Below are 144,179 nucleotides of genomic sequence, written 5' to 3'. Positions count from 1 at the left end.
GTGTTTTTGTTGCGCTGTTTAGTAATGATGGATAACCAACTCGCCCAATACTGCACTTTGCCTAACTTCGAATGAAAGGCTAAACAGGACACCTTTTTAAATGTTTAACTAATTAGAAATACTGAGGTTACATATACATCAGGACAAAGAAGCACGGGAAGAAAACGTCTTACACTGCGCATTGTCGTAGGGCGACGCACTACGCGAAGGCGCGTACACGGGAGAGACCCAAACGGAACGTAAGCACCCGCGTTGCGTCTGGCGTCTCCTCGTGTTCTCAGAAATCAAGCACCGGAGTCGCGGGCGCGTCGTGCTGTTGTGGGAAACGGGGCTTCTCGGCGCTGCCATGACCATAAATTGCGGCTTTCTGCGTGTCTTCCGGCGGAAGCTTTCCTCGTCCGTTTTCGTTTCTCGGTGCGCTGAAATTCACCGAATTATCGGCGCTTACTGACAGTACTCACTTCTACCCAATGTGTACTCACCTGCATTTCCTTGTACCTAATCTGCACAACATTTGATCGTACTCAACAATCTTTCTACTAATTTGGTCAATTATGCGAGGTGGTAAATATCATCGTTACACATATATCATCGTTATCATCTTTAAATATTATTGTTACAAATATCATCGTTAGCGTTTGGTGCAGTGCAAATAAACTCCACCAATGCTTATTTATACAACGGTAGCCGTGAACAGGGGACCAAAATTGCCAAATATTTTAGCGCTCTCGAGGCCCATCGTGTCGCTCAACTGTCGTCAGCGTCTGTTTCTTTCTACAATTGTGATTGTTTGCATTTGATTTCAATATCATGTAGATAATTCCGTTATTAGTGAGAATGAGTTTTCATCCGTCTTGCGAGGTCAAACCAAGCCTGGATGCACGCTGTAGGGAAGACATAATAGTAGGACACAACAGTAGGATGTTTCGTCGACCGTATCGGCTACATCCAACCAAAAGCCTCAGTTACGGTTAACGCAATGTTGCATCATGCGAAGTGGTACAGCTGACGCAATGTTGCATCAAGCCATGTTGCATCATCATCGGTAGCTCTTCGCAACACCTGCTAGGCAAGTAGTCCTTCCGAGTGGCTGATTGGTGAGCACTCTTTCTGCCACTTCAAAATTACTCGACTGATGCCCTGTAGAAGATGACCACTGCCATTAAATGACATTAGTGGAGCCGAAAAACGATAAGTGATCATTGTACGATTAACGGGGTCTTGTGTTATATTTGGTGTTGTTCTTTTGTGGGTGAGGAGGAAACGGAACAAATTTCTGGGGGAGGAGTTGTGACAAAAACAAGGAAAGAGCAGTCACCACGGAATAACAGGCCCAAAATTCGAGGTATGCCCCAATGCGGATTCGGACCATGGAGGTCACTGAAAAAGTGTTGCGCTGACGATTGTTTGTAAGCTCAGCTATGGCTGCCTGCAACACGCACTCAGCGGACGACCTAGCGATAGCGCAAGGTTTTAGTATGCCAGAGAGTTTGAAGGACCTCTACGATTACATCGACACTTGCAAGAGTTTTTGCAACGTGACCTATCGCTGCAGGTACTGCAAGAAAAACGTACGGGGCAGGAAGCTGCCATTTATACAGCGGGGCGGGATATAAGTTGCAATAATAAATGATCTTTACGACAGACACAGCGAGACAGACAGACAGGCCAACATTGTCACGCTCGGCTAGCCAAAGAAAGACTATCCCCTTTAAAATTAACTGCAAAAAGACGCTGCCGCCACTGTTCGGCATGCTGCGAACATTGCGCAACCATACCCATCGCCGCCTCCGCCAGCCCGCAAAACAAGAGATAAACCCAAAAACGAAAACCGGCCAGCGCGCTAGAAGCCCAAGAGGGAGGCCCGACGCGGGAAAGGGACAGGGGAGGGGCGCTACGCGTAGTGATGTTTATTTCCGTTAAGAGCCAGGGCAAAAGCACCACGGGTCTGACTTTAAAGGAGCCATGAAGACAAAATACAAGTTGGGTTTATTAGAAAGACTGCTCAGTCCCGATAACAATGATACCAACATCATCGCAATCTTCGAACAAATAACGGAGATATTAAAGAAAACGTGTGAAGCAGTCGCGACCCCCTAGCCGATTTCCCGCAACTTTTCTATGACGTCACCGAACCTTGTTTGTGCGATTGGCGGCCGCCTAACTGACCTGTCGCGACGACACATGACTGGACGCCTGTAATGGGGCCACTAGTTCCATTTTACCGCATCACTTGAATGCCAACGTGCAGTTAACGTACTGAAAATTATGTTTTATTGTTGGCTTGTATGACGTCAATGTTGCTCATAACACGTCACCGTGGAGCAAAATTTGAAAGTTTTTAAATACTTCTTGCTTTTTTTTTGTTAAAACAACATCTTTTGTGGCTGTAATGGAGCTGAGTGAGATACTGAATCCTAGTTCTTTCAAATTAAACGAAGTTGTATTTTCTCTTCATGGCTCCTTTAACAACTCATTATTGCATGCGTGTGTGTGTTGTGCCAGCACACCCGACAAAAATTCGCTGCACCCGGCCACGTGCCGACGGCGGAGTTGATTCGCGCCTAGGTCAAACCGCCCGCGGGAGACGTGCCACAACTTGGCGGGAAAGGCGCCGGCGAGTCTGCTCTCACTTTCTCATCACAGCGGCTGGACCAAATCATGCCTGGGAGAAACGACCCCCGGCAGACACGCAGCAAGCAGCACCTGGAGACGGCGCCGCTTAGTCGCTTTCCCTTTCCCTGTCGTGGCGGCTCGGCTGATGTAATCGCTACACCTGCATTCGCCGGATTCAAACTGCGGCCAGTGATAGTCCTGATTAGAGGGATTCGAACTTCACGTGGCTGCAACCGAACCCCGCGGGTATAACACCATCCCGGAAGCAGCTGTGGTGCGGCGGCATCTCATCGGAAGCACTGAGTCTAGAAGTGCTATCGCCTTTGTCCGAGACATGTAACGCTCTTCCTATCTTTGTATATATTGTATATAAATACAGCGTCAAATCAATGTCGACTCGACTACTTCGTCGCTCTACTCTGCGCCGTTTCGATAGCGGACTGAGCACGGCAACTTCGGCACAGTGGTGACTTAGCTGGGAGGACCAAGTCCCAACAGTGTGGTGTGTGTGTGTGTGTGTTTGGGGGGGGGGGTACCGCTCGCAGTCGAGGGTCGCAGTGCACCTATTTGCTGCCTGTGCTTGGCAGCCATTACCTTTGTGAACTCGAAATTCAAGTTTGCAGGCGCGTTTTTCGGAGGCGTGATAGTTTGCACTGACGTCGCTTTATTGCCGTGTTGGTGTCTTGGTTGTACAGTGGAAATCTGCAGCTCTTGTCTCGAGAAGCGCTGACGAAGCTGACAGGTATCGATCAAAAAATGTCGTGGCGTTGTTATGGGCAAGCAACATGGTTTACGAGACGTTCCAAGACGCGAGCTTAAGCTACAAACCCAACGTCTGGCGTTGCCGTACATCGTATACAAACGGCCCCTTCACGAGGCCTTCTACAGTGCGAGCTTAAATTCGGCAGTAGTTGTTAGCGAGGGGTGGTCGCCCCGCCAGTACATCGCAGATAAAGGTAGGGGAAGAACAACCACCGAAATTCACCATCGTCGTCGGCTTCTTCGTTACACGGTGGCATAAACGAGAAGCGGCAGATCGGGTTGACATTCGAAAGCAAAGCCATTCGAAAGGAAAACGCCCCTCCAGCGGCAAGATGACAGAGCTCTTCGACAAAATGTGCGAGGCGAAACAATGCGTCGCACCGTTCAACTGGGCATTATGATGTCCGATTACAACCCACAAACGTGTTTCGGTGTACTCGGATATTTTATTTTCAATGCAGAGGAAAATTACACCGCCGCGCCTGCCCGGTGGGGCTATACGCTCACTTGTAAATGGACTGCACGAGACAATAGTCCCACCGAACTTGAGCAATAAGTTTCAAAACGGGAGCCTAATAAATTCGTGTGGGCGCACGTAAATCAGCCAAAATATCGCACAGCGCCATGTTGCGGAAAATTTCGGTGACACAAACAATGCAGTCAATATGACGCGAATCACGTAAATTAACTGCGGCTGTTGAAACGAGCGGTTCGGCTCACGAAACGACTACACAGATTGACATGCGTCTACGGAAATTGCTGAAGAAATGATAAAAGCCACTTCGGTGCGCATAGTGCCTGCATTGTTAACAGCCCCCACCACCTCCGCTAAAGCGACTTGAACGGAGCAAACGGAACGAAGCAGCTACGTGTTCCCAGGGCGCGTATTTGTAAACAAAAATAACTGCATAGAAACAGAGTCACTCTGGCTCCACTTCCCGCCGGGACCTTACCCCTTGTTTTTCCGTTTTCACCGGGACCCCTTAGCGAGCGACCGCCGAAAAGCGCTAACAGCGCCAAATAGGGACAGGAAAAGGAGGGGGGCGCAGTTTTCGTTGTCTGATTTTACCATCCTCGAGAGTTAAGCTGCACAGCGACACCGCTAAATGTTTGCAAATCGTAGACGCGAGTCCAAAATCGAGTTCATGATAGAACTTGTTTGCACTACTGTACTCACGAGTGGAAGCTTTCGAAAATACAGTATTCATGAGTATTGTACTCATAAGTACTGTATACTCACAAGTAATAATCATGAGTACTGGGTACTCATGAGTAGTATTCATGAGTACTGTGCACTCATGAGTAATCATACTCATGAGTACTCATACTCATGAATACTCATACTCATGAATACTGTACTACTAAGTACTCTTACTTATGAGTAGTGTGCTCACGAGTACTGTACTCATGAGTAATGGACTTACCCCTTTACTCACTCGTCATCGTACTCACTTTTTTAATCTAGGTGTGTACACTCTCATCATCATACTCACTCGTAAGTTTGAGTACAAATGATTACAAATGAGTGTACTCACGAGTGAGGACGCTGACCTATGGGTAGGTGATATACTCGGTGATCTTAACATACATTATTTGCTTCTCCTGTTTGAACTTTTCACATTTTCGTGAGTACGCTGCATGGGGTACCTGGCAGTAGGCACAGGTGAAGGTTTCGGATTCGCAGTTTTTTGAAGGATGGTCATGCTGGCCGTACTTATTACAGGTAACCCGGACACGGCAAGAGTTTGCGCCATGCCTGACCCGTTGGCACTTCAAGCAGCGCCGGGAGTTCGGGATGTATAGGCGGACAGAACAATGTATGTAACCGGCATTTATGGATTATAGAAGGGTGGATCGATCAAAGGTCAAGATTATGTGTTTAGTTGCTACGTGTTTGTCATCGCGGCGTATTGATATGCGCTTTAGAGCCGTGACGCCCTGATCCCTTAAGCCTTCTAAAAGGTCGGCATCGGTTTCGGAAATGACATCCGCCTCAGAGATCACACCCTGAGAACTGTTGAGGCTGCGGTGTGGTGTGACCCTGATCTCCAGATCTGCCATGCTGGTTTGTTTCAGGAGGATTGTGGATTGCTGCTGAGTTTTCACTTCAACTAGCACTTCACCAGTTATGAGCTTTTTGGCTTCGTATGTTTTGTCGATGTTACCTTTAAGAAATTTCAAAACAAGAAATACGGATTGAGACGTAACCAGCTTCGATTTATCCACAGATTCAATATTCAAAAAACCAGAGTGGTTATCTGGCTTTGGGAGCGAGATCGAAGGCAAAGAACGAGAGGATACTTTGGTGTGGCCCCTTTTCAGGGACCAATCACGTTTAGGGGGAATTAGAAAATGCCGTATGATATAGACGAAAGCAGGGAAAGGGGGTACTTTCTTCGTCAGCCTTACCCTGATAGCTGAAGAAGTCCCGGAGCTCCCTGCCTAGAAACCATACACGGAGCCCATCCGCCGGAGCTTGACCTGGGCTCCGACGGCCACTGTTTGTGGTTTCTACCCTTCACCATACAACACATCGCCACGGTTGGATCCAGCTTATGTTTAGGGGCTCGGGGTCCGCGGTGTCGCCAACACCGTCACCAAGATTACTCAAGGTGCCTCGTGTGGGGTACATACATACATACATACATACATACATACATACATACATACATACATACATACATACATACATACATACATACATACATACATACATACATACATACATACATAACTACACACATATATACACACACATACATACCAGGCGCACGAGATATTTGAGAACAGAACGTTGGCGTCAGGCACAACAAAATATCTCCCGCAAAATGAGACACATTTCCCCCAAACTTTCCGAACTACTTCTGTTATGCTTTAATTCCATAACTACTCAAAGAATCCGCCATTTACAGCAATAAGGGATTCGATTCGGCTTCGCAAATGGCTGCAATCACGGACCTGGTGCTCCTTAGAGATGTTGGCCATTGAATTATAAATGGCGGCCCTGAGCCAGTATTTTGTATTCTGCGGTCCTTTGTTGGCCTCTCTCTCAACGACGCCCCAGACATAGTAGTAAAAAGGATTTAAATCTGGAGAGCTAGGAGGCCACAAGCTGGGAGTCACGGGGTCGCAGACGTTGCAAGCCGGGCACTATTGGGTGACGCAAGCGGTGTGGGAAGCAGCCGAATCTTGCTGAAAGAGATATGATCTTTCTTTCGAAACACTCTCTACCTATAGCTTTAAACGGTAGCAAGCACATCCACATTATCCGCAGCATTAACGCGGAGTCCTGCAAAAAAGTGTCCCAGCATGCCGTCACTGTTATTGCGGACAATGGGTAACACCCTCGCCGGAGAAACTAAGGGGTTCTGACGATGTCTGACCGCTGACTGTGCTTTTTCCTTTTCGCTACACATGCCACATCACTGCCACAACACACCACATCCGTCCGCACTTTGTAAACGAACGACTTCGCTCCTTTCGGAAAGGTAGCAATTTCCATATCGCTGTGTTGCGCGACCAGGGCGACGAGGACTGCACGGCGTTTTATTTCCTGCTTCATCTTGTACACTTCCACCTCTGAACAAACTGCGCAGTATGAAGCATAAGGGGTCGACGAATAAGCCGTACGCCTAAATATATATGATGAGCCTGCTGGTGCCTATGGCGATAAAGAATAGCTTCCTCAAATACCTCGCGCACCGGTACATACATACATACATACATACACACACACACATACACCCATACACACTTATTGGAAAGACTAAAAGGGGGCGCTAAGCATACAAAGACGAAGTAAGACACAAACACCACATACAGGCGAACCACATATTTCGCCATTTCTAATTCACCACACACAAACACCACATACTTCGTCTTCGTCTGCTTAGCGCCCCCTTTTAGTCTTTCCAATATGCATGATCCAACTAGCTCAACAAGTTTTGTTAACCCATACCCACACATACATACATACATACATACATACATACATACATACATACATACATACATACATACATACATACATACATACATACATACGCACGTACAGTACTGAATTTACGATTATTGCCCATTTAACAAAATGCGCAAAAAGCTAATTACACCAGAATGGAATGCTCTTCGTCACATTTTGCTCAATGCATAGCATATGACTTTAGCGTTATGGTAACGCTTACCTAACTGTGACCAACGCATTGCACTTGTTACGTGTGTTTTCGTCGTGTCATAATATTTATGGTAAAAATGATTTTTATATTTGTTACAAACAATATGAAAAAAGCGCCTATATAATTGCACTGCGCAGGATTACCAGCAGTATATATAGAATCTTTTGGTACACAAAACATATTTCACAGAAAAGAACAAAACGAACGAACTAAAAGAAAAATCACCATCGTTAAACAGGGCAAGAAGATGTCATAAAATACCGTTTTCAGCAGAGCCATGGCTGGATCCTATCTGAAACACCCCGTTTCCACTTCTGCTTCTTATGCTAAAAACACCGGGCAGTTAGCCAAATCAAATTTTACAAGAACACAGAAGTCGTTGCAGGAATGACCACAAGGGCCTCCGCGCGAACCACTATGTGCCTAGCTTAGATCGGGCCCAACTGCATGCATCTCTAATGTTATCTCTAATGTTATCTCTAATGTGGAAAATATTTAGCAAGAAATCTGTTCAGAGTATTACTAGGTTTTCATATTTAAAGCGGGGCGGGTGACAACTTAGGCACCCTACTTCGCGTAGAAACACTGATAAAGCTGTAGTTATCGCCAGCACAACGCCTCACAGCGTGATTTGCTCGTCCGCAACACATGTGTTTTCCAGTTTTAGCCTGTCATTGGTGCTATTTTTTGATGCGTAACACTCGCCATCGTTTTTGCTGGAAATTAACACGCATAAGTGCGAGTGAATTCTTCTTTTAGACGTCACATGTTTACGTGCGGCTTCGACAGAAGCGCAGCGGACCAATCTTCTATCACGTAAACGTCACGTAATCGGCAGGATTCACAACGAATGCTGAGGGATGTCTGTAGCCCAGTAGGCTCACGCGTGCTTCTTTGCCGCTGCAGCAGCTCGCTGCAATGTCCTTCTATCGCAGCCATGTAACCGCCGCTGTAAAGCCAGGCACGAAAGTGAATTGCGTATACGCGCTGTCGTATTACTCTGTTTTTACCTTTGGGCGTAGAGTGATAATAAAGGTGTAGGAAACAGGGAAATAAATTTTCTTCGCCTTCCTAAACGCAGGTTCTTTAAGATGGCAGCTTGGGAGACATTGTCAAAGGCTCATTTGACGTCTAGAGCCAGGATGGCTCGTGGGGTGGATGAGCTGAGATGGTCCAGAACCTCTTCTTTGATTTGGAGCAGGACGTCTTCAAAACACCCTTGAGGAGCTCATCGAGGCGCATCTCACCAGCCAAAAAGAACGCCTCCTCCTGACAACCACCGGTCGCTCAATATTAAGTCGTCTCGGCTATCCGCTCCCCCCACCGGAACATACTCTTCAACGCATTCCACCAGCTATCCGTCGTCACATCACTGTCTCCCCTATACCCCGCCATATGCACCCAACGTATAACCAAGGCCGCCGCAAGGCGCGGGCTGCCCACCTTTACGTCAAGTACGGATCTCGGGACGACACTCGATACGTGGATGCCTCTCCATACTCCTCTCACTCAGCCCACACGTCAGCCGTTGTCGACTCCACAGGAAGTCTTGTGAACTCAGCTACCACCCCTACCAACAACATAACAACAGCAGAAGAAATTGCAATTGCCTTGGCCGCCCACACCGATCTAGAGTACGTGACGATCCTGACAGACTCCCAGACCACTTGCCGCCACTACCAAGCTGGACGAATCTCGGCCCTTGCCCTCCGCATTCTTGCCCAACGATCAGCGCCAATTCCCGATATCCGCATCGTGTGGACACCGGGTCACACGGCTCTCCCTGGGAATGAGGCGGCCCACGCCTCTGCCCGCGCCCTCATACCCCGGGCACCCACGGGAGCCGACGACCCAAGTGCTTCTCCGCCCATACCCTCCGCTACGCTGACATCCTTGCCCATTTACTCCGACAACGCCAGCACTTCTCTCCACCCCATCCGAACCTTCCCAAGACCGACGAGTGCATCTTACGACGGCTGCAAACCAACACCTTTCCTCGTGGCACACGCCTTCATGCTATGTATCCTGCACAGTACTCTCCAAAGTGCAAACACTGCCCATCCCCATGCACCCTATACCACATGGTGTGGGAGTGCCACCTAGCCCCAACTCTACTCCCCCTTCCCAATCCAACCCCTGAGCAGTGGGAGGGCCAGCTGGCTAGCGGCGACCTGGGTGACCAGCAACAGCTGATATCCCGGGCGCAACTGGCCGCACGTGCCCAGGGCCTCCTGGACTGAAGACGCCCCCCACAAGAGAGGAACGGCTCAACTAACTCCGTTCCAGCTCAATAAAACGTTTTCACCACCACCTAAACGCAGGCACCTTATCTGGGAGACGCAGGAAATCAATCTAGCTTTTCATTCAGAACGCAAAAAGCACCCTCCTCGCCCTCTTTTTAAGTCACCGACTTAGTGTTCGCCAGGAAAAACGACAGCATGCGAATAGGCGAGAATAAAACAACATCTGGGCCAGCTCATGCGAGTGTTAATTCCGTACTGTTATATGACATTCTTGGATACGATCTTCGCTTCGGTCAAATCCATACCTCCGCAAAGTTGGCGCGGCTCACTCAAACTCACTCACAATTTTTTTTTTCAAATCACCACTCACTCAAACTCAGACTCAATGCTGAGCAGCACATCTGCGCTCACTTAAACTCAAACTCACATTGAGCGCAAAACTCAGAACTCAGACTCCGAACGCAAACTGGACTCAGAACTCAAAATGTACTCAAACTCAAAATGTACTCAAACTCAATATGGACTCAAAACTCAAAATGTACTCAAAGCTCAAAATGTACACAAACTCAAAGTGTACTCAAACTCAAAATGGACTCAAAACTCAAAATGTACTCAAAATCAAAATGTACTCAAACTCAAAATGTACTCAAAACTCAAAAGGAACTCAGAACTCAAAATGGGCTGAGAACTCAAAATGAATTCACAACTCAAATGGCCTCACAGAGATTGAGACAGCGAGAGAGTGAGAGTGTGAGTGTGAGTGAGAGTATGAGTGTGAGTGTGAGTGTGAGTGAGAGTGAGATTGTGAGTTTGACTGAGAGGGAAAGTGAGAGGGAGGGTGAGAGTGAGAGTGAGTGAGAGTGAGAGTGTGAGTGAGAGTGGATGAGTGAGAGTGTGAGTGAGGGTGAGAGTGAGAGAGTGAGTGTGAGTGAGAGTGTGAGTGTGTGACTGAGAGTGAGAGTGAGAGTGTGAGTGTGAGTGTGAGTGAGTGTGAGTGTGAGTGTGAGTGTGAGTGAGAGTGAGAGTGTGAGCGTGAGTGGAGTGAGAGTGAGAGTGAGAGTGAGAGCGTGAGTGAAAGTGAGAGTGTGAGTGTGAGAGCGAGAGTGAGAGTGAGAGCATGAGTGAAAGTGAGAGTGTGAGTGAGACTGAGAGTGAGAGTGTAAGTTGAGTGAGTGTGAGTGTGAGTGTGAGTAAGAGTGAGAGTGTGAGTGGAGTGACAGTGAGAGTGAGAATATGAGTGTGCCTGTCAGTGAGAGTGAGAGTGAGAGTAAGAGTAAGTGTGAGAGTGAGAGTGTGAGAGTGAGAGTGAGAGCGTGAGTGAGAGTGAGAGTGTGAGTGAGAGTGAGTGTGAGAGCGTGAGTGTGAGTGTGAGTGTGTGACTGAGAGTGAGAGTGAGAGTGTGAGTGTGAGTGAGAGTGTGAGTGAGAGTGAGAGTATGAGTGTGCCTGTGAGTGAGAGTGTGAGTGTGAGTGAGAGTGAGAGTGAGAGTGAGAGCATGAGTGAGTGTGAGTGTGAGTTGAGTATAAGTGTGAGTAAGAGTGAGAGTGAGAGTGTGAGTGTGAGTGTGAGTATGAGTGAGAGTGAGAGTGAGAGTGTGAGTGGAGTGAGAGTGAGAGTGAGAGTGTGAGTGTGAGTAAGAGTAAGAATAAGAGTGAGGGCGTGAGTGAGTGTGAGGGTGAGAGTGAGAGTGTGAGTGAGAGTGAGAGTGAGAGTGTGAGTGTGCCTGTGAGTGAGAGTGAGAGTGTGAGTCTGAGTGTGAGTGAAAGTAATAGTGAGAGTAAGAGTGAGAGTGAGAGTGTGAGAGTGAGAGTGTGAGAGTGAGAGTGAAAGTGAGAGTGCAAGTGTGAGTGTGAGTGAGAGTGTGAGAGTGAGAGTGAGTGAGAGTGTGAGTGAGAGTATGAGTGAGTGTGAATGTGCCTGTGAGTGAGAGTGAGAGTGAGATTGTGAGTGTGACTGAGAGTGAGAGTGAGAGTGTGAGAGTGAGAGTGTGAGTGGAGTGATAGTGAGAGTGTGAGTGTGAGTAAGAGTAAGAGTAAGAATAAGAGTGAGAGTGAGAGTGTGAGTGTGAGTGTGAGTGTGAGAGTGAGAGTGAGAGTGTGAGCATGAGTGTGAGTGAGAGTAAGAGTAAGAGTGAGAGTGTGAGTGTGAAAGTGAAAGTGAGAGTGAAAGTGAGAGTGAAAGTGAAAGTGAGAGTTAGAGTGTGAGTGAGAGTGAGATTTGGAGTGTGACTGAGAGTGAGAGTGAGGGTGAGAGTGTGAATGAGAGTGAGAGTGAGAGTGAGAGTGTGCGTGTGAGTGAGAGTGAGAGTGAGAGTGTGAGTGGAGTGAGAGTGAGAGTGAGTATGAGTGTGCCTGTGAGCGAGAGTGAGAGTGTGAGTGAGAGTAAGAGTAAGTGTGAGAGTGAGAGTGTGAGTGTGAGAGTGAGAGCTTGAGTGAGAGTGTAGTGAGAGTGAGAGTGTGAGTGAGAGTGAGAGTATGAGTGTGCCTGTGAGTGAGTGTGAGTGTGAGTGTGAGTGTGAGTGTGAGAGTGAGAGTGAGAGCGTGAGTGAGTGTGAGTATGAGTTGAGTATAAGTGTGAGTGAGAGAGAGAGTGTGAGTGTTTGTGTGAGTGTGAGTGAGAGTGAGAGTGTGAGTGGAGTGAGAGTGAGAGTGAGAGGGTGAGTGTGAGTGAGAGTAAGCATAAGAATAAGAGGGAGATTGAGAGTGTGAGTGTGAGAGTGAGAGTGTGAGAGTGAGAGTGTGAGTGTGCCTGTGAGTGAGAGTGAGAGTGAGAGTGTGAGTCTGAGTGTCAGTGAGAGTAAGAGTGAGAGTGAGAGTAAGAGTAAGAGTGCGAGTGAGAGTGTGAGTGTGAGTGTGAGAGTGAGAGTGTGAGTGAGAGTGAGAGTAAGAGTGAGAGTGAGAGTGTGAGTGTAAGTGTGAGTGAGAGTGAGAGTGAGTGAGAGTGAGAGTGAGAGTGAGAGTGAGAGGGTGAGTGAGAGTGAAAGTCAGAGTGTGAGTGTGAGTGAGAGTGTGGGAGTGAGAGTGAGGTTGAGAGTGTGAGTGTGAGTGAGAGTGATAGTGAGAGTGTGAGTGTGAGTGTGAGTGAAAGTGAGAGTGTGAGTGTGAGTGTGAGTGAGAGTGTAAGTGTGAGAGTGTGAGTGAAAGTGAGAGTGAGAGTGAGAGTGTGAGAGTGAGTGTGAGAGTGTGAGTGTGAGTGAGAGCGAGAGCGAGAGTGTGAGAGTGAGAGTGAGAGTGTGAGAGTGAGAGTGTGAGTCTGAGCGAGAGTGAGAGTATGAGTATGACTGTGAGTGTGAGTATGAGTGAGAGTGAATGTGAGTGTGAGTGTGAGTGAGAGTAAGAGTAAGAGTAAGAGTGAGAGTGAGAGTGGGGGTGTGAGTGTGTGTGAGAGTGTGAGTGAGAGTGTGAGTGTGGATGTAAGTGAGTGTGAGTGAGAGTGAGAGTGAGTGAGATTGTGAGTGTGAGTGAGAGTGAGAGTGAGGGTGGGAGTGAGAGTGAGAGTGTGAGTGTGAGTTTGAGTGAGAGTGTGAGTGTGAGTGTGAGTGGAGTGAGAATGAGAGTGAGAGTGAGTGTGAGTGGGAATGTGAGTGAGAGTGTGAGTGTGAGTGGGAGTGTTAGTGAGGGTGTGAGTGAGTGTGAGTGTGTACATTTTGCTATATACCTTTTGCTATATCCTCATAATTATAACCAGAAAGGATTTTTATATTTGCCCACGTGGTCCCCCTCGACGAGACCTTTAATTTGATACCCCACACACCCTAGCAGGGTCATTAAACCAATCAATGACTAACCATGACTATCTCATGATATAGCCCTACCACATTTTTGTCCCACGTGATTTCCCTTATCGGAACCTTCAATTTGATGCCCCGGACACCCAGTGGCATCATTGTGAATTTTAACCTAATTTATGACCCATTTTGACTATGTTATGATAATAATCAGGAAGCACGTGATTACCACCATCGATACCTTTAATTTGATATGCCACACGCCCTAGCGTCATGAACTTGAATTTTAATCGAATCTATGACTTACCATAACTACGTCATGATATATCCATAACTCATTTTCGTCCCGAATGATTCCCCACATCGAGACCTTGAATTTGATTCCCCACATGCCCTCGAAGCGTCATTTTGAATTTTAACCCAATCTATGACTCATTATGACTGCCTGAGGACTACAATCAGGAAGCATTTTTTTTTATTTACCGCGCTTGATTCCGTAAATCCGGACCTTTCATTTGATACCTTACACGCTTTAGCCTCATCAGTTTCACTTTTCACCCAATCTAATGTGGTCTTTATTCTGTCTTAAAGGAGTACTGACACCAAATTTTGAAACCTAAAAAATGATATAATTGGCTTCAGTAGTTTGTACAGATGCCTCACAGAAATTTTTGCAGCGATCCGAGGCCGAAATCACATCCAAAATCGATTTTGATTCTCCAGGCCGCGAGCTTCGATAAATCGGTAGCACCAGCGCAATCGCTTTCGGCGTGACTAAACACTGGCCTGCGTGTCTGGTCGGTTCAGGGTGACGTCATATAGTTGTTTTCAGAACCGGAAACGATATCCTGCGCTGCTGTTGTCGGTGGTATTCGTTTGGGCAGGAGACATGGGCGTAGCTGTGTGAGTAATGCTTGTAAACGTTGCGTGTTCGACGTCTTTGCTCTTCAGTTTGTTGCCGGCGCATGGTGTTCGGCACTGGTGCCGAAAACTGCGCGATGTCGACGGGCACCGCGGCGACGCGGCGGTGCGCGTCGCCGAGCTCGCCCAAGTTGTGCTATGGCAAGCTCGCGGTATGCGAAGTACTGCTCGTGGAAGCCTGTCCGAGCAAATCGACGACGACGTCAAGATGCATTATTTTCCACGCGACGACATGCAGCGGTAAACGTGGACTGAGTTCGTGCGCGCCGGCGGCCGCAAGAACTGTCGCCCACATGGAGGAAGAAAAATGTTAGGAGGGAGCATGACGTCAGGCTGCACAGCTTTGGCAAGCCAACCTTCTCTGACACCGCATTCTCCTCTCCTCGGGCTCCTCCCGCGCAATGCATCATGGAAAAAGGCATGGAGGAAGAAAAAGCTAGGAGACGGCATGACGTCACGCAGCTAGCCTTCGCAAGCCCACCTCCGTTGAAGCCGCTCCCTCCGCCGTTTCCCTTTCTCAAGCCGCCGGAGTCGGCCCAGCACGTGACCTCCATAGTCGGCTGGGCCGGCGGCGGCGGCGGTATCCGACTCCGGCGCATCTCTCGTGTTTGGTTGGCGGTAGCTTTTCCCCGTCCTTCCTGCATTTGTCTGTTCGGCGATCTCATGCCCGCGTGCGGGAAGGAGTGCCGCGTACGTGCGAAAGACAAAAGCCGTGGAAAAAAAAGCCATCTTATAGCAAGCTTCGCGACAACGGGCCGCAGAGCAGTTTCGAGCAGACGAAATTGAAGCGTGACCGGCCGCCCATACGGCGGTGGCGCGTTGGGGTCACGTGGTGCAGTGACGCCTGGGCCGACTTTGATTTTACTTTTTATGCATAGGCTTCACGTTTGCCCGGTGGCGCCGTCTCCTAACTTTTTCTTACTCCATGGAAAAAGCACCACTCTCAAGCCCGCGGTAGCATTTAGTGGTTCCGGCTGGCTGCCGGTGAAGGAGGAGGCGAGGAGCGTTGCCGAAGGCGCCGTACGCGATTTTTCGCCAGCGTTGCGCTATCCCGCGTATCGTGGAATTACTGTCGCTGTTCAAAGCGACACGATACGTAGATCCCATGCTCACGGAGTACCTTCACGAGCAGCGAGCCGAATTTGACGCTTACCAATGGAACCACGACCGGCTTTGCTCGAACGCGCCGCTGTAAACATTCACAAGCACGGAACGGCCTACGGGTGCGTGGTGTTTGCCAGGTGTGCTTTGACGATTGCGTTTCCAATTTTGCGGTGAGTTATCGCGCCACCTTTCCTTTACATCATAGCGCTGTAACGAGTGTCTGATCAGCTGAGAGGTTGTGCGAGAAGCTTTGGTTTCGCTCGCGTGCGCATTTGCATACATTCGCCTTATCGGTGCTCCGGCATGGTGGCACGTTGTATGTACATGCCACAATTGTCGTGACGATGTCTGTTTTGCGTTGCTGTCTCCTTCAGTGCATTAGAAAAGAAAAGGTAGAGAACCAGTGACGTTGGGTGCGGGCGCGGGAAGAACAAATCATTTTCCGCCTCGCGTCGCAGGCAGAACGCGGGCTGGTTGTCCGAGTACTGCTCAATCCGTGCCTAGGTATATGGGTAACGAACGCTAAATTACGCCTGGGAGGTGAAAATATAAAATTACCAGAATCAAGGAAGTGAGGTGTGTTTGTGAAATAAAATGTGAGGCACGGATGTCGTACTCTGACATCTCCGCTTTTGCACTGCGGCGGAACACGACACTTCGACTGCGGCGTACTTCGACGGATCCCAGAGCTCAATAAATAAAGATGTTTTCTGTCTCTCCCGTCCGAACACTTTGCCTGCACGATCAGCGCATTTAGGGTTGCAGGCAGCGCTGCGCGCAACGCCCGGACGGGGACTCATCGCCGAAACCCGAATACCCGGACGGCCCGGCAACCAAACGGAACGACGCAGCATAGCTGGCATAGCGCGGGCAGGCGGGCGGCCGCGTGAGCCGCAAAGAACTACAGCTTGCCTATCACGTGAGGCAGGGCATCTCCCATCAGTCTTTCCTTTTTATTTTTTATGTCTAGGCTTCACGATAGTCACGTGACGCTCCCTCCTAAACTTTTCTTTCCTCCATGCTCGCCCAAGCCAGTGGGCTCGGGGTTGCACGGGTCACCTTGGGTGTTGGGAACTTAGTATCGTGGCGACTATTTGATCGCTGGTATCTGTACAACTGCGAATGACCATCCCTTACACAACTTTTCACCACACTATCATCCCCATTTTCGCATATGAAGCTTTATTTTGGCAAAAATTTCCGTTTCAGCGATCGGTGACCCAGACATCTGCCGTGGCCTATATTGATTCTAGCGCGCATGTGGCGCCATCTTCCGGCCGCTCGCCGCACCGCGGTACCGGCAGTGCTGGGTCGGAGCGCCGAACCTCCGCTGCCGGTCAGTGTAGGCTTACCATCGCAGAAAATATCTGAACGCCACTTTTAAATTCAGCGCTGATAACAACTCCTAGCACAATTTTCAACACACTAACATCTACTTTCTCGCATATGGAGCTTCTTTTTCGCGATCAGATTGATTAGAAGAGTGGCGACAAGCTGTTGCTATCACGGTCTGCGCCGGTTCGAGCCGCAGTGATAATAAAAAACGGACGACGGCGAACACATCGCCGGCCTAATCGCCTGGCCAAATAAAGTTGTTCTGTCTGTCAAGTGGCAGTGACTCATCCGAGTCTGACGATTCAGACGACATGTCAACTGCGCGGGCGAGTGCGGACCATAGCAGACGATGCGGCGAACGCATGGAGGAAAGAAAAACGTCCCTGACGTCACGGGTGAGACCGTGACGTAAGGCTGGCCCGCTTGCAGGATGGCCTTCGAACGGCCGTTTTCTCGCGCGGCGACTGAATTTGAAATTGGTTGCAATAAACGTGCTATAATTAATTCTGTGTTGGCGGCTGACGGCTTTCGGTTTGATTTGCGTTATTACTGGGCCAATAGGTATTCTTTACAGCATAAAAACTGAAAGTGAGAAATTTCGTGTCAGTACTCCTTTAGGGGCGCTGCCCAGTCATTTCAGCTAATTTATTTGAAACAGCAGAAAGGACAGCCCCCGCCCCCATTTCCCCCCGGCTCTCACCTCTTCCTTTGTGACCCCTAGTATATCAAGCCGTTAACAGTAGCAGGCGAACAACCAGCACGCCAGCGCCGCCGTGTGCTTTCCCACCACCCTTTCCCACGCTCTTAGTGGATCCGTCAGGAGGAAAAGTTAAGACAACTCTTTTTTATGACCTCACCAGTCAATTATCACTCACGCGCCCAGCCGCGAAAATTAGGTATACAGCAAGTGCTTATGGCCATGAAAATTCAACGAGAAACTAAAAAAAAATCAGACACCCCCTCCCTCCCAACCGATCATGCAGATCGCGATTGGTGCCGTACCCGCAGGTAACCTGAATTCCGACCCCACAGTGACGCATGAAACTTAACAGCCAACCATAGCTGCCTGCTAGGCTACTCATATGTACTCAAACTCAAAATGGACTCAAAACTCCTATGTACTCAGAACTCAAAATGCACTTAAAACTCAATATGTAATCAAACTCAAAATGTACTCAAACACAAAATGTACTCAGAACTCAAAATGGACTCAAACTCAAAATCGACTCAAACTCAAAATGTACTCAGAACTCAAAATGGACTCAAACTCAAAGTGTACTCAGAACTCAAAATGGACTCAAACTCAAAATGCACTCAGAACTCAAAATGGACTCAAACTGAAAATGTACTCAGAACTCAAAATGGACTCAAACTCAAACTGTACTCAGAACTCAAAATGGACTCAAACTCAAAATGTACTCACAACTCAAAATGGACTCAGAATTCACTAGGTCTCAGTCGTACTCAAATTCAATCGGACTCAAACTCAGTCGGGATCACTCGGCTCAAACTCACTCAAGCTCAAACTCACCATGCCACACTAGCCTCGTGCTCACTCAAACTCAAACTCACGCGGGAGATTGAGTCTGAGTGAGTGGACTCATGAGTGAGTTCGCCGACCTCTGGTCAAATCAGAGAACGCTCGTATCCAAGCACGGCTGAAGCATGCCGTCATCGGAGCTATATTTTCTTTCGGGCGGCGGAATAAAGCCGGCTTCGGTGCCCTCGTTGTTTTTTTGGGGGGCGATACGTGGTGCCATCTGTTACGCAAAAAAGTGCGAAGCTGAGTTGGCGCCGAGCTGCTGAACTTTCTTATCTCTCGTTCAGTCGATGAAGCTTACAATTTTCTTGTTGATAAGTTTAAATACCTTTATGACATTTGATTTTTACTATTAACAGGAAAACCGCACAAAAAATTAAAAAGCCTTGGGTTTCCCCCAGCCTTTTGAGAATGATTAAAAAGAAAGACCGTCTGTACCTTAGCTTTCTAATAAGCCGAGTTCCCAGTGATTACCCAGTGCTTAAGAAGTTTGCGTACAAATTAAATAATAAATTGCAGAAGGCGAGGCGTGACGACCACTCAAAAATTTTCACACCAAATAAGAGTGACCCTGACTTAGTTTGGCGTACAATAAATGAGGTAATCAACAAAAGAAACGTAAGAATTTACATTGGAGAACTGTTTCTTATTGGGTCACCAACATCGGGAGTTGCATTGGCAGATTGCTTTAATAACTTTACTGAGAGTATAAAAATAAACTACAACTAAAACGCGAGTTCCAGAATTTAAAATAAAACAACGGGCTCAGTGTTTCTGAAACCCACAGATCGACAAGAAGTTTTCCCTATCATCATGTCATTAAGAAATAATTTCAGCACTGACATTGAAGGCATTACAATTAAGCCCATGAAATGTGTTGCTAACTTTTTTTCATTACCCTTGTATCATATCCAGTGGCGTAACTAAGGGGGGGGGGGGGGGGCAGGGGGGTACAAGTGCCCCGGGCGCCGCTTGGGAGGGGGCGCCGAGCCGAGTTCTCCCGAGGGGAAAATGCTGCAGCGGATTACCGTATGTCACCGCACCGGGGAGGCGTGGCCGCAAAAGTTGCCGTTGAAGAGATCGCCAGTTGGGGCTTTTTGGCACGACATTGAAGCAAAACAAGAGCGCCGAGGATGCCAAGGACGACCAGAGGGATCGTACATGGGGCGCAATGTCGGGGGACGCCGAGGGGGCGCTAGCGCCCCGTGCACCTCCCGGCATTGCGCCCCGTAAATGTCCTCCTCTGCCCCTGTTTGCCTTCCTCAGCACTATTCTTTGCTACAATGACGCTGTTCAAGCAGTTAAAGTGCTTTTCTTGTCACGAAGTGGCGCCACCTATGTGTGAATAGTTAGGTACGGAGTCTAGGAGGCAACCCCAAATGATATACAGTGTGTGTGCGTGCTGCATGTATCCATGTGCTTTCTGTTTTCGCTTGTATCCCAGAAGCGGGCGGTGGGGTGGGGGGCGCTCCTGAAGTTCGCACCCTTACAATTCGATTAACCCTAAGCAGGTATTCTTACGACGCGAGGTGAACCACGTGCAGTATATTTGAGGGATCATCTTTTACTTTCACTCCAAAGCCGTGTTCCATCAAAAACTACTCGCCGCGCATGCTCAGTGGAAGGCGTTACGCTTATGAGCTTGCGCGGTTGAGTTCGATTTCCAGCCGCAGCGGTTATTTTTATGATGAAGTTGAAACACTGAAACACCCAATAAACAACTGGTCAATGACGAACGAGCGATTTCAGAATTTACGCGATAATTATGGTGAAGAGGTGACCCGCTTGTGGCTAGCCTATATTCTTTAAAGCAGGTAGCATTTTGCATTTGTTGCGTCGTTTTTGTCCTGCTCAGATGAAGTATCTTTTGAGAAAGAAGGGCGATTTAACAAGTGGAAGGCTCCCGAGGGCAGTAGACTTCACGAAAATGCAAAAAAGCACCGAATGTGTTTCCCAGAGTGGAAATAAATTTAATCGGTGCCGCAGGAATAATTGGTGCCGACCTTCAATCACAGATGGAGAAAGGAAAGCACAAGTGGCGTGATATTTTGACGAGAGTCCTCCTCTGGATAAAATTCCTTGCTACTCAGAACTTAACACTGCGAGGGCACCGAGAGTCTTCAAACAGCCACGAGAGCAGTGTCGGAAATTTCCTTGGTCTTTTGAAGTTGGCTTTTTTGACCCCATGATGAAGCAACATTTCGCATACGTTCAATGTCATCCCGGCTCCACATCATACCTATCACGTGTTGCTCAAAACAATTCATCCACATGATGGCTGCCGCAAGTCGTGAGTCCTTGTTGCAAAGAATCAGTAAAGTCAAGTATTATAGCATCATGTTGGACACGACTCCCTACCAGGCGCATCATGAACAAACGTCAGAGCTTATGCGATACGCGAAAGTTGATTTAGATAGGAAATAAGTTAATGTTGAGGGGTCCATCCTCAGTTTTATCTATGTAAGGAAGAAATAGGCTGAGAGCTTTGTTGAGGGAATGTTACGCAAGCCAGAAACGGACCAAATGAACCTACAGGACTGTCGGTCACAGTACTACGATAACGCTGCCGTGATGGCTGGACAAGAAGTGGTGTCAGTCCAAAAATAGCGAAAAAAAAAACAACAACGGGCAATCTTCGTAAACTGCGACAATCCCTCGTTCAACTTGGTTGGAGTACATGCTGCAAATCAAGACACTATGATGACATTTTTGGGACCACCGATGCTCTTTACGCATTTTGTCTCGCTCAACGCACAGTTGGGAGAAACTAAAAGATGCAGGGCCTAATGTTGCCAATTCAAAGTCGCAGACCAACCAGATGGAGTGCAAGGGTTGAAGCGATGAATCCGGTCAGTAGAAATGTCGAGGAGACACTGGAATTTCCCCAAGCAATGGCAAATACCGCCGAAGAAACAAGCGAAACGAGAAGTGAAACCACACTATTGCACAAGCGGAAGTAGAGTTATTTCTCTTGCTCGGTTTTTGGAACAATATACTGGTTCGCATAGATCTTGTTCAAAAAAGGCTGAAAAAAAAACAGTTCTTTCACGAGGCAGCCTTAAACATAAAAGCTCTCAGAGATCACTTTCATGACGAAAGGGAAACGCTGGTTAGAAAGTCACTCGATGAAGGGCTTGGTCTCTGTGCGGCGTGGGGGGTCGATGTTGAAAGGCGTTCCAGGCAAAAAAAAAAGTCAGATACACGGTGAAAAGCCAAATGGAGGATTGTTAACTCTAAGCATGCAACAGAGAGGTTCATGAGCTCCACACTCGAGTGTCTTCATTCTACAATCGACGAGAGGTTTACTCACCTGCACGACACCCACGCCACGTTTGGCTTTTCCTGTACATCAACAAGTGGTACTACGGCCACGCCGAAAATTCATTTCATTTCATTTAACGCTATTTTCAATTCCAGCATGGTAGTTAAAAAAACCGCTTGGACAGAAAGCCAAAGTTTACTATAGGGTCCAATGTTGCGATACAAGGCATTTTAACAGGACACACAATATCAGAAGCGAATACATTGCGACTATCGGAAAGAAGGTTAGGGCACTGTACAGACAGATATGTTCACACACTCAAATTTTGGCAGGATAGCAGAAATATGCAATTTTAATACACATATAAAAGAAAGGCAATAGATAATACCTACTAACTTTCGCTGGACGTAGGGGCGATGGTACAGGAGAGTTTAACGATTTTGTCACTATTTCGAGTCAGAAATTCACTACGGAGGGCAAAAAAATGTTTCCTTATTTTACAGGAAAAATTAACAGCCGATTTTATGTCCCGGGACAAACTGTTCCAGATTTCGGTACCTATGAACTGTCGTCGTCGTTCTGCACATGCGTTATTGATGAAAGGTCAGGTTGAAGTTACCAGCAACAGCATTCCTAAATGAATTCTGTTGCTGTACTAACAGAATGAACTAAAAATACGTAGATACACCTTTGGCGATTTTTACCGTACCGACGTTGACGCCCAGCATCTCTAGAAAAGATTTTAGATACCCGGCTGCTACTTTCTCGCGGGTTGACACAGAAAGTGTTAATACCTCAAGAACTTCTGCAATTTATCGTACAGTATAAAGCGTATTCCCAACCGTCGCGTCTTCATTCGGATATAGCATAGCATTTTCCCTCACTGGTGGCGAGAGTTCCTTCAGCAAGCTGAAATTGGTGATTTCCTATTTGCGGGCCACAACGGGCCAGGGCAGACTTTCTGAACTCTATGCTGAGCGTGGGAAGCGTAGAAACTAAAAAACGAACTTTGATGATGACAATAAACAACAGCCTGCTTCATCATCGAATGCACAAAAAGAGCTGCTACAGATTATAGAGTGCCCTAGTGTATAGTATTTTCATATTTATGTTATAATAACAAATTGACGTAAATAAAGCGTTTCAAACATAAAGAACGAGTTTTAAAGCGAAGCTTTCTACCTGTACCAGCCAACGGTTCCTTTCTGGCGTGCGGGACAAGAAACTCCCAGCAGGGCTGGGGGAGGGAGGGCGCTTTTCAATCACGGAGCACAATGTAGATGTTGCGGCGAATTGGTGATATTACCCAGCATTCCCCGTGCACACCCCGGCGTGCGTGTCAGCGGAACCCTCCAGTCGACTTTGTCGTCTGCTTTAGCGACGATTGTTTTGGTCCTGTTTTGGCGCAGCTTCGAGTTCATTTCGCGCTTCCTTCGCACGGCTTGATTAACGTGTTCGACAAAACTTTCTGGGTAACCAGAACCCGATCGAATTAAGTGGTCGTAGGGCAAAGATACGTTAAGTATTGGTTTGCAGGGCGGGAAAACAAATTGTACCGACTACATACAGACATCTGGCCGTTGCAGAAACGCTACCTTTTGGGGCACTGCTTGCCACAAACGGGACTCTGTTTTATAAATTGGTGCATACCAGTTTGGTTATGCTTTAAGAGGTATTATAAAAGGCGAAAGAAGCAACTGGTTGTGATAAATAGCTATTATAAAAGTTGCCTAAGCTTTTTCGAAATTCTCAAACTCGCTAAAGTTCAAATAGATATAAATGGGAATGACTAAGGTCATATGCCGAATTGTTTCGATGTCTGAGCTTGCGTCGCGTGGTGGTGCAGCCCCGAGCTAGCGCATCGGGATGGCTAGGTTCGGCTGTCTCAACCTTTGAACGACTCTCCTCGTCGTTTTCTTTGCCGCCGGCGCTCGGCCGGGCTACAGCGGCGGATGCCGCCGCTGTAGCCTGGCCGTTGCCTACGCTGCTGCGTTCGTGACGCCGCCCCCGCGAATTTGAGATAACGGCTGGCAGAATCTCTTGTTTCACTCTTTTTAGAGCCACGTGCGTGAATCCAAGTGACGTCGCATGGGCAATTGTTGTGGGTGTCATTTAACACTTTCCAATCACGTTCATAGCGTGGACTGGAGCCAACTTTTTTACTTAGCAACTTGCTGACGATGAGCATCAGCACTGTCGTCACAAGCGGCAGGGATATGCGACGAGGAAACAACACGGATTGCCGGGAGGAGTTTTTTAACGCATCATTGACAAAAATAAAAATGGGCATAATATACTGATATGAAATTTGCAATCAGTATTTTTGAGCAATACATTTTCGTCCTATTTCCTGTCAAGCCAGGCGAGAACCGGTGACCGAGAAGGTCCATTTCCTCTTCCACTATTATTTCGTACCTTGTGGACGTCTGGCGTATGGTACGATGCATACATATAATAAGACGCCCATAAACCACGGTAGCGAACAATAAATCACAAAATCACTCATTCGCTTTCCCGAAACAGCCAGGTGGCCTTCTTTCAACATAGATGACGACATCCAGCGTAGCAAGCCAGCCCGACGGCTCGGCTAACATCGCTGGTCTTCTTAAAGTTATTCCCTCTCTCTCTCATAGATGACGATGACAATAATAATAATAATAATAATAATAATAATAATAATAATAATATTAATCGTTATAATAATATAGTAATAATAATAATCACTATCAATATTATGATAAAGGCGCGAAAATATATTTGCCGTGGCGCCATCCTATATAGTTACGTAAATGGTCATATCCGTAACGTTTCACTAGAATCGTCGGTCTTTCCTGCACGAATGAAACTAGCAAAAGTTACAGCCCTTTTCAAGCCAGGCTCAAAAGAAGTCATGAGTAATTATTGCCCATTTTCTATTCTGTCTGTTTTTTCTAAAGTGCTAGAAAAGATCCTACTCGCACGTTTGCAGAACTTTGATGCGATTCAGTTAATTTTACGAACTCAATTCAGCTTCCGTAGAGGTTTTTCTACAGAATCGGCTTCATTATACAAAAAAGATGCGATGTTACAGAACAGAGAAAACAAACTTGTAACATTAGGAGTCTTTGTGGACTTCAGTAAACCAGTTGATTGTTTAAACCACGATATCTGAAACAAATACAGAGTGATAGGCAAGAAACTCCAAATTTCCAGTTCATAGCTTAAAGATCGTCAACAAATAGTGCCCATTGATGGTTTTTATGCATGCAAACGTTACCTAAAATGCGGTATTCCCCAGGGCAGTATATTGAGACTTTTTCTTTTCAATGTTTACACTAATGACCTGGTAACAATTTCTAAAGAAACTCAATTTTTAATTTACGCTGAGGACACATCCCAATTTATCTCTGGTCCTACAACTACAGAAATAAGTCTGAAAGCAAATGATATCCTAAAATGCCTTTTAAATTGGTCTAACGCGAACAGTCTAAAAATAAATACGATTAAGTCGAAAGCTGTCCTTTTCCGTCTTGCTTGTTAACAGCGCAAATAAAACAGGACACAAAAGGAAGAAGGAACGGACACAGCGCTGTGTCCGTTCTGTGACGGACACAGCGCTGTGTCCGTCCGTACGGACAGCGCTGTGTCCGTTCCTTCTTCCTTTTGTGTCCTGTTTTATTTGCGCTGTTAACAAGCAAGACTATGTACCAACTCGCCCAGTCGTCAGTTTTGGCGTCCTTTTCCGCCCAATAAATCGGCGCGTAGAAACAAATTTGTTTACTAACCTTGGTAATAATATTTTTGACGTCGTTAGACACCTTATTACACTGGGCGTTATATTTGACGTGCACCATCGATTGATTGAACAGACTAATTACGTAGCCATACGTTTGTCAAAAGCTTAGAAGCCCTTTTTTGGTGTCACGACATTCTTGCAGTTAATATTAAAAAGTAGATATACCATTCATTATTTCCATCTCACTCTACATATTGTCATCTTGTTTGGTGTACTGCATGACACACCAACATGAATACTGTAAAGCTGCAAAATAAAGCGATTTGCATCGTTGCGGACGAACATTAGCGTGCTCATAGTAAACGACTCTTCATTTGCTTCAAATGTCTACCCATTCACATGACGCTGCAGTACATTATTGTTTCATTATTCACTGCTAGAACCTCACTACACACAACTTTCCTAATTAAAATGTCAGCATTGCAAGAACGTATACCGGCCACCAATACTCGAAACACAGAAGAGTTGCTTCTTCCCAGACCTCGCTCAAAACTACGGTTAAAATCTTTAATGCCTTCCACCTTGAAAACCAATATAACTTTTTCGATGATCACAAAAGAAGTAAACATCATTTATTTCAATAATTTTTAAGCAGAAATTACTAAGGGTTCAATATATAAGCGAATTCTCACGTGGCGTGCTGCATTGACTTAATTTTATTAGTCCAAAACGATCTGTCGGATTTGCTTTCAGTTTCATGTATGTGCGTGCGTGGTATTTTTTTTTTGCGTTGTTCACAGCGTCGTGTGAACAATTGGTTCTTCCGGTTTTATTTTTTTTATTCCGTTGCAAAGCGTACCAAAATTTTTTGTCAATTTTTTTAACAAAACTAACTTTGGGATAAATTGTCATTTTCCCAGCAGGTATGCATGCGTGCACTGGAGTTGTGTGTACAAGTCATCGCGTGTATACGTGTTTATGCCAGTATATATATGATAACGGTTTTTCTAGAAATTTTTGCACGTGTACATGTGGTAATACTATGTGAGTGTACTGTAGTGATGTATTTATGTTTGCGTGTATGTAATTATTTCCTGTTTTTTTTATTGTTCCTCTTGGTCATACCCTTTTTGTGAAATTTTTTTTCTTCTATCTCATTTCCCATTTTTTCCGAACACTGACTTTGCTGATCTGTTCAGCAGCACTTGGTCGGGCACGGCCGGGAAGTTCCAAGAGCATGAAAATCTTTTTGGTTGGGCGGGGAGTCGCGTTTGCAGTTGCGATAAGAATGAGCTCGTTGAGTCCGACGTATTCAGCAAGACGGCTGGCCTGTCCAGTTCGGCTCGCGATCGAACACTCAGCACGCGTTCCGATGAATCGTGACGACCGCGTGACGGCGCTCTCGTTTTCAGCGCATGGCGTGAGCGTTAGACGGGCCGCTCAAGGGAGAAACGGCGACTGATGCAAAGCGAGATATCGCGGCGGACGCCCGGAGGGTTAGCGCGCTGGGGAGGAGGAATGTGGGTTAGCGAAAGACGCCAACAACCAGGTGAACCGGTCACGTGGCTTACGGCCTTGCGCCCCTCCTTCGCCTTTCGGGTGCGTGGCAAAGGAACGGAGCAGAGCACGCTTGGCAGCAAGGCAGTGCAGACGTCTGTCTCAAGAACCAGGGCAGAGGACAGAACGACGATGATCGCAAGCGTGGCCATCCTCTCCTTGTTGGCGGTCCTCGTCCCACTGTCGGGTGAGCGCACTGTTCCTGCGGCACCACCGTGCCGACGCGACGCATGAGGCAACACTTCACGGATAGTAGTGCAGTGTCGCCCCATGCCTACAGACGTATTGAACAAGGCACAGAGGCCAGGCAAGACCACCTCCGTGGTGGTCAGGAGACAGGCCGCCTCACGTACTAGTTCATCCAGCTATCGTAACAATTCATGATCTAGTAGGCAGAATGTAAGATGAACCATCCTACGGCTTCGAGCGTGCTTCAAGGATAAAAAAGATAACGAACAATTGCAGCTGAAATTTCTCATGATGCTCTCTCGGGGAACGCGATGCACATATACTTAAAATGTTTGGACGGCCGAGAACTTTACGCCGAGCAAAGTTTCAAGAGTACCGTTTGTTAATCGCTTTGATCGCAAAAACAGATCGCAGCGTGTTCCAAGGACGCTGGAGCATAACAGGTGCTGTTACCATATACTTAGTTTCATTTAATGGCGTAACGTAGGGCTTACATGTGAAAGCCCATTTGCTGATTTGTTCCATCCGCATCAAATATTCTGCCTGGGAACCTGTGTCAGCACATACCATCCCATAGAGACGTCATAGCCCTTCATGTGTACATGGCATTGGTGGAGTCCCAGCATTAGTGTGGTACATTTTTAATTTACGCAGACAAGTACCAGAAGCACTGAACCAAAGTTTAAATTCATTTACCATTTTACATGCTGCCGAAATCACACATTTTTTGTTTTGGTCAACCTAGGAATACTTAACTTACGCCCCCTTCATTTCTTGTTGACACCCTTCCTCAGAAAGACCACGGGCTTACCCATGGCTCATCATAACAGAAACATGGCCTATAACTTTTTGGATAGGGATATTGTGCCGGCAGCCGGTATTTTAGCGATCACTGATAATGTACCAGCGGCTGGCATTTTAGCTTTCTCAGATACATTCCCGGTACCGGAAATTTATCTGTCCGGATATTGGGCCGGCTGAAAAACAGTTAGAGACTATTATGTAGAAAGTGAACAAACACTGTATTTTGTTGGTCGCGAGCGTCGGAACATCCTGCCGCCATTTTTTTGCCGGCAGTCGGTGTTTTTTCTATCTCCAGCGCAGATGCATTTTTTCTCATGTATGATTTATTGGCATATGTATTTGAGACAAACATCGGACCTAACCAATCCTACCTGACCTAATCTAACCCAACCGAACGAAACCTGTGAAGGCAGGCCCTACCCTAACCTAACAAATCCTATAAAGGCAGGCCCCACCCCAACTTAACTTAACCTAACCCAACCAAACCCAGCACACGAAGACAAGTCTCGAATAAACAATTAGAAATAAATGCCGCAAAACAACCGAGTTTCTGAATGGAAAAGCAATGAATATCAGACAAAAAATCCCACGGGAGAAGGTTATAAAATAAAAAAAAAAAAAGGATATGGAAGAAGGTTGGATCGAATGTGCGACTTCACTATCAGCAGCCAGAGGTGCAGCCACTGCATCACGCTCTAATTTTCCTTTATGAAATTGAAGAATATGCTCACATGTGATAGTGCGATGACTACATATTCCAGCAAACAAAAGAATACACTGAAGTAAGGAGAAGCACAAATAAATCAAAATTCAGGCAAACACACACAAGCGCTCAAAAGAGGGAACCAGTCAAGTGGTTGGTCATGCGAATTACACACACTATGTACAAATACCCCAGTTGCACTGAAATATGACTTACCACTGATCCCACGCCTGGCAGAGACAGACATACCAATCCCAATGAAGTAAGCCTGAACAGCCTATCACAACACGGTGCCGGCAAAATATCCCTGCGGGTAATGTTCCGGCTGCCAGCAATATATCCGCTTCCAAACTTTTTCCGCGTTGTACTTGTCCTCCCGAAATCAACCCTCAACTTTTAAACTTATTCATAGCGCGCTCAGAAACGAACGTTGGCTACGTTTTTGTTTGACCCATTTTGCGCCATCGCGCCCTAATGAAGCCTACCAAGGTGTTTATTTGATGCAGAGCTTTCCCGGAAACAACGTGGAGTTAGTTTGCTCTCAGTCAATACCAAACCTTCATCCAGTGTGCTTTTTGTGCAAGAAGAAATGGAGGGCGGCAATAAATGGCTCAGGTTTAACGCTTGTACATCTAGTGATCACAAATGAACGGGAATGCTATTTGTAATGTGGAGCCCGGGTTGAGATTTGGCAGCCAGCCGTCTAGCTATATGTAAGGCTTCAGCCATTGATTCGCTTGCGCAATCTATCGCTCGAGCGAGAAACCAAGCGGTAGCGAAGCACGCGTTCAACCCTCGCTTGCACCGAAGCGCACGCACACAGCCCAGCCGGCACTGAGCAGAGCTATAAAAAACACGCAGCTTCGGTGCTGGCGTCTCAAGGTTACTTGCGACGCGAAGAATGAGGTTGAGCGATGTATTGCCGTCAAACTTTCGTACTAAAAAGCGCGGGCAGGCTTCTCTTAACGCCGCTCCCCCCGTTACATGCCGGAAGTGGTTCGCAAACAATTAAAACCAACTCTCACAGAGGCGATCACGTCCTTATAAATACACGGGATGGCCACGTACGTAAGACAAAAAAGAGACATATTAAGCAACTACTGAGAACAGAGCGCATTCAAGAATTTTACATGAATAGGTATGTTAAGACAGAAAAGCCGCATTTTTTTCGCACCGGGAGAACATCAACAAATGAGGCGTTTTAAGGGAATATGTTGTGCTCCCGTATTTCAAAACCACAAGTTTCGAAAGGTGAGGGCCATTTCTGCAGTCTTTTTTTGTTAACGCATGCTAGCCTTCTCTGAAATATCCGTTGATTTATTTATTTATTTATTTATTTATTGATACTGTCAATCCCTTCTGGGATTTTTACAGGAGCAGGCATAGTCAAAGAACACATGTCGAACAGATTTCTTTTTTTTTACAATAGTTAACAAAGAAGTATAACGACGATTGACTCGAAGTACAGAGCACAGAATTTATTCAATACAATAGAGGCAACAAAGATAAACGGCGAAGAAAAGTAAAGATAGCGCTTGCTCATAAGGTATCAAAACCAACGCAGAAATTATACAATAATACAAGCAAGAAATGTAAACGCCGAAAAAAGATAGCACTTGCTCAGAAAAGTATCGAAATCACACACATTGGCGCACGTAGCATGGAAGACCAGTTATCGAGAGAGGATAGCCATTTCTGCTAGAGAAGTGAACTTGTCTACTGTTGTTTGTTGAGTGATGGAGCGATCTAATAAATTCCACTCTCTGATGGCGTGGGGAAAGAAAGAAAAGTAGAACGTGTCGTTATTGCAATCGTATTCTTCGAGTGTGTGTGAATGTTTGTATCGCGTTGGACGGGTGTTATTGGTTCGAATGTAGGTATCGGAGTTTGTCTTTAAGGAATTGTGAAAGAGTAAATACAAAAGCTTCAAGCGGTTCACTTTGGCGCGCTTTTCCAGTTCACTAAGGCCCGCTTACTCTAGCATTTCAGTTGGAGAGTCACAACGCCTGTACCGGTTAAAGATAAAGCGCACAGCCTTACGTTGAACGCTTTACAATAAAGCAATGCTCACCTTTGAGGCCGGGAACCAGGCAGCACTAGCGTATTCCAGAACTGGGCGTATGAAAGTAGTATACGCGAGAAGCTTTGTTTCATACGTGGCTTCTTTCAAAGTACGCTTCAAAAAGAAAAGCTTGTTGTAGGCTTTAGATGTAACATGCTTCACATGTGCATTCCAAGTAAGATTAGACGAAATTATTACACCTAAGTATTTATATTCATCAACTGATTTAAAGGAGCCATGAAGAGAAAACACAAGTTTGGTTCATTCGAAAGATTGCCTCGTTAGAACCATAACGACACCACTTATAACGCAAACTTCGCTCAAATAAGCTACATATTTAGGAAAAACGGGAATGGTCATGCGACCCACCAGCTCATTTCCCGCAACAGAACCTATGCCGTCACATGGGCTAAGCTCTGCGATTGGCGGAGGCCGGCAAAAGCAAACGCATGTTAGGCAGGGCTTACAGCTTGCATAGCGAGCTAAATGCCCGTGAAACATACTGCACATTCTTTTTATGACAAAGAACGGTGGAGTAAACGGTTGAAGGTCCGAACGAACTCGCAAGCGTGTGCGCCAATGCGTACGAAACTAGCGCGCCGGCCGAGCTCGACATCTCGCCGTCGCGCAGACGAATTTTCGGGTTCGAGGCTCTTCGGGGCCAACGAACCGTTCCAGCACGCACAGCCGCGACCTTGCTTCGTATCGTAATCCCTTCACAGGAGGTTGGCCGTCATATCGCCAACCAGCAAAGGTAAAAATAGAAACGAGGGGAGTAAGGAACAGCAAGAAGCGACGAGATAGTGCCAGTCGTCGCGTAAGTTTCGAATGGTGTTGGTTTGCTGCTGTCGTTACGAGCTCGTTTCCAGTTTACAACCACTGAAAACTTCAGTTTGTTCAGTTACGGCAGGGACCCTTACGTTAGCTCACTCCTGGAACATGCTGGCGCTCGTTGCCGACTTCGTCAAATCGCTCTGACCTTGGGGAAAAAAATGCCGTAAACACCGCGCATTGACGCTCGTATCTTTCTGGTCGAAGCAGAGAGCTATCGCGAACGGCTTTCCATACACGACACCGGCCAACTGGCATAAGTGATACTGCTACTGAAATTGAACTATTATTAACCGTAATCAAAATACGGCACATACGTACCAGTCTATATTCGTCCGTCGCGACGGGGCTGACGAGGCAGCGGTGCCGACGGCTGGGCGTTCGTCTGTTGTGGCTATCGCGGAATGGTCGCTTTCCCGTCCACCGCGTATCCCACAACTCTTGCCGCTCGTGCACTTAGAAGCATTGAGCGTTATTGTGGTGTGAGGTTGTTAAATGCAAGCCCGAGCTCCTCGGCGAGAGTTTTGTTCTCCGGATCAGGCGATTCCATGACTAGGGCTGCGGGTGCACTAGGTTTTACTAGTATTTTTAAAATGGCCGCCGTCTCGATCGACTCCCGCGTGTGGGTGCTATATGGAGTCGACATACTAAGTATCTGTTTCATGGACCGGCTCTATGACGCCATTGTACACGTCACGGAATGTTCAATTTTAGCGGGAGATTTAAAATTTTGGCTTAAATTGCCTTATTTATCAGTGAATAAAGCATCATTTGCTTCCGGGAAAGCGCTTGGGGTACTATGAAACACCTAATCTTTCGAATAAAACAAACTTTTGTTTTCTCTTCATGGCTCCTTTAAGAACTAAATTGTTAATTTGATAGCAAAAATTTAATTTTACTTTCTTGCGCGTCACGGTCATAGAAACGGTTTTTTCAGTGTTTATTTGCATTTGCCAGTCGCTGCACCATCGAGCTACTTTGTTAATGGCGTTGTTGAGGTTCAGCTGATCATTTCTGTTTCTAATTTCCTGGTAAAGAATGCAGTCGTCTGCGAATAACCGGATCTTTACATCAATATTATCTGTTATATCATTAATAAATATTAAAAACAATAATGGAGCCAGAACACTGCCCTGAGGCACGCCAGAACTTACTTTTACAATTTCAGACGCATAATCGCCATACTGGACATATTGGTACCGATCAGATAGGTAATTATGGATCCAGCGAATGAGGGGACCATCACCGAAAACACTGGTAAGTTAAGAGATGAGTTTTACATGTGACACGCGATCAAACGCCTTAGACAAGTCAAGAAAAATGACATCAGTTTGTGTTTGCTCATTTACGGCTCTCGCAAGATCATGTATAGTTTCAATTAGCTGAGTGGTAGTCGATAATCCCCGTCTAAAACCATGCTGGTTCGGATTAAGCAGGCTATTTGTTTCAACGGCTTCAGTGAGGAATTTTAGTATGATATGCTCAAGAATTTTCGAACAGGATGAAGTAAGTGAGATAGGCCTGTAATTTGATGGGCAAGAGGCATCCCCTGATTTGTGTATAGCGATTATTTTAGCTATTTTCCATTCCTTAGGGATGGAACGTTCCCGGAGTGATTTTGCATACAGAAGGTGAAGATGTTTGCTAATCGGCTCTGCGTACCGTTTTAGAAAACTATTAGGAATTTCGTTTTGACCAGCACTTTTCTTCTCATCCAAATTGAGTAATAAGGATAGAACACCAGATTCAACAATTGATAGCGTCCCCAACAAGTAATAATCACGCACTATTGAAGAGGGCTGAGTTGAACCATTGTCGAGGGTGAAAACACTTCGGAAGTAATCGTTAAACTCGTTTGCTTTTTGCTTTGCGTCTAAGCCGGACGGCTGGGAATTACGATTTTGCGAACTGCGCATGTACTGGTAAAACTTTTCGGGAGCAGTCTTGATAAAATTATGCAATGTGACGTTTGAAAAGTGTTTCTTAGCGTCACGAATTTTGTGTTTTAATGACAACGTCATGGAATGTAATTGTGCCCGGTAATCAGAACTGAAACGAGACTTCTTGGATTTTCTTAGTCGCTGGATTCTGCGTTTGATATGAATTATGTCTCGATTAATCCATGGTCTGTTTTTTCTTGTGTTTTTTACTACAGTGGGGACAAAATTTTTGATGCAGTGAACAACGCGATTCTTAAATGATAGCCACACGTCATCAATGCTGGACCGTTCATCCTGACAGAGTTCGTAGTAATCGGGAAATTCGTGCACCAGATAAGTCATTATAGCATTGTCATCTGCTTTTTGGAATGCAAGTACGTGACGTTCATGGGCTCGTGGGTGAACAACAAATGCAGTCGGCAATGTACAAAGAACAGCCTTGTGATCAGATACACCATCAAAAATTTCCACGTCTATTTTGTTGGATAGGAAATGGTCGCTAATTAAAACAAGGTCCAGAATTGAACTGGACGCCCCGTGAATACGAGTGGGTTCTTCAACAACTTGCCAGAGATTAAACGAAAACATTATGTCAAACAACACGTTTTCAGCGGCATGCGACGCTGTAACAGAGTTCCAGTTTATTCCGGGAAAGTTGAAGTCCTCTGTCATGACTATTTTGCTACCTAGCATATGGGTGTGCATGTAGTCGTATAATGGAGCCAGATAATCAGTGTCAGCGTTAGGGGGTTTGTAGATGGCACCAACAAAGAGAGCACTATCGTTCAAGTGTATCTTACACCATACGGTTTCAACATTGGGCACGTCGCCCATAAGAGAGTAATCGATGCCTTGCCTAAAAAGGATTGCCACGCCCCCTCCCCAAGAGCCCCTGTCTTTGCGCACAAACGTGTAGTTGGGTGGTACGACTTCTTGATCAGATACGCTCGGATAAAGCCAGGTTTCGGTAATTGTTACTACATCAGGTTTGAATGCCAAAAGCAGTGCTTCCAGCTGGTGCACTTTATTGACCAAGCTACGAGCGTTAAGATTCAGGAGCGTTAAGGGCGTCTTCGCTGGCTGCGCAGCGGTTCGACGACTGGGGGTTGGCTTTCGTTTTTTTCAAGTGAAATAAGGTCGCCTGTCTCGTCATTCCAAGCAAATAGACGGTTATTTATGCGAACTTTGTCTCGGATCAGGGACACTTTTTCATTGCGATCACGATTTTCTTTAGTTTTAGCCCACAGTTTTTTACGTATGTCACGCACGGAGCGCGAGAAGTCTTCGCTAATGGAAAAGTCAGAGCCTTTTAGTTTTGTGCATTCTTTGAAAATCATGGCCTTGTCCCGGTAATCCACTAGCTTTAGTATTATCGGCCGGCTATTTGCTTCCTCTCCTGGTTTAGGGCGGCCCAAACGGTGAATTCTTTCGAATCCTGACGTTCGTACATCTAGAATGTCGTTAAATATTTTTTTGTAACTATTTCCTGCAACAATTCTGTGGTTTCTTCAGGTTGTTCCTGGACACCGTAGATAATCAAATTCGATCGACGGCTATGGTTTTCCTACTCGTCTACTTTTTTTGTCATCGTGGCAAGGTTTATCTCAAGCTGAGAAATTTTAGACATGCATTCAGACACTTGTTTTTCTAGGAAGGTGATCTTCTCAAGCTTCTTGTTAATAGCTTTGAGATTCTCGTAAGTTGAATCCTTTGAATTCTTTATTTCTGCGATATCCTCCGCAATAGCCTTCAGCTGAACTGAGATAGACACTTCATTAGGGCCTGGGTTTTCTTCAATGTCGCCACTCAAAAGCAATAGAAAACGGAGTGATGCAGAGAGTTGACACAACATGTCATGAACAGGCCGGGGGCACGGCAGCAGGAGCAAAAACACATCGTCACTTTTAAAACATTTCTCGAATCGTTTGCTCACCTGGATAAGGAACACAAAAGGGTTCGTGAACCGCATCCTTGTGCTGCTGCCGTGCCCACTGCTGGACGCCCCTTGAGTCGGCTGCTTTATATCCTCCGGCGATGTGTATGACGCACTGCGCCATAGGATCGCGTTCCCGGTGGCGGCGCTGAGATAGTAGTCGTGAAGTGGCGTAGGCTGGCAGATCAGTTCAAATCCAGCTGGCCACGGTATCAGCAGCGGCCCCTTCGGCGTGACTCGGGTAGGCGATGCTTCAAACGGTGACACCAGCAATCCCATTGCGATCTGGATAAGGAACACAAAAAGGTTCGTGAACCGCATCCTTGTGCTGCTGCCGTGCCCACTGATTGATTGATTGTAGGGGTTAACGCGCCGACGCAACGCAGGCGATGAGGCGCGCCGTAGTGGAGGGCTCCGGATTAATTTCGACCACCTGGGAACCTTTAACGTGCGCCGAAATCTCGTACACACGGGCGTTTTTGCTTTTCGCTTCCATCAGAAAATCGGCGGCCACGGCCGGGAATCGGCGACCTCGTGCACAGCAGCACAACGCCTGAGCCACTGAGCCACCGAAGCGAGTATTTGCCTTTGAAGTAATATCAGTGATATCATGTATGTACACGTGTAAGAAAGTGTTCCCAAAATACAGTCCCGCTGAATACAGTTAGTAAGTTAAGAATGCTTGTGATCATTGAAATATTCGCAGTGTCTAGAGTTACGTCCGACGGAGCCCAAAATTGAAAACTAGAGTTACGTCCGACGGAACTTTAGGTCACTTTTTAGAGTTAGGTCCGGCGGAACTTTAAGCCACTTTCTAGGGTTAGGTCTGACGGAACCCAGAATTGAAAACTAGAGTTACGTCTGACGGAACTTTACGCCAACGTTTTGAGTTATGTCGGGCGTTACGTAAAGCACAAAAAAATTTACAGCTAACGGCACCAGCTACCGCGATGCTCTATATGTGTAAAATGGTCGCTTCAGTGATTGGGAAGCACAAATGCTGCTGCTTTGCGGCCAAACTGGTTCAGAATCACAGGTAACGTTGGACAGCACCGGCTCGCCGTCGGTCTAGTGGTCAGGGACGTGATATAAGCCCCCACCCTACTGCAATGATGTCGGTTCAAATATCAGCTGGGTTTTTTTAATTAAAAGATTCAAATTATTCTGCACTAGTCCACGTACACTTCTTTCCATATCCAAGACATGCAAGCACAGGAGAACACGGGAATGAACAAAATTGAACCTACATACGTTTTTCATTAGTCCGCCAGATCAATTAACAAAAATTTACCGCATTTATTTTTTCATTAATTAAAAAAAAGGTAATCAAAAATATTTATTATTACGGGTAGGTTATTTATTGATTACCCTCCGATTAATCGACTAACGCATTAGCCGCGTATAATTGTTGTAACTAGTCTAAGCTGGTGAGAAAACTCAATATTATTTCATCGACAACTATAGATTTTATACGCGAAGTCGACTTGTTCGTGTACCTCTGAACTCATGTATCTTCATTGCACAGGCTAAAATTTTGAAAAGAAACTACAAATATACACAACACAAAAAACGAGTGGGCAATTTTATATACCGTTTCGCCGTTGTATAAGCTATTTCTGTAGTAAGCAAGGCACGATTAATGGGCACCATCTGCATTCATGACGGGTGCTTATGTTCCCGATTCTAGAAACGTGTGTGTGACGAACGAGTTGATAAGCGTCTTACCCGCATCATACGCCGGGACGATGACCAACTTAGCTCATCTGAAATGTATGTGAACAAGTGTACGAGCATATTGATTTTATTTCTGCTACTACGTAATTATTTTTGGTCATTGGTTCTTCCAAACCAACACAACCGAATAATCTATGGATAGAGCCAGCCGATTAATCGGGTTCAAACATTAACCGACGCCTAGCCCTATTAATTACATTTGTCAAAAGAATCTTGACCCATGTAAATTCGTTCTCAGCAAACTGGAGGCGCTACAAGCTGGCACTGCGCCCACTGCATGTGGTTCAATTTTGATCATTGCCGTCTTCTCTTTTGCTTGGATGTGTTGGATATGGAAAGAAGTGCACGTGGACTGTAACAGAAAAATTTTGAATCTTTTAATTAAAAAAAACTCCATCAACCCAGCTGGGATTCGAACCCACATTGCTGCAGTAGTGTGGGCGCTTATATCACGTCCTTGATCACTAGACCGACGGGGAGCCGGCGCTGTCAAACGTGACCTATGATTCTGAACCGGCTCGGCCTTAAAGCAGCAGCATTTGTGCTTCCCAGTTTGATGTCATTTATCGAACAAGCGAATATTTCAATAATGTTGCGTATAGATTACACATATAGAGCGTCACAGTAGCTGGGGCCGTTAGCTGTAAATTTTTTTGTGGTTTACGTTACGCCGGACGTAACTTAAAACATTGGCCTACTGTTTCGTCGGACGTAACTCTAGCTTTCAATTCTGGCTTCCGTCGGACGTAAACCTAAAAACTGCCGTAATGTTCCGTGGGACGTAACTCTAGTTAGCAATTCTGGGTTCCGTCGGACGTAACCCTAAAAACTGGCTTAAAGTTCCGCCGGACGTAACTCTAGTTTTCAATTCTGGGTTCCGTCAGATGTAACTCTAGAAAGTGCTCCAAAATTCCGTAGGACGTAACTCCAGTTTTCAATTTTGGGTTCTGTCGGACGTAATTGTAGACACTGACACTGCATTGAATATTTTGGAGATACTTGAGCGAGCTTACAAGCGAGATTCTCATGTTGCAAAATCATAGCCAGGGGTAGCATTGTTTTCAAGTTCGGCGGAAAGAATGTTGGGATTGATGGTGCTGAAAGCCTCGTTTAAATCAGCAACAATTTCAAGTGTTCGACGCTCACAATCGAAATTATGCAATTTGAACATGTAACGCTGGCTGTATAGAACTATCTGATGTGAAATCATATTGGCACTGGGTTAACAGTGTTGCTGAATATGTTATAGACGCATCGGTGAATAGTCAGTTCGGGTGCCTTCGGGAAAGAAAATGTGATTGTTCCCGCTTTCATAGGAATCGGTAAACACGAAAGTGAAATGTGCCTTCCCAGAATCAGTTGAATGTTTATTCGTCATCGATATGAACTTGCACATCACTATTTATATGTCGTCTGTGTAACACCGTCAGACGCATCAACATCAGACACTGGATTGCACGCGCTCGTACACTGCGTAAACCCGACTGATTGATTGATAGGCTTTAATGAAAAAAAAACGGAAATAAGGGGTGGGGGTGGGGAGAGGGCTTACATATTATTGAAAGGTGATAGTATTCAGTTTTTGTGTAGTGCTCTTGAGTAAAAAGAACACACTGAAGGGCAGTAGAGTGAATCTGCAGAAACTGGGTAACAAGATGCAGTTCTTCCCAAAGGTGCACTGGAGAAGGGACCGGCGTTCACGTAGACTGTTGAGTTTGTAAGAGAAAAAAAAAACACTGAAGGGCACTACTGTGAATGTGCACAAACTGGACAAAAGTTCTTCCAAAGGGCACAGTGAAGAAGGGATCGTCGTTCACGTATCAGACAACCTTGTAGGGACCACTGTGTAGTGAAAACCGCACAATTCCTTCAAGTAGGCTGGTGTCACTCCGAACTCTTAGTAAGTGTTCTTGCACATCATTTGGGAGAGCATGGGAGGCGAGGAGTTGTTCTCGACCCCGAAGAAAGTGAGGGCATATTAATATTAAATGAAAAAGGTTAAAGTCAATGTGTGATTGAAACCACATGCGCTCGAAAACCTTGAGAACGAGACCGAATGGGTTGCCAGCGAATCGTTTGGCGAGCTCACCGCCCGCTGCAGCGAAATAGGATTTGCGGGGTTGTCTTGTACGTGTGCTTGGGGAGAGACGACCTGCTAGCGCGTCGCTGTAGCAAATGTGGAACCACTGCGTTCCTGCTCTGTGGAGTGTACGGGAGACTGTTATGTTTGGACTTCAATATTCTCTCAGACGGAAGCACCACCTAAATGGAGCAGGTTATAGGGATGATATGTGGCGCATTCATACATCTTACACCGCTTCAGCTCATAGCGCAGTGGGGAAAGTAACCATAACCTCCTGCTGCGGCGACAAAGACCCCGGCTCGAATCCTGGCGCCGACACGTCAACGCAACTTTTTCTGGCGATGTCATTTCCGTGACGGATATGACGTATATCAAATCTTGGTCGATCCCGTAATGAAACACATTCGTGTTAAAATGTATAAATTATGCTGTTTCTCTACTAACATGTGAGTATTCTTTCACTGTTTCTTCGCTTCACAAGCGTTGTTTATTAATGGCACTGTTTGTATTTTTCGTTTTGAATTGCTAAGGAAGTGAGATTAGGTAAACGTCTTGATTTCGTTACTACACTTGCAGTTTTTATGGCCAGATTTAGCTATGAGAAGCAAAACTGGGCGCACATCGTCGTTGTTATCCCGAGGTGGCCTATACTGAAAAATGCGGCAATATTCTGTGAATTCTAGTTTCGTTTTGTGTGGTTATTCAAGAAAGTTGACAAATAAAGCTCCCTCGCCCCGCTTCTCTGTGACACTCGACAGCAGCGAAGGGTGGCCGACAACGCCGGCTCGTCACTTGTGTAGTAATGCAGCGAAAGGACCTATATGAATAAGTCGACAAGCAGCGCCAACCCCAAAAGTAGTAAGCTTTCCCAATACATGGAGTAAGCGACCACCAGCGGCGCAACCCCTGAAAAACAGGTACAAGTCATTGGAAAGATTAAAACGCCAACAAACCTCTATACAGCGAATGTGTGACGCCGCATTTCTTGCGCCGGCTGCCACGTCGACTCCAAGCTGCATTGAACAGAAGCGGCGGACAACGCCGCAATAAAGATGCCTGCGCATGCCAAGGGAGAACCAGAAAAGCGAGCCCTGGGTGGTCGCTGCTTTTGGGCGTATATTCCATCGGCGCCGCAGGCCACCGCAGTGCCGAGATCGGGTGGACCACCGTCTAGCAGCTGTTTCCTGGACGGCGATAACCGCGCGGGCACCGCTGCCTGTTTTCAGCCACTTTGTTTCGTTTGTGTCTTTGCTGCCGCCGTCGGTAGGTTGGCTCTTCACGGCGGAAGACAAAAGGTCGAAGGCCTTTGAGAACTTCAAATTTCAAAATAATCCGTTCGCATTCAGAACAAGTTATTCCTGGGGCGAAATTTTAATGCTAGCTTTTTTTCGTTGCTATGAGTGCCTGCCAGCCCACTAATCATAGAATGGTACACCATAATGTCGATCACAGCGTAAAAAATTGTTTATAGTGTCGTTTATTCGCGTCAGTTTCGGTTTCGATGAAACAAGCACTGAGGCGACCGCCATTACAGGGTGGCCCACTTGACGCCACTGTTCCCGCGGCACCACAGCCGGTCTGGACGCGGGCGAACGCGTGTCCAGATGTCCGTGGTTGCACGCACCCTGGCGCTACCACGTCAGTCCTAAAACTGACGGGATGCACAAGGCGAATTACCGCGCTCAAAATGCAGCCAGCGTTTTGGCTGTGTCACAGAAGCTCTCACGTCGGCAGTCTGGAGCGAGGAGCAGATGCATGCTGATGCCGATGTCAAAAGGGTATCCGTTCTTAGCTTAGATTTAAATTGTTTTAAAATATGTTATACTGAACGGTTACAGTTGGAACTTCGTGGGCGTTATCTCCATATGCAAAGGAAGCTTTTTATGTCGTTATCAGAGCTTCGAAATTTCGTGTCAGTGCTTCTTTAAGTGGCCTTAGGCCATGGGTTAGTTGGTATGACACTACTCTGGTTGTAGTCGGTGGTTTTGATGCGGACATGTCTGGACCGAAAAGGGAGTGGTTTACACATTTAGCTGGTGATTTATAATTCCTGTGAACCATACTAAAATTTTCTTGATTTGTTTCCATGACCCACCGCGAATGTTACCCTCGATCACTTTTTGTTTCTGCATAGCTCTCATTGCTCACCTAGCACTTGTTCTTCCCTGGCATATATGCCTTGAGTTAACTATATTGGTATGCGTATATGATAGTGACTTATCTTGCAACACTCGCTTAGCGTACATTGGTCAGAAAGCTGGGTCTGCGGATTGTGTTTTGTTCAACATTCGATACTATATACTCTTGGCTGTTCGCGAAACTGTAATGCATGTTTTTGGTCTACTAGCCTACTTCGTTACCGGATCACAGTGTGTGGAGTTTGTGCCATGCGCTGGATAAATAGGGTCGATTCAATTCGCCGTTCTCTTTTAACGAACATGTGCAAAAGTGATGTGTTCAAAACATTACATTTACCGAACTTTGATTTTCGTTGAGCGGAACAATCGTTTTCAAACATTTATGGGCTGATAATTTTAGACCGTTGTATATCCGTAAGCGTGATCGCCAACCACAAGATTCCCCGTTGGAATAGGTGACCGCTAAAAAGTGCTAAGGCCGCCACTTCCACTTCTAGATCTTCCCTGGCCATCCGTACAACTTCGCTTTGACGCGCGCGTCCGTGTTATCTGTTTCCAGCAAAAAAAAAAAAATACGCTCATGCATCGCGCATTCAATGAATAACAATGATTAATCCTTCTAGGGGCTTCTCTGAAAGGTAATCACTTTGTGACAAATCAACAGCATGCCTACACGCGCGTGAAAGCTGCCGGCGAAGGGGAGGGCAGGAGAGATCTCGAACCAGAAGTGGCTGCAGCAGACGACGTAAACATGAGCCTTTGCGCGTTCTACCGGTCACCTATACAAAGTATGGACGTAGGACGAGACTGTACTATGTTTCGGCTGTGTTCAACCACCTCCTTTGTACTTTGTAAAGGATTGGCGGGCTACCAGGAATTGCGACGGACGTTTTCGGAAAGGTCGCCCACGTGTCCTTCCAGAATTTTTTGCGCCGCCTGGGAACTTAGGAGGCGCGTGCATGTCACCTGCACGCGCCTGTCCTCCCGGAGCGTTGCCGTCGTGTCCGCTGGCCGAGGAAACTTATCTAGGCGAGGCCAAGGACCATTTTACCCTTTTTCAAAGAAGAAGACCAAACGAAGGCGATCCCAGGGCAATGACGGGCTGCCGGGAGACGTGAGGGCGTATACACTTGTTGGTGAAATACCCTTTCCCGCGAGTGCTAGGATATTTGAGTGTTTGTGTGTAACTTTCGTTTTTGTGACATAGAGGGAGCGGTTGACACGTTGTAGTCAGTCACGGCGGCTAAGCGTTTTTTTTTTTATGTTTGGTGAGGTGGCCCGGACTCCGAGGGCATAAAGCAGCATGCATGAGTCTGGTACACCGTTCTGTTCCACAGTATCGTGCGCTGGACTATCGGCTTTGCAGTTTCCCACAGAGTTCGGATGGTGTCCTCCTTGTTTGTACGTAGGCATATATTAACTTTCATGAGTAATTGCCAAATTCGTCGTCAAGTCCATCATGCTTCGACAATGAGAAGCCCCCCCCCCCCCCCCCCCCCCCAGGAACTTGCCAAGCCACCTAACGAACGGTAGGCGTGCGAAGCGAAGAGCAACATAGAACATTCACTTCGGCGGTGATATCTCTAGCATAAATTCAAGATACAAAGTGAAGAAGTGTTTGAGCAATAGATATTGAATGTACTGCCAATTTCCCCCACTGTGCATTTGCCAAGTATCTGTATATACACTTCGATTTCGCGAATTTGCTGTTCTCTTGTTCGATTTTGTTTTGCCGTGTATTTTCTTAGTGTATTTGGTTTCTATGAATGTCAGGCTCTGTTAGCAGACTAGACTTTTGTCCGGTTTCAATAACAAAAGCAACAATTAACACATGATTATCATTATGCCAGTCCGATCCGGCCTAACAAACCATGTAGCGGCATACGTGCATCGGTTTCACGTTATCCAGGAGCGTTATGCAGCCGCAAGCATGTCGATCAGCGTATATCATAGCGATCACGAAGCGATTGGGACCGTGGTTACTGAGCTACAATGGGTGATTAAATAAAGTCTTAAAACAATGTTTCTTACGACGACGTGCACAGCTCCGCCCCTCATTTCCACTAGGAGGGCTGAACGGCCTTGAAGATTATTTTATTTTTTTATTGTCTACTTTTATACTCGCATAAAGATTAGATGTCCCAAGTTCTCCTATGATTCATTTTTGGACTGGTATACGACATTCAACAGTTTGTGTTTTCACAATTTTTCTCTTTGTTTTCGTTTTTTCCCTCTATATATTACGTGAGGTGGTTTATTCGAAAACTTTTGGTATTTCGCTAATTCAAGTTTCCATTTTGTACAGTTTTTTTCCGTTTATTGTCTCCCAAAAATGATCCGCATAACAATAACATAAATACTGAAAACTTACCTTTACTATTATTCATTTTTTTGCAAGTTGTGGGTAATGCTGCCTACCGAAAGGGTCCAGGCAACAGCCTCGTCAAAACATTACGGCACAGAACATTGCGAGAGGAATAAGGGGCTTTACTGAAGCAGTGGAAATGAAATATAAAGGACACAGAGGATACAATCACCAAAGCACATCACCAAAACACTTGAATGTCCGTAGGCTTACGGCAAGGCGGGACGGATGGCGACCGCTTGCTGCCGGGCGGGCTCCTTGAAGGTGGCTCGCGGTGGCTTGTCTCTTCTGGCTGGCGGCACTCCCGGGCGGCGATTCCCCCCGCGAAGAAGCACCGCTGCGCTTATCTAGCCTGCGCAAAACGTGCCACGCCCCCCTCCATCGCACGGTCTTTCCGCCGCGCGTTCACACATGGCAGGAGAGGTGGCACGCGGTAATTCGAATGCAGCGACGCGAAAGGTCAGAGGGGAGAATCCCTACACTTTCCCCCCCCTCTGAGAAGAAAAAAAAAAGAAAAAAAAGTTCTTGGCACGTTGTCACGCGCACACACCCGCGCACAAAACGTCCCTGTCTGGCCCACTAATTCAGTCTCGAGGTCCCGCACGTTGATCTCGTGAGCGCAGTTCAGGCCTTCGTGCTGAAGTGGGCGGAGGTGAAGGCGTCACACTCGCAAGCTTCGGCGCCTTCGCTGGTGAGAGGAGACGAAGTGGTGGCTTCCCGAAAGGCACGCCCGACGACGGAGTGGGGCGCCGGATTGCTCCGACGCAACGTTGCACGTAGCGCTCGGACACGTCGCGGTTGCAGGTGTCCCAGGCCCAGTAGCGCCGCAACCAGCCCGCGGAGCTGCCTTGCTCGCGCTGCTGGGGGGGTGGGGCCCTCCGGGGTGCTGTTGGACTGCTCAGGAGTCTCAGTACCTGGGTTTCGGCAAGATCTAACAAACTATGTTCCCTTGCGAGCGACATTGATTTCACTCTAAAAGCAGGGGTAACGTTGGCACTTTCACGTAACTCGTCGTTCGGGCGGGACTCTAGGGCCAGAAATAGACGGTCTCGAACTAATATGATTGACTGAGACCGGCAACGACAATTTACCGCTCGGGTTCAGGCCCCTCGTACTTTCTGAACCGGGCTTCGTCAGCTGCGGAACTTGGAATTCGTCCGTGCGGCCGACGGGCACCTCGGCTGGCTGGCAGGCCTTATCTGCAGTCAGGTTGGTCCACACCTGAAAAAGAGCTTTCAGGCTGCCTGAAACATCGGCATCATCTATGCTGTGCTCGTTGATGCATTTGATGCATTTGATGTCGTTGATGCATTTAAACAAATTATTTGCTTCGGTTCATTCCTTTGGCTTTGTTAAATCTTTTGAGTACGCCTTTGCGATTTGGTTAGTTCATTTTATTTTTAAAGTCCTTGTATTGATTTGGTGCTTTTTGTTTGTGAATTTTCCTTGAAATCTAAAGTACGCGACACTATTGGGAGAACTGTGTCTTTATATCACCAATTACGCGGCTCTTTGAGCATATGCAGGAAATTGCACGTTCCGTGGATACGGCCCAGAATGTTTCCGCATTAAAAGCGGAAGTGCAGGATAAGGAAATTTCGTTTTCTCTTCTTATATATTGCGGAAATAATCGCTAGCTGCGGGGCCATATAGGGACCTGTCCTACAGATATTGTGGGGAAACTACCGGAATTATTCACCCTTACACGCTCAACGAACGAACTTCATATTTCCAGTGGCCTAAACCACGTGTAATGCGTCTAATGCGTTGAAAAAAGCGCTTTCAGCCGCATTCGAGCCGCGCCGCTTGTCCGCAATCGGTACCAGACCGCGGTGTCGTTGGAACGAAGAATTAGGCGTACGGATTAGCAGTCCATCAGTCCATTTGACGGCACTAGTTCAACGCCTTTTTCTTTTGTTCTTTCTGCGTTAACGCAAAGTTTGTTCCATTGTGGCTTTCCAAAACACTCCGTCCAACTTGAAAGCGAGTGGTCCATGGAGGGACCAATTTCTTCTAATTGTTTTTCTGTTAAATAAGTGAATAAACAGAATGTCACCATTATCTAGTGAATCGAGGCGGCAGTTTTCAAGTGCAAAGATTTAGAGCGTTATAAAAGAAACCCCGAAAGAAGCAGGTGCAACAAACATTGCCACATTGTAGAACATCTTTTTTAAGCGTATAAAAGCGTGTCACATTGAAAGCCATCTGGTGGATAGAATCTTTCAAGCCTCGCGGGGCTAACCCGCGGCTGTTCCCGTCTGAGAATACGCTGTTAACAGCAGCGGACGCATGCGTGTGTCCTCTGCGCATGCTTATTTCGTTCGCTCTTCCAAGCGCCATAAATGCTCGCCTTTTCAGAGTATTGGACGTGTAACTTTAGACGCTCCACAAAGTTACAAATAAGAAGTTTGATGGGGGAAAATCTTATAATTATATTTGCACTAATTGCTGACATTGGTTCATGTGATTCACATTTCGTGGATTATTTTTATTTACCTTTTTGCAAGTTTCATCAGGTGAGTTTCATTCTTAACTTACACAAAACAACCCGCTGCGGTGGCTCAGCGGCCAAGGTGCAGTTCTGCTAAGCCTAAGGTTGCGGGTTCGATCCCAGCCGTGGTGGCTGCTTTTCTGATGCAGGTGAAATGCCAAAACGGCCGTGTCTTGAGATTTCTGCTTACGTCAAAGATCTTCAGGTGGTCAAAGTTAATCCGGAGCCTTCAAAAACGGCGCACCTCATAGCCCGGGTGTAGCTTGCGCGCGTGGAGCACTCCAAACCCTTACGCAGCGACTTTAATTACAGGGGTCGTACACCTTGAGATTTCCGCACAGCGTTCCATGACACTTAGCTTCAAATGTTCAATTTTTCAGCCTGGGTGCAAAGTGGAAGCAAAAAAAAAAAAAGCTCTAGGTTGGAGCGTATTGAGAGCCGTCTATAATATTTTTAAAGGGGCCCTGAAAGGTATTACCAATACGTGGGTGTTCAGATTGTGTGGTAAATCAACGTTCCAGTGATCACATCCTTCAAGAATTTTGTTAAAGCGACGGGTATTAGTGGAGTTATTGCAAATCAAAACGGCATCTTCGCCCACGCCGCGATTCTCCCTCGTTTTGTCCCCCTCCTTGCACCGAGTTAGCGTCAAGGCCCCTCATGCCTCGCTTCTTGGTGACGTTTGCAAGAATATCCGGTGGCGCGCGTCGTGTACTGCGATATTCTGCGCCGGAGGATCGCTTTTGGACCGGACCGTCTAACTATCGGCGTTCCGTTTCGGCCCTTTTTACTACTTCAAAAGCTGGTGGAAGGAATGGGGCGTACCTTTTATGCCTCCGCAGCACGCAGAACAATCAGGCTAATAGAGAACGACCCTGTCACCGCGCGTTCGCGGCGACAACATGTCTTGGTACATATTAGAGCAAAATATGTGAGCGAATGACTAACGAATCGCCTCAAAATTTGTTAGAGTGAGTACGTACATGCGTTCCGAACCTACGTCGGTTTACATACTGCCTAATTGGCCGCTCGTTCGCGCCGATGTCGAGGTTGGTCGTGTTGTGGGGACGCCATGCACGCGCGTACACAGGCAGCTGCACTATTCCAGTCCGGTATTCTATCGGCTATAATTTAACACGTAACAAAAACAACAGCCGAAGTGTTGCACGCGGTACGGCACAGGGACTTTTTAAGAGTGCGTCGTGCATTCCATTTCCCTATCCCAGCCCCGCGCCCGCTTACTTTCCGGGAAACCGCTACGCCACCCTGTGTTCATCAACAACTGGACAAGTACACCGTAACAGACATTACGAGCGCTCTGGGAAGAGCAGTGTCAGTTTTGGGGCCGTGCATGCCTGCCTCTTTGTTCGACTATGGAGATGAAGACAAGAAACAAGCATTCCACCTTCGGTTTTCCCCCTGATGGCCTTGAGCCCCTTTCCTCTCAATAAAGGCTGTTCGTTCATATTTTACGTGCTCAGTGCTGCCAATTGACGGCTGTGGATGGTTTGCTTGCCGGCCGCAGCCGTATATTCCCCCCTCCAAGACAATCTTGTATCTTGTTTAAGTGGATGGGAGGAGATAAGCTTACTTTATATAAAGATATACCAACTTTGCAAGATACACACATCAGCATTTCATCCTCTGAAACTACAATTGCTTCTCTATATATACCATGCATGAGTTTAACACAGAACAAATCGTGCGTTTGACTTAAATGATACATTGCCTTTTTATATGACAGTTCCACAGTTCAACCAATGGAGTTTGGATTTGGGTTCACGCATACGATTCGTAAACCGTGCCACTTAGAAGGCAGACAAAGAAAAGAAAGACAACACTATGCCGGGATCTCACCATGCTTGAACGACTCTTCTCTTCGCCGGAAGTTTGAGAAAACGCCGTCCAATTTCAAGATTTCTGCCTCGTGACGGGCTTGGGGAATCAATGACGTACAAAGAGGAAGATGGCGGAGCCCAAAAACATGCCGGAAAGGGTGGCACGGCGGCAATAAACTTTGCAACAAAAGTGTGAGCTTTCCGCTGCTCGTAAAAATGTTCTACTTCGCACAGCTGGCGTTGAACATCCAACCTAACGATTGCGCTAGCTCATTTAGTGTGCCCAAAACGCCTTTCAGGGACCCTTTAAAGGCAGCATCTTCAGCAAAGCGAGCTGGCCGTGCAGAGCTTATCCCGTTTGTAAAGGGCATGGTTTTAATTGTCTGCATCCGCTCTGTACGCGTCCTGTTAGTCCTCGTTCCGTTTGTCTGCTGGTTTCGGGCACCGTTTTCCTTCTTTTAGTGCGCAAACCAAAGAATGGGGTGTTTTTAGTCGGCTGCCTTGATATTTTTCTTTATTTTCTTTTCTTTTCTGATCCGGTTACCTAAATCAAGGACTTGGTGTATGTAGGGAATGCCTTTATTTGCCATGGCTAGCCCGTAGAAAGCACTACCATATTAGTGTTCCATTTTCACAGCGGGCCTTCATTGAAATTTCCGTCTCCTCTTTTTATTTTTTTATTCTCATGCACTTGACGCACACTTGCTGGTCCTTGATGCACTCCAATGTTTCTTGTTTTTGTTGCGTTTGTGTCACACCATGTCACAATTTATTTTTTACTCTTTGTCTACCTCTCGCAATGAACCTTGTGGTGAGTCCGGCAACATTTTCTGGTAGCAGGAGCGCAAAATTAACCCATGATACAACGGGGAAAAACACCGACCGAAAAATATATTTCGTAAAATATATTTACGAGCCTTGTTCACACGGGAGCCTTGTTCACAATGAATTCGTCAGTACATCAGACAACGTTTTATGTACGTCTAAGAATGTGACATACGCAGTAGGAGTAAACTGGAGGCAGATTTCTCTGCGCTCGATTCAATGTTCTCTCCGTTGTCTGTGTGATCAATGATTCCAAATGAATTCGTGACGTCAGGTTCTTCTCTTTTGCAAGAATGCGTGCCGCACGCCAGTTTATCTCATGGCCCGAAGTGTCAGCATACTCATCGAGAGCGTTTCAAGCCACGTGGCGTTCTGTGACGTCGAAGTGATATTGTTTTATTCGTTTTTCGAAGTTTCCGGTTTCCCCTATGTAGCTGTACTCGCAATCACCACAACGGACGGAGTATACCAGTCCTGGAAATGTTTCCTTTGATAATTTGTCTTTCACATTGAGTAGGGCATCCTTGAGCTTGCGAGCAGGCACGTGCGCAATCTGGACGCCGAACGTACGCATGACACGTCAAAGGTTTTCGCTGATTTCGGGAACGTACGGAACAGGTGCACGTTTTGGTTTTGAAGGGGCCGAACGAAGTACCGGGCGAGACAGCTGGCGTTCCACCGACAAAATAAAGGAAGGGGTGTGGCCGCGGGCACCGAGGTCGTAGCGAACACTGGCAGCGTCAATGGCGAGGTCGTTCTGCTCAGTGCAAGTTCTCTCTGCCCGTTTAAACAGCGTGGCCACCACGGACCTCTTGTGAGAGGCTGGATGCACAGAAGTGAATTGCAGGTAGCGGTCCGTGTGCGTTGGCTTCCTGTAGACGCTGAAAGAGAGCTTCGGCCCAATCCGCTTGACAACGACATCTTGGAACGACAGTTGGCTCAGCCACCGTGAACTGTATTGACGCTTGCATGCTATTTAACTGCGAGGTAATACGAGTCAAGGCACTCCTTCGTATTACACAAAAGCAGTCGTCAACCGAATATTTTAGGGGGTGGAGTGAATGTTGCGAGCGCCCGGCTCTCGAGGGATTCCATAGTTAAATTCGAGGCTGTGACTGAAATGGACGCACCCATGCATGTTCCATGCATGTGCTGGAAAACTTTCTCCTGGAAGCTGAAATATGTGTTCGACAAGGAGAAATGCAAAAGTTTCGTCAGGTCGGCTGCTTCGATGGGGCACCTTTCGGGCAACGTATCATCAGCTTCGATGGCGTACTTGCAAACGGACACAGCCAGATCACCGGGAACGCTTTTGAAGGGGGATTTCACATCAAAGGAAACCATCACGGCCCCGTGGTCAAGTGCCACGTCGGGAACCTTCTCAATAAAATCTTGAGAATTGCGCACATGCCTACCCGTTTTTCCAACCAGAGAGGACAGGATATGGTGAAAGAAACCAGAAAGCCTGTGAAGGGGCAAACGCGTGTAGTCGGCAATTGGACAATTTTATTCGCCGTTGTTTATTCGCCCACCCCGACCAGACGGGCTTCGGTCCAACCATAGATTTCAAAATTAACCCATCATCACGCTTGTATGGCATTTTTAGGCAGGAAGGCTCAACAACCAATTCTAAACCCCCCTGTGGCACTCGTCCAGGCACCGTGGGGATCCATGTGCTGAGGTATACAGTCAGTGAACAGGCATTAGGTTTGGAGCAGGAGGCGCCAGGACAACCAGTGGAACACGAGAATCAGGTAGGGCCCCTGCGTCACACAGTTGCTGTGCTCAAGATGTAATTCTCGCACTCCCAAATACGAAACTCCTGACCTTCGCGGAACTCTCGAGGTCCACCCCTGGCGAAGTGGGATATTCACCACGAGAAATGTCACGTTGCATTTATGCTCACAGGCGCCACTCCACTGTGATGGCTGGATTATTTAGACTATTTTAAATCCACGCGCCACTGCTACACAGCACCGGGCCATTGACCGCTCACGAAATACAGGAGGCATCGAACTACCGCAGACGAAAGTTTTTTGTCAAGACTAGCGAGGATCCCCCGATCATCCCCAGTTTCGGGCTACCTCGGGCAAGTTTTCGCAGTCTCGTCTCGTTTGGCGTGGCGAGCACGTGGCTGCTCATTCGAGGCTGCGGCCCTTCAGCGCAAAAAGCCTTGCATAGAGCTGCGCAAGCAGTTGTGGGTAATGAAGCCCGCCAAGCTATGAAAAAGCCCCTTCGCCAGTACAAACGCCTATTCATTTTTACAGAGCCCCAGTAGCAATTTAGCCACAGTACCGCTTTAACGAGACAAGCCCCTAAACATTTTAAACATCGCAGAATTCCCCTCGCTCTCAATGCGTGGCCCTGTACGGAGTGTGCATGGTTGCAGAAAACTGCAGTTACTCTGATTTCACAGAAAATATTGCATGACAAATTATATCATACTTAGCCTCTAAGACGACGGGAACATTACGACAAAGTTGATCTAGTTTTTCCTTATTTCTTAGTTCGCAGTCACAAATGGCCGGTAAAACGTCTCTAACTTTACGGCGAGTTTCATCTAGGTTTTATAAATGCGTAGTTCAGAATGGAGTTGCAAATACTATGGAATTCCCGTCTGCTGTTAATACGCAGGCTTCCACAGGAGCGAAAGCAGCAGCCCCATGTTTGTCCGCTACAAAATCGAAGCCTCCTTTTCTAAAAAAAAGACAGTTAAAACACAAAGATTTCCCCCATTCAACCTGAGCCAACGTTAAACTGAAAAATTCAAACTGCTTCGACCGTGTCGAAATGGCGCATTTTTCTTCCGGGCACTAAGGGGAACGGACGTGTGAATCACATGTGCTCCGAAGGAGTGGCTACAGCGGCTCGTAGCGGCCGCAGAAACAGGTTTCTTTACCGGGAATTTGAACCTGAACCAGTGAGCGTGCCCATGCTTCCTACGGAGCGCTGCGTTTTAACACCATTTGCTCCATGAGGTCGTCCAAGCGAGGCTTTATCGTGTCAAAAATTCCAGGCACACTTTGTCTCGCTTGGAACTTCCCCCCATGTAATCGCTTTGGGGGAGAATCAAAGTCCGTTCGGGCCCTGACTTTCAGGGATGCAAACGAGCTGCGAGCGATGGGAAAGTGAATGAGCGGCGGCGTTTGGCCATCGACCACACAAACCAAGATGTGCGCATGAAGTTGCGCTGGCTTCTTTACAACGCGCCGAATGACCAAGTGCAAGCGCCCCTGGCTCTCTACGGGCGTCTCTTCGAAATATGCCACGAAACGGAGAAGTAGAGTTCAGGAAAGAGGCTCGCAGCGCATACGGTCACACTGAGGCTCTACCACCTGGCGCAGAAGCGCCGTGTTACGGGCGGTCAGTCGCTCGTGGTCGTGCCCGGCAGGGCTCTGCAGTGCCTCTGTTACGGCGGTCAGTCACTCGTGGTCGTGTACGGCCGATCTCCACAGTGCCTGTGCTGTTCGCCGACGGGACACATGAGGCGCGAAAGTAAAGTGCCGCGCGGCACTGCCTGCCGCCGCTTCGCCAGCGAAGCGACACATGCCTGCATGCGAACGTACGCGCAAGTACCGGACCTGCCGGAGGACCAGAAAACATCGTTGACGAGCAGGAGGCGGAGTGGCCGAGACCAAGGACTCGGGACTGCAGCAGGAGGCCCCCCCCCATGGAGCAGCAGGTGCACCTTGAAGACGTCCCATGACGGCCGGAATAGACGCTGCGAGAGAGCCAAGTGATGGGCAGGACGCTGCAGCTCAAGCGCTCGACGTTTGTGACAATAACAGCGCGGAGGCTAACGCCAAGCGTCAAGAGAGCGACGCCAAGCAAGCGGACAGTGGAGCCTGATATGTCTTTTTTTTAAAGCCCAGCACACCTTACGCCTGCAGCTGCGAATCGCTCGTGAGCGTCACGTGTGCTCTGATTTGTTTGTGCAACTGGAGGTCCCGGTTTGCTGTTTTTTCTCTCTGGGTTTGGCCATTGTGCAGGGTTTAGGTTCACAAAAAGTGTGCGTAAAGTGTCTGCATTTTCATTATGGCGTGTCCATCCTTTCATCTGCGTTGTTCCACGCTGACTACGGCACACAGGCTTCATGAGAGCACGCTTCATAAACGACTGTATAGGCTTATCAGCGACGCAAATTTAGACGTTGTGTTATTTCAAGCGCCGAAAGTTGAGAGCGAGCAAAACAGAATGGTGGGCGTGTTCAGCTCCACTTTTCACGTCTGTGTCAGCCGTGCGGGGGGCTTGTCGGCTGGGCGTTTATTGTGAATACGTCGAAGTAGCGCTGTACTAGTGTCAAATGTAACATCCGGTTTGTCTGGCTGATTTGTTATTTGTGATTCTGTTTTATCCTCGCAACAACGACGGCTTATTTGAGTGTACGCACTGACAAAGGCCGACGAAAGAAACGTCTTTTTCGGAGACTTGGGGCCGTGGCTCGAAACAGAACACATTATTATTTTGCTAGGAGATTTTAATTGTGTATGCTCGGGTCGGGATAAATACAGTCCGACTCCGTCTCGCGATGGTAGCACCATCGGATTAAATAAAATAATCGCAGCTATCGGTCTAGAGATGTGGGCAATGGTTTGGTTAATATGACACAGATTCAGTACTCGCATTTTCATGGCGCGAGTGATGCCAGCGGCAGAGCCCATATATCACTCGACCTGATACCAGACTGCTCTGAGTGCAGGCTTAGGCCAGTGCCGTTAGCGACCACTGCATTTTCCTTGGTGCTTAGTAGACGCAACGAAAACAGAAAAAGGTTAAATTGGGAACTGTGGAAAATTAATTGCAATTTATTAAAGGATCAACAGTTTGCGCTGACGTGAAAGAAAAGATAAATAATTTGAATTATGACGAAAGTAGCTGTGGTTAAAAGTGGGGGGAGTTCAAGGAAGACATAAAATAAAATCCTTAGGACGGCAAAGCGCGATACAACACAATAACGAGAAAAAAAGTGCTTTGCTTGAAGCCAACCTGCAGGCGTTCTCAACACTTCGGTGTCAGTCGCCTGGACTGCTCAAGGATGATTTTTAAACCAAGAAACGCCAGTGAGAGACCTATGATAAAAAAGGATACTGTGAAGCGCTAGAGGGAGGGCGAGCGGAAAAGCTTTAGTTAGATGAAGCACCTACAAATTGGGCTCCTTGCTCGGCGGAAACATACGCGACCCAAAGGACGCGAGAAAAAGGATGGAAAGGCCGGCAGATTAACCAGGCGTTGCTACGGAAACGCAGTTGGAATGATAGAATATACTGGGGGCGTGTCAAATCACAAGCAAACAATTCTCAGGGCCTTTTGTGAGGTTTATGACAGCGTGCCCGGGTCAACCGGTCAATCTGAAGCAGTTGAAGGCACCTTTTGTGCTTTTTAGGCGGGCGTCCATGACGAGACAGACAGTCTCGAAATTGCCATTACTGCCGAGGAAGTTAAGAAAACAATCGGCGAGCTAAATCCTGGCAAGTGCTCGGGTCCTGACGGCTTTTCCGCGGCGTTTTAAATATATTTCAGGAATGATCTGACTCCAATTCTGTGTCAGTTGTACACGAAGAATTAGACCGGGAAGCATTTACACCATCACTCGCATGCTCGCACACAGACCTTATTCCAAAAACAATTGAAACATACGACCTGAAACAAGTCACAGCGTATAGGTTAATCACGTTAACTAACGTTCACTATAAAATATCAAGGAAAGTGTAACAAAGGCGATTACAATCTTTTATCAATTACATAGGTGAGCTGCAAACATGCGGTATAATGGAAAGGTGAATAACAAATTAGATACACGTTGCAGGAAACATCCCAGATAGTTGTGACACTATGAACATCGTGGTTGCTACGCTACAAATAGACCTCGAGAAAGCCTTCCATAACGTTTCTCAGGAGCTAGTTCTTTTTTTTTGTATTTTGGAACACGCAATCTATGCACAGTAATAACGGGAGGTGTACGACAGGGAATGTTCGACAGGTTTATAATCAATAAATCCTTAAGTCGTTAAACCAAGTTCCCCGTTCAGTGCGTCGAGGGTGCTCACTGTCTCCTTTATGTTTTTGTTTATATACTGAGTGATTTTGTGTGTGCGTAATCTACCCCAGCAGCATCAATGGTTTCCGATAGCATGCATGTGAAGTTCGCGTACTCGCATATGCGGACGCTATCGCTTTATATTGCGGTGACAAAGAAAGCCTCAAAAGTAGTATTAAGGCTGTTAAATCCTTTTGTTTATACAGTAGAAGGTCTTTAAATCTGGCAGTGTCGAGGGTGATCGCATGGCCACTGGTATTTAATGTACATCTGAACGTTCAGTGTAACCTGGATATAACGAACGTCCATGTAACGAATTCCTGGATGTAACGAAGTTTTTCAATTCCCCATTGCCACTGCTATTGAAGCCCATGTGCTTGCGACCTCTATGCAACGAAACGTTGGGGCAGTTAACCTTGATCGAATGAAGTCGGCAAACTGATCGTTCTTTTTTTTTTACTTTTACTGAAAAATTGGCCGGCGAAATGAATTATATCAGCAGCGTATACTAGCACTACTGAGCCAGCAGCAATAAAAACGTCTAGAATCGCCTAAAAACACTGATGATGATAACAAACGGAGTGGCTAGTGCCATCTCTTGGCTAACCTAGCATCCACTTTTGCTTTTGATTGTGTAGCGTTACACCCCACCAGGTAGCAAGAGTATCTAAACTTGACTTTTTTTAGCCCAAACAGCAAACTACCGTGTCTTTAAACGTGTACATGCGGCTTTAGTTAGACACTAAGTTTTTAGGTGTGGAAAATGCCCAGGGAGGCAAGCGAGGAGGCCGCGGTGTGGGAAAATGTAGTACATTTACACTATGTACAATGAACCGGGTGCTACGGAGCCATCTCGTCGCCTCTCCTCGTTGTCTTTTTTCTCATCGCGTATGGGTCTGTTGCACGCACTGCTTGCATCGTCCTTTTGGTCGTCGAAAGTTCACACAATCTCCCGCCCGACAACCGTTTGTGTAGCGAGATGAAGAAAAGTCTTGCAGGTACTGCCAACAAACGCTATAATGTTGAGTAACCGAGTCCTGGTCGAAGATATAGGTAAGTATGTCGTTCATACTTAGCGGTAGTCTGAATTTACCCTTTTATCTGATCTTCGGCCTTCCGTTTCCCCTAGACTCGCCTTTCTTTTGACCTTCGGCCTTTGTTTGTTTATGATGATCACGTCTGGCGACGGTTGACAGTCGTATCTTTCTGTGTAGTTCAGAGTAGGCAGTGACATTAGATGCAATTTCTTTGACATCTTCCCTTTCACTCGATGCCCCGGTTGAAACCATGAGCATTTACATCTTGCTCAGTAGGAACCTTCACAGAACTACGCTCGCCGTACGCACTCTTGTTCCATCCACAACTCTGTGCAAAACGGGAACGCCTGTCTCACAATGACGACCTAGTATTGTCCAACGCAGTTTTGCTTACGACTCCACACGGTTCAACATTTTCTTTCTTGACAAAGTTGTTCTTAATACCATCTGCAGGAGATCTCATTACCGCATACCGGCACGAAGTGGAGCTTTCCAGCGCTCTAGTCACGTAGACTTCGCCGATGATACCTTCCGAAGCTAGCTCTTCGTCCAGGGTGTTTTCTTTTGGTGGTGATGCAGCCGACGTGGATTGCGCTGACTCTTGCTGGGCTTCTTTCCGCTGCTGGTGTGGTGTTCCCAATATCATATCTTACGTTTCGATCGAGGGAGGCACAATGGTCTGGCGTATTGCAAGCGCCGTCTCAGCCGAGTAGTTCTTCATAGAGGTGTATGGTGTCGTTTGGGCTGGTGATGCAGGCATGCTTGAGTCTTCTTGAGTTCGATGACCAATTTCTGAAATACACATCGATGTCGTTGTAGTTTGTTGGCGAAGTCTTATTTCCAATAAGGCGATAATCCTGTAAGCTTCTTTCACCGACTCTAGACCGTCGTCGTGTTGGCCGTCAAGTTTGGCTCCACTAACCAGTGCTTCCAGCTCCTTATTGAGTCTCTCAAGTCGGTCGGCGCTGTGCTGGAGCATGGCTAATAAAACAGCGGCCTCGACGTCTTTTGTTTGCTCCAGAGTTGGCGTAACTTCGACCATAAGCTTCAACTTGAATTCAAGAAGGCTTTTCTGTACAATCTTCAGCCGCTTCATTGGTCTCGACACCTCCTCCTCGCTTCGGGGTGAGAAACGCGGTCTAAAAGTAGATTTCCGCTCCCTGACTTACCTCGTCGTGTCGCTTGACGTCCCGGGTTCCGGCACCATGTAGTGGACCTCGAGGTCCTCCGGCTGCCAAGCCACCGCGAAAGAGCGGATAGCGCACGTCTAGTGAGAATAAGGGCTTATCGAACCGGCTGCCGGTGCTGCGCAAGCGCGTGCCACCACTTCGTTGTCACATGAAACTGATGTTGATGCAGCATCGTGTGCTACAGCGCAGAAGAGGAAGAATAGATGGATGGATGGATGGATGGATGGATGGATGGATGGATGGATGGATGGATGGATGGATGGATGGATGGATGGATGGATGGATGGATGGATGGATGGATGGATGGAAGAATGAATGAATGAATGAATGAATGAATGAATATAAATATGAATATAGATATGAATATGAATATGAATGGATAGAAAGCTATAGATGGATAGCATGTTTGTTCTTCCGTAAAGTGCATATATTCACCCACAAGGAACAGGGAAAAAGGCTCAAGAACAGCTTGACTGGTCCTAGTTCCCCGGCGCGACAGGCGACCAGTGGCAATGGCTCGTTTTATGCTTTCTTTAAGGACAAAATAGCATTTTAGGCTCGTTTGATGGATACAATGACGTATACAAAATAGTGCAAGCTCAGCCATTGGTAGGATGCCTATGGTTCCCGGGTTGCGTCGTCATATCCAGAGGCTTCGGGTTTGACGCATCCGGGGCCGCATTTGCCTGTATTTGTAAAGGTAAAAATTGAATGTGTTTGTTATTTCCGCACCAGTCTTCGTAATTCTTTTTGCATCTGTATCTGAACAACACGAATAACAGACGTAGGACCCGAAAAGTGCCTGTAAGAAAAGCGTTGGTGGCATACCTCGGCAAAGTTGGCGCGGCTCACTCAAACTCAGATTCAATGCTGAGCAGCACATCTGCACTCACTCAAACTCAAACTCACATTGAGCGCAAAACTCAGAACTCACTCGGACTCAAAACTCAACATGTACTCACTACTCAAAATGTACTCAAACTCAAAATGTAATCAATACTCAAAATGTACTCAAACTCAAAATGTACTCAAACTCAAAATGGACTCAAAACTAAAATCTACTCAAAACTCAAAATGTACTCAAACTCAAAGTGTACTCAAACTCAAAATGGACTCAACACTCAAAATGTACTCAAACTCAAAATGGACTCAAAACTCAAAGTGAACTCAAAACTCAAAATGTACTCAAACTCAAAGTGAACTCAAAACTCAAAATGTACTCAAAATTCAAAATGGACTTAGAACTCAAAATGGGCTGACAACTCAAAATGAATTCAGAACTCAAATGGCCTCACAACTCTCTCACGCTAGGAATTTACTAGGGCAGTGTGAGAGTGTGAGAGAGTGAGAGAGTGAGAGTGAGAGTAAGAGTGATAGTGAGGGTGAGAGTGTGAGTGTGAGTGTGAGTGAGAGTGAGTGTGAGTATGAGTGTAAGTGTGAGTGTGAGTCAGAGTGTGAGTGTGAGTGAGAGTGAGAGTGTGAGCGAGAGTGTGAGCAAGAGTGAGAGCGAGAGCGAGAATGAGAGCGAGAGTGAGAGCGAGAGTGAGAGTGAGTGTGAGTGAGAGTGAGAGTGTGAGTGTGAGTGAGAGTCAGAGTGAGTGTGTGAGTGTGAGTGTGAGTGAGAGTGAGTGTGAGTGAGAGTGAGAATGTGAGTGAGAGTGTGAGTGTGAGTGAGAGTGTGAGTGTGAGTGAGAGTGAGTGAGAGTGTGAGTGAGAGTGAGTGTGAGTGAGAGTGTGAGTGTGTGCTTGAGTGAGAGTGTGAGTGAGAGTGTGAGTGAGAGTGTGAGTGAGAGTGTGAGTGTGAGTGAGAGTGTGAGTGAGAGTGAGAGTGTGAGTGTGAGAGTGAGTGAGAGTGTGAGTGAGTCAGAGTGTGAGTGTGAGATTTGCGTGTGAGTGTGAGTGAGAGTGGAGTGAGAGTGTGAGTGTGAGTGTGTGAGAGTGAGAGAGAGTGTGAGTGTGAGTGTGAGAGGGAGTGAGAGTGAGAGTGAGAGTGAGAGTGTGAGTTTGAGTGTGAGTGTGAGGGAGAGTGAGACTGTGAGTGTGAGTGAGAGTGGGAGTGTGTCAGTGTGAGTGAGTGAGTGTGAGTGAGTGAGTGAGCGTGTGAATGTGAGTGTGAGTGTGTACCTTTTGCTATATACCTTTTGCTATATCCTCATAATTATAACAAGAAAGCATTTTTATATTTGTCCCACGTGATCCCTAGACGAGACCTTTAATTTGATACCCCACGCACCCTAACAGGGTCATATGGAATTCATACCACTCAAACTAACCATGACTCTCAAGACTGTAACCAGGACGCATTATTTAAGTGTCCGACGTGATTCCCCTAACTGGAACCTTCAATTTGACGCCCGACATGCTTCAGCGGCCTCACCTTGAATTTAACCCAATCTATGACTCATAATGACTATCTCATGATTAAACTACGAAGCCTTATTTTATTTGTACCACGTGATTCCCCTCGTCAAGACCGTAAATTTGATACCCTACATGCCTTAGCGGGGTCACTTCGAATTTTACCCCAATATAAGACTCGCCATGACAATCTCATGATTATAACCAGGAAGCATTTTTGTATTTCTCACACGTGATTCCGCTCATGAAGACCATTATTTGATACCCATCACATCCTAGCATAATCAATTTGAATGTTAAATCAATCAATGACTCACCATGACTATCTCATGATATAGCCCTACCACATGTTTGTCCCACGGGATTTCCCTTATCAGAATCTTCAATTTGATGCCCCGGACACCCAGTGGCATCGTTGTGAATTTTAACCTAATTTCAGACCCATTTTGACTATTTCATGATAATAATCAGGAAGCACGTGATTACCCTCATCGAGACCTTTAATTTGATACGCTACACGCTCTAGCGTCATGAACTTGAATTTTAACCGAATCTATGACTTACCATGACTACGTCATAATATATCCATTACGCATTTTCGTCCCGAATGATTCCCCACATCGAGACCTTGAATTTGATTCCCCACATGCCCTCGCAGCGTCATTTTGAATTTTAACCCAATTTTTGACTCATTATGACTGCCTGATGACTACAATCAGCAAGCATTTTTTTATTTACCCCGCGTGATTCCGTTAATCCGGACCTTTTATTTGATACCTTACACGCCTTCGCCTCATCAGTTTCACTTTTCACCCAATCTAATGTGGTCATTATTCTGTCTTAAGGGGCGCTGCCCAATCAATTCAGCTAATTCATTTGAAACAGCAGAAAGGACAGCCCCCCCCCCATTTCCCCCCGGCTCTCACCTCTTCCTTTGTGACCCCTAGTATAGCAAGCGGTTAACAGTAGCAGGCGAACAACCAGCACGACAGCGCCGCCGTGTGCTTTTCCACCACCCTTTCCCACGCTCTTAGTGGATCCGTCAGGAGGAAAAGTTAAGACAACCCTTTTTTATGACCTCACCAGTCAATTATCACTCACGCACCCAGCCGCGAAAATTAGGTATACAGCAAGTGCTTATGGCCATGAAAATTCAACAAGAAACTAAAAAAAATCAGACACCCCCTCCCTCCCAACCGATCATACAGAGCGCGATTGGTGCCGTACCCGCAGGTAACGAATTCCGAGCCCACAGTGACGCATGAAACAGCCAACCATAGCTGCCTGCTAGGCTACTCATATGAACTCAAACACAAAATGGACTCAAACTCATATGTACTCAGAACTCAAAATGTACTAACAACTCAATATGTACTCAAACTCAAAATGTACTCAAACTCAAAATGTACTCAGAACACAAAATGGACTCAAACTCAAAATGTACTCAGAACTCAAAATCGACTCAAACTCAAAATGTGCTCAGAACTCAAAATGGACTCAAACTCAAATTGTACTCAGAACTCAAAATGGACTCAAACTCAAAATGGACTCAAACTCAAAATGTACTCAGAACTCAAAATGGACTCAAACTCAAAGTGTACTCAGAACAAAATGGACTCAAACTCAAAATGTACTCAGAACTCAAAATGGACTCAAACTCAAAATGTACTCAGAACTCAAAATGGACTCAAACTCAAAATGTACTCACAACTCGAAATGGACTCAGATTTCACTAGGTCTCAGGCGTACTCAAACTCAATCGGACTCAAACTCAGTCGGGATCACTCGGCTCAAACTCACTCAAGCTCAAACTCACCATGCCACACTAGCCTCGCGCTCACTCAAACTCAAACTCACGCGTGAGTTTCAGTCCAAATGAGTCTGAGTGAGTGGACTCATGAGTTCGCCGACCTCTGGTTGGTGGTGTCCTCTAAGCTCGCCCTTCGCCTTGTTCTTGTTAAAGTGTTCCGCGTGGAAGTCTAAAAGCGTGTATTCATCAACGTCGTCTGCGTTGTTGGACGTTACTTGCAGCAGAAGCACACAGCCAAAAAAACATCAGAATTTACTCGTGTTTTAATAATCTATTTTTCAGCTGGTTGCATAGACAGTCAGTCAAAGAAAGGCACGGAAACGTGAAAGCAGTGGTAGAATGTGTCATGGTCGATCGCGGCACTTATGCTACCCCAGTGCCTTGGCCACCTAATTTCGGTGTGGAAGATACAATGCTGAACTGATGTTTGACATTCTGACGCATTTCCCTGATTATGCGTCTACATTTTTCGCAAAAGCAAGAGCCGATGCAAACAAATTGGAACAGCCTGCAGTGCCCTTAATAAAAGTGTGCCGGTGCCAGGGTTCTGCCACTGTTTGCAGGCTGATCAGAGCATGATACTGACAGCAAAAGAATATGTACCCGCGAGGCGCTTTCCGAAGTTGCAGCCTCATTCAACTGGTGGAGAGTGGCAGCAGTCCGCTGCAGCACCTCGATGATAGTTGTGATACAACCATGCCTTTCCACCCATCCGGTCTAACAAAGGAACACAGGTTGCTTCTTCCGGTACTCTAGTCAAACTTTATTTTTTATTTTCCTTGAGTGCACAAGGAGGGGCAGTCGCAAAAAGCTGCACTGAAAGGCAGCTTGACGGGACGACTGTCCCCACATTGGACAGCAGCTAGGGGCACGAGTCTCTCGGGTCAACACATTGCCCTTGAAGAAGATGCGGTTTCAGTTACAGTTCAAGAATCTGTTACAGTTCAAGAAAAATATCAGTGTAGATTTATACAATAAAAATCAAAGAATAATTTAAACAAGCGTGAAAACTGATAGCGGAAACAGTCAAAAACACGTCATAAGTATACTTACATTGAGCAAGCATGAGGGAAAAATATCACATGTGAACAGCACACGCGTTTAACAGAACATTAAATGTTTGCGTATTACAACAGCACAGAAACACAGGAAGTAACGTATACAAAGGAGTGCAATCTTAATCACCAGCATCGTGCTTACGACCGGAGACCTGCCAAGGAATAAGCAAATCTGATTGTGCCCTTGCAGTTCCTTATGTTGGCAACTGTGGATGGATCGCACAGAACAAGGTTCAGGCAGTGACCCGCCCAATAACAAAAAGTGCCTATGGTTGCTCAGCCAGCATCACACCTTGGGCTCTGTTTAGTTGTCCTGACAAAGCTTCGCGCCAGGCCACGCACTGCTCCTGATAATGGTATGATGCCTTTTGTGGTGATGATGTGGCGCTGATAGTAGGTCAGGTTGCTGCCACTACAACCTTTGAAAATTTAAAAAAGAGCTTCGGCGTGCTGTTAAGTAGTATCCCTTAGCGTGCCGACGGTTTCGTTCCTTTTTGTTTTATTGAGGAACCGAACGGCTCGTGGTTACGGTACAGCCTTCAAAATCACCCACCCCTGTCTTCCGTGCCAAATATTTCGTCCCAAGCGGACGCCATGGGAAACGCACAAAGCACTGCTTCCTGTGTATATTTAGTCGGGGTTATTCGGCGTTCGTAGCGGAATCTGAAATCAGATCAGGTGTTCATTGTCGTCGCGTAGACCTGCCACAGGAGCAACAGCTCGGACGTACTACCCTCATAAAAAAACATTTACAGATATTTAATAAACTTGTTATAGGGATTGCTCAAAAGATTCTTATATGAATTTTGTTCAGATTTTCTATTACAAATTGGCCACCAAGTTTTACATAAAAGTCTATAGAGACAAGTAAATAGACCGTAGCGGTCTTTAATGTAATTTTTAAGAGTTTCTTGCAAGTTTTATAAAAAATTAAATTACTTTCTATGCAATTCTAACTGAGTATAGTCATAACGGCCTGTTGCGCGTAAATAAGGTTTGAATACAGTTTTCTGCGGTTTTTATTCAATTTATCTCAATTAGATTACTAGAAAATTCTTATTGAGTGTAGTCGTAACTTCATGTTGCCTGTGAGGCATGTTTTCTGGCGATTTTTAACGTCGGAGCTATTTAGGGGCTCACAAAGCCCAGCGGTGATGTCCGTTACCCCAGGCACCCCCGTTCTCAAGTGCTCCCAAGACGAAGTGACGGCCGTTCATTGGGCGATCTCGGCACGCGGCGCAATAGCGTCGTACATATAATACCCGATAAACTACCGCACCTCAATGGGTCAGCTATAGAAATCTAATACATCATCTATTGAAACTAAACGCGCGCTTCGTGTTCGCAATAAAAAGTATATTGCCTCTCTAGGACCACATTCTACAAATTAGTAATTTTATTGATCCTGTACAAATGCAATGCAGAGTCTGTTAAAACTCAATATATTGAAGGCAATAAAATCCTTGTTGGATTGCGCAATGAAAATTTTATTGAATTTCTATATGAACTTCTATAAGATGGGAGTTTTTGTTTACACTATATAAACGCATTGTGAGGTGTATAAAAACTCAAACTCTTCAAGGCAATAAAATATTGCTTAAGTTTCAGCAATAAAAGCACTATTGACTTCGTCATGACTTCCGTACACAAAGTATGAGTTTCAAGTGACTTTTTATTAACTCCATAGAACCTCACTGAAAGTGTATTAAAACTTAACCTCCATTTTTATGAGAGTAGAGCTAGAGTTTACGTGGAAGCTCATATCCGGGGCTCTCTTCCTTACATTCTAAAAAAAATAAAAATCAACGCCAAGTAAAAACTTCGGCGGCGCAAATTTACTCAAAGGAATGTCCGCGTTGTCGGCTACAGTCTGCGAAGCTGTTTTGCGCCATCTCCCAGTTAGGCATTGTGGTTACTTCAACATTCGCTTTTGGGTCCTGTCTTACTGCAGTTGGACACCGGACGCCAAATCCGGTCTTATTCAAAATGATTCTCACATTCATTCCCCACATCAAGGAACTTAAAAATAAATGTCTCAAAACAATGAATATACTTAAGGTTCTCTCCCACCAATCCTACGGTTCCGACAAAGAACTCCTGCTTCGCTTGTATACTGCATTGGTTGGGTCTCGTTTAGACTATGGCAGTGTGGTATATGGGTCGGCTACTAAAACAGCGTTGCGAATGCTTGACCCAGTGCTACACTTGGGGCTTCGTCTCGCCTCGGGTGCTTTTCGCACTAGCCCTGTCGAGAGTCTGTATGTCGAGTGTGATAAGTGGAGCCTTGAGAACCAACGAACGTACATGGACTTGCTATATGCTTTTAAAATTTCATCACTGAATAATCATCCTTTTTATCCTGTCTTTAACGATACATCAACATCTCTGCTCTTTGCAAATCGCCCATCCGTTCCTCTGCCCTTTTCACTTAGAGTGAGAGAGCGAGCCGCGGATCCTAGTGCTTCGTTTTTAGATGTGTACAGGTCATCCTTTTCAAACAGTTTACCGCCTTGGCAAGTTCGCCCTGTGTCGTGCGACCTTTCTTTTATTACACTTGACAAAAATCGTGTACCACGAGCTGCAATACTGCAGCACTTTCTGTCTTTGCAGTTTAAATACACATGTGCAGAATTTTATAGTGACGCTTCTAAATCCTCCAGTATGGTGTCGTGCGCTGCTCATGGTCCTAATTTCAATGCAGCCAGAACCATGAGCGTGCACACATCAATTTTTTCAGCAGAAGCGTATGGGATTTTACTGATTGTACGACACATTCTTGAAACTCAAATTCCCAATTCCATCATCTATACAGATTCTTTGAGTGTTGTTCGCGCACTGTCATCGCACAAGCCCCCCAAAAACCACATAGTTAATCTTGTATTCAGCACTATCATGTCCGTGTATGCACAAAAGCATGAGCTGGTCCTCTGCTGGGTCCCAGGACACGCAGGGATCGCTGGGAACGAGTTCGCAGACGAGAGGGCCGGTGCTGCTGCACTCAGGAACACTGTGGACATTACAACGGTACCCTACACAGACCTCAAGCCACACATAAGACAACACCTGCGCAGAACATGGCAAACACACTGGGACGAACAGACATACAACAAACTACATGTAATAAAGCCACACTTGGGACGGTACACAACTGACTCACACAACAGACACACTGAAGTCGCCTTGGGTAGGCTGCGGATAGGGCACACCCATGCGACGCACTCGTATCTGCTGACGGGATCATCTAGACCCCAGTGCAGCAGGTGCGGAGAGGCCCTATCCGTAGTGCACATACTAATCACATGCAAGGCACTTCACGCAACACGACACAAACACTTCAGAGAACTCTACAGACAACATATTCCCCTACATCCGTCGTTTTTTCTAGGTGATGATGCCATTGTTACCGTGAAACGTGTGTTTGAGTTTTTGTCAGAAGTCAAGTTTTTAAACCTCATTTCCTATCACGCATCATGAAATCTGGCCCTATACACCAGCCATGCTCATTGTCGTGTTGTGATTTTTCTATTGTTTTTGCTGATTTTAGTTAGTGTTTAAGGTTTCACCCCTATCATCGACTATTGTTTTGGCGCTCTTTGCCCCGGTTGGCCTTGCGCCATAAACATCCAACGATCATCATATTCAAAATGATTCTATATCATTATCTAAATATACTAACACATTAATTTTTCACTTGTATCCCTCATTTTTCATTATCGCAGACTTATAATTGGCGCTATATAATAGCAATAACTCATTACGATTCGCTCACAGATGGCCATTGTCGTGTACCGCGCCCATTGCCTCCGGTCGAGTCGGCGGCAGCCTAATTTGCAGCGCCGACGCCCTGCCCGCGAGTGTCTCTAAGCAATGCTGCTGAGTGTCTCCTTGAGGGTGGTCTGTGCAGCCGAGGGAATAACGGGGCCACCCGCCATCAAAGACAATAAATATTACTGCACGGTTTCATAATCACTCTACTGTGACGCGTACGCGCTGGGGTCACAGATGTTTGGCGTGGTGTGAGGAAGGCGAGGTGAGTCAAAGCGGCCTTGCGCCTCACCCGTGTCGCATTCCGGGTGTGCGACTGGTTAGACACTGTAGGCGGCCGATGAGGCGGAGCGGCCGAGCCCACGTTTATTGTGGTTGCGTTGGCTGTGCAATGAACACGACGAGGCGCGTAGAACGCGGGTGCCGTTCCTGAGATGTGTCCGGTGCCGAGTGTCGCGTGTCCCTCCGAGCCAGCTGACCAATCTGTTGATGATGATGGTGGCGCTTAAGAAGATGATGATGGTGGCGCTACAGGGCTCCCCCCCTAGCGTGAAGCGCGATAAAGTGACAAATGTAAATGACAATGCACGAAAATGCACTATTCACTATGTACAGGTATGTACAATTTGTCCGTTGTCAGAGAGAGTCCGTGGGCAGTGCGTGGTCAAGTGGCTGGGGTTGGCTAACGGCGCGGTCCTGGTCGTCAGCAAGGTAGCGTCCGGTGCGTGCATTTCCCTCGGGGGGCCTTGCCTGGGAGTGGCGGAGAGGCCGTAGGCGGAAACGAGCGTCCTGTGGCGCGGAAGCTGCTAGCAGCGCCCAGAGGAGAGAGTGATGTCCCACAAAGCTCAAGTCCACTCTCCGGGCTACAAGGTGGTCCAGACAAACAGGTGCAGATGGCTTGTGGGTGTAGGGCGGCTCCGTTCTGCTGCCAGCTCTGTTGTTCCACAGACCACGGCAGCATGTGCGGAGGGAGTGACGCAGTCGCCACCGCGTTCGTCTACGGATGAGCGAACCATGAGCCATTGACCGTCGTGATAGCTCGAAGCGATGTTGCTTATGTGCGAAGGCCCATGAGGCACCCAGAAGGGTGGTGAATGCTCTGGGAACTTGAACGCGTTGCTATCGAAGGGGGCGGGCAAAAAGTTGTCTCCGCTGATCGTCTGACTCCAGCATTGTCATGAAAGGAGCGAGTGGACGGGGAGCGACAAGTCGGTCGCGAGGTGCATGATGTTTGTGTGGTCTAATGCGGCGTTGACGGCTCGAAGCAGAAGACGCGGCTTCCGCAAGCGTAACAGGCAAGAGTGCACGTGGTGGGTGGTTCGGAGGCCGACTGCAGTCTTTGTTCTGCTCTGACTGCCCCGTCATTGTTTTGGTTACAGGTAGTAGGAGGGTGTCCACCTTTGCTCGTTGTGAGCCTACTAGCCCAGGTGCTTCCTTGGAGGAGTCACGCTGCTCCTGCGCATCCATCAAGACGGAACACGTAATGTCACGACGGCACATGGTTGGTGCGTCGATGGGTGTCTCGTCGGTGGCGCTCTGTACCTGTAGTGTATGCCATTCAGGTGGCTGCGTTGCGGAGCACACGTTGTGGAGTGGTGTCAGGGAAGGGCTCGCAGTGGGCTTAGATGGGGGTGGCGTCAACCGTGAAGGGAGGGAGGTCGCCGCCTCGGTGCTCTGCGGATCACCGGCGCCTTCTTGTGGTGTGGTAGTAGTGGACAAAGCAGGCTGTGGTTGGTGGGCGCCCGTGATGTCGTTAGCCTCCAGTCCTGTCGTGGAAGGTGCTGCTGGGAGCTCGAGATACGCGCCCATGATCGCAGACCCATCACCTAGTGAGGGTTCGCGTACATGGGCCGAGGGCGGTATCGGAGGAGGACTGATGGTGGTAACGGCACCAAGTTCTGTAGGGATCGTCCTCTGCCGGGTTTTCATGCCGTAGTGGTTGAGGACAGTGTCTTTTAAGTTGTCATACGCACTGGGGCCTGGGGTCGGCAGCTGGATCTGCTCAATGAGGTCAGCAGGTAGCTTCTGTAGTGTCAAGAGGTACCTGATTTCCGGGGAGCAGATGTCATTTACGTAAAAATGGCTGTCCAAGATGACGAACCATGCAGCGTGGTTTGAGATGGCGCCAAACTGAATCAGCAAGGAAAGGTCGGGTAGGGCGGGGAAAGTTCCTCGCGTGCCGTCGTCCGCGTTGTGTCTGGGGAAGCAGCGTCTCGAAGCCATGGCGAAGCCGCTTGTCGGGTCACGAAATTGTAGGCGGCCGAGCCCACGTTTATTGTGGTTGCGTTGGCTGTGCAATGAACACGACGAGGCGCGTAGAAAGCGGGTGCCGTTCCCGAGGTGTGTCCGGTGGCGTGTTTCCAAACGCTTCGCTGCACAGAGCACGCACGTGACATGTGTGATGTCACTGCGCGCGCTATTCTTTTAAGCTCCTGCTAAAACGAACCCACCGTTGTGGCTCTGTAGCCTTGACGTAGAGCACTGAGTGCTGGCGCTGACGGCTTGGGTTCGAGCCCCAGCAGGTCTGTCTCGTGGGTTAGTTTTTTTTTTAAATTGCGTATATTTTCCTAAATATATTTTTTAAATATCAAATCTACGCTTTGTTTTTGTTAATAATGGTGATTTGGTATGTTTTAGGTCGCTTTAGGCTTCGGCGCAGCCAATGACCACGTTGAATTACCGTTTTCCATCGCGAGAACAGAAATGTCACGTGGGTGCTCTGTGCAGCGAAGCGTTTGGAAATACGCTGTCCGGTGCCGAGAGTCGCGTGTCCCTCCGAGCCAGCTGACCAATCTGTTGATGATGATGGTGGCGCTTAAGAAGAAGATGATGGTGGTGCTACCGCACAATGTGCTCAGGCCCCCTGATGCGGTTGTTTGGTATCATTATCTTACTTGTTTTGACTGCCATGGGAGACGGGGAAGCGAGCCGCAGTCCTGTGTGATATAGGGTTTCGCTAAACATGTGGTTAGCGTGAAAGGTTGACCACATGTGGTTGACCATAAAGGTCAACCACATGCCGGAACTGTTGACCTGCTTAACGCCTTGAGAGAATATGGCATTTGCCCTCCACTATACACAGTCTTGACGAATGGTAAGACGAACCTCAAATCAAGAAATTGTTGGTGGCGCTCAAGCATGCGTTTCTTTTCCTTGCCTCTCCATTCAATAGAAATATCTCGAACAAAAAAGCTGCAACGCAACTTTTAAATCCTTTAAGAAGCGCACAAAAACATCGTGCTTCACAGCACAATACCTGCAATACCAACTATGGGGTTTTCCTAACTGCGATAATATGCCGTGGGCATAAATTGGAGCGTTTGTTTCACAAATCACGATGACACCTGTTTCGCAGAAGAAGGCCATAGGGATGCGGTGGTTAAGTCTCCAGCGTCCTCGCTGGAGGTCTCGCAGGGTGGAGGCCCGTGCCTGCACGATGTGGGGTCCTCGCCGAGTAATTTATGACTTAGCATACTTCCTAGCCAATTACCTGAATGAAAGTTGGAAAGACTCGAGCTTTATCCTAGCGGACAAACGTAGAGCTGTCTTTTTCCCTCCCGCGTCATAGGCATGTTATTGTTTGTGTAACACGCCAACCTACTCCACTATACCACTGAGGACACCGGACCGGTCGCAATGGGCACTTTGGCGGCCAAATTTAAACCTCACGCCAACAAAACGGACATTATACCAGTAAGGGCCTGAAACCTATATGATGATGATGATGACGATTGCTATCGGTTTCCCCTTTCTATTGGGGTGATGACGTGTCATCTTACCGAAAAGTACTAACATACCTATGTTTTATACTCTCGATTTAATACTAGCTCAGCTTAGCGCGTGCCCCCCCCCCCCTCTCTCCACTCCTAACTTATAGTGCTTCGCCGTAAACAGGCGACCTAAGGTGCATCGCCGGGAATCTGTACTTTCGTGATGCATTGAAATACGAACAACGTAGTGCGGGGATTTCAGTACATGCCGCGCATCCTGGCGACGAGCCGCGTACGTGCAGTAGGAGCAAGCTACGATACTTCGTGGTCAACCTTGGTATGGAAAGACCATCGTTCGACGAGTGAGCATCTTTGTTTGTCTTCCCGCGCGTTCGTTGCCCGCTCTCGCGAACGTTATCTAACTTCGTCGCTGCGCTGAGTGAAGGCAGCGGACGCAGCTACACATTCATTATTTTTTTTATTTCATGCCAAGCGCCCAACATAAGATGGAAAAGACGATGGTCTTTCCATACCAAGGTTGCTGACGAACTCTCGTAACTTGTTTCCTTCTGCACATATGCGGCCCTACGCCGGTACGTGACATGTACTGAAAGCCACGCGCTCCGTTGTTCGCATTGCAATGTATCACGATAGCACATTTTAGTTCTTGACAGCGACCGGTGGGACGTTGTACGAAGGCTTCATTACGCTGTGCTCGCAGGAAGCTGGCATCACTACATTTTGCTAAATCCAGTGCTATGTGCGCTTTAAGCACCGCGAGGAAGTGATAATAATAATAATAAGCTTTATGCAATGTTTTATATACATGATATATTTACTGCCACACCTAAGCACGCAGTGCTTGTGAGTGGGCAGGCAGATCAAAGGCGCAGCGACCGTGCGATAACGCAAAAAAATTGAAATAAAAGAAGACAAGGAAAAAAAATGAAAATACATCCATGTATGCCCTCAAACAGCATTTCATCCCTTAGAAAACACTGCTAGTGAAACAAAATCAGCAACAAGAACAGTAATGCCGAAAAAGATTACACAATACCAATATCACAAATATACAGCGGCGTACGACACAATTGACGCATATCAATGTATGCTGCACTAAGAGCAGAAAACATAACGTCATAGCTGCAAGAAAACAAATAAGACAATTTTCGCATAAAGAATGAACCAGGGTAAAGAAAGAAAGGGCAGGCAACAATTCGCGAAAATATGCGAGGGCGGGACAGAAGAAAAAAATGACAAAAGAGATATACTGACTTGTATACAGGTAATTGCCATGATGCACTATAATGCCACACTGATGAAAATGTAGATCACAATTTGTGCAACCCAACCGCGACAACCACGATGCATTAAAATGGGCCGCGAAGTTCTTTTTTTCACTATAGTTCTACTTAAAAATCTAGACACCAGTTTCTCAATTGCTTTTTTACTTGCTTAAGACTGCTTAAATTAAGACGTTCTGCTGGGACCGAGTTAAACATGGATGGAACATAATATTGTCTATTCTTTTTCCCATAATTCGTAAAAATTCTAGGTAATTGGAATCGTTCTGTCTGCCTTAACGTTCTAGCTTTAGCAACAGGCATTTTGAATTCCACGAGATAGTAGCGCGTAATAAAGACGGTATAACGAACCAACTGACCAAGATTTAATATTCTCATTCCATTCATTATGTCTGTTGTTTTCTTTTTATGCAGGCTTGTAGCATATACAGTGTTTCTGACGATTCGGCGAACAAGCTTATTTATCTTTTCCTGTTTAGTTACTGGGCAGCTTCCGTACAGAGTTATGCCGTAGCGAAGAGTGCTTTCCGCAAGTGACTGGTAAACACGATATCGTGTTTCTATATTAGTGCCGTCTCGCAATTTATAGATGTAGGCAGATATTGTCCTCAGGTTTTTACAAACGTGATTTATGTGTTCATCCCAGTTAAAAAACTCGTCTGTGCACAAACCTAGATATTTTACACTTTGACTGTACTCTAAAGTCGAGCAAGAACAATCATTACAGTTTTCTAAGTGTAGAAATACCTTTCTGTTCAATTGAATTTGCTTATAGGGGCTTCTAATGCAAATAAGTTTTGTTTTGGCTTTGTTAACGTGTATGTAGTTCTCAAGCATCCAATGAAGTACTTTGCTTATATCCTTTTGAAGAGCTTCAATGGCATGTCCGTACAACGAATGTTCGAAAACTAATGCTGTATCATCAGCATACTGATACAGCCTGGACGAAAGAGATAAATTGTTAATGTCGTTCGTATAAATATTAAAAAGTAACGGACCAATTGTAGAGCCCTGTGGAACCCCATTTTTAATTAGTAATTTTCCGCTCATGGCATTTCCTATTCGAACAGACTGGTACCTTCCCGTAAAAAAGTTCTTGAATAATTGGCTATATTTTCCTCTGAATCCCATGTGTGCTAATTTCTGTAACAATATTTCATGATCTACAGTATAAAAAGCCTTAGACATATCCAGAAACAGAGCTAACACTATTTTATTGCTATCTAATGCTTCAGTGATAGAATCATTAAGAAAAGTAATGTTGTGCTCTTGCCCTGTCGAAAACCATATTGCGTTTCAGATAAAAGGGAATGTTTGCCGCAAAACTTTATCATGACTGTCGAAATATACTTTTCAAGAATGTGGGACATAACAGACAAGATGGCTACTGGCCTGTAGTTTGCAGGATCGTCTTTAGCACCGTTCTTATGTATAGGGCGTACTACGGAAATCTTCATTTTTTCTGGAATACTACCGGTCGTTAACATGCCATTAAGTATCGACAAAATCACCAAGCCTAATCTGTCTATGTGAACTTTTATATCTCGCGGTCGGATCTGATCGTATCCCGCTGGTTTCGTAATTGAAATCGTATCCACAATACTGTGGAGGTCCCTCAGGGTCATGTCTGGGAGAAAGGCTGACTCAACAATGCTGGGCACATTGGTAGTTTTTAATTCAGGGTCCCTTACATTTTCATTAAGAAGTACAGCGCTACCAATAAACAACGAATTAAATGTGTCACACAATGAGGTAGTCTGGCAGGAATCTCCGAAGCCTTTGCGAATTGCCGAGTCCGCTTGCCGATTAGTGTTCCTGCCCATGAGCTCGTTTAACCGCAGCCATGTTTTTTTCATGTTTCCCTTGGCCTTATTTAACTCGTCAGAGTAATAACGTCGCTTTGCTAGTCGGAGCTTCGCTGTAACCTTATTTATGAGCACCCGAAATTCCTCTTTTAGCGCCCTGTCCCCTGGCTGCTGTTTTAGCTTTTTCCAGGCTTGTTCTTTAAGTTGGCACAGTGCTAGGATGTCATCGTCGATCCACTTATTTTCCGGTTTTCTTTGTTAATTTCACTTGTTTTTTTGAAGTTTCATAAATTGTCTGTAATTTTTGAACTATCAGGTCGTATATTTCTAAGTGATCAGTCGACATCAGATCATTCCAGTTGAACTGGCGCACCTTCTGATCGAATGCTGTATTGTCAACGATTTCTATGTATTTTACTGGATTCTTGTTATTTACACTAACGCGTTCTCCAAGTAACTTCAGTGTAACATTAAAATGATCGGCTAGTTTTTGAGAGATAATAGCTGGCAGCAAAGTAAAGTGTTTTGTGCGGCTAAGAATGTGGTCTATGCGAGATTTTGTATTTTTATCTTTTAAACGCTCTTCTCGGTTTATTACATTTATTGTGCTTTCAAAGCAAAACTGTGACAAAATATCTAAATAATCGTTGACACCGGGTTTGGAAAAGTTAAGAGTATCTATGTTTAAATCTCCAGCAATAATAAGGTTGCTTGCGTAATCCAACTTCTCTAACATAAATTCAAACTCCGTCAAAAAGTCATGAATAATGCAATTCGGCGGGTGGTAAATTGCCCAAAGAACAAATGTATTGTGGTTGCAGGAAATGCTCACTGCTATACTTTCTGCCGTCTGGAATGGGAGTACAATTTGCTCCGATTTCCAATTATTTTTCACAAAAACAAGGACCCCACCGCCTCTTCTATTCTCACGGCACACAGAAAAAGAAGTATAACCTGGAAGACTGTAAGTATTACACATATCGTGGTTCACACCAATGTCGGTCAAAATTAGCACATCAACTTGAGTATTTTCCTCCGTAAGGTGCATTAGCAATTCATTCCAGTGGTTTTTAATGCTACGGATATTTACATGGGTTATCTCCAGGTAATTCAGAAGATTTTCTTTTTAGATGTATTCCTCACTGTAACAATGCCATTGTTCAAAATTAGAGAATGATTTTGTACTCATTTCAGTTGGGGTTAGTCATCTTCCGATTTAATCCAGATTTTAGGCGCACCTTCTATTTGTTTGACAAGAACTTTTCCGTTGTGTGTCCAGGCAAACATATAATTCTTTTCACGAGCTTTCGTCTTTGTAGCCCAAAGCAACTGCTTGGCATATTGTCACGAAGACAAGGCCGATGCAGTTGTCTTGAATGAGAAACACGTTTATTGGAGCGAACTTGTGCTCCCCTAAAAACTCAAAAGAATACAGAGGCGGCGAAGCAGTGGTCAACAAAGTGACTTGCACAGGCGAGTGTCGTCGAATCGAATGCCCCGGCGTCCGCACTGTAGGCGTTTTATCTTTTGGCGCGCGTTGTTCTCGAAACGTCGATTCGCATCGGGAACATAGTAAATCCAAGAAGATTATTCTGGGCTGTTCACGTTAGATCGGAATGCTCTCCCTATCACAACAGATAACACATGCGGCACAGAAAGAAAGAATGGAACACGCGCTTCCCTTGGCGCAGAGATAACACAGACCGGCGCAGCCGGGCGGTAAAAGCAAAACACAAATAAACAAACCCAATGTATGGTTCGCAGCATTACCCCCCCTCTAAGAGTGCATCGACCCGATGCTAACATAAGCGACAGTCCGAACAAATGAAAATAAAAGTTCGTCATCGTCCGTAGAAAGGTTTTAAGCGAACCACGTGGGCGACTTCAGGCCACGTGCGTTGTCGTGATGTGCCGGAGTCACCATCGGGGATCACTTCGTAGGTAAGTTGGCCGACACGTCGTAGAATCTGGTAGGGTCCGAAATACCGTCGCAGGAGCTTCTCACTGAGTCTGCGTCGTCGGATGGGAGTCCAAACCCACACACAATCCCCTGGTTGGTACTCGGCGTCTCGGCGTCGGAGGTTGTAGCGGCCCGCATCCACCAGCTGCTGGTCTGTTATACGAAGTCGAGCGAGCTGGCGGGCCTCCTCCGCACGTTGAAGGTATTCGTGGACGTCGGCGTTGAAGTCGTCGTCTTCTACGTGCGGAAGCATGGCGTCGAGCATCGTAGTCGGCCTTCTACCGTAGCCAAGCTCGAACGGCGTCAGCTGCGTCGTCTCCTGCATAGCCGTGTTGTACGCAAACGTGACATACGAGAGCGCTTCGTCCCAAGTCTTATGTTCAACGTCAACGTACATTGACAGCATATCTGCGATTGTCTTGTTCAGACGTTCTGTTAGTCCGTTCGTTTGGGGGTGGTACGCCGTCGTTCTTCGGTGATCCGTGTTGCTGTAGCGTAATACTCCTTGCATCAGCTCCGCAGTAAATGCCGTTCCGCGGTCTGTGATTAGGATTTCCGGGGCTCCATGTCGCAGCACAACTTGGCTTATAAAGAACTTCGCCACTTCTTGTGCAGTCCCCCTCGGAAGAGCGGCGGTCTCTGCGTAGCGCGTCATGTAGTCTGTCGCTACGACAATCCACTTGTTCTGTGATCGTGACGTAGGGGACGGGCCTAAAAGGTCCATTCCAATCTGTTGAAATGGTCTCGATGGGACGGCGATCGGTTGCAGAAGTCCGGCGGGTCTTGTCGGCGGCGTTTTTCGTCGCTGCCAGTCACTGCAGTTCCGGACGTAGCGGGTGACGTCAGAGGTAAGGCCGGGCCAGTAGTACCTCGCCTTGATTTTTCCAATAGTGCGGCCTGTGCCCAGATGTCCGGAAGACGGGTCGTCGTGGCACGCTTCTAAAATTTAGTCACGAAGGTGCGCGGGGATGACGAGAAGGTAATTCGCTCTTGTTCCGGGGCTGAAATTCTTCTTCACAAGGACGGAGTTTCTCAGGCTGAATGCTGGTAAGCTGCGTTGGAAGGTCCCAGGAACGGCAACGTTGCATTCCTCGAGGTACTCGATTATGACGCGTAAGTCGGGGTCGGCACGCTGCTGGGCGGCTAGATCGCTCTCCGTCACGATCCCGAAGAACGCGCTGTCTTCATCAGAGTCTTGTGGTGGTGGGTCGACGGGGGCGCGGGACAGGCAGTCGGCGTCGGAGTGTTTCCTGCCGGATTTATAAACGACTGTAACGTCGAACTCCTGCAGGCGCAAGCTCCAACCGCCCAAGACGGCCAGAGGGGTCCTTCAAATTGGCGAGCCAACACAGCGCATGGTGGTCTGTTACAACCTTAAATGGCCTTCCATACACGTATGGGCGAAATTTTGAAATCGCCCATATAATAGCCAGGCACTCTTTCTCAGAGGCAAAATAGTTTTCCTCCTCCTTCGACAGACCACGGCTGGCATAGGCGATTACCCTTTCGCAGCCGCTTTGCTTTTGGACAAGGACGACACCCAAGCCTATATCACTGGCGTCCGTGTGCATTTCCGTTTCGGAATTTTCGTCGAAATGAGCGAGCACGGGCGGGGTTTGCAGGCGTTTTTGCAGCTCGCAGAATGCTTTTTCTTGGTCGTTTTCCCAGCTGAAAGGGGTGCTATCTTTCGTCAAGCGCGTGAGTGGCTCTGGAATGCGTGCGAAGATTGCGATAAAGCGCCGGTAGTATGCGCACAGCCCGAGAAATCTTCGCACGCCCTTCTTGTCTTTCGGCCTTGGGAAGTTCGCAATGGCTGAAGTTTTTGCCGGGTCAGGTAGGACTCTCGCGGCGTTGACGACGTGGCCCAAGAACTTGAATTCCCCGTATGCGAAACGGCACTTTTCTAGCTTCAGCGTCAACCCCGACGTACGAATGGCCTCGAGTACAGACTCCAACCTTTCAAGGTGTTCGTCGAAAGTCCAGGCGAATACCACTACGTCGTCGAGGTATACGAGGCAGGTGTGCCACTTAAGGCCAGCTAGCACAGAGTCCATGGCTCTTTGAAACGTCGCTGGTGCTGTGCACAGCCCAAACGGCATCACCTTGAACTCGTATAGGCCGTCTGGGGTTATAAATGCAGTCTTCTCTCGGTCTCTCTCGTCCACTTCCATTTGCCAGTAGCCGGTCTTCAGGTCCATCGATGAGAAGTACTTCGTTTGGAAGAGGTGGTCGAGGGCGTCGTCGATTCGGGGGAGGGGGTACACGTCCTTTTTTGTGATTTTGTTCAGTCGCCGGTAGTCAACGCAAAACCTTAATGTGCCGTCTTTTTTCTTTACGAGTACGACGGGCGCAGCCCAGGGGCTTTTCGATGGCTGTATAATGTCGTCGCTGAGCATGTCGTCGACTTGAGTTCGGATGGCTTCCCGTTCGTGTGAAGAGACGCGGTACGGTGACTGTCGGGTAGGTCGGGCTACATCTTCGGTTATTATTCGGTGCTTCGCTAGAGGGGTCTGACGTAGTTTTGCGCTCGACGAAAAACATTCGCTATAGCGACGCAGCAAAGGCAATAATTTTGCCGTTGTTCTTGTGGTAGCGCCGGATTCACGTCGAATGGCTGTGGGAGCTTGAAGGTTTCTACGGGTGTGCGTTCAAAGTCGGTGACCGCGATCACGTCACTTGCTTCTTGCGTTTCTTCGAGGAATGCAATTCCCGCGCCCTTGTTTAAATGCTGGTACTCCTCGGTGAAATTAGTAACCAAAATGTGGGATTGGTGTTCCTTGAAGCGCGCAATGCCTCTTGCGACAGACACACCACGGTCGAGAAGCACCCTTTGATCAGTGTCTACGATAGCGTCGACGTCAGGAGCAGCATCTTCACGGTAGACTGCGACCATCAAGCTTGCGCGGGGTGGCAGGGTGACATGATCATCGGCAATCCTTACAGCAGCACGTCGTTCGGGGTTCGGTTCCGGCGTCATGGAGTGATGGGGGGAAAAAGTTTTTGACTTAGTCTGCAGATCGATTGTTGCACCGTTGTCCATCAAAAAGTCCATTCCAAGAATTACGTCGCGGGAGCACTTAGGCAGAACGACGAACGCCGCAGGGTACGTTGTGCCGTCTATGGTGACGCGCGATGTGCACGTTCCACTTGGCGTCACGAGGTGGCCTCCTGCTGTGCGTATGTGCGGACCGTCCCATCTGGTCATAACTTTCTTCAGTTTAGACGCAAATGGTCCGCTCATTACCGAATAGTCAGCTCCCGTGTCTACGAGGGCGACTACGTCAAAGCCGTCGATGGACACCTTGACGTCAGATGCAGTCTTCCTCGAGTTCCGGGTTCGTCGGGGCGTCGTATCTCTGCTTGTACGTGTTGATGGTCGGGCACTGTGCATCGTCGTTGTCGTCGTCTTCTCAACGGACGTCTCGGTCAGGTCGGGTACGCGTCGCGCCGTGTAGCTGTCGTCGCGTTCGGGAGTCTCGTCAGAGTTAGGTCGGGTCGTCGGGATGAGGGCATGTCGTGAATCACTGTCTTCAGCGCGTCCTTGCGTCGTTGGAGGGTTTCCAGTTTTTCGCCGTAGAGCAACTTCACCTCCAGAAGTTGCCGCCTTTAGTTTCCCCCGCGTGGGCTGGGAGACCTTCCACGTGCGAAGTCAGCACTGCTACGGCGGTCCGGCGACTGGTACGGGTAGGGCGACGGCGAACGGTTGAAACGGGCTGGTCCACGGCTGGTGTTCGACAGGTATTCTTCAATCTCAGATGGGTGCTGGCCGGGTCGGGGCGTGGTGCGTCGACGGAGAAACCACGTAGTCCGAGTCTCTTGTATGAGCAGCGACGGTAGATGTGGTCGGCCTCTCCGCAGTGGTAGCACAGAAGACGATTATCCGGTGTTCGCCATACGTCAGTCTTCCTCGGCTACTGGGTTTGTGCTACCGGGGGTCGGGCGGGCGACAGTGGGCGGCGGTAGGGCGGGGCCTCTTGACGACGTGCCTCTTGACGACGTTTTGGAGCAGGGCGGGGTCGGTGAACAGCCGCGGAGTACGTCATAGCTTGGGGCTCGCAGTGTACTTCGGATGCCACAGAAGTTCCCAAAGCGTTTTGAACTTCTTCCCGGATCACGTCAGTTAGGTAAGCGACTTGGGGTTGCGGCGTCGTCGGGAAAAGTTTCCGCAGCTCCTCTCTCACTACTGCGCGGATGGTCTCGCGTAGGCTATCAGCCGGAATCCGCATGTTGTCGACGTAGTTCGCACTGGCCTCGCCAACAAAGTTCCGGTCATACTGCTTAGCAAGCATTTCGAGAGCCTTCTCAATCGTGCTGGCTTCGGTCACGAATTCAGCAATGGTTTTGGGCGGGTTGCGGACAAGTCCAGAAAACAGCTCCTCCTTCCCACCGCGCATCAAGAAGCGTAACTTCTTTTCTTCCGTCATTTCGGGGTCCGCGCGGCGAAATTGTTGCTTCATCTCCTCAACGAAGATCACGACCCCTTCGTTGGGGTGTTGTGTCCGAGTTTCAAGCAAAAGCGCACCTCGCTCTTTTCTCACAACGGTAGTGAATGTCTTAAGGAACTCCCTTTTGAAGTGAGTCCAGTCGGTCAAAGAACTCTCATGGTTCTCGAACCAAGTTCGAGCAGCGTCTTCTAAGTAAAAGAAGACATGCAGGAAAGTTTCTTCGTCGTCCCACCTGTTGAAGATGCGGACGCGCTCCAGCTTCTCAAACCATTCTTCGGGGTCTTCAGCGGGGGCTCCCCGGAACGATGGCGGTTCCCGGGGCTGCTGCAGGACGATTGGCGACGTTGTTTCTTGCACCATGGTGTTGGTTGCAGCGTTCCTTTTCTTGGGCCCTTCTGGCATCAAACCGAACTCGGGTGGTAAATCTTGCAGGCGGAGGCTGGCTCTTGTTGGACTGGCTTGGCGGCTTCCCGAGGTTGTAGTGGGCATGAAGTGTGCGTACCCAGCACCTCCACCAGATGTCACGAAGACAGGGCCGATGCAGTTGTCTTGAATGAGAAACACGTTTATTGGATCGAACTTGTGCTCCCCTAAAAACTGAAAAGAATACAGAGGCGGCGAAGCAGTGGTCAACAAAGTGACTTGCACAGGCGAGTGTCGTCGAATCGAATGCCCCGGCGTCCGCACTGTAGGCGTTTTATCTTTTGGCGCGCGTGGTTCTCGAAACGTCGATTCGCATCGGGAACATAGTAGATCCAAGAAGATTATTCTGGGCTGTTCACGTTAGATCGGAATGCTCTCCCTATCACAACAGATAACACATGCGGCACAGAAAGAAAGAATGGAACACGCGCTTCCCTTGGCGCAGAGATAACACAGACCGGCGCGGTAAAAGCAAAACACAAATAAACAAACCCAATGTATGGTTCGCGGCAATATTGCGTCAAATTTTCATTGATGAAAATTCCTTCTTCTCTGAGCGTGGTTCTTTTCGCGCACCATTTATCGCGGTCATCTCGTTTCCGAAAGCGCACGATAATGGGCGGGATTTTTCCTTCTTTAGCTTTGAGCCTATGCGCAGTTGATACTGTCTCGACAGTGGGCGTGGACAGTTGGAGTTTTCCCGCAGTTTTAGTCAGGACGTCCATGAGGTTTTCTTCATCTTTTAGCGGGACACCATGCAATTCGATGTTTTTTCGCCGTGAATACTGTTCTGCGTCATTCAAAGCTATTCTGATTTGTTTGATTTCACGATCTTTGTTTAGAACGTCCGCTTGAAGTTCTTGAACTAGCCCAGTTACGTCTGAGGCTGCCTTTTCCGGCTGTTCTAGGCGGCTTAAAATTTTGTCATACTTTTCCCCAAGGAATTCGACTGACTTCTCAATACCTTCAATAGTTTTTGTTTGATCGTCCAGAGTTTTTTGGATTTCTTCTTGTCGGGCATTTTGAGTGCAGAGTTGTTTTTCAATTCCCTCGATTCTTACTATCAACTGAGCAAGCTTTTCGAGAGATTCGGCGCCCTGTTTAGTAAGCAAGGTCAATGCGTCCGCGACTGTCTGGGTAGACTGGTCCGTTTGGGGGGAGCCCTGGGCTTCGAACTGTCGCTTAGCATGAATCTGGCAGGTACTACATGTCCATGCGTTACATTCATCGGTATGCATTGCCTTAAACACAGCTTTTGTGATTCCGGAACATTTACCGCAATGATAGGCGTTCTTACACTGCGAGCAGTGCAAGTAGGCCGAGCCAACAGCAATTTGCTTATGGCACGCAAGACACAGCAAATCATCATCAGACATATTAAACCCTCACAGATCAGCGGGGCGAATAAAACCAAATTGACAATCTGCAAATCAACACCCACCTATAAAAGTGAGGAACCGAGTTACAGGCGTCCGTACGGTCGATATGCCCCGCCGGTCTGAGCGCAGAACAGGGAGGATTTTAGGTCTGCGAAGGGTCGATGTCGGTGCTGGGTTATATAGCCGCCGGAGCACGGGATGCAGCTGCAGCAATCAGAAGATCAGGAAGGGGGGCTCTGTCCTCCGCCGTGCTGCGCATGCTCCAGGAACAGCCGTCACCGGTCGGCAGACAGTCGTTCGCGATCGTCGTCTTCATGGCTATAAAAGTGAGGAACCGAGTTACAGGCGTCCGTACGGTCGATATGCCCCGCCGGTCTGCCAAACCTCGGCGCGGGATGCCGAGGTTTTTCTCCAGAGGTGTAATGTTCGGCTGAGAATTGTGTAGGATTATATGTACGCCGTCGTCGGCAAATAACACACTTTCATTGTAATGATAGTGTGCCGATCATTGGTTTGATTGATTGGGGGGTTTAACACCCAGACGCTACACAGGTGATGAGACGCACTGTAGTGGAGGGCTCCGGATTAATTTTGCCCACCTGGGGACCTTTATCGCGCCGGAATCTCGAACACACGAGCGTTCTTGCTTTTCGCCACTATCAGGAATGCGGCCGCCGCGGCCGGCAATCGAAGCCGCGTTCTTGGGCCCAGCAGCACAACGTCGTACTTAAACATTTATGCAGGTGTGATGCTAACGAAAAATAGTAGTGGTCCTAAACATGTCGCTGAGGGAATCTCGATGTTACGCTGGTAAGCGGCGAGTGTTTGTAATAAGCAAACCTGGATGGCATGCTGCTATTTAGGAAGTGTTGAACAATGTAAAGCGATAGATAAACATTTGTCAGTGTGCAGCCTATACGTCCAGTGTATGTGTGCTTTTTAGTCCGTTTTGTGTTATAACCAGCGCAACCCAACCAACAATGATAGAAGATACCAAGGGTGTAAAGTTACCAGGATGTCGTTACGGGGACTGCGATCAAATGACTTTCAGAAAAAAATATGTCGTCCTTTATCGTATCATAGGTGCAATAAAGACTGTCGTGTTTACGACCAGGTCGTGTTTACGACCAGCCAGATGAGTCTCACCTGGCAGCTGCTTACGAAACCGTCTCGATGAGAGTAAAAGCACTTCAATGATACAAGGTGCTATACTATGTTCTTTTCTAGAATGCGTTTGAATAGCCTTAAAGGTATTATGAAGGATATGGTGTGGTAGGGGACTACATGATTACCTCATTTAAAAGTGACAGAAAGTGTTCTATTTTTCGTCGTTTGCGAACGATGTTGGAATATAATTATTGTGCGATATGACCTAAAGCACCTTACAAGAGAAGTACAGATTGTTTTTAGTAGTTTTGTGTTGATTTAATTGAGATGGGCAGAGGATACTTACTTGCGATTTGATGAGGTTAGAAATTACCTGAGGGCTTGTCTGAATTACATGCAATGTGACCGCGGGGGCGATAACAGCAGCGCTGGTAAGGAATACGAAGAACAGCAATAATAATTGCGAACAATAGCGAATTGTTCATCAATTATTTACACATAGGCAGGGCCTGTATTACGTTCGATGCTGCTCATTTATCCCCTAAACATTGGCGGGTACGCCAGCCGAAATGCTTGAAATTGAAATTGAAATGCTTGAATTTAAAATTACCAACAAATCAGTAGAACGCAGTAAGAGCTCGTTAATTCGAACTCGACGGGGATCACAAAGTTGTTCTAATTAAGTGGAGTTCGAATTAGCGGGCGGACGGTGCAATGAATAGACATCGTGCCACACTGTGTGCGCAGAGCATAAAGAAGCCACCTCTGGACTCGTTATCGCGAATTAGGCGCTACTACACGTTTGCGGCAGGTGATTTCGTAAATAGTGTTTATAGAGCTCAAACAGCGAACAAAATTAATTGATCAGTCAGTTATACGCCAGAAACAAGACCCGGCATGCATTCATGTAAGCAGCGAGCCGTAATGTCGAAGTAATGACGCTGTTTATGCTCGAAAACGCGATTATTACTTGGCGGGGTTTGTTTACATGGATTTGCAACACATTGTAATCACTCTAGGCTGACTTCGATTATCGATGGAAACCAGAGGATCGCAGTTCGAATTAACCGTTCTGGATACCAACGCGTTCGAATTATCGGGAGTTTTACCCCATTGAAACATACATTGTTGTGCCGGATCAGGGCGTCAGTTCCAATTATCTGTAAGTTCGAATTAACCGAGCTCGAATTGACGAGCGTTTACTGTATCTATTTTTAGCGACATTTAACTCGTGAATTTTTTTTGTTTTTATTGTCACTGGCACCGTTGCCAGGAACTAAGTTCACTTGACTTGCCCGTTTAAACAGGTGTTTTACTTTTTTATGTTTCTGATCACGTTCTTGGAAATTTCTAATAAGTATTAACCCAGGGGTTTAGGTATAATTTCTAAAGTCGAAAGAAATCGTTTAGTTCAGTCATCTCCTGCAAATGCTTTCTTGTAATCAGATATAGGCTTCTTTCACGGTGACTTCTTCGAAGTGGCAGCGAAATTTAAATTTGAATAAGATTTTACGCCGTCGGAACTTGGTTCTAATAGCCGGTCAAGTACAGTTGGCCACGTTTGGGGAATTTTATGATTCAAAGGAAGATTAAGTCCAGTTGCTAATGTGTTTCGATTAATTATATAATTAACTCATAGTTTTTTCAACATCAGAGGCCGTATTATATGGAAAATTAAAATTGCTCAAGAAAAAAAAAAAAAAACACCTCAGTGGAAAACCTATCTTGGGGGGAATGAAGAGACGCTGGCAGGCTGACCGAGAAAGTTTACCGATAATTGGGAGCCGCCAGTAGAGGACAAAAGCTGACTTCACACTGGTTTTGTATAGGAGAACACGGCATCAGCATCGTGAAAAATCAGGAAAGCTGTATCAGGGCGCCTCCTGATCGTGGGACATGACAGCATTGTCGTCATACACCATACAGAGGGCATTCTGAGTGCGGAACTTTTCCTAATAAATCTGCAGCCCCTGGCTTGTATTTACAAGCAGCTACAGCCGATAGCATGGCGTCACGCGGGACCCGCACAAATGCTGCCGAGTGGAAATGGCGTTTTCTTCAAACGCGTAGGGTGAAGGTCCCGATGTCGCAGAACAGACGGCGTCGCCAGCGGCCTCCACCGTGAGGGAAAAATTGACGGGAGCCACAAAACGCCTAGCGGCGCCAAGCAACCGGTAGGGATAGCAACACCTACCATAAGGCATACCTGTACGGATTACTACAAGCAGAAAAACGCATCGCACTTGCCAAGTGAACACGTGTCGTTAGAAAGGCCCAGGTATTGGCTGAGGTGCAGCAAATGCGTGTTGAACTCTCATTTCTTGGAACCCTGGTTCAAATCGCAAACCCGAATTCACGCAGTTTTCCTTTCTCACTTTTATTTTGTTTGCCATTTTTAGGGTCACACTTCATCCACGCCGATTTAGGGCCGCATTTCAGCCACGCGTGTGGGGAGATTGTCGCTTTCGCAATAAAACAGGGAACCTGGAGTAAGGTCATCTTAGTCACGTGACAAATCAACGGTAGTTTTTTGCGCCTTGTGCAATACACAACCACCGTAGGGCGCGCAGCTGGTTACGCAGACTGCCTGGTCGAAGGGTGCGGCGAAAATGTGTCCCAACGAGCCTGCGCCTTGGAGCGTAGGGCGCCACCGAGCCCAACTTTAAATGACAGAGGACTACGCCCGGGTCTGTCATTTCATAGGGCACACAGCAATTGTCGGGGTTGCTCAATACTTACTGGATGTGCTAACAACCTCGTTTAGCAGTGCTGCTCCGACCTCGTTCAAAATACGGTTAGCCTTTGTTTGACAACACTGCAGCAAGTCCTGCGCCCACCGCGGTCTGCCTCAGATGCAACCCGCCATTAGGTTTTCACACGCATAATCCCATGGCACGGGACCTCAACGCGCTACTCGGGCACTAAACGCGGCGAGTCCAAGCAGGGCAATCGAAGTCCACCCCAGAGGCCGAATTCTCCAAAAATGGGCGTCGTTTTGAAGCGACACGGTAGCGCCACGCAAATGTATGTAATCTTGGGCTGGGGCGTCGCTTGAGGGGCGCGAAAGCAGGGAAGATCGCACTAAAGAGCACCGGCGAGGGGGCGCATCCTTTTCCCTGTTTCGTGACCCAATACGTGCATAAAGAGGGACATTTTATTGCATTTAGATTGTCGGTGTCCAAAAACCTTCCGACGTTTTTGTGCGCAACTAAATTTTCTGATTGGTTGAGAGGAAGTACACCGCAAAATTTGCAAATGCCAACGACACCCTAAATATCGAGGTTGGTCCTACTTACTGGATATTTTCCGTTCGCTCTAAGCGTTCCGAGACCCGTTTCACTAGCCGTTCCCGGAACTGCTCCGGAAATATTCCTTCGACTTGTTCCGGTTCGGGTTCAGTTCCAAAATTGTGGGGAAAATACGGGTTCGGTTCAGTTCCGGTTTCGGGCAAAAATTCGGGTTTTGTTCATGTTGTCGGTTCGTTTCCGGTGCCCGTTCGACACCTGGCTGGGAATACTCTTCATGTTGTTTGGAAGTAGAAAAGTGTATTGGGTTCAAATTGAGAATGACTTAGCTTAAATGCGCCCATGCAGTCCGAAGCTGTAACGTACGGCCGGTATTAGGGAGTTTTAGTACAGCGTCTCATCAGTTTTGCGTTGCGACACGCTAATGCGTACGGCGCCATCTGTCGAATGTTTGTTTTGCGAAATGAATCTCCGGCTGGTCTGTCAGCGGAGTGCCGGAGTACTAGGACATTTTACAACTATCCCAACAAGTGTAAACAAACGCTTTCTAGTTAGTATTGAACGCAACACGGCCATAACACGACATGAATATTCTCTTACCTGAGTACGTTCCATAAAGAAAGCGTTGAAGCCCCGTGGCACTTCTTTCGTGCAATCGCAGAGAACGCCCTGAACCGAATGCCCGGGTTTGACGCATACATTTTATCCAACTTCAAAACAATCCAGAGATGCGTTTCGAGCGAACACAACGTCACAACATGCGTTGCAAGTCTGAACCGCGATTTACGGGTGATCGGTTACTCCTGCCCGTCGTAAATTCGGCACTCGCCACGCGCGCAGTTTGCGGGTCCACGCGTCCACAACACACACACACACACACACACACACACACACACACACACACACACACACACACACACACACACACACACACACACACACACACACACACACACACACACACACACACACACACACACACACACACACACACACACACACACACACACACACACACACACACACACACACACACACACACACACACACACACACACACACACACACACACACACACACACACACACACACACACACACACACACACACACACACACACACACACACACACACACACACACACACACACACACACACACACACACACACACACACACACACACACACACACACACACACACACACACACACACACACACACACACACACACACACACACACACACACACACACACACACACACACACACACACACACACACACACACACACACACACACACACACACACACACACACACACACACACACACACACACACACACACACACACACACACACACACACACACACACACACACACACACACACACACACACACACACACACACACACACACACACACACACACACACACACACACACACACACACACACACACACACACACACACACACACACACACACACACACACACACACACACACACACACACACACACACACACACACACACACACACACACACACACACACACACACACACACACACACACACACACACACACACACACACACACACACACACACACACACACACACACACACACACACACACACACACACACACACACACACACACACACACACACACACACACACACACACACACACACACACACACACACACACACACACACACACACACACACACACACACACACACACACACACACACACACACACACACACACACACACACACACACACACACACACACACACACACACACACACACACACACACACACACACACACACACACACACACACACACACACACACACACACACACACACACACACACACACACACACACACACACACACACACACACACACACACACACACACACACACACACACACACACACACACACACACACACACACACACACACACACACACACACACACACACACACACACACACACACACACACACACACACACACACACACACACACACACACACACACACACACACACACACACACACACACACACACACACACACACACACACACACACACACACACACACACACACACACACACACACACACACACACACACACACACACACACACACACACACACACACACACACACACACACACACACACACACACACACACACACACACACACACACACACACACACACACACACACACACACACACACACACACACACACACACACACACACACACACACACACACACACACACACACACACACACACACACACACACACACACACACACACACACACACACACACACACACACACACACACACACACACACACACACACACACACACACACACACACACACACACACACACACACACACACACACACACACACACACACACACACACACACACACACACACACACACACACACGCGAACGTGCGCACGCGAACGTGCGCACACACGCACACGCACGCACGCGAACGTGCGCACACACGCGCGCACGCACGCACACACGCGCGCACGCACGGACACACGCACGGACACACACGCGCGCACACACGCATGGACACGCACGCACAGCTTCGGTCGCTGGCTTGGCTGCACGCTTCATTCGGACAGTCAGCGATGTTACGACGGTACAGAGCTGCGCGAGGGCGACGTGCTAACCACTCGACGTATATAAAAACACAGGAGCAAAGAACTTGGTCCATCTGAAGCAAATTACTGTCCACAGAAGACCGGAACCGTGGATGGTTGTCGCGCTACTTGCCGCCATGTTGGAAACGCAAGCGGCCTCACGTACGCACGCTATTTTGCTGAAATAGCGTCCGCTATTCTTTCGTACGCTAAACGCAGAAACGGCTTAACGTACGGCGCATGAGCAGTGCGAACGACGCAAAAATAGCGTTCGCTAACTCTTTGCGTACGGCTCGTTACGTTATTCTAAAATTCTCTATTGTCCGGTAGACGCCGCTCCGCCAGCACCGCCGCCACCCGGGCCTGCCCTTCTCGCTTGAGCTGGGCTTCACACGGTAGCTCGCTGCGCGTGCGCTCTGCCGCGACAGAACCTGTTCTTCGTTTCCTCCGATGCACCTTTCCCACTGACCAGTGTCCGTAGATGCGTCACTATAAACCCAGGTAATCTCCCTGCTCTTAGTTCTAACTCCTCTCCAACGAGGTTTTTTTCGCCGATGAGCGTATGGTTGCACCAGGTGAGTTTTTGCGTACAAGTGACCGCAAGGTTTTCCTTTCGCTTAGCAAATGGAGCTACGCTTTAAAGATGCGTGATGTGATTACTAGGTTTACGGTGCGTGAAAGAGGGAGAGACTGAACTAAAGAGAGTGGTTGGATGTGACATTTACTGTGAAACATCAACAGCACATGGTTGAACCGTTTCTCAGTGATCCGGCTTTGCCACTTTAGGTCGAATTGCAGCTCAGGCTCCGCATGCTAAAAATATCGGTTCAAATTTTAGTTAAGTTTTGGCAGAAATACCGGTTCGATTACGGTTTGCAGTTGAGGTTCGGTCCTGATTTGACACTTGGCTGGGATCCTAACAGCTGCAACTTAAACATAGATAACGGCGTTACTTAGACAATACCCCTAGAGTACCATTTTTTTACATAACGCCTGGACTATACAAATCTATTCACTAAATGCCCCGCGCTTGCTAGCCATACGCAGTACCAATTGACTCACTGGCTTCCGAAAGAAGAATTTCCTTTAACGACACTTGCAGAAGCAGCGCTATGGTTCTTACTGCCACTGTAGACTATTGGAAGTGTCTTGTGACATATTGTTCGCGGATACAAGCAGGAACAAGCTGCCATACTGCTTTATGTCACCAATATTTCTTAAGGCTCCGTCGGGGAAAACTGTACACGGAGGCTTCAAAAACCTGGTTTGGTACACTGTGCCGATCACAGCTAGCCCGAAACACTAGCTTCCACAGCATCGAATACGGTAATCACGTGGTATCAAGTCGGTTGTTACACAGATTAAACAATCCAGACGCTCAAATCAGCTATTGCAGACATATCCCTAAGCGTTGTCGCAGCTTTGCCCTTAAGCAAACCCCCCAAAAGGGAACTACTCAACTGCCTTATTAAACCTACAATGCGGCATGCACACTAAGGCTGTTCTGTTCCAGGTTACATGACAGGAACACTGCTGCTGCTGCCCTGCACAGCACGGCTGACGCAATCGGTGTTCCCCTTTGGGATAGCAGGGTGTCTAACCGCATTTTTTCAGGGTTCGCTTGGGGTTAGTGTTCAAGCCTTTCGGGTTCGGTTGTGGGTTCCGTAGCCGAGCACCATTCCGCTCCGGTGCGAACCGCTTGGAACCGGTTCAAATGGGTTCGGAGAAAAAGACGAGTGCTTTTTGTTTTTAGTATTTTAGCGCTCCGTTTTCATTTCTTTGTTTCTGTCTTGTCTATGTAAAAAAATATTCATGATGTAGCTATTTGGTAAATGCGGAGTAGGCTAACTTGACTGTACAACCCACGGAAATATGTTTTCAATAGGATGCAAACCATTACGACACTAACTGATGCAGAATGGAAGTTTCGTACGCAGGGACACTAAAGGCTGCTTACGTGTGTGAGCGTGAAAGCGTTACTGTTCATGGCGGCAACTGCATTTCTTTTAGTTCAAAAATACAATATAAGTTTAACTTTACTAGACCCGCAGTTTCATTGACCGCAGTTGCTTTCTTCAGTAAAACAACAACAATGTCTGCGAAGGAAAGTTTGACATCCACCTGAATGGAGCCATACGTCTACAAAGGAAAGCTATACAGCTTCCTCCGGAACCTCGCAGCTGAAGAAAAATTCGTCCTCATCCAGGATTCGAACCCGGGACCACCGCTTAACCGGAGCAGTCGCTCTACCAACTGAGGTAACGAGGAGGCATGTCGTTTGTAGCGCGAGAGCGAATTGATCAACAATTTGAAGTAATGGACAGGTGTTAATCGACCAGATTAACAATCCACTCGACTTCACCTCGGGGATTTCTCCTAAATCTGGTCTATTAACGACAATGGCTCTACGTATCCGCGGTGCCGTCTTGGGCTCCACTCCCATCGCCGACCAGTGACGGGCCGCATCTCGTCTCCAACTAATGCCTCCTTGAGCAACCTCTTTGGCGGGCAGGCCACTTTTCTGGACAGCACAGAGCCAGCCCGTCCGCCGTGTTTTTTGGTACCATCAAATGACGACACACACACGCGCAAGCACACACGTGCGCACGCATGCGCACGAACACGCACACGGGTACACTCACGTGCACACACACGGTCACAGACACAGACACATGTACGCACACCCGAAAACACACGCACACATACGCACGCACACACTCGCGCGCGCGCACGCGCGAGTTCTCGCGGAATGAGACAAGTAATGCTTTCGCACTTTTTCATATAACTATAATTTCAACGGCATTTTATCTTGAACACGGGAGCATTAGCAGTGGTAGAAGTCGAAAACTGTCCGGCATCGGCGTCAACGTGTACCCGCCAAGTGTGATAGGTGGCCTTTAGAAATATTCCAGTCTCCCCACCTTTCACGTCCTAGCAGACCGGCTAGAAGGAAGAAACGGCTATAATGACTCACTTACTAAGGGATACACCGGCGTTAGCAACTTCCTACTGACATTTCAGCTACAGGTAATAGTGACGCGGTTCGAGTAAAAACAGTAGCTTAGTGAATTCTCAAGCAGCGGTAGTGGCCGCTGGTACTCCGAGGCTGTAGAACTGTAGCACAGTGTTAGAGAAGGTATTGAAGAACGCTATCTGATTTTTTTTTCACGTCAAACCCGTTGAGTGCTCTTGTTTTTCAGTTTATTTGCTTCCTGCAGTCTTACCTCATATAAATACTTCTATCAAAAAGCTTTGTATGAATACAAAATATTCATCAGGCAACTTTTTACTAACTCCAGGGCGAGATTTATATGTTACTAGAAATGGCATAACAGCGAAATACGTGCATAAACAGGGACATTTTATTGCATTTAGGTTGTCGGCGTCCAAAAACTTTCCGACTTTCTTGCGCGCAACTAAATTTTCTGATTGGTTGGGAGGAATTACGCCGCAAAATTTGCAAATGCCAAGGACCCCCTAAATATCGAGGTTGGTCCTACTTACTGGATATTTTCCCGTTCGATCTAAGCGTTCCCAGACCCGTTTCACTAGCCGTTCCTGGAACCGTTTCGGAACGGTTCCTTCAATTTGTTCCAGTTCGGGTTCAGTTCCAAAATTGTGGGGAAAAGTTCAGTTCAGTTTTGGTTTCGGGCAAAAATTCGGGTTTGGTTCATGTTTTCGGTTCGGTTCCGGAGCGGGTTCGGCACCTGGCTGGGAATTCGCAAACAGAAGGCCCGTGAGCACTAGCAGTAAGGATGAATCAAACAAAAGGAGTACAAGCTTCACACGGTAAAACTAAAAAAAGGCAGATGCACAGCAAAAAAAGCGAAATAAATTTAAAGAAGTTGGATTTGGAAGACTGAGAATAGTATACACACGCGGGGCGTACTCATACCTGCAAAAGGGCGCACTGTGCCCTTGCGCACGATGTGGAGGACGGGTTCGGTCGGATGGGCAGGACAGCGCCAAGAAATCGACAAATATTTCCGCGGGCTTTACGAATATCCCGTTTTATTACATCGAGCGCACTTCCTTGCCGATCACCTCTGCGCAGGCTCAGTTGCTAAGGCGTTGCGCTGCTGAGCACAAGGTCGTGGTTCGATTCCCGGCCGCGGCGGCGGCCGCTTTCCGGGTGGAGGCGAATAGCAGAAACGCCAGTGTGTACGAGATTTCGGCGGACGTTCAAGATCCCCAGGTAGTCAAAATTATTCCGGAGCCATCCACTACGGCGCACCTCATCGCCTGCGTTGCGTCGGCGTGTTAAACCCTAAAATCAATCATCAATCTTTGTCGATGAGTCTAAGTTCCCACATAAATGTGTTTACGGATAATTCGATGTGGCGTTCTAACTTCTTGCAGGGTGTTTCAATTGTCACCTATTTCTGACGCTTACACCCCTTTACGCTCGCCATATCCCTCAACATGGTCATCTTGACAGTTTATTTGAGGGACGCTTACACCTAACAGCAAGCCCGTCTAAGTACAAGAGACTCCTGTGTCATAAACTCTGCAGCCTCTTATATAGCTCTGAACGCCAGCACAACAGCCTTGGCTCTTGCGAATCGAAATACCGCGAGACAAGGCGATCCAGATTCTTATTACACGCTTTCTATGGTCACGCGGCAGCCAAGGCTGTGGCGCGCAGGTGATGCTCCAAAATACGTCTCCTGCCCCTAACACGCAACAGCGCATTCGGTGTACGAACGCGTACTTCCTGGTTCCGGGTTGACCTTGCTCGCACATTGCTTGCTTAAATGCTTCTTCCGAGTGGCGTTGCTTACTGAGAAATGCGGGCGTCGGGCCACGCTTCCCAACGGAGCGGCCGCTGTCGCCCAGACCGCAGGATCGTGCGGGCTGCCTCCTTGCCACGCCCAGATAGGGCCCAGGTGCGGTGGCAAATGCAGCAGCGACCTTTCGTCCTTTTTGCTCGGAACTGTGAGTCTCGTTGGGCAGACGAAAATACTCTGCGGCCAAGTCCACAGCTCTGCACATCTTGACGTACTGGAAATAATCATAGTGCCGCTAGGTCCTTTTCATTCACTCGTCAAAAGTTAAGCTGTACATTTCCTACAATTCCCGGTTGCTGTTAATAGGTGGGCTTTTACTCGGTGAGTAGGGCGGGTAACAGAAAAGGCAATGACACGGGCTTCACAGCAACTATCACGAAATGACGTTTTTGTGGTCAGACCACTTTATACCCATGGGGAGATTTATCTCAGCTGGTATAATAGAAGCCCCCGCTTCCTAAGCCGTTACAGAAGCATAATCGGGTTTGGCAATACATGGCCGCTCGATTAAAACCTCCTTTTCATCGAGCGGCCGTGGACAAGAACGCGCAAAACGAATCGTAAAAGCCCCAGGTTTGTTCAGTAAAGGGACGATGGGATCCATCGAAAGGAAAACTTACTCCACCTTGGGGATTTTCTCTATATCTGGGCCCGAATGCTCGAAGCCAATGAAGACAGTCTTATTCGCAGTCTAATCTTATTGGCAGTCTTATTCGGGGTCTTATGTACCCTAGGCTATAAAACGCTTTCTGGAAACTTATAAAACAGTGAATGACTCTAGATAAGAACGCAATAAGACTGTGAATAAGCCTGCTGCGAGCAGTCTTATTCACATCTTATGGTGACGTAGTCGGTCTTTTCATCATAAAGATCGACCTCCATACCGTGAAAAACGAGCACAGAAGCCGTAGAAGTGGCGAACGATGGCGCGCGGCGGCCACTTTACCGTCTGCTTCGAACAAATAATGCCTCCTCCAAGGAGATCGATGCAGTTGAAACGCCCTCGGGAGAGAGGTTGGAAAGGGACAGAGAACTTCGGCGCCGGAAGCCGCAAGGCCTACCTACTTTGATGTGGCACCGATGGCTGCAACCAACCACCGTTTTCAACTTTCACTGTGCGCTATGGGCGTGTGCTTGTTTTTTCCCGGGTAGCGCGGCTTTTTTCTCCCTCACGTCAAACAAAGATGGACAGGAATGATAGTCTGCGGCCCGGAAAGGACGAAACTGGCGATTACGAAGCTTGATTTTTTGGGTTTGTACTTTTATTGCGCACTCTGCTTGAGCAATTGGGATCCGGAGGCGGCGCGCAAAAACAGCATGCATAATATCAACATTCGGCTATATTCTACAGGTCGATGTTTTACAGCTGCAGCCCTCGCTAAGCGTGTGCCGGCTACCCAGGCGGCACAGAAAGTGTGCCCCAAGACCGGCCCGTCTATGGCCGCTTTCTGGCATGTCCGGCCAGCATCCAGGTTCTGGCAGCCACTGATCATGCGTTGAACGGCCAGCATTCGGCAACCAGCGCTTCGGCATTTTTCCGTCCGCCCGTGTCCGGACGCAGAACGGCAGCTAACCGGCTGCCAGATATTCAGTTCTCTTACGGCTGCCGATGTTGAGAAAGAGAACGGCCGAAGTACGGCCTTAGGGCATACGTTTTTTCTTCGGGAAGCGGTAATCGGCCGAAGCACGGCAAGCGACCGGCCACAGAATATGCGTATTCTTGCGGCAGTTGGTGTTCGAAAGGAGACCGGCCGGAGCGCGGCTGCCGTGCATTCGTTGTTTTAACGGTGAACCGCGCGTCCGGCGGTAGAATATTCGTTTTCTTCGGGCAACCAGTGTTATAAGGGATACCGGTCGACGTACGGCCCCAGAATATACGTTTTTCATTCGGTTAGCTGTCCTCGGCCGAATTACGGCAAGCGAATGGCCACAGAATATTTGGCAACCGGTGTTCAAGAGGAGACCGGCCTACGTAAGGTATCTGGTTATACGTCATTTTTTCGGCAAACGGCATACAGCCGAACAACGGCACGCGCCTGGGCGCCGAGAATTCATGCACAGACGTGTTTGGAAGAACACCGACTGGTTTTTTCCTGGGAGGAGAAAAAGCCGTTACGGAGCCGAACGACGGGGACGCGTTTTTCATTCGCTCCGTGTTTCTACGTTTTAAATGAACGAACATCGTTTGTCAAACAGTAATGAGTGTTCTCGGTGAACGGGCAAGTTGCAAGTACTCACTGGAAATTAGCAGGGAACCTTTTAGGCCATCGAAATGTCATTTATTGCCACAAGAAGACTGTGCCACACCGACGGGTCAGCTAAGCCTCGCCAGTCATCGCCGCTACCACGCCTCTGCCGCCGGCTTCGTCGACGCATCAGCTCGAGGCTATTCGCCCCCTCAAGAAATGGAGAGCATTGGAGACATCGACCCGGCAGAGATGTCCGATCCGAGATGGAGATGGTTCACCAAAATAACTCGTCTTCAAGGGCGTCGAGCAAGCGGCCACCACGCAGGAGCTAAACCGCCACCATGTCAAGGACTCCCCACCAAAGAAAGGCAAGTGCGGGCAAAAGCGCAAGTTATTCTGCTTACAATTAAACTGCAACAACCAATGTTGCACTATGTTGTTGGTGATAAACGTAGAAGAGACTCGCTCGTGCATTGGTAGGATCAACTTCATGCCCTGCACTGTTACTTCATGGAAGTTTACGACTGCCTATTTAGAAAAAAAAATTATTTTAAATTTGCGATAACAACAGAGCCTTGTCACTGACGAAGCCTAGCTGTTAATTTAGTTCCGATGTTTGAAGGTGAGCTTAGCTACTCCTGGGATATGACTCATTTGGTTAAACATAATCGCCAGCATCCTAGCAAACACGGATTTTGTCAGGATTTTCTTGCTCAACGCAGATTGTTGAGTTCACGCACGATTTGGCTCTTGAAATAGATTAGCTTAAAGTGGTTGACTGTATATTCTTGGACAGCAAAAAAGCAAATGATGGTGTTCCACATCACCTTCTCTGTAGTACAATTCATCGTATGAACTGAATGAATCGGTTTTCGCATTGTTATTACAATTGGCCCTATAGCTTTGTTCAAAAGTACTGTGTAGCTTACCGGACTATAGTGAATGAACGTGATTCCGTATACCTGCAGCTTTATTCGAATTTAATAACATCCTGGTGTGCTTATTCAGAAACGTTTTTAGATGTTAAACAGTGTGTTAACGGCACCTTCACAAGAAAACCTTCATTCCAGTTGAATACGTATACCGTAAATTATGCTGCTGTGACAACGGCCGAGGAATAGAAATACCTAGGAGTTTATTTAGGGACTGGTTAGAGGTTAAATAGGCAGGTTCACACCATAAAAGTTACGGCTGCATATGTTTTTGGCTTTCTGAGACGAAATTTCAGTGAACCTCCATCTAACTGAAAAGAACAACCGTATTTCACTCATGTGCGCTCAATCTTGGAGTACGCATGTGTTTTCGTGGATCCCTACACCAAAGAGCTGGTTGATACGCTCGAAAACATACAGAATATGTCAGTGCGATTCATATTAGGTAATTTGCACGCTCAACTTAGCATGAGAGAAAGTAAAAGTAAACTGAAACGGCAGGACGTGAAAGATCACAGACAAAACGACAGGTTGAACTTTTTTAGTAATATCAATCATTCGAAAACTGGAGTAGAAGGGGAGAAGTATGACCAAGCGCCATTCTACATATCGCAAAGTGGGACCGCTAGCTTAAAGCAAATTATTAACTTTCCGTTAAAGGTGACGCCTTGCGCGATTCATTTTATTTTACATCAATACTGCAGTGTAATTATCTTCCACGTATGATTGCATTAACTGTTTATATTGACGATTTTCAGCGCGCTTTGTAGAATTATTTTGTTATTTTGTCTATTATTTAATGCTTAGTGTTATGTATCGCCCTTGTGTAATGCATGCAAAGGCAAGCAGGCATCAAATAAATAAATAAATAAATAAAACAATGAATAAACAAATAAACAAATAAGTAAATGAATAAATAAATAAACTTCCAGAGGCGCAAGCTTGCCTCCGACGGGTTGAGAACCCTACGCATTCAACCTTGATCAATAAAATATTTATTGCCCTATTCGTTGCAGTATGCAAGGTTTCCTGTATGCATGCTACCATTGCTATGTTATTGGTTTGAAACAAATTATGTAACTCTAATTTTACGCCTTTCCTTGCGTGAACACAGAGTGATACAACTGCAGCCACCTGAAGCAGGGCGTCATTCGCAACGCATCTAGAATTTTTTGAACGTAGTATGACATTAGAAGAAAATTAAGTTCTTTTGGACTATTATGTGGTGTGGACGTATACTCATGAAAACAACATTAAAATAGATTGAAAATGAAAGTACCTGTTCTCTCCTTATTAGGACCAGCCCTGCGCAAGATCATCAGAAAAGTTGATCGAGTAGAAAATGTCTTTGCAAGAAAAACGGGCAAAAACTGGACATACTTTTTTGTGAAGGAGTTATAATAAATGCTCCTGAGTGTTTTGTTGAGAACCAAAACGATTCGTAAAGGCATTCACGCCGGTTTTATACACATCAAAATTGGTCAAGCAACTGTTATAAAAAAATTTTATGTAGTCATAGCATGAAAGTGTTCCGGAATATTGCCCTAAAATAAATTGGCTAAAAGCGGCGCAATTTATGTGTCTGAAATTCAACCCACTAAAGTGTGCGCCCTCCGCCGCCCCTCCCCCCCCCCCTCCCCTTTCCCCGTTTATTACAGGTAAGCCGCCCAACAGAGGATATCAGGACCTGGACAATACATCTATTCAAGCTCTACAAAGAACTGAATATTTTCTGTGTTAGGCAGTAAAAGAGGCACAGCAATTAAAGGAACGACAATTTGTGAGCACTGTTTAATAAATGAATTTTGCTGTCAACTGAGGCTGGTAATTAAGCAAGGCTGCGCTGAAAGCTTTACGGCTGGTGGTTGCTCGCGAGCTCACTTTGATGTGGCTGCATTAGACCCAAAAGTCTGGGTTTGTGCTGCTTCTGCACTGCGCGAATGAGTCATCTGCTTGCGCGACATGCAGTGACCGGCTTCAGTACAGTTAACGTACTGTGGCTGAACTCCAATGCCCGTAGCACGGCCGTATTTCCGGTAGCTTTAGTCCGGCTGGAGTCCGACGACCGCATCTCGGCTGTCCTCCGGCGGCCGTACTTCGGCCGTACACAGGTTGCTTTGGAATGGCCGGAGCCCTACGGCTGGAATCTGGCCGTATGACCGTAAGCCGGTCGACTGGCCGACGGACACTGGCCGTTGGACAGCCATGGGAGTACGGTCGTATACGGCCAAAAGGCCCACATTTGGACATGGGCCGAACATGGCTGCCGGAAAACGGCCGGACAGAAAATCACCGGCCAAAGTACACCGGCCTGTTCTAGGCCGAACAGTCCTGTGCTGCCTGGGTAGGCAGCGGGTTGTTGCGATCGTGTCGCCGTTCCAGGCGGCCTGAGCCGCTGGAGTGCTCGTTGCATCCCAGTCTACGGCGATAAACCAGAAGCCAATTCGCAACTTTCTAATTCACGGTGAGATGAAAAGCACGACTCGTGTTGCGACAACGTGAGACAACGTCGCTACTTTTTGCGTCAGCACAGTTGGTTTCGCGGGCCCACGCTTCGAGCAGACGATCTTTGTTTATGACTTCGTTTGCGCGGCCAGGAGACCGAGGCCCGGCCGCGTGAGTTGGCCTACCAAGGATGGCGGATCATTGTAACGTATTTGTAACAAGGCCCAAAACGCCGTCTGATGGTCAGCATTTCTTGAATTTATCCAATAATGGTTCAAAATGCACATTTTCCCAACGCAGGCGACGGCAACAAGCAGTTTTGCTGTGTATTCCCCGCTTTTCTTTAGGGGCCTCTCTCGTACTCATCTAGGTAGCCGCTGTAAGACCGCTCTGTAGCCTTGCCCGAGTGCTTTCGAGCAAGCGCACTAGGCCGAATCTTATACGCGGTCTTATAGAAGTCCGTGAATAAGATTAGACTGTGAATATGACTGCCAATAAGAACGTGTATTCGTACAAGCGGGCTCTGGTCGATTGATCCATCCAAGTTTAATTACTCCGATTCTCTAGAAAGTTGGCTAAATCGCTAATTGAAAAAATGAAATTTTATTTTGCGCACTCGTGTGGTCTTACACTCATTTCAACCATGCCCGTTCAATGCGGTGCTGCGAATACTACATCTTTATAAGGCGTGGTGATAAAAAAAATCAATGCTAAATAAAGCATTATCCCATTGCAATTAAAAGTGGATTGGTCATTCTTGTTTTTTTTTTCATTTTCGTGGGGGTCAAAGGTCGGTGAATTTTTTGGTGCCACCTTTCCCTCGCCATGGGTGTGTGATTGAGCACTGTACATGGCATTTATATCTGCTTTATTTTGGATGCGACGCTTTTGTTGTTGTGTGTTCTGCTTGTGTAGTTCGAATTCCACTGCAAAATATGCGAACTTCAAACGGAAACACCTGCACAAAAGCCTATTGCGCTCGTGCATGCCGTTTCTGGTCCTCTACTATACACAGATGACACGTGTCAACGTGGAGGACGAACTGCACTGTCTAGCGCCTTCCTGGTACAGTAAATCCTCCCACCACACGCTTTACTAAACGCTGAAACCTTGGGGCGTACCGTAGAAAGTATTGCATTTGAGGAATGATCGCACAACTGTACAGGTCGTGTAACCTGGCGTGATCGTGGTCTTTATGTTGCCCAATGGACACGCCTCTCGTCGCGGCGACGCTTTCGAGGCCACACGACCTCGTCGGAAACGATACACAGCCAATTGCTTTCATCTGCCCCGGTGCGGATCGGGGCCGCCGGCGTTGACCCAGATGGCGGCTGTCGCCCGTAGACCCCTTCGGAGGCCGCGTCACCGCAAACTGGTCCGTGAGGCCGATGCCAAGATGGCAAGAAGAAAACAAGCGCTTTCGCTCTGGCAGTTTCCGTATTCAGGTTTCGCCAGCCGCCATATTAAGAGCGCCCCAAGTGGCAGTCAGCCTCTGCCGAGGGAGTGCTGGAATGTGGCTGTTTGCCAGAGAATGCACCCCGATGGGAGCAAGTGAGGAACCGTGCCTAGCAATAGAAATGCACCCCATGGGAACGCGTGAAACGTTCAGCGCTTCTGAACACCACGCTCAAGAGTAATATCCGATTTCAGCCCTTGTCAGGTTAATTGTCGTGCCGGCAATTTTGCCCCACAACGCTCTCTGCCCGCAAAATCGTTTCGATGCTAAACACTTATGTCTTCATATTTGCGTAGTTGGCAATGGCGCCGGAACGCGAGGAATACGCTGCCCTAAACGTAATCATCATTCATTGTGCATTACTTATGGTTGTTTTTTATATATCCTAATTTATTTTTTTAGTAGTTCTGCAGGTCTGTACAACGTTGCCATAATGACTGGTGTACATAAATATTCGCAATCGACCCACCAACACAAGACGAAATCAGACGCAAAGAAATATTCACTGAGCATCACAGCTTTGGAGAGCACAGTAAGAAGGCCTGTTCGTGACTTAACGGGGACTGTGCCCTCTTCACGAGGCAGCGGAAGCAACCACGATTCTATAAATTTTTATTTGCCAATGCGAAAAAGCAGCGTACATCTTATTAATAGAAAAAATAGCAAGTCCCAGCACATTTAAATACATGCTTCCTACCCGCGAACATATTAAGAGACCCACACATTCATGCTGCAAAAGGGAGGCTTGCACGATGAATATTTACAAATCAAAGAAGTTAAATACACAGATCAGTGAAGAAAAAGTTATGCTATGCGTAAAATGTACATGTACTTGGAACCATGTGCGTTATAATAGTAGAGTACATGTATGCACGACAGATCACTGCTTTAATTTTGTTCCGAATGATTGTCTGATGTGTCATTATATTCAGATAATTGCAGTCCTCTTATACGGAGACATTTATTTTATTACGTTGCGGCAAGACACGGGAAAGGTACCATGGAAGATGCGAACGATGTAATAACACTATGTACACGATTTTGGCCATGACAGAACCCGCACAGCTGGCTCTTCTGCTCCTTCTTCGGAGGTTGGGCCCACAGCTCTCTTCGTCTCCTTCCCGTGGCAATATTTTGTAAAATATAAATATATAGCCGCGCTGCTGATTGTCCGCTTACGACTTTTTATTGTGAGCAGATATGCGATTGGTGCAAGTCGCTCCGAGAACGACGATTTCCTATGAAATCTGAACTGGTAAGCGTAAAGAGATATTGGTTAGATATCCAGTGGAGCTGGCTAGTGTCACGACAGTATGAGCCGGATACAGAGGGCAAAGTTTATATACCGCCTATCTTTTTATTGATACCGTAGAATTAGAATATTTGAGACTGCAGATTAACGTGCCAAGTGCTTCATATGAAGGACTTTCATCTATACACCTGCTCAAAACGGGGAACGTCGAAAGCACTACTTTAATATTTGGGGCATTCATCAAAGCAAAAGAATGTTCAGTTAGTTCAGATGTTCAGATCTAAATTTTTTTTTGCAAAAACGAAGCAAATAGTTTTACAAAGTTTCATTCTTTGAACCAATTGCCCTTAAAGAGATGTCAACCTCGTGAGTCTTGACGCTTAGGAAGACATCAAGGTTGCCACCCCTACCGTTATCTAACACTTTGGCTGGGCTGGTGAGGTTTAGCGCATTGCAAAGTTTATCCCCGCATGCCCTTCAGCGGACAAGATACTTCTTTGTGGGGTTTAAATACTGGAGCAGTGTTGTATACGTACCTCTAATGCAGCAATGAATGCTCCTTCCTCGTTCCTTCCCATTGAAATGTGTTCCCGTTACAAGTTCCTTTTATACGTAAGGAACGCGTTCCAGTCACTTGACACATTAGAACGTGTCATTACGTGAACGTTACATTTAATTTTTTATTAGAATGCAGTGTCAGCGAAATAAACGCGCCATCTAAAACTGACGTCGTACTACGTATGTTATACGACAATAAACACCGTCAGCCGCAGCTTACGTGGAGATTAAAAAAATTAAAGGAAACGCTCCTTGAATAATTTTTTGAGGGAGAACCGGGCATACTCCAGACATGTCTAACTGCAACTTGGTGGTAGTCCATTAAAACTGCACCGTACATGTCACTTTCCACTTCTGTCTTCAATGGCGCAGTCAGGATACTGCGCTTCAAGTGTGCAAAGAGAAAGTTACTCACATGCACGAACATATATAAAGTTCGTGGACAAAATCCGCATTGCAAGGAAGAATACATAGCCATCTAATGAAGGCTGATTCAATATTACAATATGAGTGGGGAAAAAGTGCCCAGCATTCGTAATGTCAATTTAGTAGAGTGCCTTGCTTGAACTCAGCAAGAATTCCTTCTCGGGGTTGGAGTCGGACAGACGAACCTGTTTTTTTCGTCAACACTTCATTGTCAGTATTGAAGAGCCGTTCCACCAAAGTACTTGAGGGTGCCAGTTGTACTTAAGGAAAAGTTTCTTCAGTCCCTCAAAGTTCATGTGCGACAGCGGGTAGTAACTGGTCCCAGCAGGTACCCGAACCCGAACCTCCTGATAATGGGTCAATACGGTGTTTTGGATATATGTCTTGTATTTAAGGATTAACACGTCTTGCTGCTGCTACGAGCCTCGAACAAATAACCCGCTCTTTCCCTTCAACTCCCCGCATTCAAAGCTGGTGAAAAGAGGAATCGGCAATCTATGCTTCAAGAATGCCTTAAACAAATTGTGCCCCTATTTGATGGACGAGATCTTTGAAAATCGGGTTATAAGTTTGTCTGAAACCGGGATATTACAAACATTTGTTAGTTTTTGTATCTGAAACACTGCTCAAGGAGCCGAAAAAAAAAGGCGGTAACGGCGTGATTCAAGCAGCTCCCACTGATAGTGAAAAAACGGCAGTCATACTATATGTACAAAAACTGTCCCACAGTTTGAAAGAGAGAGCTTCGCGGTCGAGGGACATGGTTGTGCTTTCGGTACCAAATACTGAGCAGGTCATGCGGATTGACAAGCTATAGCCTATCTACTGGACCTTCGTGCAACCAAATCCTCCTGTATAATCCTTGCTTGACGCGTGAGCTAAAAATGGCCAAACCACCACTCTCCCGTTTCCCTCTCCTACCCTTTCCCGCTCCGTAGCCTTCATACGTGGTTTCATGTCCGCCAGCCAGCGCCGCTCCTCGGAAGCTAGGCGAAAAAGTTGACAGTTTGTGTAGCCTTCCCCAGGCGGCACTCAAACGCCTTCGGGGCTTCGAGCACAGAGCACTGTGGGGATATAACAGATACGAAGTCGTGAGAGGAATCTGGAAGGGAGTAATGGTACCAGCACGCACCTTTTAAAACGTAGTAGTGGGTGTCAAATCAGAGATTCAATCAGGGCTACAAGTAAATCAGAGGGCCGTAGGTCGATTGCCATTAGGAGCGCACAGTAAAACAACAAATGAGGCAGTGCAGGGAGACATGGGATGGGTATCCTTCGAAGTGAGAGAAGCACAGAGCAAAATATGCTTTGAAGAACGACCTAGAAATACTGATGACCAGAGATGGGCGGCCAAAGTGTAACGGTATCTTCACATGAAAGGCGTGGACATACAGTGGAGGAAAAGAACCAGAAGGCTCAGGACAAAGTATATGAAAACGTGGAAGTGCAGGGGAAACGCCCAAAGCCATAACAAAATCGCGCCAATCCACCCCGTGAATGTGGTTGGAAAGCAAAGCTGTAAACGGCACCCATAACGATTACCCATGCGACGTCACTTAACTTCACTCACATCGCTCTACAAATAGCAAAACCAGAGAAGTGAAATGAACTTAACCACACCATTTATTACTTCAATAAGATATTCTTGGTAAGGTTGAATCAATGCATGATGCATGAACGGTGTTTGGTTGAGTTGTATTGGCGTAGCACAAGAGTGGAAACTTTTTCATAAAATTAAAGTAAGCTCCAACCCGGTGTTAGACGATCTGACTTCTCCGTCTCTGCGCCGCGGACGGAGGCGACGAGATTTGCGGCAGAGAAGGAGGAGAAGAGGAAGAAATACATCTGTTCAGATTTCTGAACGGCCAAGAGTGAAGCCCTGGGGAGTGATTCCTTCTTCTGTGGGGCCCATATGCAGTCCGCGAGGCCTGTGTTCTGTCCACCCGCTGAAGCTGGGTAGGTTGCTGGGTAGGTCCCATTGTTCTTGTTGGGTAGTTGGCGGAAAGAGAGGAGAGTGCTCAGGGCTAATCTCGCACACCCCGATTACGGGGCGGAGTGTTCCTACTTCTGAGCAAAATTTACATTCAGCGTCATAGCGGTTCGGATACATTAGGTGAAGACTCGTAGGCTGTGGAAGGGGCCCGAATTGTATGAGCCGTAGGGTAGTTTTTGTTCTCTGGAAAGGTCAGTATAAGGCGAAGGTACGGTCTGTCTCAGAAGGCGATAATGCTGGGTTATCTCCCTGAACGTGACAAGCGGGCGGGTGACTGTCCTCGTGCAGCTCCATAGCACGGGAGGTAAAAGAGCAGGGTTGTTGGCTGGGCGTATTTGTTGCCCTCTATTGAAGCGTGAGGGGGTGTCCAGATGAGCTCAATGAAACCGTTTGGGGAGTGTTTTTTTAGCACGCGCAGTGCAGGTCAGGACACCCAACCCGACTGATAATTTCAGTAGGCTTGCTGGGAATCGGTGACTACCCTTCGAACCCCTGGTTGAGCGAGAGCCAAGGTGATGGCTGCCTCTTCTGCCGTCATTTCTTGGGTCCTAAGCGAGGTAGACGCAAAGAGGTTGGTTCTGGAGGTAGCTACGATGATGGCATATGCCTGCCCTCGATGTTTGGAGGCGTCTATGTAGATAACTGCATGATCCCCACCGAGGATGGTGTTTAGTGCTTGAGTGCGTGCTTTTCAGTGACCGTCGTCATTGGAGGGGTTCATATTTCTAAGCTAAGGGAGCATCTTTAGTTTGAGTCGCCGAGACTGTGGAAGTACTCAAGCGGAGTGACATTTTAGGCTGCCCAGCCAATCTGGTGAAGCTTGCGGTTACCCACAGCAGTTCTGAGTCGAACCTTCTGGTTAGAAAGATGGCCTTCTATCAGCTCTTCCACCGTGTTGTGGAGCCCCGGGCTAAGCAGCCTCTGTGTGGACGCACTTATGAGAAGACCAATGGCCTGCTCGACCGCCTTTCTAATCATTATTTAAAGCATCTCTAAGTCTTCCTTGTAGAGAAGAAGACAGGGGGTTGACGTAAGTCACTCTCGAGAGGACAAAAGCTTCAAATAATCGAAAGGTACCAGATTCCTTTAGGCTTCGCTTCTTGGTGGCAACTCGCCTGATCATGTGTATGTTCTGCATAATGCTGTTTTTGAGGCGCTGCAACGAGACGCCGCTCTTGGTGTTAGCCTCGTAATGTAGGCCCAGGATCTTGATGCTGGTGCTTGGAGTGATGGCCTGGCCATCAAGGAGTATTTGAATGTATTCCTTGGTTTGGCGTAAGGGCGGACGACCAGGATCTGTGATTTTTTACGTGAACACTGGAGGCAACAGGCTTTAGCACATTGGCGTACTAGAAATGAGATTCCATGCATTGGTGCGAGCTTTGTTTAATTTTTGTAACTCTTAGCACATGAGCAAGGTGCGCACGGGGCCGGTAGACGGGCGTGAGTGGTCGCGTGACGCTTTCACTTCGCATTCAACGAGAACGCAGGGGGTAAACCCGTAGATGCGCTTTGTGAGTACACCACCTGTCTTCCCCGTCCTTGCGTGGGCTCGTAGCTAAATCGGTAAGACAACGGGCTCTCGCTGTGTTACTCTATTAGTTCCAGGTTCGATTCTCGGCGGTGCCAGTAAATTCTTTTATTTGTTCGCTGGAGTTTTCTGGTGACACCAACGGTCGCGAAAGAACCCTTGGGGGGTAGAGGTAAAAAGCGTTGCTTTAAAAATGAAGTGGAAGAAACAGAGACAACGACCTGGAAAAAGAGGATGGATGCGAAGAAGTCCTTAGATATCTACAGGATCGGGAAGCAGGAGATAACAAGGGAAAACTTATTGATAATACCAAAGGGAGTGCATTGCTTTTTGAAGCCCGAGCGGGTTGCTTGCGGACAGAAACGCTTACCCGTGAGCCGGTACGGAAAAAACTATGCGCAGGCTGCGGAAAGGAGCCAGAAACCATGCGAGATATTGTAACGGAGTGCAAAAGTATCCGTCCAATCCTCAGTGAGGGAGACTTCCAGCTTCCGGAGGCCCTTGGCTTTAAGGTTAGCGGAAAAGGGAATTGGACAGCAGTAGAGGTTAGAAAAGAAGGTTAGAATGTTGGTGGGAAAAAAGCAGAGAACAATCTAAGAAGACACGCGTACAAAGAAGCCAGACTAGCACAAACATTTCGTAGAAGTATTTCCTTTTTATTTTGATATTATTTTTTATTTATTCTGTTTGTATTTTTTGGCGAGGTGATTGTACAGTGGCGTTGCGACTAAGGCCGCTGTGCGACGCCACCTCGTTACAAACGGGAAGCCCCTAATCATCACCATCATCATCATCATCATCATCATCGGCTAAGGCCCATAAAATTACTAAGGTAGCGCCAGTCTATGATCTCGCCGCCTTACGCCCTCACCCTCGCTGCTTTCCCCCTCCGTGTTTGGATATTTTTTGTTCTCCGGCGAGCGGCCCCCGCCATTGGCCAACAGAAAAGTCACGTGTTATTTTTCTTCTGCGTCCACCGCCCGGTCGCCTCACCGATATCTCGCCAGCTAGGCAACGCCGCTGCTGCGGCGCCATTTTTGGCTGCCGAGCCACGGAGCTTCAGTGCCGGCTTTATCGTAGGCGCCAGCTAATAGCAAAGTAAGAATTAGCTGCTCGTTCCGAACAAATGTCGCCTTCGGCGTCGCTTTGGTTAATTGTTGGGTTTTACGCGCCGACGCAACGCAGTGGAGGGCTCCGGATTAATTTTGACCACCCGGGGATCTTTATCGTGCGCCGAAATCTCGTACACACGGGCGTTTTTTCTTTCCGCCTCCATGAGAAAAGCGGCCGACGCGGCCAGGAATCGAACCCCGCGAACTCGTGCTCAGTAGCGCAACGCCATAGCCACTGAGCCATCGCGGCGGGTATCGGCGTCGCTTTATGTTGCTTCTCAGTGCCGATGTGTTGTGCCTTAGGCAGCGCGAATATCATCAGGGAGGGCAAAAGACTTCGTTATTCCACCCGGAAAACGCGACGCAGAAAGGAGAAAAGTTTGGTTGCATAGATTTGAACAGGCATACTTCAGGACGACGCTGCCACGACTCTTTTGCGAGGTAAGTTTCTGAATGCTTGTTGTTGCTCTGTTAAATTCTGCGCAAGCTTGAGCGGTCACTTAGGAAGAAATGCGTTTACCCTCCGCCACCGTCGTCGACCCTTTGTTCTGAGTAGGCATTGCGCGCAGCGCCGAGTTCGTCCCGTCGTAAGCGTTTCTTTGGATAAGAGGCCGTGTATTTGTCATGTGCGCGCTTAATTTCCGGCATAATTTTCTGCGGCGTAGCAAAATAAGTCGGTTGTCGTACGGTTCTCGTGACGCGAGAATTGTTCACCTGAATTCATGCTTGTTTTGGCCGACAGCAGCTTGCGTCTGACCATGTATCGTGTGCGTTCCTAGTGCGTGTACGCTCTTTTTGGCGTGAAGTCATGTTTTGTGTGTTAGCGACCCGGGTGGTATTATAATCCCGTTGTTATGACATTGGAGTGATTTGCTGCGTAATATGGGCTTGGTCGGTGCGGCGCAAATTGAGGCTGTTGCGAGAAAAAAAAATTGCGGCTAGGTAAAACAATTTAAGGCCAGCTAATATAGTGACTGCGCCGTTGACGTATACGTTTGATTCGGAATTTCTGTTATCGCTTTATTAAATTCGTGCACGTTTGAATGAGCACTTCAAATGCATATTCGCACCGTAACGGCTGTACGCCCTTTCTTCCGTGTATGCACAGAGGAACGTTAATTACAACTTACGTTTGCATTACACGTGATGCCGTACATTTGCAGTGTGCGCGCTAACTTCATCTTAGTAGTCGACGGCGCAGCGTATCCAGTCATTGCGATTTGAGCCAAAACACAAAGGGTGACTATTATTTTCAGCAGACCTATTTGTGACCAGCAAAGCGCTTGTTAAACGGGTTTAGTGTAAGCGAGTTGAGCGTGGACGCGGCACTGAGCAGATGCGAGAAGACAAATTTGACCATGCGACGGTAGAACAGTCACTAACTCTCTTCTGCAATGCATTATTGCCTATATTCGCGGAGTGTTTGTGGCGCATCTCAAACTCGGTGGTGACATTTTTTTCCCTTCTCAATAGGATTATTTCACGGATCAATTTGAGCAACGGATACTGGAGAAGTGTGGCATTAAAAAACTAAACTCAAATTCCACTCCCACAATTTTTTCTCATAGGAAGCCACGTCAGCAGCACAAGCCACCTGCACGACGTCATTGCGGACGTTTGTTCCAATAAAATATCTATTTGGTGGCACCAATTCATTTTTGTGATATACCTTATGGTTTTTTCTTGATAATCATCGTGACATTGGTTCTCTTTCGAATTACATTCGGGTGTATTCCTGTCTTAGTGCAATGTACAAATATGCCAGAATACATCCCAGAACAAAACAATTCTGTCCAGGCGCCTCCATTAATAACTGCTGTAAACGACCGCGCCCGGTAAAAAAACGTATTGCATGATTTAATTAACTGTAGTAATTAGTTACATAATTTGTACCTAGAGGGACTCGATCTCTGGTTCGTCTTAGAGATAGAGCCCACAAATCTGTAATTTCAGCTTACCCGATCGATTGATCGCCGTCTTCTCTGGCGCCTATTCCGAGAATTACACGCCTGCGTTTTTCACTCGGTTCGCACATGAACGTACGGCCGCAAGTGCAGTTTAGTGAATCCGGCTGCGAAATCTGGGAAGCAGGGACTTCTCACGTCGCCGTACGTGCACGCACGCACAACAGCATGTGTATATTTCTCCAATCTATTCACAGCAGCCTACAACGACATGAAGGTGAAAGAAACATTTCTACAAAAACGGCAAAGCACTTTAAACTGCGCGGAATTAAGACAGCAGGTAGGTCGTTAGTAAAAGCGGGCGCAGAGTGAACACCGCTAATGATTCACAACCATCGCAAGAAAGGCGAATGCAAGGAAGCTAGCCCGGCCCTCGAACGGCGGAATTTGCGAATAAAGCTCTCTGTATACTGTCACAAACCTTGCGCAAGCCCTCTGTGCAGTGATTGCACGACCACAGTCACGCGAATGCAAGAACAGAACTACCGTTACAGAGCAGTTTCAAATGTCCACGCTCGATCCTTTGGCATTCACGAGCTATCCTGAGATGTTACAGCATGCCGCACACGTAAACAAAAACCGCGCCGTGCCTATGCGACAGCGGCATTCACCCTGCAAATATCCCCTTGTAGACAAAAGTATAAAACAAAATACCCTCACTCAGTGCGTGTTAGTAAAAAGGGGCTCTAGAAGTCCCATAAATGCTACCAAAGAGCGATTGCGGCGCGAAAACAAGAGGAAACTGTCCGAAAAACTGCAGCGAGCGGCCCGAAACGTTGCGAGGGCATGTGCTCTGAAGCAGTTAACAAAAATGGCGGCACCGGCGCGGAGTTAAAGGGACCGCGGCGCCACGGGTGAGGGGAAAAAAAAAGAGGAGGGTAGCGGAGAAGGAGGGAGCCGTTGGCGCTACCTTAGTAATTTTAGGGACCCTATTCGAGGCAAGCCGACAGACACACGCTGTAGAAGTGGGTGCAGTGTTCGCGACTCGCGAGCAGTGACGTAAGGCGGGCCGTCCGCCGGCGCGTGCCACATACCGGATGAGTGCCTGAACTAAGCGTCTCTACCGCTCCCATTGGAAAACGGGCGACGCGTTAGGCAATGTTTATACAGGCGGCGTTGGTGCAACAAAACGCACAAAAACAGCTTCGTGGCATGCACAGAAGGCATCGTCCCAGCCCTCCGTAAGATTGTGGGAAAAGGTACATAGCCCAAACCGCGACCGACTTTATAGACAAAGCCGGTCGTGGGCCAAACTGAGCGGTGCCTCAACGAACGCCTCCGAAAGCACAGCAATAACGTAAATAACAGCACGGGGGGGGGGGGGGGGGGCGTGGCTGGCGTCACATTGCAAGCAACATGGTTGCTAACCAGTGTTTGACAAGTGCGCAATTGTAGTCAAACACAAGAGTCTGCTCACGCAAGAAATATTCGAGGCTCATTTGATAGCGATCGCGGAAGACCAGTGTGATATGTCTGCCTCTGTGGCCTTATCAACGAGAGGGCGGGCTTTTTATAATCAAGTGGGGCTGGAAGAAATAAGCATGATGACGTTGGCCAGCTTTTATTTATAGATATGAAGATGTCTGCTAATAACAGTATTGGTAGGTAGCAGCTTGTGTGTGGCTACTAGCTTATCCTTGTTCTCTTAGCGCCTTCATTCGTTGCCATCCCGTCTCCCTTACTCATGGTTGATTGATTATGATGTTTAACGCCCCGACGCAACGCAGAGGATCAGGCAGCGCCGTAGTGAAGGGTTTGGGAGTAGTTTTGACCACCCGATGATCTTAAAGGTGCCGTGAAAGGCTTTTGCCGATGCATGGGTGTTCGCATTTTCAGGTTCACCAATTTCCTAGTAATTCCTTCCTTCAAGAATTTCGTTAAAGCGTTGATAATTAGCGGAGTTATTGCAAATAAATACATCGCATTTTCGCCCGCTCCGCGATTCTGCCTCGTTTCGTCCACCTCCTCGCACCGCGCGCGGGTAACTGCCTTTGATTCCTCGCTTCGCGGTCCCGTCTGCGAGAACAACCGGTTGATGGCGTCGTCTGCTACTGCGATATTCTGCGCCGCAGCCTCGCTTTCGGATGGGCCGATTGACTTTCTGCGTTCCGTTCGGGCCATTTTTTATCATTTTGCCTATGAAGCCTGCGCTCCGCTCACGGCTGGAAAGATGACAGAAGGAATGAGGCTGGGCATACGGGAGTCTAAAATATCGAAGCGAATGTGTAAAGAATCGTCTTTAAAATTGTTAGTAAGCACGTATATGCATTCCCAACCAATATATTTCTGAATTGGCCGCTCGTTCGCGCCGATGTCGTGCTGGGTTGTATTGTGGTGACGCCATGCACGCGCGTACACAGGCACTTGTCGTATTCCATTCCGTTATTCCGATAGCTTCTAAACATTTATAACCATAGCAAAAAAGCAGCCGAAGGGTTTCACGGTACGATACAGGCACTATTTTTAGAGTGCGTCGTGCATTCAATTTTTCCTCTTTCCCTCCTTACTATTCAGGAAACTCCTATGCGACCCTGTGTTTATCAACTGCTAGACAAGTACACCATAACAGATATTACGAGCGGTCTCGGAAGAGCGGTCGGAGCTGTGAAGCAGTGCGCGCCTGCCTTTTAGTTCGACTGTGCATATAATTACACGAAACACTTATTCCACCATCGATTTTTCTCCTTATGGCCTGATTGATTTGATTGTTTGATTGTAGGGTTTAACGAGCGGCACTATATTCCCCCTCTCCCTCCTCCCTTTAGCCTACCCCGTGCCTTGTTTAAGGGGATTGGAGGAAACTATGTTTATTTTGTTTAAAGACACGCCCATTTTGCAAAATACCGACATCAGTATTTCATCCTCTGAAACTACAATTGCCTTTTTATATATACAAAGCACGAGCTCAAAGCTGAGCGAAGAGCACCTATGACTTACGCTATGCATTGACTCTTGATATGGAGTTCCCTTCTTCAACGAAACTTTTTTTTATTCGACAATACGATTGCCAAACCATGCCACTTAGAAGACAGAAAAAAAGAAAAAGCAACACCCTGCCGGGATTTGAACCAGTGGCTTTGATTGAGCGGGCGAGAGGCATTAGTCGACTGCGCAGTAAAATAAGGGCTGGCGACGCTGATATAGCCTGTATACGACATTGCGATCCAGCCTTTGTGTCACATTATTGTATTGTACATGATTTGGAGGATTTCTGGCTGGTTAACTGAATGTTTCTTGAATAACAGTTCACAGTAAGGCTCCATAAAGCTCCTAGCATTGCTGAACTCCCGCAACAGCACTGTACCGGCTGCGACTGCGATTTCACCCTAGGGGAATTGTGCTCGTCGTACTTTTATATTAGGCTTCACGCTGAAACCTTTGGTCGATATTGATTCCTTATTACCCAGTAAACCTTTCGTACCTCCTCTTTTGCTACTGCTGTTAAATCATCTTTTTTTCTGCTAGCGTTGCTGGTCGCACACGAATATGCAGTTTGCAACTTCGAAAAACGAATTGTCGCCAAATCGAACGGACGGAGCGTCGTATGCTGAAATACGGATCGCATGTTCTTAGCTGTGTGAACTTCATCGACCTGACTATGTTTTTTTGCGCTCTATAAACTAATAGCCGCATTCATAACGGCACTATTTTTGTCGGCGTGCAGTTCTCGCTTCGCGATCGATTCCGGACTACCGTTCGGCCTATCGGGCGTCCTCGCCGTCTTCAGTCGGCGAGCCAGTCACGCATCGCGGACATTCGATCGGCCGACGTGTTCCTGTCGACGTTGGCATCATGTGACAAGGGGTGGTTGCCAACATGGAAGTCGTCGTCGCCCTCGTCGGGTCATCGTCGTGTCGCCCTAGCCAGCGCGCCTTAACGAGTCGCGTGATAGTGGAGTAGTAAAAGATAAATATCGACGAACACGTTGCGTTAAGAATGCTGCAGGAAGCGCTGACCAAAGGCGCCGCCGTGGCCTGTCGACGCTGAGCAGACGACGCTTCTTTTCGCCAGGAGTGCGAGAAAAAGTCGTCCAATTGCAGATTCCTTCTTCGTGACGCGCATGGTAGACTTGATGACGTACGCAGAAGAAGATGGCGGAGCCCAAAAACGTGCAGGAAAGGGTGGGAACACGACTACAAATTTTACAACGACAGTAAGAGCTTTCCGCTGCACGTAAAAATGTTCTACTTGGCAGAGACGACGACCAGCCAACCTAACGATTTCGCTAGTTCATTTAAGATGCTCAGAACAACTTTCAGGGCCTCTTTAAACGTGCGCGAAGATCTCGAAAACACGGGCATTTTCGCTTTCGCGTCCATCCCGTACTGATGGTGGTACTGCACGCTAAAAACAACATTTGGACCCCTTCCTATACACAAGAATGCAAAATGGTCGTCAAAATAAAGGAATAAGGACCTTACCTACAGAAGGGAAAACGTTCCTTTTAATATTTACTTGAAACGCTGATTTTTATGCCTTAGTTATACGTAACTTTTTCACACCACGAACCCCTGCGCAGCGCAAACGAACGAGCTCAGCAGTTAAAAAAAATTCGCTCCCATCCACGCTGTGAAGGTGGTTGGGCTGCGAACCTGCAATCGACACCCACAACGATTACCCATGCGACATCCTTCAAATCACCCGCATAGCTCTAAAAAGAGTGAAATCAGAGATGACTGAAAGCAGCAGCGACGAAAGAAAGAAAACGGAGAGCAGCGTCTGGCCAAAGCGAAGGAGAGGGCGGCACGCAAGGCTATGGCTCTCTCACTGCCTCCCCTTCACTCTTGTTTAATGTGTAACCGTCAAAGAGCGCCCTCCCGACCTCCTCATCACCAGACACTGTTCCGTTCGCTACTAATCCAAACCACGCGAACGCCGTTATCATACATTATGCGATTTGCACTTCACACGAGTGCTTTGAATGAGCGCAGGTGGTACACCCGCCGCTGTGGTCATTGGGTGAACCATCTGTCTCCTCCTGTAAACGTAGGTTAGTCGGTAAGACGACGGGCCGTCGCTCAGTTAGTCATTCAGGTCCAGGTTTGATTCCTATCGGTCCCAGTAATTTCTTGTATTTGTTGGCAGGTGTTTTATATTGACGCCGACGGTTGTGACAGAACCCTTAGCAGGCAGGAAATACTGCTTCGCAGTAAAAACACGGCGAGCGTGGCCGAAAACCCCTGGTTTTAAAATGGTATACTCGTTTCCACCGCTCTTGATAAGAAAATTAATGTTAAATTTCAATGGCAAATCGGGAGCGGCTTTTGAGCAACGTTTTCGCTACGTTTGGAGCAAACACGTTGAAGTAACGGAATCCATTTCCAACGGCACATTGAGGGCACTGTCGCAGTCAAGATTGCTTCCCTAAAACAAAACTTGTGCTACGAAGAACGGGGCATTGGGCTGGAACTGTCTGGACGCGTTTTTTCTCTCGTGAGGTTGTCGCCGTCGGCTGTCGCTCTGCTCTCTTTTTCTAACCGCCGCATGCATCCGCTCCGGCAAGTTCGCGCAGCTTCACAAAAAGACAATAGGATGCTGCGCGCCTCTCGCGCTCCTGCTACTGAGTAGCAAAAACTTGGAATCAAGCATTACAGATCTCAGCTCCTACGACGACTGAATGTACATGGCGTACAAACACGCCTTTGACGTTTCTTTGTGTTTTTCTTCTGCTTGCAAAAACGCTAAATAAACCTTCATAATGGCCGGTGTTGGGCAACGTCTAGACTGGGAAAGTAGTAAGTGCGAGCAGGGAGGCAGACGCGTTTAAAGTGCCCGAAGTAAACGCTTCCGGAAAATTTCTGGCCTGGTCACGCCTCGGCACTATATGCTCCGGCAGGAGCGTGGGCGCTTCCAGAGCCCTCCTGGAGACCCATGTTCTTCGAGGGAGCAGCGTGACGTGCGGCGAACCGCTGCGACCGCTCTGGATCTGCGATTAGTATCCAAAACAACTTCCGTGATACGAAGGAGAACCGGAAAACAATGCAACCAACCACAAAACAAATCAGAGCGGCTCTGATCACCTTGTGAAGACTCGTTCCGTTGCGTCACCCAAGATTGGCGTCAGCCGGCTCACGTGTGGTCCCGTCATTTACGCTGTGATTTGTATTCTCTCTCGCAAATAGAGCCGGGCTGCCTTCTTTTTTCTCGTTTTTTGTTCACGGCGAAAAATATAAATCACAATGACTTGGGCACAATTTTAGTGTGTAATTAGGCGTCAGTCGTTGCTAAAGAGACCAAAGCGGCCTTGTTATATTATATTCTTCATGTTATATTTTCCTCGGCTGATTATATTATATATATTACAGCGGCGTGGTTCTACTATATTTTCCCTTAGGTCAGATTCTCCTCGGCTGATGGTGCATTTTCGCTGAATGTTCCCAATAGTTATTCGCCACGCGGAGCTTCAGCGTCACGAATAGTGCCGGGTGTCCTTGCAACCCCTCGGCTGACCAAACGCTGTTGCAGGAGCGGTGCCCCTGGTGGTGGAGCCCCGCCACTGTCCCGACCCCGGCCTGCTGGCCTGGCCCCACCCGACGGCCTGTGACCGCTATACGCGCTGCGAGAACGGCACCGTCACCGAGGAGGTCTGCCCCAACGGCCTACTTTTCGACCCCAACGGCGGTATCTACGACTTCTGCAACTACAACTGGCGCATCGATTGCGGTGAAAGGCTGGACAAACGTGAGAGCCGTATCTACCTACCTTCGTATTTTAACAGCATGAGAACTGTTATTAAAATTACCTAATACTATTTGTTAATGTGCCAAGCAATAATAATTGTGTTTCAGGAGTCCGAAGGGTAAGTGGCACAAGCGACAAATTTCTGTCGAAACATGATCATTTGCAATACAGCGTGCATTTTCCACTGTTCATTATTTGGTTTAGGAGAAATTTACAAAGCGCATCTACGTTAGGGTATTAGTATACCTGAAGCGACAGAGTTACTTCTCCGTCTCGGGAGCGTTTTCGAACAAACCTCCTGGGTTCACCATCCGTCCTCTCCAAGATACGAAGGTCAGCTGAGGGAAGCTGCTACGGGGACGCACGGTTCAAAAGCACCTCGCATCGATTCCGTGAATGTCATGTCGTAGCGGCCACTCGAACCAGTGTTTTTTTTTTTTAACCCCAGTTGAAGCTTGCAAGCTGGACCTACTCGTAAACGAGTCCCACCTGTTTTCGGGCAACTCCGGCGTATTTGTCACTGACGACTAAAGCAATGTCTGCGAATCCGGCTCGCTAGGACTTGGCAATGCGGCAGCCCGGTCAGTCTCCCTGGCCATAAAGGAAGGTGGGAGGAAGCAGTGACTATCGACGGCGGCCAGCTGCTCTCGAAAACACAGCCCATGCTCTTGTCTGTGCATACTTACTTAAGTTTAAGGTAATCCTATTTTAGCCCAGGACACCACCGGCGAACCCCCTCGTTACCGGCGCAATTAGGGAAAAGCTGTAGGGCAGCTCCAGCGAGATGCATCACCCGTAGTTCCGCATCATCATGCTAGAAAGAAGCGTTCCTGGTCAATCTCCTCCACGATCTCCTAGTGAACGTGAGCGCTCTTTTCAAAGCTCACAGAAACGATTTAGGTGCCCGTGATTATCCCAGGAGGACATTACGGGGATCCCCTATCCACGCGAGCGATTGAATATGGCCCACCTGAAACCTGAATGACACCTCGCTTCGAGACAATGTTCTTCAAGCACCGAACTTTCAAACCGGTTCAAGCGTATAAAGGCACCCTATGAAGCAACCCAAAAATTACACCATCTTCCCGTGGGGAACCCTGATGAGGATGCGAAGCATCATGGGGGTTCCGTGTGGTTCCATTGTGTTGCCGTTATCTTGAGTGATCTGGTGTTTAGTAGCGCCAGAGGGAATTCCGCGTGCGGGTCCACAGCGGTGGCAAAGGCACGCAAGTACTGTTGTGTTACGGTGAGTAGGCGGTGGTTCTCGATGCGGCGAAACTGATCCATCATGTTTTTGTCGATGTTGTCGTCTCTGTGGTAGAATCCGTATTCTCCGTCAGCGTTGGTGAGGTTGTTGACGTTGGTGCACCGGCTGAGAGCAACGTACACGCCCTCCTCTTCGCAGCTTTGTCTTCTTCTCCTTCTTCTTCAGCGGTTCCCCTACGGGAAGATGACGACGGTGGTTTAACGCGAAGGTACCTCGTGATGGATTCTTTGGTTGGCCAAGCCGTACGGGCATACTGCCGCAATCATCATCACAGGTGCTCCGAACGGGCAGAGACGCGGGACATCCCCCCTAGCAAGAGATGCTTCGCATCTAAAAGACATACTGGCCTTAAAGGCACTGATACTTGCTAGGGTTGATGAGGCTACTTGCTTTCACAGTGTTGCAATTACTACAAAACCGAATTCACAAGACTGATGTATGAACATGCAAACTGCCCTGGACGCACGTCGCACGGGTTAGGCTAACTAAGGAGTCAATGTCTTCGTTGGTAACAAGGTTTCTTACTTTAGTCGGGTTTGTAGTTGCGCGGTTGGCTACATATAAAAAAGGAATAGCTCAAAATGTGGGGCATGCAGCTCAGAAAACGGGGCATGCTCTTGGAGCGTGCAAAGTTTTGCCTCAAATAATGTTTCCCTTTCGGTCGCACCTCCCTATCCAGGACGTCCTTCTCTAGATCAAAGAAGTAGTGGCGATCGCTCTCTTACAAACAGCCTGCGCTTTAACTCTACAGCACGCGCAAGACACGTCTTGACTTCTCACAAAAGTGTAGTCAGCAGTTAAAAGAAACGAAAAACACACTTAGTGAATGTTTCAAAGAGAGCCGCACATGGGAAGGACGCCGTTTCGTCGATTCGGACGAAGCTTATGTTTCAGTGTCTTCCTGCAGCAGTCTTTACACAAAAGCGAGCAAGGCCTAGTAGACGTACTAACAAATGCATTGCTTATTTCATGCACTTAGCGGGCGCCTCGGCGCTGCTACTTAGTGAGGGAAATGGAGGCAGCAAAGTCCAAATATTCTCCAAGCGGGTGTCATCCATGTTAACCATTTTTGTTCTCACTCCTGAAGTTACCTTTAAGGATTGTATTTAGAACTTCCCGCTGTTAGCGGTAGTGTATACACTGTTGTCTTCATCTGTTTGGCAGAGTTCTTGAAGTTTTGGGGGGAGATTGTATCGTCTTTCCGTCTATGCAGGCTGTGCATTGCCTATGCTGAAGGGCCTGTTTATATGTCTTGCTTGTTTATTTGTGCGCTAGCCTAACGGCGTATCCGATGTCAGTGGGGTGTGAATGAACGATTGATTGTTAAAATTATAAACGTAGTAATAATAGAAGTATTTCTAGTGGTATAAGCACTCGTATGTAAAATGAAATAGCAAAACTAGAGCAACCTGATGTGAAAATGCTCGCATGGGGACAGATTCCCCGCGAGCTTGAGTGCATTGCAGCGTTACGGATACTTTTAGATAGACTGTTGACGAGTTCGTAACCCGTGGAGTTCGCTATTGCCGCAAACTGTAAAGCCAGTGCAGTGCCCCTCCTCGCACCTCGCTTGCTTTCAGAGGTTGTTTCGATGTCCTACAATTTTCCGCGGTGCGTTTTTCAAAGCCTAAGGTGATGGTTGTTAATCTGTGCTCGCAAGTGCTCTTGTGCGTACACGAAATAAAACGGGCACGCATGCGGGATCAGGAGGCACGCAGAATGTTTGTTCTGAAGCCCTCCTGAAGACAACATTGAAATTAACTGTAGCCTCTGCGCAGCCATTAAGAGTCTGCGCTAATTGTGAGTGTATCGTGCATCTCGTGTTCGTGCAGCCGGCCCCATTCCTTCGCCTGACTGTCCCTGGCAGTTCGGCATTTTTCCGAGCGGCAGCTGCCTGCAATACTTCAAGTGCGAGTGGGGATTGGCCAACCTGACCAACTGCGAGCCGGGTCTCGCCTACGATGACGCCACCCACTCATGCAACTGGCCTGACCTGGTCGACGGGTGCGATTCGGAAGGTGCGCTCTTTTGCTCCTTGCACAGAACCCATAACAATGTTCCACCTGTCATGACGAGCAAGAATATAAGTGCTTTTACCAGCTGGTCATGAAAGCGAAACAATTCCAAATTTGTCATGTCCATGCCAGACCTGTCATGACATCGTCTAAGTTTGCACCAAAAACAATTGATCCAGGATAAAAAAGCGACAGATAGTTTATTAGGACGGCCTTCGGCCAAAGTGGTAGGAAGGAACAAAATCAGCATGGTGCCTTTTCCCGTAGGTCTCGTACAGCCGAGGGCGACCTAAACTTGAAACACACCCAATCGCAGTCGCGAAGGCGAAGCGAATACCAAAAACAAAATCTTGTAGAAGTAAACTTAAGACATATATTCCAAGACTCGCGAAAAATAGGTATGGAAGAGGATACGCGAACTGCAAGGGCAGCAAATCCGCCCCGCCAACCAGTTAATAATGTCGGCGATAATCTGGTCTGTGGGACACACAGATGTATTGGGAGCATTCTTTAAATCAGCATCAAGTGCAGGGCGCTATTCTAGCGAATTCTTGAAGTACAAACACAATACCCACAAATACAAAGAAATGTTCTCATAAGCAATCATATAACAGTGACCTTTTATCGCTTAATTGAAAGCTGGCCCGAACGCTCTCGATAAAGCAGCACCTGGGCCAATAATATTCAGTATCAAATGGTGAAGAACTTACACTAAGAAACACACATTGCGTTACTATCTCTCTTAAATAGAAGGTGGAACAGTGGATACAGGCCCTCCAAGACTGGGACACGGTATTTTTTTCTAATCTTAAAGTAAAAAATATGAAGTTGTACTCCCAAGCTGAACACCTATAAACGGTAACAATTTGTCTTAAAGAGGTATTAGAAAAAAATGATGAACCGTATCTAAATGAATTTCTTAGATGCTAACCGGCTCATAGATCCTCCCCAGTCTGGCCTCCGGAACAAAAATCTATGCCTGACCAACTTTTCCGCTTGTATTACCAAATACGATATGCATTTGCAGATGAGCAGTACTTTTAGTCGGTATTCTTTGGCATAAAAATCATATGATACCACTTGGCAGTTTGGCATACTAGGACACAATTGTTCTCTTAACCTTAAAAGAGATTTCCAAAAATCTATGTCACGCTACCTTTATGAATGTGCATTTCGTAGAGAAAAAGGTAGCAGTGTGTCAAAGCCATTTACACAAAAGGGAGATCTGCCGCAAGGGGGCTGTGCTGAGCTGCACATTTTTTATCCCAAAAATGATCTTGTTACGTGCTTTACTTACGCCGACCATTTACTATTCTTCGTATGTTGGCGATGTGCACATCGATTTCATATCAGGCAAACACATAGATTCAGCTATCAGTGAACATGCCCTAAAAAGGGGTAGACGATATCTGATTGAAGTTCAAAGACTCATTGCTCCCGAAACAGAGATCTACCAAAAAAAACATAATACGCCATCAAGAGCGAACACTAGTTTCTCGGGTCAATCTTTGACTTGCGACCCTCGTCTAAAAGAAGTATTTGAAGTGTGCTTAATGTGCGCACAATGCTTAAAGTGTGCACACATCAAGTGGGCTTGATGTGTGCTTAATATGTTAGCATGCACAAAATAAAGCGTCACACTCGCCTCGGTGGCTCAGTGGCTATGGCGCTATGCTGACGAGCACAAGGACGCGGGTTCGAATCTAGGGTACGGCTGTCGCTTTTCTGATGGAGGGGAAAAGCAAAAACGCCCAGATTTCGGCGCCCGTTAAAGCCTTGGAAATGCTTTATCCGATGCATCATTAAACAACCAGGTCGGCCACAGGGGCTTTCAAACTATTAGGGGTCATTTATACTGAATCCGATTGTTGGTACGGGGAGTACCAGCGCACTTTTGTTGGTGTTACTTACGCCATGTAGCTTACATCGCAGATTGCGCCCCAGTGTCACCACCTAACAAACTGCATGTCAAGAATGATGCCATAAGGATCGACCTTCCTCAGCTCAACCGTTTTTAGTGATGATCAACTCCATCACTCCAAACTGTCCATAACAACCTCAAAAGAATCAATTTCACCCGCGTATATAGGGGCATATATGTACATGTGGAACAACTCATATTGACACACACTCAGGAAAGGATCAGAGTTTGCAGTTAAGAAATCTTATACCTCCTAAACGAGTACAAGGTCGCTAAGTTGTTCACTGACGCATCAGAGACCAAACCAGCCTTAGCATGTGGTACTCTTGGACAACGTCCTTACATCGCAACAACAATGATCAGAAACAATATCAGTAGTACAGCGTAATCACTCCGACTATAGAAGGCTATGAGAGCACGTTTTCTAAAGTAAAATACACCGTGTGTTGTATACACTGTCGCCCTCAGTGTTGTCATGAACCTGTGAACAGCAAAGGCCCACCGCAACGCAACACTTAACGCACTCCGGGCAGCTGGATATGGCAATATTACAGTACCTAGCACTCTGGCTATCATGAAGCTGGCGTAGCTGCCGCAAGAGTAATATTGATATACCGCAAGTGTCTTACAAAGAGATGAAGCCCACAGTTAAGAACATGTCGCATGAGCTCTGGCAAAGAGTAGGAAACAACAAATTTCACCTCGTACAACCAACTGTGAGACGCTAGAGGTCTTAGAATATGTCATAGATATGGCGCACATTATATTAATGCCTTTCTTTTCAATCATTAGATCCGGGTGAAAGGAGAAAAAGCTGCAAGACCAGCTTGACACGCTTCCTCAACTGCATGTAGAGAAAATCAAGGCAGATAGATTCCCAAAACAGCTTTTGTTTGTTTGGCGCAAAACAAAGTAAAATGCAAATATGTAAACATAAATTTACACATTCACGCACATATATATACACAGGACACCATTGTTAATAGCTCAAAAACCCATCAGCCCTGAAACACCACAGTGAATACAACGGCAGTTTTACAAGTTCTACTAACTAAAAACATAGGCGTCAGTAGCATACAAGCATATTTGAAATAACATGTGTTTATTGTTCCCGAAGAAAGCATCCCAAAAGGCCACTTGCGCTTATCACAATACGCTGCCGCAACTCGCCGAAACTTAAAAACATACGAGAAACATCAAATGACAAGTGATACCAGTGAAAACTATTTCACTCAGATATCCGGAAAAAAAAACGCCAACGACAAATATTTGAAAAATAAACGCCAACCTATTTTTGACATATTCTTATGAAATGCAGGATTTCGGGAGAAAGTTTAACACCTCTGGAAATTTTCATTGATGCGTTTGGGTCCCTTAACTTGTCCTGCATGAGAGGATATCCCAGTTTCCCATACTACGGGTTTGGTATGTCACAGACATTATATGCAGTTGAAGCCAACTCAGAAAAAGAAACGTAGTGTTGTTCTTTGCACCAGTTTTAAAGTTGAGATGCAAGAGGTACATGTATGAATTTTGTATGCTACTATTGCCGTATTTCTAAAAAAAAAGCGGGAAAAAGGGTTGGCCAAACAAGACGTTTTCTATATTTATAAGCACTCCTTTTTGAAAATATGTGTACTCAGTCTGTTTGTCAAGGTGGTACTTCCCCAGAGTAAATGACAGTAATCTAGATAAGAGTAAAATAGGGAATTGTATAGAAGTTTTGCCTTATGTGGAAGAATGTATCTCTTAACATAGCTTTATCCAAAAATGGTTGACAGTTTTGATGTAATATAATTTACATCATCACCCCAGGTCATACGTTCCACAAAAGACCAATTTAACCTAAGTTTTATTACCAGCAGAGCTGTTTAGGCTTGAATACTGTCCGTGCGGATCATTAACAGGAAACTGTCATCATTGGAGATGTGTAGAGGGGGAAACGCCAGGCCCACAAGTTTGAGGGAAATAGCGAGGAGGCAAGGAGCCCACGAGCGGTTAGTGGGAGTCTGCCCCTGAAGAAAAAAAATGGTGTTATGGAGATCCCGGGATCAATAACAACCGGAAACATAACCACTTGGCCACCCCAAAGGCCCGAGGGGAACGGGGCGAGCAGCGGCGGGGAACGCTAACACGTGCAGGGAATAGAAAATAGAGAAAAAAAAAACGCTTCCCGTGGTCAGAATTGAACATGTCTCCCTGGCGTTATGAAACTGGAGTCCATCAGGTTGAGCAATCATTTTGTTCTTTATTGTGCGCTACCTTACATTCGCGGCGCTCAGCATTTCCTTTGGGTTAGTAGCATAGGCGTTTCGCTTTGTACTTTGGCTGAGTTGAAGGGGAATTTAGCTTTGGACATTGGAAGTTTGGATTTTGGACTTTCGGAGGGTGGATTCGGCACTTTGATAGAACTCAGTTTGCATCTTTTTAGCGATATTTCTCTTAGGAAAAGGGCAGACCTAAAAAAAGCCAAGGTAAAGATAGTGGAGTTCACCAGCTCCGCTGTTTCCTGAGTCTTTGCATGTAAATTGCGGGGGTGGCCAAATTTTTCAAAAACATTATTATCAACGGATACATTCGCGTTTTCTTGGGTGGAATATTTTGGTCTTCCTCTTATTCGTGTTTATTTCAAATACGGTGGCTGTAGTTCATTGCTCAAGTTGTAGAAGGGGCTTATTCGATTTCTCCACATCTGAAAGTAATAAATAATAGTCAGTCCGAAAATCAAGCAATGAGGGTATCGTCTATATTACAATGTCGTTTAAATATACACTAAACAATAAAGAACTACGAACGACCTTTGGGTACGCCTGACAAAATTGATTTTACACAAGACGAATGCCCATTATATTGCCACGTAGCCAAAGACGATGCAGGTTACTTCAAGTAACAAAGCTTATTGGAGCCAACTTGTGCTCCGATAAAACTCAAAGAATACGCAATGATGGAGGCGAAAAGGAAAAACGCCCATGTGTACGAGATTCCGCCGCACGTTAAAGATTCCCAGGTGGTCAAAATTAATCCGGAGCGCCCACTACGGCGCGCCTCTTCGTCTGCGTTCCGTCGGTGCGTTAAACACTACAATCAATCAATCAAAGAATACACAAGCTGCGAAGGGGCAGTCAACGAAGTGACTTGTGCAGACTGCGTCGGCGGTGTTTGCTTTGCGAGCGTTTATCTTTCGGCGTTAATCTTTCGAGAACTATCTTGTCACATCGAGAACACTGACGATCAAAGGCTAACATTCTACCGGCTGACGATAGACGATATACTCTTCCTAACAAAAAATATAGCCTGAGCAGTATACAAAATAGTGCGACAAAAACCCGCGCCACCTTTCTAAGATAAGAAATCTGGGCGCGGCCAGACGCTGGCAACATAACACAAGAACAAACCTACCAGAGTGGATAGTTAGCGGCAATATGAACATACTGCTGTCCGCAACTTAGGTATGACGATATGAGTGATAACGGTAGTCCGCTAAAAGTATTTGCTTCCAGCTTTATTAATAACAACGCGCGATTCAAATAATCAAATGCTTCTGTAAAGTCAACGATTATGTAAATTGCTAGTCGCCTTTTATCAAGTGCCTTTACGATAAATTCCTTCTGCTATCACAAAGAATGCTCCGTGACCGCTGTTTCCGAAATCCAAATTGTGCGGTAGTCAGTAGCCCATGCTCATCGCAAAAGTGTAAAGGCCTAGACAGAATAATCTTTTCCAAGCGTTTAGAAAAAAACTGGTAGTTTCGAAGAAAATTTGATGTCCCCCAATGAATTTTCACTCTTCTTAATCAGACCGCCACTTTTTCTAGTTGCATTCGTTGCGAGAAGACGTCTTGTAATGAACAGATATTAAATACGTGTGTAAGGCAAGGAAGAAATCAATCTTGAAGAAATTGTACTGGTTTTGAAGCTATCTCTCCCCGTATGGTCCTCGAACTGGGCTATCTACCCTTCACAGAGTGGAAAGAAAAAGGCTGCAAAAGGCACTCCAATTTCAAGGCGAGGCATCCCAGAAGCCCCGTGTTCGAAAGGACACGAAAGGCTACAACCCTTGCGACTTTTCATGAATGATGTCTATGTTTGAACCTCGGAAGGCGTTTTCACAAAACTTTTTTTTTGCCGTGTATGTCGTTTGTTCCAGTGATTTCTTCGTGACCGCAGGTATATTTTGATTCCGTTCTTTGCGTTACATTCCTTGATAAACAGCTGCGGTCGTGACACTCTTGGTTTTTCAGGTTTGATTTTTTGTGAAATTTTTATTCAAATAGTCGTTCATGGTTTATATGCCTTTTGAACATGTACGTCTAAGAAACGGAGAACTAAAACAAATGTGTTTTAAGAAAAAAATCTGACTGTGACGACGTCATCGATTCATCTGGGAATCAAAAGAAATTCGAACAATTTTTCTATTATGTTTTATAGGCCGCTCAAGCTTGGCACAAAGTGAACAGAAATAAAATTTCATAAATAAAAGTTTTTAAAATATAACTTTAAAATTTTTATTGTGCTATCACACAAGAATTTCCAGTTTCTGTGCCTATTGTCATAAAAATTCGCAAACAAAGAAAAAAGATGGTTTTAAAAGCCACGTCGCCCCTTAATTATTCGATATTCGATTGTATTTTCGAAGCTAGATATTCGTATTCGATACGTATTCGAAAAATTTGATATTCGCACACCCCTACTTTTATGATCATACCGTCTGCATCAATGGTTCCTATTTTTTAGCCGAAGAATGGGAACAGGTAGCTGATCACCTTCAAAGATCAGCTACCGGACTTATTTCGATGTTGAGAGCGTCGCTCAGACATGCATGTTTTATATTCAGTGTTCAGCTATGGAACCAGAAAGTAGGCGAGATTTCGCGGAAATATACAGTAAGCATACACCGAGAAACACTGCAATTGTACTATCCGATAGACTTTTAAATGTTGGCCTACTAGAGTTGTTGAAATCCCCGAAGACGTCGAGTTTTCGAAGCAGGATTATTTTAAAAGGCAACAGAAGCTACACATCTAACACCCGTCACACTGATTGTTCGCAGCGCTTTCATTTTTCATAGCCCTACACACCATTAGCTCAAATCACTCCTCGTAATCTTCATAGAGCAGAACCATCTACTCCAAGTGGTCCTTTCCACAGCTGTAATTTTATGCACTACAGTCAAACCTCGGTACAACGAACACCACATTAACGAACTTTTCAGATTAACGACCGTTTAAGAAATCCCACACCGACTATTTATAGTTTTAATGTAAAATTATTTCAATACAACGTACTTCAGAATAACGAACGTTACAAAATAACGATCGTTTTATTTAGTTCCGTGCCATGTTAACAACACCTCAGTACTACGAACTCATATTTTCAAGGCCGGAGTCTCTTAGAACTCCGTTAAACAATCGCGGCAACCGGGGCAGTGTGCTAGTAGACGACACGGCAAAGCGCAGCGAAGAAGAGGACGTCTTGCAACTAGCTCCGCGGAATGCGGCAGCCGATGCAAGAGGGAGAAAAAAGGTGAGGAGAAGAGAAAAAATGAAGCATGGGTAGCCTTCTCCGTCCCGAAAGCCGCGGCCGCGCTATTCGCCCTCACCCCAACTTTTTCTACGTTCCGCCGCTGCTCACGTGGCTTGCTGGATCTTCACGGACATCAGCGGAGCTGACAACAGAGGACATTGCCCAGACCGTGAGCGTTCAGGATGAAGAAGTGAAGATGGCAGCGAGGATGGCATGAACAAGGATGCCTCTGAGGGTGCCGCAGCAGCACTCGAAGACTACGACGAGCACGCGACGACTGCGGATGTGGTGGACAGCATACAAAAACTCCGCACATGTCCGGGAAAAAACCGCACGGCCACTGATTCACTCCCCAGGAATGTGTAAGAGTTTGAGTCCTTCGTGCTAGGAAGCTTGTGCTACTCGCGCTAGATGAAAATCGCCAACCACTTTAAATAAACGTGCATTGTTTCATGATCACTAGTGCATTTTTTTTTGTGAAAAATGACTCCAAGGATGCACTGCTTTACACGTAGGTCGTTTTAGGCATTGAAATACTATTTGTCTTCTTAAATTTTGCGATTTTCACTATAACGACCTTTCAGAATAACGAGCAATTTTCCACGGTCCCCTGAAGTTCGTTATATCGAGATTTCACTGTATTAATTTCGATTTATTTTACTCACTACTCGCACCTTTGCTCATACTCTCTACCTATACGAAACTTCACTCATACTTTTAAATTAACATGGCTGCTTTGAAGTAATACAACCTTTATCACATTTTTATCCGATCGTACCACTAGCCCTCTTGGTCGTAGATGCCCTTGCGCCAATAAACGGCGCTAAAGAAGCCTTTGGCGAATATCAGCAGGCTGAGGATGATAATAGTGATGCTTCCATTCAAAGATGGCATGAAAAGGTGGCCAACCGATGGTAAAGCCTGTTCGTCTGTCTGGTGTAGGTCGTCCGTCACGCATGGTTAGGAGCAGGTTTCCAGATCCAGTGATAGAGGGCGCCGTAGTCTCGCCACCGGTGGCCTCGCAGAAACCTGTTGCCAGGTGCCCCGGTAGAGGACGCAGTGGTCTTGCAAGGGCTTGAGACCACTGCGTCCAGGTGAGGAAGAGGGGAGGGAACCTGTGGCTGCTGACGTTTAGCTGCTGATGCCCTTGCGGGAGCAATAGACTTTGCTCGGCGACCGCGCTGCTGATCTCGAGCAAGTGCCCGTTGACGTTCGAGCCGACGCAAGCGAGCGACAACCCCGTTGGTCCAGAAGGTTTCACACTGGGTGAAGCTGATTGATTTGTTATGAGGTTTAAGGAGCCATGAAGACAAAATACAAGTTTGTGTTATTCGAAAGAATTCTTGTTTTATTTCCCCAGCGCTTGTCCGAATGCAAACGATGCTTTATTCACAAAAAAAATCAATTAATGGAAGTTAAAAATTTGATTTTCCCGCTAAATTGTGCGTTTTCGTGGTCTGCAATGACATCACAGGAACGGACTGCTCTGCTATGGTCCCTAGAAACATATTTCTAGAGAACATAGCTCTGCAGCCGATTGGGAGGCCTTGTGTGCCGTTAGTGAACCTAGATGGCGCCACCATACCATAGCAAGCCATTTTCTGCCTTCGGCACGGAGCAAGCATTTCTTCTTCCGTGAACTTTGAATTATTTTTGACCGTAATTAAACCTGGCTTGTTTTTGTTCACGTAGAAAATGATCGTTTCGTGAAACATAGTGCTCGCTTAACAAATATGGTCACGTAAAACACCGTTCCTGGCATCAATCGGCAAGTGTAGTCTGAGACCACCCCAAAGCCCGAAGCCCTGTGCAGCTAATAAACCAAGCATATTCCGCGCAGTACCAACAGCAGTACGCATCGGCAATTCTGTTTACGTGTGCTTTCGTAACTCCCACTGTTTGTCCTACCATTCTTACGGCTTTGAAAAGAATGTTCCCTAAATTTAAGCGCAAATGGCTCGTTCGGCAAGCTTGTGAGCTCTGCATAATTTGCGTTTGCTTTTGCCTCCCTCCGCCAATCCCAGAGCTGTCACATGTGACATCATAGGTTCTGTTGCGGGAAATGAGCAAGTGGGTCGCATGGCCATTCCCTTTTTTCCTAATTATGTAGCTTATTTGAGCGAAGTTAACGTTAACAGTGATTTCAGTATGATTCTAACGAGGCAATCTTTTGAATGAACCAAACTTGTGTTTTCTCTTCATGGCTCCTTTAACGCGCCGACGCTACACATGGCGATGGGCCGCGGCGTAGTGAAGAGCTCCGGATTTTTTTTGTCCACCTGGGTACCTCTAATTTGCGTCAAAACTTTGAACACACGGGCATTTTTGTTTTTCGCCTCCAACAGAAAAGCGGCCGCCGCGGCCGGGAAGTGGCCCCTCGCCCTTCGGCTCCGCAGCAAGAAGACTTAGCCACTGAGCCCCCGCGGCAAGTCTAGGTGGTGCTGGGTTTAATTTTTTGAACTGAGCCGAATCAACAGAGAGTTCACCAGGCATACCGGCTTTATGTCACCTTGATGTAACAGGCAAGGGGAAAAGGCGGCGGGAAAATATGGTGGGAAACCCTAGTGAAGCCATAGAAAGTGGAGCCAAAACTAGGTGCCGAAATAAGCCTTCTTCTCTGTTCTACTGCGAGGAACGGGCCGTCGCCTGTTATTGTAAATTTGTTTGTTCATTACAAAAATATGAAACTAAGAAGTGTTGTACCCATATATGTGTTTCATTGAGTAAAACAGCTGAGTAAGTTACCTTTCTCTCCGTTGCTCTCGAGTGGCGCCCATTCAGCGCCCCCTGATGTAGCTGGCTCGGGACTGGTTAGTAGTGCTTAGCTGCTCTAGAAACATGAAATGTGGTGCTGGCCTTATTGTGAGTTGGACCGTGATGCGAGAAAACGCTCGTGCAGCCATCGTCGGCTTCCGGTGCCCCGACAAGGTGACCGGGCCTGGCGCCAAGTTCTACCCGTACCCACGCTACCCGCACCCGGCTGACTGCACGCGCCTCATCACCTGCGTCAACGACAAGCCCCGGCTCATCAGCTGCGGATACGGAAAGGCATTCAGCCACTACAGCTACACCTGCGAGGACGCCTCCAACGTGCCTGATTGGTACGTACACTCGCAAATGCTCGCAAAACAGAAAACAAGGGGAGCGCTCCAGAAAACTGAAATATTTTGAATCATTGCAAGCACTTATGAAGTAGTCTAGCGCGCATACGGCTGTTATTTCGCGTTCTGCGTCCCGTATACCACGCTGAAATCCTCCCTTGAGTGGACCAAAAGTAGTAGTTTCATTTGTGAAACTTGGCTCAGCGAAACTCGGGGCCAGGGATGGCAAAATTACTTCTAAATTGTAATTAAATTACATTACTCATTACTGTCCTAGAATTTTTTTAAATGTAATTAAAGTACATTGGAAATTACAGGTGGCCAAAAGTAATGATATTACATTACTATTACTTTACAAAAGTAATGAAATTACTTTGAAATTACTTTGAAACGCACGAAAAGGGAATGAAGAGGCGCGAGAAAGCCGGCAGAGCAATTATCCAAGCGTTCTTTCCTTCACGTTCGTAGAGCGCCAATGCCCAGAGAGTGCCCGCGCATTGGAAATCTACTTGGTCAACTTTTCTTGGTCAACATTTTATGCCATAAGACTAAAGGACAGCCTACATCGCAGTCAAAAGTAATTGCGAAAGTAATGAGTAATTTTTACGAAATTACTGGCCTGAAGTAATTTATTACATTACTAAATTACCAACACTCAAAAGTAACCCATTCTATTGGTCATTACAGCGGAAAGTAATTTAATTACAGAAATTTAATTACTGTAGTTTTGTTGCTGCCAAGTCTGCTCAGGGCACATCATGTTTTTGGAGCGTCACTTACAATATCTCGCATTTAAGCTTTCACAAAGGGTGTGCTTACCTTTTACGCCACTGGTGCAATCAGCGATAACCTAAACCTGCCCACAGGTAAGGGCTGGGCGGCGACCTCTCAGGTACAACAGACTTTTCCAACGTCGGCCACATGTTTCAGTTGGATTCACTCGCCGTAGCATTTCAGTGAGAGGTGCACCCTTTCTGAAAACATCAATGACGCAACGTTTTCCAGTCTGCTTCAGCAACAGACTGCTGAGCCAGAAGATGCCGGGGAGCTCGCCGACGGTCATGCGTGGTGGGCTTACGCTGCAGAGCGGATAACCTGGCGCCGTGCCCTTTGTACCTGCCACCCTCCGCACTTGCCGTGCAGTGGCTCAGGCGCTGTTGTCTGCTGCTGAGCCCAATGGCATTGCGGCTCCGCTCCCGGACGCTACGCTACCTGCTTTCCAGATGGAGACAAAAATGGGGAGCGATCGCGTGCCCAGATTTCAGCGGTCGAAGTTATTCCGTAGCCCACAAACATACGGCGCGCCTACATAGTTGACATATACCTACACGGCTGGTACGGAAGGTGAATCGGTTGAGATATTGCCGAGTGGAGCGGACTGCAAGGCGGAAAGCCCTCGGCGAAGCGGTTAAAATATATATTTAAAAAAATTACCTAAAGGAATCTCGTAACATCTAACAAAGGTAAGAACGTCAGCCAGCCGATTACGCATAATACGGCGAAAACAGCAATTGAACGAGGACCGCGAAAGGTGTTCACAGACACGAGCGCTGTAGGCGGACAACAAAATGAAAATGAGGCTGGGCAAAGCCCGCATAACGTTTGCAAGTACGTTAATGCGAGATCACCATTGGGTCATTGAGGGATTTTTTGTTGGCGCCAGCCTTTCTTTATCAGGGGCGCTTATCAAGCGTCCACGGGAGGCCGTCATTGCCGCCACCCAGAAACAGCGGCGCCTGCCGGAAGCTGCAGGGACTGCGCAGGGAGCAACTGGAGTGTGGAAAATGATTTTATTAATTGATTGTAAGGTTTAATGTGAGGACGCAATGCAGGCGATGAGGCGCGCCGTAGTGGAGGGCTCCGGAATAATTTTGAACACCTGGGGATCATTACCGTGCTCCGAAATATCGTCCACACGGGCGTTTTTGCTTTTCGTCTCCATCAGAAAAGCGGCCGCCGCGGCCGAGAATCAAACCCGCGTCCTCGTGCTAAGCGGCACAACGCCGTAGCCATGAAATGTGGGAAAGAGGAGCCGTGGTGGTGGGCTCGCCGATACTAATAGTGCGACGAGGACACGAGGGATACGGGATGTCAGCAGCCGCCGCGCGGGCGCAGTGACCTTCGTTCTACCCATGTCGCCCTTCATTGTCCCTTCCAAGACGCGGTGTCCAGCAGTTGTCAGGACTGACGCTATCACACCCATGTGCCTTGCGCGGCCTATCTAGAAAAAGCGGTCGAAGCTAACGCTAGCGCTACTTCAACCAACTGAAGGCCTGAAATGTGAACAGAAACGAACTTTGTCCTCTGAAGACCCAGTAAATGGCGTCTAATTACGCGACCTCAGCCAGGCTTTCTACGCAGCCGCGCGCGCTTGCACTCACATCTTTACAAACGGGATTGATGACTAGGATCTTCTCCCTAGTAAAGTGGTGATTTTGTTATGGCACATACAACAGTTAGTTATACTGCAATGTTTGACATTTCTCTTTCGTGTCGCAGTGTGTGGAAATTTTAAGATTCTTTGAAAACGTTCAAGTTTTCAGCATCTATACAATAACGCCGTGTTAGTATCTAGGTATAGGCTGTAAATAAATGTAACCAATCAATAAACAAACTAATTTCAGGACTAGTATATGTAGTTTGAATTGTCGCTATCTTGGCGCCATGCGATAGAGGGAAGAGGTAGGGTCATTAAGTTTCGAAAATAAATGATACGGCGATTATATCCTAAGCGGTAGAAAGAATATGACGTCGAGGTGAATTTGCCGGATCATGAGAAGCATCAAAAATAAATGTGCGCGTCTGTCCTTGAAATGCTTTTTCGATGTCTCCTGTATCGAAGCAAGCAGAGACGCGAACTTTTCTCCACTTCACCTTTCACCGCATATAGAATGCTTCTGCGCCTCCGCTCTCCGCGAATAACATTGTTCGGCAATGGTGGCCGCAGGTCCATGTATCTGAAGTCCTCCTTTTTCTTTTTCTCTCTCGCAGCCCCATCGTTCTGGCTCATCACAAGAAGTAGGCCACAGCGATCCTCACTGCCGAGCAACCACACGCGCAACCACGCTGTCCGATTTCCTGAGAAATTATCCCACTGTACTGCACGCAATTTGGAAAATCCAGTCGTGGAAGAAAATGCCTGTAAATGCCAGATAATAATTTTTAATATATTTATGCTCACTTCAGTGCAGCTTGTGTACACAGAACGGCCCACATGTGGGAAGAACTTCGACAAATAAAAAAAGATTTTAGCATATTGCAGTTTTTCTTCCCGTTATTGCACAGCTCTCATGTCGTACGGACATCGCCACGCCCAATTTCAAGGCACGCTCGATAAGATTATGCACAGCAATTTGTTATCTATTTCGCTACAATTATGACTCCTGTGTCCGAGGACCAGTTAAGAGGCACTAGAAATAGAGTGACTACTAACTGTACCTCCATAAGAGAAGTCCCCCTAAAACTGTTGCTGAATCAGTGAGAAGATTGCGGTGCACCAAACATGGAATTGCTTTCAATGCACTTCTTCCGGAACAACCCCAGAAAGCGCTGATCGGAAAGGTATCAACTTGTTAGAATTTACAACTGTGACGTCATCCTTCTGAGCACGAGAACCCGAGTTTCATCGTGCGGCCGTGCCGCTGGAAGTAAATAACAAACGCGGCCGAGTACCAAAACAACAAAGCACTTTGAAGATCCCCAGGCAGCCCTTTTCAGCACACCTTCGCAGCAAAGACACTAACAGTCTATGTATAGCCTCCGCACAGAAAACTTCCAATCAAAATCCAGACTAAAATGAACAGTCTCGTATGTGCTCATATTCAGCTCTCCAATTAAGCCTAGAATATTTTCCACTTAGTTGATTCATCTCGGTAAGCAGACGTCTTGCTCATTGGTTGAAGGGACCCTGCAACACTTTTTCCAACTTCTTTTTAAATCTTAAATGCTTGCAGGAAGTAGTCACCCAACACACCCAGTACTTAGATAAGCGGGTCGCAAAGTTCCTCAGCCAAAAATTACTGCTCTGTGCCTATCAGATAACTTGTAAACTCCCTCAAAAGATTTTTATCTCTTTCGCGGCTTTGACGTTCTTCGAAAGCTCGAAGTACGTCACTAAGGCCATGTAGCAGCTGTTGGTCGGTTTTCCTTATGCTTCAGCAGTGAACGCTTTCTGACACCAACTTAAATAAAAAAGCCACAAAAACAAAGCAGAAATCCAAGGCGTATCTGGTGCGGCGAGCAAATCACGCAGTGCCACTCCGTTCTGACGAGAACTATAGCTTTCGCAGTGGTTCCAGACGCAAAGGAAAGAGTGAAAGCGCTTATCGAAAGTGTTGGAGGGTCCCTTTAAATGAAAAAAAAAAAGTTTGCGGCTTAGCTCAGCTTACCCTGGATACACAAACAGAAAGCTTGGATTAGCCTGGTTATGTCTTGGCTTCACATGCTTAACGTTTTCTTTTGGTGTAAGTGTTATACTTAGGTATACATGCATCGTGGAGCCAGGTATGACGGCTGTGAGGTTTGTTGCGGTGCCGCTTCCGGCGTGTCTGCGAGCCGAACGGCTCTCTCTTCCCCAGTGTTCGACTCTAGTTTCACGTGCTCGGCATTCCGGATCCTCTCTAGCAGAGTAGCTCGCCGGGCAATATACCCGGGGCGGTCATACATCGCTTGCGCACGATGGCTCAAAGGCTACCGATGCCGCGCACGCTCAGAAAAAACGGCCATAGAAGGCAGCGAGGCTCGCGGCTAGTCCCCTGGTCAGGTGGCAACCCGGCAGTGGATAGGGCATGCGCCAAGCCGGCTGCCTAGGCGGCGGCGACGGTAGCTAGCGCCATGGAGTTTTTTTAGTAAATATACTGGAGATAAAACTGCGCCTGGGAATGCATGTCGGCGTAAGGGGTTAATGGGACAGAGAGAGCTGCTGGCTTGACATGTCTATTGGATTCTGAAGCGTGTTCTTGGGCTTGCATTCTTCCCTATGTATTGCTATGCCCACGAGGCAGCCGAAAGCGCCAAAACGCCAATATCACCCCTCCTCTTTAGTGGTAGCCGCGATCCGTGGTAGATATATGATAACCGATTCACGACGTGTTCAGCGCAACAGCGCGTGATCACCCCTAATGCCAGGTTCAGACTGCTGCCGCAACGGTCGTACCAAGTTTAAAGAATGACGCCATTTCACGATTCAGCCAACCTAACTGCGTGATACGCCGTTTTTTATGTCTGTAGCTCACCATATGCCTTTTGCGTCGTTTGTCTGAACATAGCATTACGTTGGCCATGCGGCAGTCGAAGGAACGTATACGACTGCAGCTTTTCCTGCCGCTCGTCCAGTACTGCCTCGCTAGACACCCGTGGACGCGAATGCCATGTGAGGTAAGCTCCGTCTTGCACTTGCAAGTTTTTGCGAATCAGCTCCGGCCAATGCAATTGTTCAGAGCCGTTGATCTACCTCTTCCAGCGGAGGTAAAAAGAGTTAAAACTTTTACATGTCTCGGGCTGTTGGTTGCCGTAAGTTTAGAACAAATGTATGAGTGGTACAACTTTTCAAGTAATCAGCGTTGTCTCAAAATAAGCTGTCGCAATTTTCTTGCCTTCAGTTTTATCTCTTACCTTCAACAATATCCCGTTGATTGTCATAACTATACAGGGTATTTTTTCAATATCCTAGACAATCAGTTTTTTTGTGTACGAGCGATGTTTGTACGGCTGGTTAAGTGTTTTTTATTCGTTGAAAACTACGCTTGGGACTACGCTTGTACCTATTCTACCGGTAGGTGCCCGGCGCCACCAAGGAACACGAATTCACATGGTGCCTTCCACAGCCACGATAGACGCTCAACTCGCAACCGCCTGTGGCAGGACATGCCGCCAGACTCTTTCACCCCCGGCAATGGCGCAACGCGGCATAATGGCCGGGGGCCTACCAGATGGACAAGGGCCAGGGTCCCCTCGATAGGGTAAAGGCAGCTTTCCAGGTGTGGATTCCGCTTTCAAGGGTCCGCACTCGACCAGGGACGCCTGTACCCATTAAAGAAACCGGTGGGTGCCCGGCGGTACCAGGATTCGAGCCCAGTACCTCCCGCATACGAGGCGAGTGTTGTACCTCTGAGCCATCGCTGCGCTAAAAAGTTCCTGCATCTTTGCAGCCACCCCTTTCCATGTATTTTCAATGCATAAAATTAGCAACCAGAAATCCTGCTCACGCGCCTCCGCGGAGAGCAGCCCCTCTGTCGGCCCTTGGCGGCTCGACGCTCCTTAACTGAAGGGAGCGAAAAATGAAAAATGAATAACTCCTCACCCAAACCAGGGAGCTTATTGCTCTACCGGTTATATGCAGAATAGCTTTCACTCTCCACCCCTGCGCATTTTCATTCACGCAACTCGAACGATGCATGTTACCTCAGCGTAAAAATTTTAGATGCGACGCTGAGAGCATCTGTTGTCGGCGGCCCTGTCTTTCCTGCGTGCGTCCGTCGTCGGCGTCCACACTCTCCTCCGCTCACCCCCTCTCCTCTCCGATAGCGAACACTCCCTCGCGAGGGGCATTGGATTGGATTGGATTGGATTGGCTTGGCTTGGCTTGGATTGGATTGGATTCGATTTGGAGTGGATTGGATTAAATTGGATTGTGTTGGATTGTGTTGCGTCATAGCCGCGGCTGACGAACTGGCGCCGGCGCGTGCCCAGGTGAAAGCGAACACTTTCTCTCAACATCTGCGGGTGTGCGGCCCAGCACGCTCTCACTCTACCGGTGGGCAGCGGTGCGCGCGGTGCTGCGCATGTGCAGTACTCTCTCTCTCCGCGGTGTCCTCTCCTCGGGCGCGCTGCGCATATAACCGGTGTGCCGCTCTCCGGCGGCCTTTCGGTCGACGGTTGCTCTCCGCTTGCGCTTGAACCCCCCTCAGCGTCGCATCACACCAGGGTTCCCGCGAGGGGAGGTGGGCATAATTGTTTTTTTCAATGGCGTCTATGGGCAGTCTATGAAAAATGGACCACTTGGCTCTCCTTAATCGGGCACTGTGTCGCTGCAAGATCAGATATCCAACTCCTCTCCGGGATTCGAGTACTACAGTATGGTAACTTCAAGGAGTCATAAAGTTCATCTTGATTGGTTCAGAGAAAAATGTTACTGGGCACTTTTTGTCTGGTGTCTGGTGCCAGGTTAGAGAGTGGGAAAGTGTGGTGCCCTCTCTCGTAGAGGACGGCATTTTCTACAGCCCCACCATAGCCTCCGCGGTCGGCTGCCGGCGGCGGGCCGCCGCCGCCGATCGCAGAGACCAAGGCCCCGCTAAACTAAAAGGTGGTTTGTAACAAGAAGTATCGCTTGTTATTGACTATAGCGGTAAATTGAGTCTAGCGATGCTCCTTCAAAGAAGTGCGGCTTCCCATACGCACGGTTTTTGTGAAGCTAAATGCACTTGCAGCGTGGTTTACTCCAATGGTATTGCTTCATGCGCAAGTGGACCCTGCCACGCACACATAGTTTCAAGCTATATCCACATCCAGCGATTGTATTTTGCTCTATAAAAAATAGGCTAAATTGTTTAAGTAAGAAATCAAGCTCCCATGACTCGCGCGAAAAATTACATAAAATTGAGGTCCCCCCTCTAACTTAAATACGTCTTGTTTTAGCGATATATTATGAATAAAGTTTAGTTTGTGTAGCCTTTGTAACCCAATGCCGGGCTGTTGTTCATAGTGTTTTTTTGTTGTTTTTACGCACATTTGTTGAAGCGCAGCCGGAGATGTCATGGCCGCGTGGTGACTGGAAGACATAACCTTTGACAGTTCACCAAAAGATCGTGCTTCTTGAAAGTTGAACCCTCACACATCCCAAGAAAAGAAGTGAATCTGGAGCACAGGCCACCAAAAAATAAAGAATCGAACAACTAACAAATAAAGAGTTGAACCGGAGACAAATAATGAAATCAGTTGGCTTCATAAAGCCAGTTTCGGCTGAAGCATGTAGAGGAAAAAACCGGTTCGCTGAAGTCCTTAATGTAAACTTTCGAATATACACACGAGTAGAGGCAAAACAAAAAGAAAGCGCTCAAATTATTATGAAGGTAAAGTTTTCAAGCATAGCAATATTACAATAAAATTAAATCATAGCAGTTAATAGTTGCCCAGAGCATAAGATCCGTGATCACAATATAATATTAAGTTCGAACGGTTCCCAGACAGTTTATCCAACGCCGTTTTATCGAACGCCGTTACCACGAGAAAATGCCCGTTTTATCGAACACTGTTTTATCGAATACCGTTTTATCGAATCACCTATGTCCGTTTTACCGAACGAGTGGTTTTGCGGGTTTGATTCTAGTTTTCGGGGTTTATTTTGCTTAACTGGCCATCGCATAACCTAACCTGCACTTAGCTTCGTTCTACATTGTCCCTGCCGTGCATTTCATACAAAAACCTGGTTAAATATGTTGACGCGTCTTTCCCGTGTTTTCGATAACCTTTCGTTTATTCGATTTTTTATTTTTTGTGTCTTCATTGATTGCACTTAAGCATGTTTGTCGACCTTCTTTACATTACGGAATTTGCCACGATAGTAGCAACCCTAACCCCGTGCGGAGTTTTCCTTAGATGTGTATCGGTGTATTTAGGTAGGCGTTGTCAAATATATCCCTTGCGCCATGTACGTAATTCAAAGCCTTGTCCTCTCCCAATTTTTCTAGTCCCGTGATTTGCATGCGACTCCTACTCGGACCATGTTGACACATTGTTTGCATATGGAGAAATATCGTGCCAAGAGCTTCGGAAAAATGACTGCTACATGAATGAAACCGGAAACGGAAAAAATGATCCAGGAAAAAATGGTCCCGGAGAAAATGGCCCCGAAGAAAATGGTCCCAGTGCCAATCTAGAAATAAATGGTCCCATGCTGGAGTCGTCATGTTACCTTTTAAGCTAGTAAGATGTGAACTTTTTTAAAGCAAAGCTTTTTTACCTCTACCCCCCAAGGGTTCTTTCGCGACCGTTGGTGTCACCAGAAAACTCCAGCGAACAAATAAAAAAATCGCGCCAATCCACCCCGTGAATGTGGTTGGAAAGCAAAGCTGTAAACGGCCCCCATAACGATTACCTATGCGACGTCACTTAAATTCCCTCACATCGCTCTACAAATAGCAAAACCAGAGAGAAGTGAAATGCACTTAACCACACCATTTATTACTTCAAAGAGATATTCTTGGTAAGGTTAAATCAATGCAAGATGCATGAACGGTGTTTGGTTGAGTTGTATTGGTGTAGCACAAGAGTGGAAACGGTTTTTATAAAATTAAAGCTCCAACCCGGTGTTAGACGATCTGACTTCTCCGTCTCTGCACCGCCGACGGAGGCGACAAGATTTGCGGCAGAGAAGGAGGAAGAGGACGAAGAAATACTTCTATTCAGATTTCTGAACGGCCCAGAGTGCAGCCCTGGGGAGTGATTCCTTCTTCTGTGGGGCCCATATGCAGTCCGCGCGGCCTTTGTGCACCCGCTGAAGCTGGGTAGGTAGAGAGGGCCTGGACAGCAGCATCTCCAATTTCTCTTGTTAGGTAGTTGACGGAAAGAGAGGAGGGTGCTCAGGGAAGGAGCCGCATTGTACCAACCGTAGGTTAGTTTGTTGTTCTGTGGAAAGGTCAGGGTAAGGCGAAGGTACGGTCTGTCTCAGAAGGCGGTAATGCTGGGTTATCTCCCTGAACGTGACAAGCGGGTGACTGTCCTCAGGCAGCTCCATGGCCCGGGAGGTAAAAGCGCAGGCTTGTTGGGTGGACGTATTTGTTGCCCTCCATGGAAGCGTGAGGGGGTGTCCAGATGGGCTGAATGGAACCGTTTGGGGATTGTTTTTTAGCACGCGCAGTGCAGGTCAGGACACCCAACCCGACTGGTAATTCCAGTAGGCTTGTTGGGAATCGGTGACTACCTTCCGAACCCCTGGTTGAGTGAGAGCCAAGGTGATGGCTGCCTCTTCTGTTGCCGTCATTTCTTGGGTCTAAGCGAGGTAAACGCAAGGAGGTTGGTTCTGGAGGTAGCCATGATGAAGGCGTATTGCTGCCCTCGATGTTTGGAGGCGTCTGTGTAGATAACTGCATGATAACCACCGAGGGTGGTGTTTAGCGCTTGAGCCCGTGCTTTTCGGTGACCCTCCTCATGTGAGGGGTTCATATTTATAAGCAAAGCGAGCATCTTTAGTTTTAGTCGCCAAAAGTCTGGGAGTTCGTCAAGCGGAGTGACATTCTGGGCTGCCCAGCCAATCTGGTGAAGCATGCGGTTACCCACCGCAGTTCTGAGTCGGACCTTCTGGTTAGAAAGATGACCTTCTATCATCTCTTCCACCGTCAGGTGGAGCCCCGTGCTAAGCAGCCTCTGTGTGGACGCACTCACGAGAAGACCAACTGCCTGCTCGACCACCTTCCTAATCATTATATAAAGCAGCTCTGTGTCTTCCTTGTCGAGACGAAGACAGGGGGTTGACGTAAGTGACTTCCGCGAGGACAAAAGCTTCAATTAATCGAAAGGTACCGGATTCCTTTAGGCCTCGCTTCTTGGTGGCAACTCGCCTGATCATGTGTATGATTTGATTAATGCTGTTTTTGAGGCGCTGCAAGGAGACGTCACTCTTGGCGTTAGCCTCGAGATGTAGGCCCAGTATCTTGATGCTGGGGCTTGGAGTGATGGCCTGGCCATCAAGGAGTATTTGAATGTATTTCTTGATTTGGCGTGAGGGCGGGCGACAAGGAGCTGTGATTTTTTACGTGAACACTGGAAATTAGGAAGGTGGTCGAGCAGGCAGTTGGTCTTCTCGTGAGTGCGTCCACACAGAGGCTGCTTAGCACGGGGCTCCACCTGACGGTGGAAGAGATGACAGAAGGTCATCTTTCTAACCAGAAGGTCCGACTCAGAACTGCGGTGGGTAACCGCATGCTTCACCAGATTGGCTGGGCAGCCCAGAATGTCACTCCGCTTGACGTACTCCCAGACTTTTGGCGACTAAAACTAAAGATGCTCGCTTTGCTTATAAATATGAACCCCTCACATGAGGAGGGTCACCGAAAAGCACGGGCTCAAGCGCTAAACACCACCCTCGGTGGTTATCATGCAGTTATCTACACAGACGCCTCCAAACATCGAGGGCAGCAATACGCCTTCATCATGGCTACCTCCAGAACCAACCTCCTTGCGTTTACCTCGCTTAGACCCAAGAAATGACGGCAACAGAAGAGGCAGCCATCACCTTGGCTCTCACTCAACCAGGGGTTCGGAAGGTAGTCACCGATTCCCAACAAGCCTACTGGAATTACCAGTCGGGTTGGGTGTCCTGACCTGCACTGCGCGTGCTAAAAAAAACACTCCCCAAACGGTTCCATACAGCTCATCTGGACACCCCCTCACGCTTCCATGGAGGGCAACAAATACGCCCACCCAACAAGCCTGCGCTTTTACCTCCCGGGCTATGGAGCTACACGAGGACAGTCATCCGCTTGTCACGTTCAGGGGAGATAACCCAGCATTACCGCCTTCTGAGACAGACCGTACCTTCGCCTTACCCTGACCTTTCCAGAGAACAACAAACTAACCTACGGTTGGTACAATGCGGCTCCTTCCCTGAGCACCCTCCTCTCTTTCCGTCAACTACGTAACAAGAGAAATGGGAGATGCTGCAGTCCAGGCCCTCTCTACCTACCCAGCTTCAGCGGGTGCACAAAGGCCGCGCGGACTGCATATGGGCCCCACAGAAGAAGGAATCACTCCCCAGGGCTGCACTCTGGGCCGTTCAGAAATCTGAATAGAAGTATTTCTTCGTCCTCTTCCTCCTTCTCTGCCGCAAATCTTGTCGCCTCCATCCGCGGCGCAGAGACGGAGAAGTCAGATCGTCTAACACCGGGTTGGAGCTTTAATTTTATAAAAACCGTTTCCACTCTTGTGCTACACCAATACAACTCAACCAAACACCGTTCATGCATCTTGCATTGATTTAACCTTACCAAGAATATCTCTTTGAAGTAATAAATGGTGTGGTTAAGTGCATTTCACTTCTCTCTGGTTTTGCTATTTGTAGAGCGATGTGAGGGAATTTAAGTGACGTCGCATAGGTAATCGTTATGGGGGCCGTTTACAGCTTTGCTTTCCAACCACATTCACGGGGTGGATTTGCGCGATTTTTTTTTAATGTACGACAAGATATCAATTTATACTTGCCCTTGTTTGCGACATGCAAATCAGCTAAGGCAATTAGCCGGTGTGTACGGTGATCTAACGCATCCTTTGTCTAATTTTTCTAAAATGAAATGCACACTCTCACTATACAAATGCTTACAAACCTTCGGTTGTTCCCGAAAATGCAGAAAATCTAATGAAGAGTTTACTGTAGGCGGCGCTGTCACGCTAAAATGAGTTTGCAACACTGTTGTCGTCGCCTTTTTTTTTTACGGACAAGTCTATTCGCACTTTCCAGCGAATATAGGTGGCGCGACGGGTTATCCAAAATGGAGGAAGGGACGATGATCGGGACGTCGCGTAAGCGCGCGCGTCTGGAGGAAAAAGCCGATCCGGGCCCATTAAGTCTCTTCAGACCATCTTTTGCTTAGCCGATGAGACACGAAGGTGCTTCGTCGAAGGCGAAGCAGTTTGTGACGCCAGTCACAGTGTTTTGCGGCATCAGGGAGGCCACCGATGACATGCTGAGCATCAAGGGATTGTTCCTGCAACCGATTGGTGTCACCAGCCACCCGCACTGCCTGAACGTTTGTTGGCACTGCAGGTTCTATAAAGGTTGCTACACTTCCGTCCATGCTCGTAAAATTGTTCAAGCACATTTTACGAATATTTATTAGGCGCAAAGCAGAGCTCGGGAGACGCAACCGAGCACAGCGTTTTGTTATTGCCACTGCTGCGATTGTGTTGGGTAAATGCGAATAATGCGAGTAAATTATAATTTTATGGGCTGTTTTTACAAGGAAAGATGCAACGTCGTTTATGCAGGTTACAGGTAATAATAAAATACCGAAACTAAAGATCAAACGCTGACGCCTCTACGGCAGGGCCTGTTACATCAGCTGCGTTGTGCTTTCAGCGCGCTGTCGGAAACGACGATGCCGCAGTAACAAGTTTATGTATAACAAATACCAACATCACCCATTCCTGTAATGGGTTTGAGAAAGAAAAAAAAAGCAGCAAGTTCAAAAGAGTAATCACACATAATGGTAAAAAGAGAATGAAGCACAAACAACCCTACAAACCACAAAATGCAACTGGAATGCAGCATTTATTAAAAGAAACCAGCACGTTAACAAAAGAACGATGACGTTCTCCTGTTGGTTCTTGGCTTCACTTTCTTCTCGTGCGTGCGCATAGGAATGTTATGTGGCGGCACGTCGCCTTTCCACAACCGCGGTTTCAGTGGCTGCAGAGCATCTATTAATAAATGACACACTCAACTTGCACGAAAAACACACCATCAATAACGAAAGAGCGAACTGATGATGATGGTTGGATGTTTATGGCGCAAGGCCAACTGGGGCAAAGAGCGCCAAAACAATAGTCATATATGAGGGGTGAAACCTTAAAAACTAAGTAAAGTCACCAAAAACAAAAGTGAAATTATAAAACGACAATGAGCATGGCTGGTGTATAGGGCCAGATTTCATGATGCGTGATAGAAAATGAGGTTTAAAAACTTGACGTCTAACAAATACTCAAACACACGTTTCACAGAAACAATGGCATCGTCACCTAGAAAAAATGATGGATGTAGGGGAATATGTTGTCTGTAGAGTTCTCTGAAGTGTTTGTGTCGTGTTGTGTGAAGTGCCTTGCATGTGATTAGTATGTGCACTACGGATAGGGCCTCTCCGCACCTGCTGCAATGGGGTCTAGAAGATCCCGTCAGCAGATACGAGTGCGTCGCATGTGTGTGCCCTATCCGCAGCCTACCCAAGGCGACTTCCGTGTGTCTGTTGCGTGAGTCAGCTGTGTACCGTCCCAAGTGTGGCTTTATTACATGTAGTTTGTTGTCTGTCTGTTCGTCCCAGTGTGTTTGCCATGTTCTGCGCAGGTGTTGTCTTATGTGTGGCTTGAGGTCTGTGTAGGGTACGGTTGTTATGTCTACATTGTTCCTGAGTGCAGCAGCAGCAGCCCTCTCGTCTGCCAACTCATTCCCAGCAATCCCAGCGTGTCCTGGAACCCAGCAGAGGAGCAGCCGATGCTTTTCCGCATACACCGACATGATAGTGTTGAATACAAGATTAATTATGTGGTTTTGGGGGGGTTTATGCGATGATAATGCGCGAACAACACTCAAAGAATCTGTGTAGATGATAGAATTGGGAATTTGATTTTCAAGGATATGTCGTACAATCAGTAAAATTCCGTACGCTTCTGCTGAAAAAATTGTGTGCACGCTCATGGTTCTGGCTGCATTGAAATTTGGACCATGAGCAGCGCACGACACCATAGTGGAGGTTTTTGAAGCGTCACTGTAGAATTCAGCACGTGGGTATTTGAACTGCAAAGAAAGAAAGTGCTGAAGTATTGCAGCTCGCGGTACCCGATTTTTGTCAAGCTTCATAAAAGAAAGGTCGGAGGAAACAGGACGAACTTTCCAAGGAGGTAAAATGTCTGAAGAGGATGATCTGTACACATCTAAAAACGAAGCGCTCAGATCCGAGGCTCGCTCTCTCACTCTAAGTGAAAAGGGCAGGGAAACGGATGGGCGATTTACAAAAAGCACAGATGTGGATGTGTCGTTAAAGATAAGATAAAAAGGATGGTTATACAGCGATAAAATTTTAAAAGCATAAAGTAAGTCCATGTACG

The 144,179-nt window shown here is 47.2% G+C and overlaps 1 protein-coding gene and 1 pseudogene across 1 annotated transcript; one reads left to right on the top strand and one right to left on the bottom strand.

The window, feature by feature from the left end:
- The first annotated feature begins 26,977 nt into the window (after positions 1-26,977).
- LOC144163970 (protein obstructor-E-like) lies at positions 26,978-132,612 on the top strand. Its single transcript, XM_077694607.1, has 5 exons — positions 26,978-27,141; positions 115,327-115,542; positions 118,642-118,827; positions 129,167-129,368; positions 132,360-132,612. Exons 1-5 carry the CDS (start codon positions 27,087-27,089, stop codon positions 132,388-132,390), a joined length of 690 nt encoding a protein of 229 aa, XP_077550733.1. The 5' UTR covers positions 26,978-27,086; the 3' UTR covers positions 132,391-132,612.
- Positions 34,545-35,695, bottom strand: LOC144174040 (uncharacterized; annotated as a pseudogene).
- Positions 132,613-144,179: the final 11,567 nt, after the last annotated feature.

The sequence above is a fragment of the Haemaphysalis longicornis genome, unplaced genomic scaffold, assembly GCF_048455015.1.
Source record: "Haemaphysalis longicornis isolate Haplotype H1 unplaced genomic scaffold, Haemaphysalis longicornis Haplotype H1 scaffold_1, whole genome shotgun sequence".
NCBI classification, from domain to species: Eukaryota; Metazoa; Arthropoda; class Arachnida; order Ixodida; family Ixodidae; genus Haemaphysalis; species Haemaphysalis longicornis.
The sequence above is the reverse complement of the archived record's forward strand: the minus strand, read 5'-3'. Positions and strand labels throughout refer to the sequence as shown.

Coding starts and splice junctions, on each gene's coding strand:
- LOC144163970 (XM_077694607.1), top strand. CDS start 27,087: ATGATCGCAAGCGTGGCCATCCTCTCCTTGTTGGCGGTCCTCGTCCCA. Junction 27,142..115,326: donor GGTCCTCGTCCCACTGTCGG/GTGAGCGCACTG, acceptor ACGCTGTTGCAG/GAGCGGTGCCCCTGGTGGTG. Junction 115,543..118,641: donor CGGTGAAAGGCTGGACAAAC/GTGAGAGCCGTA, acceptor GTGTTCGTGCAG/CCGGCCCCATTCCTTCGCCT.